The 144,179-nt window shown below is 43.0% G+C and overlaps 1 protein-coding gene across 1 annotated transcript; it reads right to left on the bottom strand.

Moving 5' to 3' along the window:
- Nucleotides 1-41,703: 41,703 nt before the first annotated feature.
- FLT1 (fms related receptor tyrosine kinase 1) lies at nucleotides 41,704-112,122 on the bottom strand. Its single transcript, XM_077298288.1, has 13 exons — nucleotides 111,810-112,122; nucleotides 85,962-86,058; nucleotides 85,178-85,398; nucleotides 78,811-78,935; nucleotides 73,479-73,641; nucleotides 72,696-72,832; nucleotides 71,382-71,553; nucleotides 70,768-70,885; nucleotides 64,013-64,182; nucleotides 63,754-63,910; nucleotides 55,600-55,717; nucleotides 51,850-51,958; nucleotides 41,704-48,712 (listed from the first exon to the last, which is right to left on the bottom strand). Exons 1-13 carry the CDS (start codon nucleotides 111,868-111,870, stop codon nucleotides 48,330-48,332), a joined length of 2,031 nt encoding a protein of 676 aa, XP_077154403.1. The 5' UTR covers nucleotides 111,871-112,122; the 3' UTR covers nucleotides 41,704-48,329.
- Nucleotides 112,123-144,179: the final 32,057 nt, after the last annotated feature.

Here is a 144,179-nt window from a genome sequence, read left to right as displayed (position 1 = left end):
GTCATGGTCATGTGACCGCGACGTCACCACAGGCCCTGCACGAAGAAGCTGCGGTACCATGGGACAGCGTCAGGAGCGCCAGGAGCAGGTGAGTATTTCATATTCACCTGTCCGCGTTCCATCCGCCGGCCGCCGCTCCGTCTTCCCGTCCTCTTGCACTGACTGTGCAGGTCAGAGGGCGTGATGACGTATTAGTGTGCGCGCCGCCCTCTGCCTGAACAGTCAGCGCTGAGGAGCAGCGACGTGAGGTGAGTATGTGATTTTTTTTATTTTTTATTGCAGCAGCAGCATTATATCTGGTACAATGCTGTATGGAGCGTCTACGGGGCCATAAACAACTGCATAGAGCATTATATGGGGCATCTATGGGGCCATAACTGCATGGAGCATTATATGGGGCATCTATGGGGCCATAACTGTATGGAGCATTATATGGGGCATCTATGGTGACATAACTGCATGGAGCATTATATGGGGCATCTATGGGGCCATAACTGCATGGAGCACTATATGGGGCATCTATGGGGCCATAACTGCATGGAGCATTATATGGGACATCTATGGGGCCATAACTGCATGGAGCATTATATGGGGCATCTATGGGGACATAACTGCATGGAGCATTATATGGGGCATCTATGGGGACATAACTGCATGGAGCATTATATGGGGCATCTATGGGGCCATAACTGCATGGAGCATTATATGGGGCATCTATGGGGACATAATTGCATGGAGCATTATATGGGGCATCTATGGGGCCATAACTGCATGGAGCATTATATGGGGCATCTATGGGGCCATAACTGCATGGAGCATTATATGGGGCATCTATGGGGCCATAACTGCATGGAGCATTATATGGGGCATCTATGGGGCCATAACTGCATGGGGCATTATATGGGACATCTATGGGGCCATAACTGCATGGAGCATTATATGGGACATCTATGGGGCCATAACTGCATGGAGCATTATATGGGGCATCTATGGGGACATAACTGCATGGAGCATTATATGGGGCCATAACTGCATGGAGCATTATATGGGGCATCTATGGGGCCATAACTGCATGGAGCATTATATGGGGCATCTATGGGGCCATAACTGCATGGAGCATTATATGGGGCATCTATGGGGCCATAACTGCATGGAGCATTATATGGGGCATCTATGGGGCCATAACTGCATGGAGCATTATCTGGGGCATCTGTGGGGCCATAACTGCATGGAGCATTATATGGGGCCGTAACTGCATGGAGCATTATATGGAGCATCTATGGGGCCATAACTGCATGGAGCATTATATGGAGCATCTATGGGGCCATAACCGCATGGAGCATTATATGGGGCATCTCTGGGGCCATAACTGCATGGAGCATTATATGGAGCATCTATGCCCATATAATCCCAAACTATTCTTCAACTATATCAATAGTAAAAGAATAAAAACTGAAAATGTAGGCCCCTTAAAAAATAGTGAGGAAAGAATGGTTGTAGATGACGAGGAAAAGGCTAACATATTAAACACCTTCTTCTCTACGGTATTCACGGTGGAAAATGAAATGCTAGGTGAAATCCCAAGAAACAATGAAAACCCTATATTAAGGGTCACCAATCTAACCCAAGAAGAGGTGCGAAACCGGCTAAATAAGATTAAAATAGATAAATCTCCGGGTCCGGATGGCATACACCCACGAGTACTAAGAGAACTAAGTAATGTAATAATTAAACCATTATTTCTTATTTTTAGGGACTCTATAGCGACGGGGTCTGTTCCGCAGGACTGGCGCATAGCAAATGTGGTGCCAATATTCAAAAAGGGCTCTAAAAGTGAACCTGGAAATTATAGGCCAGTAAGTCTAACCTCTACTGTTGGTACAATATTTGGAGGGTTTCTGAAGGATGTTATTCTGGATTATCTCAATGAGAATAACTGTTTAACTCCATATCAGCATGGGTTTATGAGAAATCGCTCCTGTCAAACCAATCTAATCAGTTTTTATGAAGAGGTAAGCTATTGGCTGGACCAAGGTGAGTCATTGGACGTGGTATATCTCGATTTTTCCAAAGCGTTTGATACCGTGCCGCACAAGAGGTTGGTACACAAAATGAGAATGCTTGGTCTGGGGGAAAATGTGTGTAAATGGGTTAGTAACTGGCTTAGTGATAGAAAGCAGAGGGTGGTTATAAATGGTATAGTCTCTAACTGGGTCGCTGTGACCAGTGGGGTACCGCAGGGGTCGGTATTGGGACCTGTTCTCTTCAACATATTCATTAATGATCTGGTAGAAGGTTTACACAGTAAAATATTGATATTTGCAGACGATACAAAACTATGTAAAGCAGTTAATACAAGAGAAGATAGTATTCTGCTACAGATGGATCTGGATAAGTTGGAAACTTGGGCTGAAAGGTGGCAGATGAGGTTTAACAATGATAAATGTAAGGTTATACACATGGGAAGAAGGAATCAATATCACCATTACACACTGAATGAACCACTGGGTAAATCTGACATGGAGAAGGACTTGGAGATCCTAGTTAATGATAAACTTACCTGGAGCAGCCAGTGCCAGGCAGCAGCTGCCAAGGCAAACGGGATCATGGGGTGCATTACAAGAGGTCTGGATACACATGATGAGAGCATTATACTGCCTCTGTGCAAATCCCTAGTTAGACCGCACATGGAGTACTGTGTCCAGTTTTGGGCACCGGTGCTCAGGAAGGATATAATGGAACTAGAGAGAGTACAAAGGAGGGCAACAAAATTAATAAAGGGGATGGGAGTGAAGTGGACGAGGGCAAGGCCGCCCATGCATATCCATGATCTGGCCCAGCAAAACTTCCACACTCAGATTCCATCTTAACAAACGTATCTTTACTGTTAAACATTTTCTTAACACAGCGGAACACAATTGTAGACAATACAAAAAATGCCTATTCACAGAATTAACGTGTAATAACAAACTATCCCTCACTGTCCCTATCCACACGTTACCAGTTCCTTTACTCCAGGAGGTTATCTTCCCACGTCGCAGGCCTGTCTGTCACTGCAGGGAGATGCTCCAGCCAAAGAGGAAAACAACAGGGAGTAAACAAAACTCTGTCTCTCAGGTCCAGACTGTAATCCTTGGGGGTTCAGCAGGTAAAGGTGGGGTGTTCGGCCTCTCAACAGAGGACCCGCTTACAGTTCATGGGCTCCAGGATCTGTGAAGATGTCACCGCTGAGTGCTCTGCAGTGTGGGAGCTGGGAACAATCTGGATGTCAGCTTCCAAGAGAGGGGAATCGTCCAGGCAATCTCCTATGTCGCATCTACAGGAGGGCACCAGCATACACAGACCTCTCTCTGCACAGACTGATTTCCCGGGCTCTTCTTCCTCTCTCCCTCCTTCCTGGTCACATGACATAACAGGGGGGAGCTTAGCCAATACAGTTTGTTTCTCTGTAATCACATTCGGCATAGGTATAACTTCTGGCCACACGGGGGCAGTGTCTGTCACAGATTCTTCTATGTCAATGATCACAGAACAGTCAGAGCCGGCCAGCTCATTACACGCCCCCCCACTTGAAGGTTGGCAGTCCCTGTCAACGACTGACTCCAGGGCGGCGATGGCTGTGGAGGTTGTAGGACCCGGCTGTGAAGAGGGCCACACATATTGGTCTCTGTAGGACTGTCCCGGGGGCACTCCTGCGTTGGTCCTAGCTGTCTGCCTAACGGGTGCTAATCTCTCTCCCCGATCAGTCACTCCACTCTCCGCCCCAGTCGGTAAGTCAGTCGAGGAGGTAAGGGGTGCAGACGCGTCAGTCAGGCGAGCAGGGGTAGGGATGTTTTCCACTTCTACATCCCCGGTATCAGTGTCTCCCACAGTATTAGTGACATCTGTCTCTCTAGGCATTATAGGAGGGGAGTCAGGCTGAGAACGACAGGGGCGCAACATGTTACGGTGCAGGGTGCGGAGGCTGCCGCTGTCTTCGCCTTGTACCTGATAGACTGGGCCATCAGGGTACGGGTGTCCAATTATTCGATAGACTTCGGTCTCCCACTTGGGCCGGAGTTTTCCTTGTGGTTTCTTTATACGAACTAGGACCAGTTGACCCACATTCAGTAGGTCTTCTTGTACTGGAAGTGGATCAGCATGGACCTGGTCCTGGATCTGCTGTTCCACCAGCCGGTAGACAGTTTCCATCCTTTGACGGTGTGCTTGTAGCCAGGAAGGATAGGTACCACAGGTGTCTTCATCAGAGTTAGACAGGTGTAGTTCATGGATGCCTTTGCCTGGGCGGCCAAAAAGGAGGGTGTAAGGCGTGTATCCGGTGACAGAATGGACTTGATTGTTATAGGCCCACAGCAGTTCTGGGAGGAATCGAGGCCAGTCGGGCTTTTTGTCTTCTGCTAAGGTTCGGATCAGTTGTAAGAGAGTCCGGTTGAAACGTTCACACGCGCCATTCCCTTGTGGATGATACGGGGTGGTCCTGGACTTCTTGATTCCATACATCTGCTGAAGTTCTTCAATGACTCGCCCTTCGAAACACGCCCCCTGATCCGAGTGCAACCGCTCCGGACACCCGTAGACCCGAACGAAGTGTTGACAGATGGCCTGTGCAGCTGATTCGGCAGTCTGATCTTTGGTAGCAACAGCGACGGCGAATTTCGTGAAGTGGTCCACCATCACCAGACAGTACTGGTAGCCACTATTCGCCGTTCCGATCAACAGATAGTCCACCATCAACAACTCGAGGGGCCTGGATGTGCTAATGGTCTGGACGGGTGCACGCTGCTCAGTAGACTTGTGGAGTTCACATGTACGACAGCTTAGGCAGACGTTTTCAACCAGCTTACGGAGTCCTGGGCAAAAAATGAATTGCTGGGTCCACCGGAGGGTCTTGTCTATGCCGAAGTGGCCGTTCCTTCTGTGGGCTTCAGCCACCATCTCATGGGCTAGCTGCACCGGGACGACAATCTGCAAACATTCTTCCAGCATATGGGATAAAAGAGCCCTGCGATATAAGACTCCATCCTTCACGACCAGCCGATCCCATTGGGCAAGTAGGGCAGAGGCCCTGGTTGATAGTCGGGCTCTTACTTCGGAGGGTGGTTTCTCTTGTGTCTTCACATACTGTTTCAGTAAGACGTGTTCAGGGTCTCGATCTTGAAGCTTGGCCCATTCTTGTTGGGACAGGGGGGACCCCACTACGGCTTCGATCCCGCCTACAGCATACTGGCGGCTATCTTCTATTTGTTTAGCTAGCCGGGCAAAGTCGGGCAGTTCATCTTCCTCCAACTCTTCATCCCGGTTCCCCACTGGCGGGGATGAGGTCACTCTGGAAAGGCTGTCAGCATTCTGATTCTCCTTCCCCGCTCTGTATTTAATTTTGTATTGGAATCTAGAGAGCCTTGCCATCCAGCGCTGTTCCATTGCCCCTAGTTTGGCATTTTCTAGGTGGGCAAGAGGATTGTTGTCTGTCACGACCAGCACCTCCGCCCCTGTCAGGTAGCCAGCGAATTTCTCTGTCATAGCCCAGGTCAGGGCCAGGAGTTCCAGGCGGAAAGAGCTGTAGTTGACGGGGTTATTTTCGGTGTCACGGAGGGATCTACTGGCATAGGCTATTATGCGTTCCTTGTTATCTTGGACTTGGGAGAGGACCGCCCCGAGACCTTGAAGGCTGGCGTCGGTGTATAACTGGAACGGCAAGGTGTAGTCTGCAAATGCCAGAATAGGGGGTGATGTCAGAGCAGCTTGAAGCGCCCGGAAGGATTTTTCTTGGTCGGGCCCCCATCTGATGCGTCGTCCTCTGGGACTGTTCGCGGTCCCTCGGAGGGTCTCATGCAGTGGTTCCGCAAGCCGGGCAAAGTCCTTGACAAATCGGCGGTAATAGCCCGCTAGCCCCAGGAAAGCCTGGACCTCTTTGATGGTAGTTGGTTGTGGCCACTCTCAGACAGCTGCTATCTTCTCTGGAGAGGGTTGGACACCTTCGGCCGAGATCCGGTGCCCCAGGTAATCGATCTCCTGCTGGAATAGACGGCACTTGCTGGGCTTCAACTTCAGGCCGTGTTTCTTCAAGCGCTGGAACACTTTGCCAAGCTTGTGAAGATGATCCTCGAAGGTGGCGGAGTATACCACGATGTCGTCAAGGTATATCAGCGTGAATTCGAAGTTGAAATCTCCCAGACAGCGTTCCATCAGTCTCTGAAAGGTCCCTGGTGCGTTACTCAAGCCGAATGGCATCCGGTCAAACTCGTACAGGCCCATGGGAAGGATGAAGGCGGTCTTTTCTCTGTCCTTCTCACTCATGGGGACCTGCCAATATCCACTGGCCAAGTCTAGAGACGAAAAATATTTGGCCTTTTTCAGGGCGGTCAGTGACTCTTCGATCCGGGGGAGTGGATAGGAGTCCCGGATCGTGCAAGCGTTCAACCGACGGTAGTCTACGCAAAATCTCAGGGATCCATCTTTCTTTTTGACTATCACCACGGGTGCAGCCCATGGGCTCTGGCTCTCCCGCACCACTCCGGCGTGTAGCATAGATTCTAAGAGGCTTTTCACCTCCTGGTATTGTTGAGGTGGTATTTGTCGGTACCTCTCGCGAATAGGGGCAGTATCGCCCGTGGGAATCTCATGTTGGATACTGGTGGTGTACCCGAAGTCGGTGTCATGCTTTGCAAAGGAGTCTTGGTGTTCTCGCAGTAGTTTCTCCATTTGAGACACTTCCTGTTTGGTGTACTGGGACGGGTCCAGTTGCACTTTTTCCAGTAGTTTTCGCCCAATGTCTTCATCATCTGCTTGAGCATTTATGGCTGAGACAGTTACCGTCCGGCCATCTTCTGTAGACGGGGTGAATTGTAAGGGTCCCATGGGGTTCACTTCTGTGGGTAGAGCATATACTCTGGCAAGTTGCATGCCAGCCTCGAGAGCTACACCAAAGTCTGCGGTGTTGTTTAGCCTGACAGGGACTCTTCCGTTCCTCACGACGGCTAGGGTGCGGGCGACCAGTGGGTTTAGCTTACCCCCACTTGGAGCCCTCGGCTCGATTAACACTTCAACTCCTTCAAGTTGTCGGTTGGTGTTAAGAGGCAGGGAAATGACTGTCTCTTTTTCAGCGGGCAAAGTAATCCGAGTACAGCGGGGCACTTTAATGGCTGCTAGGGGTAGTTGTTCCTTTGCCATCTGTTGAAGTCCAACGGTCCGGATTACGCGCTGGAACGCCAGACGAGTCGGTTTATGTTTGGTAACTTTCTGCCAGTACTTGGGCCCTTTTCTTGTCAACAGCATAAGATCTAGGTCTTTCAAGATATTCATTCCAATTATTACTGGGGTCTCGGAGCCGAAGCCTTCCTTGACAATGACGATTCCTCGTTTCCCTAGGTCTTGTCCACAGGCCTTCGTATCCATCCAGGCGACTCCGGTTACTGGAATGGGTAGGTTATTAGCCGCAATTATCTTAATGGTGGTATCTGGATCACAAGCAGTTCTTGGTTTGAGGTACTTTTCATAAAACTGTTCAGAGATCGTGGTCACTTGCGACCCAGTGTCCATCAATCCTTGCACCGCAATTCCCTCCAGAATAACTTCAAGTATAGGACTACTCGAGGCAAGAGTACTCCGTTGCTGGTTCTGTTTTTCTACACCCCGTTCTCTGTCCCCCCCTGCTGCTCGAACCTCAGCTGCAGGGGTGTCTAGTTTAACGGCGGCCATTGTGGTGAGACCTGGCGTGGTGGCTCTGCTTGTGGATGTAGCCGATATTCTGTTCGTCGTGGTAACTGATGGTTTGTTCGTTGAGGACAACGATTCGCCCTGTGGCGAGGGTCACCACATGACCAACATGGTCCCGCGGGACGGCTAGGTCGTATCCGCTGGTTTCTCTGTCGTTCTAGTGTTAACTGTGACACCTGTTGCTGTAAATCTGCTACCATCTGTTTCAGCTCCTCGGTGTCACTGTTGGGCTGTTTACTGTCTAATATGGATCTGCACGCAGCGCTTTGAGTCCCCACATCCATGACGGGTCCCCTAGAACGTTCTATGGCTTCCTGCTTGACTTCAGCGAAGGTGAGAGTCGGCGTCATCCGAATCAAGTCCTGTAGCATACGGTTAAGATACTGGTCTCTCAGCCCTATAACGAATTGGTCTCTCAGTACCAGGTCACGAGGAGCTATAGTAGCCAGTTGTTCCCCTCTTGCACAGACTTGTTCAAGGAGTACCTGAAGGGCATTTGCATATTGGGGAATGTCCTCCCATTCAAGCTGTGTCCGTCTGAAGAACAGGTATCGCAGTGTTCCCTGGTACGTAGTAGGTCCATAGGTCTTCTCCAGCACCTGCACCAAATCCTCCAACACACGCTGCCCCCTGACCGTCTCCAGTCTGACTGTCGTCCATGCCTCCCCCTCTAGCGTCAGTACCGCCATTTCTGCCAAGGTCTTAGGGTCAATATTATACATTTCTCCCAGTATCCGCACTTGTTCCGCCCACTCTGGTACGGGGTAGTTTCGCCCGCCAAATTTCCTGACCTGGTTTACAATGGACACCGGCGGCGGTTTCTGACTGTATACTGGGCCTGGGTGGGAATCCTGCTGGGCACAGATCCTGCCGACTACGCCAGATGAAGTGGACGAGGGCAAGGCCGCCCATGCATATCCATGATCTGGCCCAGCAAAACTTCCACACTCAGATTCCATCTTAACAAACGTATCTTTACTGTTAAACATTTTCTTAACACAGCGGAACACAATTGTAGACAATACAAAAAATGCCTATTCACAGAATTAACGTGTAATAACAAACTATCCCTCACTGTCCCTATCCACACGTTACCAGTTCCTTTACTCCAGGAGGTAATCTTCCCACGTCGCAGGCCTGTCTGTCACTGCAGGGAGATGCTCCGGCCGAAGAGGAAAACAACAGGGAGTAAACAAAACTCTGTCTCTCAGGTCCAGACTGTAATCCTTGGGGGTTCAGCAGGTAAAGGTGGGGTGTTCGGCCTCTCAACAGAGGACCCGCTTACAGTTCATGGGCTCCAGGATCTGTGAAGATGTCACCGCTGAGTGCTCTGCAGTGTGGGAGCTGGGAACAATCTGGATGTCAGCTTCCAAGAGAGGGGAATCGTCCAGGCAATCTCCTATGTCGCATCTACAGGAGGGCACCAGCATACACAGACTTCTCTCTGCACAGAGAAGTTTCCCGGGCTCTCCTTCTTCTCTCCCTCCTTCCTGGTCACATGACATAACAGGGGGGAGCTTAGCCAATACAGTTTGTTTCTCTGTAATCACATTCGGCATAGGTATAACTTCTGGCCACACGGGGGCAGTGTCTGTCACAGATTCTTCTATGTCAATGATCACAGAACAGTCAGAGCCGGCCAGCTCATTACAGGAGAACTACAATACCCAGATAAATTAGCGAAATTAGGATTATTTAGTCTAGAAAAAAGACGACTGAGGGGCGATCTAATAACCATGTATAAGTATATAAGGGGACAATACAAATATCTCGCTGAGGATCTGTTTATACCAAGGAAGGTGACGGGCACAAGGGGGCATTCTTTGCGTCTGGAGGAGAGAAGGTTTTTCCACCAACATAGAAGAGGATTCTTTACTGTTAGGGCAGTGAGAATCTGGAATTCCTTGCCTGAGGAGGTGGTGATGGCGAACTCAGTCGAGGGGTTCAAGAGAGGCCTGGATGTCTTCCTGGAGCAGAACAATATTGTATCTTACAGTTATTAGGTTCTGTAGAAGGACGTAGATCTGGGGATTTATTATGATGGAATATAGGCTGAACTGGATGGACAAATATCTTTTTTTGGCCTTACTAACTATGTTACTATGTTACTATGTATGGGGCCATAACTGCATGGAGCATTATATGGAGCATCTATGGGGCCATAACTGCATGGAGCATTATATGGGGCATCTATGGGGCCATAACTGCATGGAGCATTATATGGGGCATATATGGGGCCATAACTGCATGGAGCATTATATGGGGCATCTATGGGGCCATAACTGCATGGAGCATTCTATGGGGCATCTTATGGGGCCATAAACAACTGCATGGAGCATTATATGGGGCATCTATGGGGCCATAACTGCATGGAGCATTATACTACGTGACTGGGCAAAAGACTACGTGACTGGGCAATATACTACATGACCGGGCAATATACTACGTGGACATGCATATTCTAGAATACCCGATGCGATAGAATCGGGCCACCATCTAGTATATATATATATATATATATATATATATATATATATACACATATATATATTTACATGCTTATTTTTTTCTTTAAGGCTGTGTGGGGCTCATTCTGTATATAGGGAGGATTTGGGAGGGCTCATGCAGTATATGGAGAGGCTGTGTGGGGCTCATACTGTATATAGGGAGGCTGTGTGGGCTCTTGCTGTATATAGGGAGGCTTTGTGAGGACTCATGCTGTATATAGGAAGGTTGTGTGGGGCTATGTGGGGTTCATATCGTATATAGGGAGGCTTTGTGAGGGCTCATGCTATATAGGGAGGCTGTTTGGTTGCTCATGTTGTATCTAGGGAGGCTGCGTGGGGCTCATCCTGTATATACAGAGGCTGTGTGGGGCTCATGCTGTATATAGGGAGGCTGTGTGGGGCTCATATTGTATATAGGGAGGCTGTATGGGGCTCATATTGTATATAAGGAGGCTGTGTGGGGGATTAATGTTGTATATGGGGAGGATATGGTGGCTCATGCAGTATATGGGGAGTCTGTGAGGGGCTCTTGCTGTATTTAGGGAGGCTTTGTGAGGACTCATGCTGTATATAGGGAGGTTGTGTGGGGCTATGTTGGGTTCATATTGTATATAGGGAGGCTTTGTGAGGGCTCATGCTATATAGGGAGGTTGTGTGGGGCTCATACTGTATATGCGGGCTTTTTATGGGTTCCTACGGTATATAGGGGGATGTCAGCATACTTAATTCATCTCAACTTTAAGTGATACAATTAATATTAGTATAAAATAATAATTACAGTTAATATTGACCATAATTAATTTTAGCCTATTAGTTCGCCCTCCACAATAGTCATGGTCTCTTATGCGGCCCCTCAGGAGAATAAATTGCCCACCCCTACTCTAAATGGTAAAAAGTGAGAATGTGAGTAGCGAAGAGATTTTCAGTAGGTGGCATAACATAAGGAGCTTCTTACCAGTAAAACTTTCTTCTGTATGTCTTGCCATATATTTTGTGGTTGACAGATTAGCCACAAAGTTAATCAAGAACTAAAAAGGAAAAGCATTTTTCGGATTTATCTTATTTAAGATGAGCAGAAAATGAGTTAAATAATCCACAAATTCAGTGTACTACAGAGTTTGTGCTCAGAAGATTCTGGTTCTAATCACTCGGATAGATGTGATCTTTTTTCCCATGGATGAGAGGATCATTTTTAGGACTGTTCAAAGTCCATGTTATGACTTGCAAAGGAGTGTTTGCATGAGAGGAAATAAATAACCCCTCACAATGTGTGTAGACATAAAGCAGAACTGATTGGATGTGACAGCACTAAGAGTAGCATGGAAGAAATGGAACCAAGAGCTTAAAGCTTCTGAAAATAGACCAAGAACCATTATCGTATTCCTAGCATAAGTGCAAAAAAGAATGGGAACAGATTGAAAAACTTCCTCAAATCTCATCTGGGGAATACGTACAGGGGTTCATTTGTAATAGTTGAACATGGGCCATGGTTCCTACGGGAAACTAGAAGGCACCAGTACAGGCGCAATCAAACTGCCATAAAAATCACATAGAGATCCAAACGTAATTCTAGTACCGGCCACCGGCTCTCCTGACTCGAGCGTGACAGCTTCATGTATTTCTATACAGCTGTCACGCTTGGGTCGAGAGAGCCACCGCAAGTTTGTGCACTGTGTTCTGCACTTGCTCCAATTTATGCGGCTGTCAAACTGCGCCCTAACTGAAATGAGCTTTCAAGTTAAGCTGCTCACAAACATTAGTTAATGAAAATGAATGATATCCACCAAAGTGAACCTTCATCAGGTGGGGCATGAGGATGAAGAATCGACGTAGCCAACTAATTATTGACTATTATTATTTGCACCGAAGTTGGGCATCTTTGATATTTTGGGGGGCCAAAAGTCAAATGAAAGATCTTCAATTCATGGATGATCTTTTGTTGAAAGAATATTCTCAGAAAGATCATTTATTCATCGTCCGGGGTCATTGAGCAAGGACTAAAATGTTGACCACGTCAACATAACGATTGATCACTAAACAAACATTTGTTCTATGATTGTTGAACCATCAAATTATTTCGATAATGTATATGGCCAACTTTACATCTCGTCAATTCAATGTCATTGCACTGACTGTTGTTCTTGTCTATGAAGGCTTTTTTTGCTTGGCGGTGCTACATTTCTGGAGCACCCGGTAAGACCGTGGGGTACTCGGTAGCGGGCCGGTTCTGTTCTTAAAGGGGTGGACAAGGTTTCAGTGACCGGTCCGTGTCCCTGGGCGTCCAGTAAAAGGGGGTTAATGAAAAAGGGAATAAAGTCTAATGTAGTAGTGTTCGTGATGCCACCTGTGGTACTCGGGCAGGGATGGCCAATGCTGCTTAAAGGGGTCCTCTGGGGATGATGGTATTGCAGCAGAGGTGGTATAGCTCCACCTCCAGGTAGAGCTTAGTCCCCAGGGCTCCCGATGCAGTTGGTAAGGATGATAGATGGCAGAGTGCGACGTATAAATAGACAACCCTTGCACAATAACACCACTAAATAGCTCCAGCAAGTGTCCAGGGTTGCACAGCGGCATTGGAAGTAAACACATTCGCAAATCCTTTAAATCTGCTCTCACTCCTCTGCTAAACAGGCCTACTTCACAATCCTCGTATCTTCCCTATCCCCAAACAGTTATTCAAAACCTTTAACTCCATCCTCCGCCCCTGTCAGGACTCTGAACATTTTTTACCTTTTGTGCATTACTGCCCTCTTCCAAGATGGCGTCTTTGGTCTCATGTGCACTGTGTCTTCCTGCTATAAAACTCCACCCCAGCCTTCAGTCTGTGCTAGAGTATTCTGCCTTGCATCCAGCTCCTGACCTCTGATTACTCCCTGGCTATACACCTGCTCCTGTGAACCTGTGTGGTGATCCTGCTACTCTGCTCTGAGTTCCTGCTGCATACACAAGTTTCCAGTAATCCTCCTTCATCTGCTGCTCGTGTTTACTTCATCTGCATTTGCTGGACATGTAAGCTGCTGCTGCTTTGCTATAACCTGAGACTATTAACCAGGCCTCCCTGGTTGAGCTAAGATATGATTTGAACTGCCTATAAGCATATCTATCTGTGTCTGGACTAAGACAAGGATTTATTTGTATCAAGTATCCTCAAGAATAACTGTGCTTCATAGACTTTCTGCTTGATTGCATTTTTCTCTGAAGTTCCCTATAGACTGCTAAGCTGCGTTTATTATTTGCACCAAGTGTTGTGGACTTGAGTTTCTCCCTGCACCTGTTTGAATCACCGTGTGATAATATAGACTTTACCACTTATAAAACTGTGTCCTGTAGTTGTCTTGTTCCACGCAAAGAGTCTCCTGAGTTATCCCCTATAATTATTACAGGATACTCTAGCCTAAAAAAAAAAGGAGACTGCTGGAACAATGACTGCAGAAAGCAGATTAGAGCGGGTGTTAACCATAATTAGATCACTGCAGAAAGATGTGGAAGGTCCGCAAAAGAAGTTTGGAAGCTTTGAACTCAATCAACAAGTGTTTGGACAGACTTTGCAGGACTTGAGCAACCGCATGGCAGCCCAGGAAAACAAACTTGCTGGCATAGAGTCCCAGTATGGACGGGCTTTTCAGGACATAAGCACGCAAATAGCTGCACAAGTGACTTTACCCTCTGGGCAACCGCCACCAGCTAGCCCACCTAAGTTGCCCCCATTCAGATTTAATGGTGATCGCAACAAATTTTGTGGCTTTGTGAATCAATGTATGCTATATTTTGATGTGCATGCTGACCGTTTTCCTACTGATAGATCCAAAGTATTGTGTGTAATAATGCTACTGACCTCACGAGCGCTCGCCTCGGCGAATCCGATGATTGAGTCTCGTGACCCACGGTTAAATGACTTGGATGATTTCTTGGCCACTATGGCATTAATGTTTGATGACCCTAATCGCCGTGCAACCGGTGAATCTGCTTTGTTGTCTTTACGCCAGGCTAAACGTTCTGTTATTGAGTATGCCACTGAATTCAGGAGATTGGCGGTAGATACCAATTGGGAAAGTTATGCACAATTGCCTATTTTTAAAAGGGGTGTGTCTAGTATTGTAAAAGATGAACTAGCCCACTCTGAGTCACCACAAGAGCTAGAGACATTTATACAGCATTGTGTGCGCATAGACATACGCCTTACTGAGCGTAGGCAGGAGAAATTTGTTGCATATAACCATGTTTCTAACTTTTCCCTTCCTTCCAAAGAGCCTGCAGGTAAAACCTCTCTGGAGGTGGAGGAGGTGCCCATGCAAATTGATTCCGTTCAGAGGCGCGAGATCAATGAGCGCCGGGAGCATCGCCTTCGTGAAAGTCTATGTTTCTACTGCTGCCAGTCTGACCACTTCTTGATCAATTGTCCTAAGTGTCCTAGATGGCCTAACAAGGTGCTAGCAGCAATAGGGGAGTATGACAACTGTGATGATGAATCTGACATCTCTGAATTTAGCCTGCCTTTAAACGCTGTATTCCATTCACTTTCTATGACTTCACCCCCCAAGGAGCTGAAGGAAAAGAACTCTCACTGTTCTCTCCCTATTAAGATCTTGTGTTCAGGACAGTGGATTTCCAGTTCAGCTATGATTGACTCTGGTACAGGTGGCAATTTCATGGATATCGCATTTGCCAAGGAACATGGTATTAAAATTCAGCAGAGAGCTTCTCCAATTACCATGGAAACAGTGGATGGGTCACCTTTAACCTCTGGGCCTGTGGATCAGGAGACCGTACCAGTTGAAATTTTGTTGGAGCCTAATCACCAGGAGCAACTTTCTTTCTTGCTAATTTCTTCTCCTCATTTTCCTGTGATTTTAGGCATTCCTTGGTTGTGTTCTCAGAACCCAATTATCAACTGGGAGACCAAGGAGATTATCTTCCCAACAAGGAGCAACTCAGCGTTAACAGAAGCTGTCCCTGAGTCCACGACTAGGGAACCACATGTACAGGTATTTTCTTTACCTCCAGCTTATAAAGAGTTCTCTGACATCTGTGACAAGAAGAATGCAGATCAGCTTCCTCCACACAGGCATTATGACTGTCCCATTGAGCTGCTTCCCAGGGCAGCCATTCCTTTTGGTAACGTATACCCTTTGGCGGCACCTGAGCTTCAAGCCTTAAAAGAGTATATTGATGAAAATCTGGCCAAAGGCTTCATACGTCCTTCTTCCTCACCAGCAGAGGCACCTATCTTTTTTGTAAAGAAGAAGAATGGGACCCTGAGACCCTGTGTTGACTATCGAGAACTCAATAAGGTAACCGTACGAAACCGTTACACTTTGCCTCTGATTCCCGAATTACTGGAAAGAGTCCGCCATGTAAGGTGTTCTCTAAACTGGATCTTCGTGGGGCTTATAATTTGGTGTGTATTCGTCCAGGGGATGAGTTGAAGACAGCATTCAGATGCCGGTATGGACACTTTGAATCTCTTGTGATGCCCTTCGGGCTTTGTAACGCCCCTGCAACATTTCAACACCTTGCTAATGACATTTTCAGAGATTTGTTGGACCAGTTTGTAGTGATCTATTTGGACGATATACTAATCTTTTCTGACTCTCTACAGGAACATGAAGAACATGTCAAAACTGTTTTAAGGCGTCTGAAAGAGAACCACCTGTATATTAAGCCGGAGAAATGCGAGTTCCATCGTTCTGAGATACAGTTCTTAGGTTATATCATCTCTCCCCAGGGGCTGAACATGGAATCTGGTAAGATTCAGGCTATCCTTGACTGGCCGGTACCCAAGAACGTTAAGGAGGTCTAACGTTTTATTGGTTTTGCAAATTTCTACAGACCCTTCATTCGAAATTTTTCTGATATTGTCCGTCCCATTACTTCCTTGACAAAGAAGGAAAAGCCCTTTAAGTGGTCATCACAGGCTCAAGAAGCTTTTGATCGGCTTAAGATCTGTTTCACATCAGCACCACTGTTGATACACCCAGATCCAACACAACCTTTCATTGTGGAGGTGGACACTTCTGATAATGCTTTGGGGGCTATTCTCTCCCAAAGAACTGGAGAGAAGGGTCTGCTACATCCTTGTGCTTTCTTTTCCCATAGACTAACCTCAGCAGAAAAGAATTACGACGTGGGAGACAAGGAATTGCTGGCTATTATTGCGGCTTTCAAAGAATGGAGGCATCATCTGCAAGGAGCTGCACAACGGATCATAGTACTAACTAACCATCGCAATTTAGAGTTCCTTAGATCTGCTAGATGTCTTTCTCCTCGTCAGGCTCGTTGGAACTTATTTTTAAATCAATTTAACTTTGTTATCTCGTACCGTCCAGGTTCTCGTAATGGGAAGGCTGATGCTTTATCCTGAATCCATGCTGTGGATTCCGTACCTGGAGCCCCGTCCAAGACCATTCTATCTGATGCCAATTTCATCGGATTTATCCACGATCAAGACTTGTGGAAGGAGTGCAGGGAGGCCTATGAAGGTGATGTATTTCTGGCCAACCCACCTGTGGATATTAATCTTGTCTTTAAGGGTGGCATGTGGTTCAGACATCGACGTATCTACGTCCCGGAGGTCGTACGTCTGCAGATCCTCAAGTTGGTACATGACTCCAAGTTGGCTAGTCACAGGGGGGTACAGAAGACACAAGAGTTCCTGAGCCGATTCTTCTGGTGGCCAACTTGCCTGAAGGATACCAAGGACTACGTTCTCTCTTGCGAGGTATGTGCCCGTTACAAGACTCCTCATGTGGCACCTACGGGTCTTCTACAACCATTACCGGTTCCGTCCCGCCCTTGGGGGTCTATATCAATGAACTATTGTGGATCTGCCTACATCAGGGGGCATGAATACAATCATGGTGGTAGTTGATCGCCTGACTAAAGCTGCTCATTTTGTTCCATGCACCGGCCTCCCCTCAGCTAAAGATACAGTGAACTTGGTTATACAGAATGTCTTTTGGTTGCACGGGGTTCCGGATGAGATCCTCTCTGACCGTGGAGTACAGTTCACTTCAAGATTCTGGAAGGGGTTTTGCTCTGCACTCAATATTAATGTCTGTCTCTCTTCTGCTTACCATCCCCAGACAAATGGTCAGACTGAGCGTACCAACCAGACGCTGGAACAATATCTAAGATGCTATGTCAGCCGTCTCCAGGATGATTGGTTGGAGTTGTTGCCGTTAGCCGAATTTTCATATAATAATTCTCAGAGCGCCTCCACTAAATTTACACCTTTCTTTGCCAATCTGGGTTATCATCCGTGTGTTTTACCTAGATCTCCAATTAATTCTCTGGTTCCGGCAGTGGAGGAAAGGCTGACTGCGATGAGACAAAATCTGGAGGTTCTGAAGGAATCCCTGACCACAGCTGAAGAACGTTATAAGAGATCGGCTGATAGATTCCGTAAACCTGCACCCATGTTCAAGGTAGGAGATTCAGTGTGGTTAGCAACTAAGAATCTGAAGTTAAACGTTCCTTCACAAAAACTTGGACAGAAATTCATTGGCCCTTTCAAGATCAACGGTATTGTGAGCTCTGTGGCCTGCCGGCTGAAGCTGCCTAGGACAATGAAGGTACACCCAGTTTGTCATGTATCTTTACTAAAGCCTGTATCTCCTAATACCTTCCAGGGACGTGTTGTGCCACCTCCGCAGCCTGTGGTGATTGATGGGCAAGAACAATATGTGGTGGAGGAAATTATTGATTCCAGGATTCGCAGGAATCGGCTCCAATATCTGATAAGATGGCAGGGATATCCCCCTGAGGAAGACTCTTGGGAACCTGTGGAAAACATCAATGCCCAACAGAAAATTTCTCGTTTTCATCAGAGATTCCCTGAGAAACCAGGTCCAGGATCGTCCTGAGGCCGCTTCTAAGAAGGGAGTAATGTCAGGACTCTGAATATTTTTTACCTTTTGTGCATTACTGCCCTCTTCCAAGATGGCGTCTTTGGTCTCATGTGCACTGTGTCTTCCTGCTATAAAACTCCACCCCAGCCTTCAGTCTGTGCTAGAGTATTCTGCCTTGCATCCAGCTCCTGACCTCTGATTACTCCCTGACTATACACCTGCTCCTGTGAACCTGTGTGGTGATCCTGCTAATCTGCTCTGAGTTCCTGGTGCATACACAAGTTTCCAGTAATCCTCCTTCATCTGCTGCTCGTGTTTACTTCATCTGCATTTGCTGGACATGTAAGCTGCTGCTGCTTTGCTATAACCTGAGACTATTAACCATGCCTCCCTGGTTGAGCTAAGATATAATTTGAACTGCCTATAAGCATATCTATCTGTGTCTGGACTAAGACAAGGATTTATTTGTGTCAAGTATCCTCAAGAATAACTGTGCTTCATAGACTTTCTGCTTGATTGCATTTTTCTCTGAAGTTCCCTATAGACTGCTAAGCTGCATTTATTATTTGCACCAAGTTTTGTGGACTTGAGTTTCTCTCTGCACCTGTTTGAATCACCTTGTGATAATATAGACTTTACCACTTATAAAACTGTGTCCTGTAGTTGTCTTGTTCCACGCAAAGAGTCTCATGAGTTATCCCCTATAATTATTACAGCCCCCCACTGCCCCCTCCAACCTCCATCATCTCTGCTGAGGACTTTGCCACACACTTTAATAATAAGACCACAACTCCTTTGTATACCAGACCAATGCCCAAACAGCATAATCGTCCAATCCATCATCACTGAAGGGGGGCTTAACTGTCTCCTCTCCAAATCGCACCTCGATACCTGTGTGCTCGACCCCATTCCATCCCACCTCCTCCCCAACCTCACCACCACTCTTATCCCATCCCTAACCCACCTCTTCAACCTATCTCTAACTTCTGGCACCTTCCCTTCTGCTTTCAAACATGTCACAATCACGCCTATTCTTAAAAAGCCAACCCTCAATCCGACTGCTATGTCCAGCTATTGCCCAATGTCGCTGCTCCCATTCGCTTCCAAACTCCTGGATCAGCACGCCCACGCTGAACTTTCCTCTCACCTCTCATCTAACTTGCTCTTTGACAATCTACAATCTGGTTTCCGCCGACATCACTCAACTGAGACAGCCCTGACCAAAATACTCTGTACTCCTCCTTCTAGACCTTTCCTCTGCTTTCGACACAGTTGACCACTGCCTCCTACTACAGATCCTCTCCTCCTTTGGCATCAAAGACATCGTCCTATCCTGGATCTCCTCATACCTTTCCAACCACACATTCAGTGTCTCCCACTCCCACACTACCTCCTCATCCCACCCTCTCTCTGTTGGAGTCCCCCAAGGCTCTGTTCCAGGACCCCTACTCTTCTCAATCTATACACTTGGCCTGGGAGAACTCATAAAGTCCCATGGATTCCAGTACCATCTTTATGCTGATGACACTCAGATCTACCTTTCTGGCCCAGACGTCACCTCTCTGCTGTCCAGAATCCCGGAGTGTCTATCAGCCATATCCTCCTTCTTCTCCTCTCACTTCCTCAAACTCAATGTGGACAAATCTGAACTCATCATCTTTCCTCCATCTCATAAATCTTCCTTATCTGACCTATCTATCGCTATTAACGACATCATGCTTTCCCCTGTACCGGAAGTCCGCTGCCTCGGAGTAACCCTTGACTCTGCCCTGTCCTTCAAACCGCACATCCAAGCTCTTTCCACCTCCTGTCGCCTCCAGCTCAAAAATATCTCCAGAATCCGTCCTTTCCTCAACCATCAATCTACTAAAATGTTTGTGCATGCCCTCATCATGTCCCGCCTTGACTACTGCAACATCCTTTTATGTGGCCTCCCTGCTAAAACCCTTGCACCTCTCCAGTCTATCCTTAACTCTGCTGCCCAACTAATTATTCATCTCTCTCCTTGATACTCCTCCACTTCCCCCCTCTGCAAATCTCTTCACTGGCTCCCATTCCCTCAGCGCATCCAGTTCAAATTACTAATACTAGCCTACAAAGCCATCCATCCATAACCTGTCTCTTCCATATATCTCTGAACTAATCTCCCAATATCTTCGCTCACGTAATCTCCGGTCTTCCCAAGACCTCCTTCTCTCCTCCACACTTATTCGCTCCTCACCCAACCGCCTCCAAGACTTCTCCAGAATATCCCCCATCCTCTGGAATTCTTTGCCCCAACACAACCGACTATCAACCACATTTGGATTCTTCAGACGGAACCTGAAAACCCACCTCTTCAAGGAAAGCCTACAGCCTGCATTGACGCCGCTGCCTCCTCACCACTACTGAAGCTACCCCCTCACCAACACCGGAGATCTCGCAACCCTCAACCTATCATCTCCTTCCCCACCATCCTGTAGAATGTAAGTCCGCAAGGGCAGGGTCCTTGCCCCTCTATATCAGTCTGTAATTGTTAGTTTGCTTACTGTAAGTGATATCTGTAATTTGTATGTAACCCCTTCTCATGTACAGCACCATGGAATCAATGGTTCTATATAAATAAATAATATTAACAATAATAATAAAATAGATGGTGAAGTGCAAGAAAGAATTGGAGGACACAAGGTTGAAGTCTCTTTACCTGTTACTGATGCAGTTCAGGTACAGGTTACAGGTGGTCTTTGGAATCCAGGCAGCCTGGAAGCGATTCGGAATCCCCCTAGCCAGGTGGGGTTGGAAGCCTTCCTTACTGCTCTTTATTCTCAGTCCCTTGCTGCCTGAGGCTTCACACAAGGTCCTCTCTCAATCTGTCCTTTTAGGTGGACACTACCCGCATGGCAGGCAGCTCGAGCCTTTTTACAGTTGTCCTTCTAGTGGTAACTCCGGGCTCTATCTGCTGCTGTGCCTTTGCATGTAATTGTGGCCAGAAGACTTGGAATCTCCTGCCCGCTGGTTTCTGTTGTGGGGCATACAGTTCCCCACAACCTCGGACTTAAGGCCTCTGGTTTCTTGTGCTTGAACCTGGAAGGAGCCCACTCGCAGCTCCACTCCATTTTCTCTCTCTTCCTTTGCTCCTTCTCCCCTCACTGTCACCTACAGACTGACTGACTCTCCTCTCAGGAGCTGCAGACCCGCACGTCTGCTCAGGTCCAGCTCTCCTCACAGACTCTCTCTAACTCCTCCTCCACCCAGAATATATAGGGAAGCTACCCTCAAACCAGGTCTAGAGCTCCCCCTTCTGGCCTGGAGTCAAAACAGTGTTGTATGTACGTGTTACCTGTTAAAGGGATCCTTGTCGCCACCAGGCATGGAATCACCCTCCCCGTGAGGAAGGCAATACCACTGTGACAACCGGCTTCCTGGGGTGTCACATTTCCATGTTTTATTAAGCCATAATATACCGCTATACGGCGCCCCTGTACCCCAATATGACTCAGATTTGATGCAAAACAATACAGAGATTTTTCTGTTACATTCACCAGAACAACATGGTTCTGTCAAATGCATAAGACATCAATTGGTTGCTCAGGATTTTTTTAAAAATTGAATGTGGGAATTAAAGGAATGTGATAAAGTAATAAAATAACTTGTTATACTCACTCACCTCGCCAATTGTTCCAACACTGATGCTCTGCTAATCTTGGTGGTCTTTGTTAACTGTCCTGAAGTGATGATGTGCGGAGCTGCCGCTAATCCTTGTCCTCAGTGGTAATGCATGCGTATATGAAATAAGACCACTGAGGATGAGGACAGTACCGTAATTGGCTGCTGCGGTCATGAGTGCAAGGTCACATTTGAGGATTTACCAGGTCAGTGTAAGTCATTTTGTTATTTTATCATATTCCCTGCTTTGTCGCATTTTTTTTTTTTAAATCCCGAACAGCCTTTTCAAGGCAAGTTTCAAATGGCTAAACGTAACCACATTTTAGGGTCCATATTACAGTCACCTGGACCCAACATAGTTCGACTAAACTTATCTTAAACTACATTTTGCATTCAGTTCAATTGAATTCTGGTGGGTTATCAAGATTAAAAAAAAATTGTTTGGGCTGTGCTCAAATGCACCACAAAGTTTTCAACCTTGCATCTTTGCATCTTATAAAGTGAAGTCAAGTGAAAATCCAGAATAAATCTGTAAAAGATAGAGTATGTCTTCTCAGCTGTACATCTTTATTCCTACATCTCAATGGGACTCTGTAAAAACCCAGCTTACATGCATTGTACTATACTGTAGATTTGAGACAAATGTATAGTAGCAAACATATCTTAATTGTGCATAAATTACATAGGTGCAGCTTCCTGCGTTAGACTGGCCCACCAGAGGACCGTATCATAGAATCATAGAATGTTAGAGTTGGAAGGGACCTACGGGGTATCGTGTCTAACCCCTTGCTCAATGCAGGATTCACTAAACCATCTCAGACAGATGTCTGTCCAGCCTCTGTTTGAAGACTTCCATTGAAGGAGAACTCACCACCTCTCGTGGCAGCCTGCTCCACTCATTGATCACACTCACTGTCAGAAAGGTATTTTTCTAATATCTAATCTGTATCTTCTCCCTTTCAGTTTTATTCCATTGCTTCTCGTGTTTCCATGTGCCAATGAGAATAATGATGATCCCTCTACACTGTGACATCCCATCAGATATTTATAATAGTAAAAGAACTTGGCACTCAGTATTTGAAAGTTATTTTTGCTTCCTTTTATTAGTGCATCCAGACAAAAAATAACTAATCAACGTTTTCGGTCCGGCAAAGGACCTTCATCAGACAATTCTTTGACATGAATTGGATGTGGAAGCAATGCAGGAAGAATTGGAGAGCATTAAACTAATGGCAGCCTGCTGCAACTGGTAAATAGCTGGGGGGTAGGACACCACTCAAAAGGAGAAAAAGCGCTGGGGTCTGAAGCAACAGGGTTGCAGGAGCAAAGCGCTGTGTCCGGATTAAGGGTGAAGAAGCATGGCAGCGCGCCGTACAGCAGGAGCGATGCTGACCACTCTTATCCCATCGCTCCTGCTGTACGGCGTGCTGCCGCGCTTCTTCACCCTTGATCCGGACACAGCGCAGTGCGCAGTGCCAAGTTCTTTTACTATTGTCTTATGGGTTGAAGACCCTACTTGAGCACCAACAGCACCTACTCTATTGAGTGCCGTGTTTTCCTCTAGTTGATCAGATATTTATAGACAGCTATTAAGTTTCCTCTTAGCCCTCTTTTTGTAAGTGAAACATTCTCAGATCCTTTAATCGTTCCTTGTAGGACATAGGTTGCAGTCCGCTCACCATCCTGGTAGCTCTTCTCTGAACTTGCTCCAGTTTTTCAATATGCCTAATTATTGATGCTTTAAAGAGGCTGATAAGTTGGTTAGAACTTATGAAGGCCCCAAAATATGGCTCCCAGTTTGAGCGTGGTGTAGTGATGGACACAGAGACTGATGACAGAGCTGATGAAGTGGGCAAGAATGGGAGTTACAGTCAATGGACTAACTCAACATTAGGGTTGAAGGGTTTTCTCCAAGTGGTTTTGAAAATGCTTCTTGGTTGACCCCTTCCAGACCGGCCATAATAGTGCTAGTTAGTTCTGGCAGTGAAGAGTATCATCTAGATCAGACACTGGACTGGATCTATTAGTCATTTTGACTAAATGTACAATGATGTACAGTAATTTTACCATGTAGCTAATAGTGGACATGAGCTGGTTTGTTTAGCTGGAGGACTGGGGACTCAAGGAACCTCAGTACGACACTTACCGCTTGCTGATATGTTGTTTTTTTGCCACGCATTTTTTCCGCAGAATAAAAAAGCAGCATTTTACAGTACTAGCTAAGTGAATGGATTTCTGAAATCTTATGCACACGCTGCTTACTTTTCCCTTGTATATGTGAACCTTCAAAGCATTTTTTCCAATCTGCAGAATGTCAATTATTTCAATGTTTTTACAGAGATTTCACCCAGTCAAATAAACAGGAAGAAAATGCAAGTAAAAATGCACCAAAAACAAATGCAGAAATGCAGTATTTTAAAGTGTTTATCCTTCCAAAACAGTTTCTTTGCATCAGAAAGATCCACTGCAAGTACTAAATATATGCAACATACCCTTAGAGGTTAACATACTTAGTCCAAAGACATGAAACATTGGATTCATTTAATTAAACCTCTGTTATAAAGAAGTGCAACCAAGATTTATTGTAGAATATGAACAGATGCACACTCTTAGTACTACACCGACATAGAAAAGATTTTTCATTAGACGTCAGTAGACTCACAAATAGTGCGCTTATGGTATTCATATGTTCATATATAAAACCCTGCAGAGCGTCCAATCCAAGCCGGAAGAATCTTTTTCTTTACATTTCTATTAGAATTCTATTAAAATTTTTCAGATGCTTTTACAGAGAAAACATACTCTTAGGCCAGTTCTCATAGTCGGGGCCATGATGTAAGCTTTTGTGGCTTGATACGTGACCAGATGCAGTTACTTAGAATTTTTCTGGTTCCTAAAAATAGGAGAGGATGTACACCGAAAGTGTGGAGGGGACTGAGGGGTTCACAGAAGTCCATTAATTCACATAAATCTGTTATGATTTTTTGTCTCTTGAGAACATTTGTTTATTGTAAGGTTTTATTTAGAAACAGTTATTTTTATCAGATAATTGATTCTGGGACATGATGGGGAACATACTCTACTCAAGTCATTTTGCACCACAAATCTTTCCAGTATGTAATCAAAATATACAAAGAGATTAAAAAATATAAGACTATGGTATTTCCTCTCCATTAAGTTTCCATTGCACTCTAAATTTCATGTGTGCTTGTGCCAGCTTTGACAAATTAAAAAAAAATTGGATTCAATGCAAATGGCTTATACTGCAAAGTATCCAATTGCGCTGATGCATGTAACACTTTGAGGTCTCCTAGAACTGTATGCAACGCCTTTGAAGAGCTTTTAAGCAAAAACACAGCTTTAGTAATGTAAAAAGTGACCTCACTACTGAAACGGATGGTAATCTGTAGTAACCAAAAGCCCATTTAATAACAGAGGGCATCATCAAATAGATAACAGTCTAAAAATTATCCCTTAGTTTTTTTGTGATCAGGTATGCTTTTCTGTTTCTGCCTGTAAATTCAGGTGATTGAAAACTTTCGTATACGCAAAGCCTAGTTTGATTTTTGCATTTACAATTGATGTAAACAGGGACCAGGACATAAGGAGGACCATCCATTTTTGTCTTACTGTCCCTGTCCATTCTATCAACTTTTAATGTTGTTTACTGTGTCTACCATGGTGTCCAGACCACAAGAAACATTGAGTCTGGATTTAATTCCTGGTTCTTTTACCCTCTCCAACCATATGATTTAATGAGGAAAAATAACACCACAACCTTTCTCAGATGCTTCATCGAGGGACATAGGAACCATGGTTTATATGCTGCCACCTGGTGCGTAACACTGTGAATACATCTCAGAAAGAAAAAGTTGATTCCTCCTCAACAGCCTACAACTGGTCAGTCAACACCAAGCTATTCAGATTAGCTTAGTGTCACGTTGGAGGCAGACACAGGTCAGAATTTCAGGCCGGTTTTTGCCTATGGTTTTTTTCTGCAAAAACTAACCTTTCTCTCTTGTCCTTTAGGTTGGGTAACAGAGCAGAATAGTGCTACTTTGTTTCACCCCATCAAGCAACAAAGAGTACAGCCTGAAGTGATTAGTCTGTATCCTCTTTTGCCAGGATGTCAGGGCTATTGTACCTTGTAGCAGTCATCAATCAGGTACCCGGGCAGAGCCTTTTGACTCTGACTGCCTACACTCCACAGTGTGGCACATTGCAGGATCAAGCCTCTTCAGGACAGTTAAGTAGGTCCCTTGCTTTGGTTCTGTATGAAGCTGGCTTTCCTTGCAGACACTCCTTCAATGTCCTTCTAGTGGTGTTTTTTGTGTGGTAAAATGGTGGACCAGCACCCCTGGGTATCTTTTTCTATTGCACACATCCCTACATCTCCTGGGCATACCCTCTAGCTCTCTGGGTTCTCTGTGGACCTCCATGGTTTGGAGGCTGGACTTATTTCTTTTCTGGTCAACCTGGTGGAGCCGTGGCTCCCCTGGGTCTCTAGCGGGATTGGGTCTCTAATTAATTCACCATCTTCATTACAGCCTACCTGACTCCTGGCAGACCACACCCTCCTTACCCGTCAGCCAAGCAGGCTCATGCCAGCCTATCTCTCGCCCACCGGGTAGGCTCTGTCCCTCCATCACTGGCTGCAATAAATTCCTACCGTCAGTTGAGGGCATCTCCATAGTCACTGTCTGGCCTATCCACAATCACTATCATGACCTATCCATGAGCACCATGGTACCGTGTGGCATCACCAGGAAGGCAGTGTTCTGATCCAACCAAGAAGACAGCCGGCCTCACTATGCAGCAGCTTGGCCTCGCCTCACCACCACCTGGCCTCAGTTTGGCCTCTCCAGACCATATCTAGCCTCAGCTCGCAACTTCACCTTGCAATGCTGCACCAACATTGGCCATCTGCATCTGTAGCTAGGCAAAGTCACCCTCCAGGACTAGGTAGGCTGTTGATCTGCTGGGTGACCAACACTAGCGGTGCCCTAGCAGCTCTATCTCATCTATCTTTATCGCTCCCATTGTGTCCTAACATGACAAGTAAACACAGTTTTCCAACAGTTTAATCTCTGGCAACGTACACTACTGACACCCACTCACCCTTTGTCAATGCCCGCTCCGCAGCTGCCTACAGTCAAGAGCATACCGACCTCCTAAATGGTCGGTAGATCTGTGTCAGTTGGCAGCCGAATTTTACACAATGACATTATCCTTGGTTGCGGTCATGAAGCATTTAACAATTTCTTTTCTAGCCCTGGTAGTCAGGCCACCTCTCAGAGTAAGTCAGACGCACCAACTGAGGATGTACAGTTGGGCGAAGGTCGCAGAGGACTCTGCAACTCAGATGCTACTCTGACTACCTCCTTGAGTGAGTCAGACGTGAAAGCCTTCTCAACCAGGCGAATCCTGGAGGTCACTACAGTGCCTTGAAAAAGTATTCATACCCTGTGAACTTTTACTCAATTTTTCATGTTACACCCACAAAAAAATGTAATTAATTGGGATTTTATGTGATATAGCAACACAAACTAGTAAGTAGTGAAGTGTAAAGGAAATGTGAATGGTTTCTAAATACCTTAAAAATACAAACCCGAAAATTGTGTCATGCATTTGTAGTCAACCCACCTGAGTCAATACTTTGTAGGACCATCTTACCTGCAATTATTGCTGCAAGTCTTTTGAGGTATGTCTCTACCAGCTTTGCACATCTAGAGGCTGAAATTTTTGCCTATTCTTCTCTGCAAACTAGCTCTAGCTCAGAGAGATTGGATGGACAGCGTCTGTGAACAGTAATTTCAAGTCTTGTCACAGATTCTCAATGTGATATAGGTTTGAACTGTGACTGGGCCATTCCCACACATGAATATCCTTTGATCAAAACCATTCCATTGTAGCTCTTGCAGTATGTTTAGGCTTGTTTGATGGCGGGGATGGTGTTTTCAGGGTGATGTGCAGTGTTAGTTTTCCACCACACAGTGTTTTGAATTTAGCCCGAAAATCCTACTTTTGTCTCATCTGACCAGAACACCTTCTTCCACATGCAAACTGAGTCATTTACATGGCTTTTTGAAAACTGCAAATGGGATTTTGCTTTCAAAAATGGATTTTTTTTTGGCACTCTTCAATAAAGGCAAGATTTTATGAGTACACGACTAATAGCTGTCCTGTGCATAGTTTCTCCCACGAGTTGTAGATCTTTGCTGCTCCTCTAGACTGACCATGTGCCTATTGGCTGCTTTTCTAATTAGTGTACTCCTTGCTTAGGATGCCACTTTAGGTAGACATAGTCAGGTCATATCATATTGTCAAGGTTGCACCCCTCAGGGAGTCTGGGATGCAGTTACTGACGGCGCAGCCGTCCAATCTGGTACAGGGGCGTGCTGAAGCTGTCAGTACTTTGATGGACAGTATGGCCATCCAATCTGGTACAGGGGCATGCTGAGCTGTCAGCGTGTTGATTGACAGTTTGACTATCCAATCTGTGACTGGGTGGCGTCGGCTGTCTCTAGGTGTTCACTATCCCGGGTAATTGCCATGCCTACTTAACTGAGCAGCTTCTCCCAGACCGCTGCCAGATGTACATTCATCTAGTGAGGTTTGTGCTTAGTGCTCTCCTGTGCCTTGAGTACTGTTTGCTTGATCTGTTGCCTGACCTTGGACTTCGTTCTGACCATCCGCCTTTTTAACCCCTTCAGCTCTGATCTGTTATCCTCCCGGTACTCTGACCTTGAAACGTTACCTAACTATGCTTTTGTCTCTTCCTTCTGTTTATGACGTACCCTCCTGGCTTCTGACCTTGGACCCCTTGACCACTCTGACTCACGGCTTGGCCATGAGAAATTGACTAGCGTCACACATATCTTCTTGACAGTCTGACCTTCTTGCCAATGGGCTTCATTTTTTCAGGAAGTCAGCAGATACTCTTCTCGTGTGGATGCATCATCCCTGGGTAGGGCACCATGCTAGACACATTGAATGGCTATTGAAGCTTCCCTTTGAGGCAGATAGTTCAGTACTGTGGTTTATACCATATGCTATCTCGGTCTCCAAGGTGGTTTCCATCTTATCTTAATCTTTTTTGCCTACAAGTTTTGATGGCTCGGTTAGAGATTACTATACATGTTTCCATCTTGTTACCTCCTATAGGAGTGCTGACAAGGTTAATCTCTTTCGAGGCTTAAGGCATGTTGTTAGAATGATTGACTTTTGTTTTGTTGCCTGCAGGGAGTTTGAAGATTTTATGTTTCTGACGGTCTGCCAAGAAACCTACCTCATCCACTAGAGTTTTCATGGGTAGGTGACAGGCTAACAGTCTCCTATTAAAAAGGAAAACAAGTTTTCAGAAACATGTAAGGACAAGGACTGGTGGATCGCATTGGCTTTCGTGGACTGTGTGACGGCACAAGGCTGCATTGCCTTGTTTTTTGTGTTCAGGCTGGGGCTGCCTGTTCACTACATTGCAGCTCTAGTTTGCTTTTTATTTGGCCAAGGATCTCTGTACACACACCGAGCGCATCTTTTCTTCCAAGTGGATGCAACTAAGAACTTTCCTGGACTGTATATTGGTGAAAGGGAGCAATCGCCCTGACGAAGGGGAACTGAAGCGAGTTGGTGGCTATTTTGGCTCCTTCAGGCATCCATGCCCTATGACATTACGCGCCTTTCCAGTGCATCCGTCCATCTTGCTTTTTGGTATCCATGGAGGCTTTTGGCTGGAGCACCCCTGGCTCTATGAACACCACTTCTATCCTACTTCCTCGTCTTGCTGCTTCGTCGTCAGCCTACGGCTGCACCTCTCGTCGGATTCACGGACACAGCTATCTCCCCAACGGCATTCATTTATGCAAGATCTGCAGACAACGCTTCCTAAAAGTACAGTAGAAAAGTTATCTTACTGCTAATGTAGCGCTGCATCACCAATGATGAGAAGATAACCACCCATACCAACAGTTACCTAGTGAAAGCGGCTAACACCACTTTCAATTTGTCCCTGGCAGGGAATACAGTGACAGCCTATGCCACGGCAGTAAGCAGCTAGACTGATATTTTTGCAAAAAGATGTTAACCTCTGTTTACTGGTAAATTGACGTTTATTTCATAAATCATCAGTATGATTTTGATAAGAAAAACAAAAAGACTGTTCATCCAGCTTTGTGTATGCTAGTTATTTCCATATAGTAGCATAGTAACATAGTTAGCAAGGCCGAAAAAAGACATTTGACCATCCAGATTGGCCTATATTCTGTCAGAATAAATCCCCAGATCTACGTCCTTCTAAAGAACCTAATGACTGTAAGATACAATATTGTTACACTCCAGGAAGACATCCAGGCCTCTCTTGAACCTCTCGACTGAGTTCGTCATCACCACCTCCTCAGACAAGGAATTCCAGATTCTCACTGCCCTAACAGTAAAGAATCCTCTTCTACGTTGGTGGAAAAACCTTCTCTCCTTCAGACACAGATGGAGCGCCCGCCAGGGCCGTGGGGTACACAGTCCAGGCTCGATGGTACTTTCAGGGGGTTGTCCGTGGCCCTGGGCGTCCAATAAAAGTAAAATGAAGTAGGAAAGGGGGAATAACATTTATAGGGGATTAGTTTGTGACGCCACCCGTGGTGTTCAGCAATAAGGAAATGGCCGACGCTGCGGTTCAGGTCCACTGGGGCAGTTGGTGACGCAGCAGGGATGTTACAGCTCTCCACGGGTAGAGCTAGGCCCCAGGGCAGTTAAAGTCAGTGATGGTGAATGTTGTAGTGCAGTCGAAGTGACACAGTAAATAATTCTGAGGACACAGCAGTGTGCAGTTTCCATACTTTACTCACAGTTCTTAGATACAGTCCCCAGCCAAGTGCTGTGTCTTCTGGGTCTGTGGTCCAGCCTGCTCTCAGGTAATTTGGAGTTCACGTTCCCAAGACTCCCTTTCTTATGTTCCTTCCCTGGCCATCTCTCTGCGCTGGTTTCACCCTCCTGCCCTGCACCTCACACACAGTGTCCCAAGCCAGCAGCCTCAGACCCTGTCGGGCAACGTCCTCCTGGTCCCCTTGATCCTATGTGGCGGCCTTTTTGGTGAATGTGTGTGGCTGCGGCACATACAGATACCACAGCCTCCGGCTTGCTAGCTGAGCCTTGTAGTTCCTCCACTAGTCTGAGGGCCGTTCCCCCCACTGTGACCTTTGTCACGTCAAAGGACACTACGGTGCCCTGTCTCAGTGGACCCTGGTCAGCATGTCTAACTTTGCAGGCCTTGGCCCTCATGTTCCGATCTTCCATTACTTTCCACTGGGCCCTGCACTCCTGCTCCTCTGCCTCCCCTCTGTGCATCTGCTGCCGGAGGTAGTCCTCCCAACTGAGGGTCTCTACCCAGTTTTCTCCCGGTTGGGCATCCACTAGAAACTCCATCAAATCCGTCCCCTGGAGCTCCCAACGGATAACCACTCTCTCACTATGCACCTTCTGGGATATGAGTTCCGGCTGCAGTGGAGCCGCCAATTTATCTCTGATGTCTGTGGTCCGGTCCCAGGCTGTGGGGGGTTTTAAGGGCCTAACTAAGGTTTGATCAGCCACCGGGGCAACGTTGGTACCTGTTTCCTCTTCGGTGCCGGTGTTCTCCTCCTTCTCCACTGCTAGTCGCGAGGCCACCCTCCGATCAGGCATCTTCTTCAGCAGGGCTTCCATCCACCTCGCTACCGCAGTAAGTTGCATCTCCATGAGCTGACGACTTAACTTCTTCACCTCTGTTCCAAGGAACTCCGGGTCCACAGTGAGCAGCTGGTCTGAGTCCTCCTGTCAGCTGGGGGAGTCCACCGCTTACACCCCACACTCCAGAGCTCTCCATCCACCACTCACCATGATGCTGACCGGGTTCGTTGCCGCCTCTCCTGCAGCACACTTTCCCGCGCATCCACACATGCTCCTTCTGCTCTCTACTCTTAGTGGGCGGATCCTCCTTCTTTTCCCACCAGCCATACCAGGAGGCAGATCCCTCTCGCTGACAGACAAGTCCTTTCTCATTCAAGTCTTTGTAGTGGGCGGGAACGGTTTTCACGCCATTTGGTAACCCAACCCACGATAGGCACACGAGACCCGGGTTTACTGGGTCGGTGCATCCTGTTCATGATGCCAAAATGGAGCACCCTCCAGGGCCATGGGGTGCTCAGTCCGGGCTCGACGATTCTTCAATGGGTTGTCAAGGCAGCAATGACCCCGTCCGTGGCCCTGTGCATCCAATAAAAGTGAAATGATGGGGGAAAGGGGAAATAAAGTTTATAGGGGATTAGTTTGTGATACCACCCGTGGTGTTAGGCAATAAGGAAATGGCCGACACTGTGGTTCAGGTCCACTGGGGCAGGTGGTGACGCAGCAGGGTTGTTACTGTTCTCCATGGGTAGAGCTAGGCCACAGGGCAGTTAAAAAGTTAAAGTCAGTGATGGTGAATGTTGTAGTGCAGGGCAGGTGATGCAGTAAATAATTCTGAGGACACAGCAGGGTGCAGTTTCCACACTTTATTCACAGTTCTTAGATGCATTTCCCAGCCGGGTGCTGTGTCCTCCGGGTCTGTGGTCCAGCCAGCTCTCAGGTAATTTAGAATTCACTCTCCCGAGACTCCCTTTCTTATGTTCCTTCCCTGGCCATCTCTCTGCGCTGGCTTCACTTTCCTACCCTGCGCCTCACACACAGTGTCCCAAGCCAGCAGCCTCGGACCCTGTCAGGCGACATCCTCCTGGTCCCCTTGATCCTACGTGGCTGCCTTTTTGGCAAATGTGTGTGGCTGTGGCACATACAGATACCACAGCCTCCGGCTTGCTGGCTGAGCCTTGTAGTTCATCCACTAGTCTGGAGGCCGGTCCCCCACTGCAACCTGGTCCTTCCACCCGACTACGGTCAGCGTGGATTCGGGCACCACGGGTGGATCCACTTCCCCAGGACCCCTTCTCTCTGGAGCTTCTTCCTTCTCGTCTGCTCTCCTCTCACTCTCAGACTCACTAACTCCTCCCTCTTGTTTCCATGACAACTCCTCTAACTGTCACTCTCTCCACCCACACCCTCTACCTAGTTTCCCCCTCCAGCCTGAGATGGGGCCCTCCCTCATTAGGGTCCACCCAGATCCCCTGGCCTGGAGTGGTGTGGTGTTGGATGCTAGTGTGTGAGTCTCGGGTAGTGCCCCCTCCTTACCCGAGAGTGGTGTACCACACCTCTGGCTGAGGTGCAGTACCTCTGTGTCGACTGGACCCTCAGAGGCGCCACACAGAGACCTTCCTTAGTATAAACAGATCCTTGGAGAGATATTTGCATATGGTACATGTGTTTGTATATACAGTGGGTATGGAAAGTATTTATACCCTTTAACTTTTTCACTCTTTGTTTCATTGCAGCCATTTGGTAAATTCAAAAAAGTTAATTTTTTTCTCATTAATGTACACTCTGCACCCCATCTTGAAAAAAACAGAAATGTAGTAATTTTTGCAAATTTATTAAAAAAAGAAAAACTGAAATATCACCTGGTCATAAGTATTCTGACCCTTTGCTCAGTATTGAGTACAAGCACCCTTTTGAGCTAGTACACCCATGAGTAGTGTTGAGCATTCCGATACCGCAAGTATCGGGTATCGGCCGATATTTGCTGTATCGGAATTTCGATACCGAGATCCGATACTTTTGTGGTATCGGGAATCGGTATCGGGATCGATATTAATGTGTAAAATAAAGAATAAAAATAAAAAATATTAATATACTCACCCTCTGACGCGCCCTGGTTGTAACCGCCAGCCTCCGTTCATAAGAATGAGCGCTTGAAAGTCCTTAGATGACGTCGCGGCCTGTGATTGGTCGCGGAGCGGTCACGTGACCGCAACGCGACCAATCACAAGCCGTGACGTCATCTAAGGTCTTTCAAGCGCTCATTCTTATGAACGGAGGCTGGCGGTTACAACCAGGGCGCGTCAGAGGGTGAGTATATCAATATTTTTTATTTTTATTCTTTATTTTACACATTAATATGGATCCCAGGGCCTGAAGGGGAGTTTTCTCTCCTTCAGACCCTGGGAACCATCAGGATACCTTCCGATACTTGGTGTCCCATTGACTTGTATTGGTATCGGGTATCGGTATCGGCGATATCCGATACTTTTCCGGTATCGGCCGATACTATCCGATACCGATACTTTCAAGTATCGGACGGTATCGCTCAACACTACCCATGAGTCTTCTTGGGAATGATGCAACAAGTTTTTCACACCTGGATTTGGGGATCCTCTGCCATTCTTCCTTTCAGATCCTCTCCAGTTCCGTCAGGTTGGATGGTGAACGTTGGTGGACAGCCATTTTCAGGTCTCTCCAGAGATGCTAAATTGGGTTTAGGTCAGGGCTCTGGGCCAGTCAAGAATTGTCACAGAGTGGTTCTGAAGCCACTCCTTTGTTATTTTAGCTGTGTGCTTAGGGTCATTGTCTTGTTGGAAGGTGAACCTTCGGCCAAGTCTGAGGTCCAGAGCACTCTGGAAGAGGTTTTCATCCAGGATATCTCTGTACTTGGCCTCATTCATGTTTTCTTCAAAGACAAACAGTTGCCCTGTCCCTGCAGCTGGAAAACATCCCCATAGCATGATGCTTCCACCACGTTTCACTGTTGGGATTGTATTGGGTAGGTGATGAGCAGTGCCTAGTTTTCTCCACACATACCACTTAGAATTATCACCAAAAAGGTCTATCTTTTTCTCATCAGACCAGAGAATCTTATTTCTCATAGTCAGGGAGTCCTTCATGTGTTTTTTTAGCAAACTCAATGTGGGCTTTCATATGTCTTGCAATGAGGAGAGGCTTCCTTCAGGCCACTCTGCCATAAAGGCCCAACTGGTGGAAGGCGGCAGGGATAGTTGACTTTGAGGAACTTTTTCCCCATCTCCCTACTGCATCTCTTGAGCTCAGCCACAGTGATCTTGGGGTTCTTCTTTACCTCTCTCTCCAAAGCTCTTCTCCCATGATTGCTCAGTTTGGCTGGACGGCCAGGTCTGGGAAGACTTCTAGTGGTCTAAAACTTCTTCCATTTAAGGATTATGGAGACAACTGTGCTCTTGGGAACCTTGAGTACTGCAGAAATTCTGTTGTAACCTTGGCCAGATTTGTGCCTTGCCACAATTCTGTCTCTGAGCTCCTCGGTCAGTTCCTTTGACCTCATGATTCTCATTTGGTCTGACATGCACTGTGAGCTGTGAGGTCTTATATAGACAGGTGTGTGCCTTTTCAAATCAAGTCCTATCAGTTTAATTAAACACAGCTGGACTCCAGTGAAGGAGTAGAACCATCTCAAGGAGTATCACAAGGAAATGGACAGCATGTGACTTAAATATGAGTTCCTGAGCAAAGGGTCTGAATACTTATGACCATGTGATATTTCAGTTTTTCTTTTTCATTAAATTTGCAAAAATTACTACATGTCTGTTTTTTTCAGTTAAGATGGGGTACAGAGTGTAAATTAATGTGAAAAAATTAACTTTTTTTAATTTACCAAATGGCTGCAATGAAACAAAGAGTGAAAAATTTAAAGGGGTCTGAATACTTTCTGTACCCACTGTACATGGCTCTATTTGTTTGAGTGTTTAGCGTAACAGATTTTTTGTTAACTTCTTTAAGCTCGGTTCACAGATTTTCACACAGGTCTATATATCTGTTTTGCTGCTTTCTCATAAACTCACTATACCACTTTTGGGGGCGCTGGTGTAATTCCATCTCTCCATTTTGGCTTTCCTGCAGGGTGATTTTTTTTTTAACTCTTAGCGATCTCTTCCATCAGGTGAAGCTCAGAGAGGTGGCTCTCACCATTCACTTTCCTTCTCCTGGAAACAATGGTCTTGTGTTCAGCACCCTCTTTTCTCCCTAGCATGTTCGCTGCCTTCCACCTTAATGAGGAGGTTGCTATCCTTCTCTTAGGCACTACTTCACCTCTTATCTCCATGAGGTATTTTTACACAATCTGACTAAAGGTACCGTCACATTAAGCGACACTATGCCGATCGCTGCAGCGTCGCTGTGTGGTCGCTGGAGAGCTGTCACACAGACAGCTCTCCAGCGACCAACGATGCCAAAGTCCCCGGGTAACCAGGGTAAACATCGGGTTACTAAGCGCAGGGCTGCGCTTAGTAACCCGATGTTTACCCTGGTTACCATTGTAAATGTAAAAAAAAAACAGTACATACTCACCTTCTGATGTCCGTCAGGTCCCTGGCCGTCTGCTTCCCACACTGACTGTGAGCTCCGGCCGGCCGTAAAGTAAAAGCAGAGCACAGCGGTGACGTCACCGCTGTGCTGTGCTTTACGGCCGGCCGGCGCTCACAGTCAGTGTGGGAAGCAGACGGCCAGGGACCTGACGGACATCAGAAGGTGAGTATGTACTGGGTTTTTTTTACATTTACAATGGTAACCAGGGTAAATATCGGGTTACTAAGCGCGGCCCTGCGCTTAGTAACCCGATATTTACCCTGGTTACCATTGTAAAACATCGCTGGCATCGTTGCTTTTGCTGTCAAACACGACGATACACGCCGATCTGACGACCAAATAAAGTTCTGGACTTTCAGCAACGACCAGCGATATCACAGCAGGATCCTGATCGCTGCTGTGTGTCAAACACAACGATATCGCTATCCAGGACGCTGCAACGTCACGGATCGCTATCGTTATCGTTGCAAAGTCGTAGTCGTAGTGTGAAGGTACCTTATGTCAGAGATGTGCAGCTCTACCTGTCTCTCATAGCTTCATTCAGAGTGACCTCGAAGGACACTGCGGGGGCATGACTTGATGTCAAGATATTGTGATCTTACAACATGAAGTTATCTCTGAGGCCTAGACACGACCATAAGTCCTGGGTTATAGTAAAAAGGCCAGAAATGCAGCGCGCTACTGTGGAAAAGAAGAGGACTGTACGGCAAGCAGCTGGGAGGCTGGAGAGGTACTTGTTTTTTTTACCAATGCTCACCTCAGCAGTCACCTCTCCCGGCTGCCTGGCTTCTTATCTATCATTTCTCTGCATCATCCTATATGGAAGTAAAGACTTACCACCATGCCTTCTGGTGAATCTGATATCTCATGGGGGAAACAGGTTAAGGCAGTAACATGGTTTTGTAAAAATGTACTCCTTTTTATCTTATGGAGGTATATTCTATGATTATATACTACTAGCTGAAGAGCCCGGCGTTGCCCGGGCATAATAACAAACCGTGGTTAGTTATAGCAAATTATAATGATTATATTTCACATAAAAACATTTCACATCATATATTCAACACTACAGATTTGCAACGCAAATTAACTAAATGATTACCCAAATATTGATAGTATTTTATTTTCAACTCATTCAAGTGCCTTTTGGTAAACAACATTTTTGGTTTTTCCTTCCGGTGCAAAGATGAACAGATTTCCCACATCATCAGCCAGAGCCACCGGATTACTACCCCTAATATCCCACATCATCCCATCAGCCAGAGCCACTGGACTACTACCCCTAATATCCAACATCATCCTGTCAGCCAGAGCCACCGGACTACTACCCCTAATATCCCACATCATCCCATCAGCCAGAGCCACCGGACTACTACCCCTAATATCCCACATCATCCCGTCAGCCAGAGCCACCGGACTACTACCCCTAATATCCCACATCATCCCATCAGCCAGAGCCACCAGACCACTACCCCTAATATCCCAATCATCCTATCAGCCAGAGCCACTGGACTACTACCCCTAATATCCAACATCATCCTGTCAGCCAGAGCCACCGGACTACTACCCCTAATATCCCACATCATCCCATCAGCCAGAGCCACCGGACTACTACCCCTAATATCCCACATCATCCCGTCAGCCAGAGCCACCGGACTACTACCCCTAATATCCAAATCATCCTATCAGCCAGAGCCACTGGACTACTACCCCTAATATCCAACATCATCCTGTCAGCCAGAGCCACCGGACTACTACCCCTAATATCCCACATCATTCTGTCAGAGCCACCAGATTACTACCCCTAATATCCCACATCATCCCGTCAACCAGTGCCACCGGACTACTACCCCTAATATCCCAATCATCCCATCAGCCAGAGCCACCGGACTACTACCCCTAATATCCCACATCATCCCATCAGCCAGAGCCACTGGACTACTACCCCTAATATCCCACATCATCCTGTCAGCCAGAGCCACCAGACTACTACCCCTAATATCCCACATCATCCCGTCAGCCTGAGCCACCGGACTACTACCCCTAATATCCCACATCATCCCATCAGCCTGAGCCACCGGACTACTACCCCTAATATCCCACATCATCCCGTCAGAGCCAGCGGACTACTACCCCTAATATCCCACATCATCCCATCAGCCTGAGCCAGCGGACTGCTACCCCTAATATCCCACATTATCCCGTCAGAGCCAGCGGACTACTACCCCTAATATCCCACATCATCCCGTCAGCCAGAGCCACCTGACTACTACCCCTAATATCCCACATCATCCCGTCAGAGCTAACATTGTCAGGTTGGCATGATTAAAATGATACCTGGGTTGGAGAAATCCGTCTTGTGTTTCTTTTTTTAATCTGTGTTTGAAGATTTAAGTTAATGATGCTTCATGCCAGACAAAGAAGTTCCTGATTCTGGGCTCCCCCTGCAGTCTGTGGCAGAGGTGGTCTGTGTCGGCTCGGTAATAAGTTGTGTATTTCCAGCTTTACAGAAGGACGATAACACCATAGAAATGATAAGAATAATAGGCCTCAGTTACCACAACTGTTGTTCATTGCAACCAATCACAGCTCAGCTTCTTTTAAACAGCTCTGGTGAAATGAAAGATGCTTAGTGATTGGTTGGGGCTACGTGGAGTGGGCGTGGCTGATACACACACACTCATTTTTATATATATAGAAATGCTGTCCTGTTTGTTATTTCAATAGCTTTATCAATAGGCTCTGAAATTATTTATTATTTTGCTTTTTCTAGCCTTTAGATGCCTTATTAGGAAACAATAGGGCATAGCCTGCGCTGAGTGGGTCGCCATTATGTAATTTTAGGGAGCTAACCTTTGCGAGCCAGGGAGGGGCAACTAGTATTAGGGTCTTATAAGCATTAAGTAGGTGCCCTTTCCCCTTCCTACCCTATTATTTTTTAAGGGCATCTTCTTGCTCCTCGTCTTTAATGCGTCTAACTAATAAAGATTTACACATTTTTAAAGAGGTAATTTTTCTATTGCTATATATCTTTGAATATTAAGATGCCATTATACAGTTTATCCTATTTTCTCTGTGAATATATAGTTAAAGCCTCCCAAAACTTCCCAGAAAGCAACTGTTTCAGAAGGCTTTCTGTGCATTAGACTGGGTGAGGCCTGAAAAAAACACATGACAATGTAATAAAGATTTACTGCACTATGGGTTTTCTTGCAGGGCAACTTCCAAAAGTTACCAAGTTTCGCACACTGTGTTCCACACGCATCATTGAGAATATCTTCCTCCCATTGTACCCAGCACATAGAGCTGTATGTTGCATAAGAATGATTCACATAAATACAAATTAATTGTAAGCAGAGTTATGGAAATATTGCAGTAGAAGTGAAGAGAGATGGCTAGCCAGATCTTAACTTGCATTTGCATGGTGGCTGGAAACTGAGAGCACAAAGAGAGAGAGATCAGAGAATTTCCACAATAATACACACAAAATAAAATAAAGCTAAATGCAAAGATGAGAAAATCTTTTGAAATTGGAATTGTTACCCACCTGTCTCAAATCGAATCTTTGCTTCACTCACACCGGTCCACTAAACTCTGCTGCTTTCCACATCAAACTTTGCAGATGGCTGGGACTATTTAAGACTCACCAAGACTCACACTTGTGTCTTGATATTAAGACTTTTAGTTTGTCTGTACACAGTTCCCAGTCAGCGGTCCCCAGGACATCTCCTGGGTGCCTGCAGCTTCCAGTACCTCAGTTCCCTGTCTGCTTGCGGCTTCCAGAACCTCAGCTGCCTGCTTGTGGCTTCCAGTATCTCAGCTGCCTGCTTGTGGCTTCCAGTAACTCAGCTACCTGTCTGCTTGTGGCTTCCAGTACCTCAACTACGTGTCTGCCTGCATCTTCCAGTACCTCAGTTACCAGTCTGCCTGTGGTTTCCATACCTCTGTTAACTGTCTGCGACTTCCAGCATCTCTACTATCCACTTCCCATGTGCCTCTCCTGCCTATTGCACTGGCCTTTGTGCTCACCTGAACCTTAGGCTTGGTGAATCCACCTCTCCAGGAGAACCTAACAGGAATTCTAAAGCTGTCAAAATTATTTTTGCCAAAATGTAAGTATACCAATTGTCCTTAATAGATGTATATAACACTCTAAGGTCTCATGGGACTGTACCCATTCCCTTTAAAGCTTTTTAATGCAAATACAGCCTTAAAAATATGAAAATGACCTCAACATGGCTATGGGTAAACAGGTGGCAACTGTTCACTATACACTATCTGTCCCGTTTCATCCAATGTTTATGGCTTTTTCTCTTTCTCTATAGTAAGCTGTGACATCCTCTCTTTATTGCTACTGTAATATTCTCTTCTGTGGCCTCCCTGCTAACACTCTGGCACCTCTCCAGTCCATCCTTAACTCTGCTGCCCCACTAATCCACCTCTCTCCTACCTATTCCTCCACTTCTGTCCTCTGCAAATCCTGTCACTGGCTACCAATTCTCTAATATATCCAGTTCAAACTACTAACATTGACCCACAAAGCTGTCCATCATCAATCTCCTCCTATCTCCGAACTATTCTCCTGATATCTTCCCACACGTCCTCCCAAGACCTATTTCTCTCCTCCACATTTACACGTTCCTTACCCAATTACCTCCAAAAATCTTTCAAGTATCCCCCATCCCGTGGAATTCTATGCCCCAGCACATCTGATTATCCACCTCATTCGGAACTTTCAGACGGAACTTGAAAAAGTGACTCTACAAGAAAACTAACAGGCCATCACCACCACCGGAGCTGCTGGAAACCCCCAACCTACTGCCTCCTTCCCCATTACCCATTAGAATGTTAGCCCGCAAGAACAGGGCCCTCTCCTCTCTATACCAGTCTGTCCCTGTTATTTTGTTCACTGTAATTTATATTTGTATTTTGCATGTGACCCTTTCTCATGTGGAGAACCATGGAACCAATGGTGCACTAAAAAAATATAAATAATAATATTCAGATTCAATCCAAAATGGTTTACACATTCCCTGCATCAGCTTTTATATAGGATATGATATTCCTCCCTGATAGGCTATTCTATACTATATGATGTTAGAATTGCAAGGGGAAGCCTGTCTGGTCATGCCCAATGTCATGTGAGCCTTCTCTGGTTGATGCAATCTTCTGCAATCTGTAAAATGGCTGTGGCCATTTTTCGTCAGTTACATCGAGTTCAGTGAATTTCTAAAACTTCGAAACAAATGTTATTCTCATCTCAATTAATTTCCACAAAGCTCACATTGTATCTAGTTTTCCAGTTATTCCCAACTATGTATAAGTCTTTTTACTTTCAGGATACAATCCCAGAAAGGAAGACGACAATACAGGACGTATTTGTTGGTCCTGCTGAATGTATCATTTGTTGTCACATTATTGATTGTTTCCCAACATATTTATTCTGTTCAAAAGCAGAATTTAGAGGAAATGCCATTGTTTACTTGTTACACTTACAATGGCGATTCCCACGTGAAAGAAAAGTGCAGTCATGAGACCCCAATTTAGGATCATGAGGGAGGAAACTGCTTTACAGGTTCCCAACCAGAACTTGTCTGCCTGTCCGAATGCTATTCCTGCTGTGCTAAAAACCACCCGTGGGTACCAGTCTCTTGCATTGTAGCAGATTGACCCTATTATTGCACAGACCAGTTGCCTATTGTGTACAGAATAATGGAGAATTGATAGAAAAAAGTAAAACAGGAAAACATCACTTTTAATAACAATCATCCAAATTTAATCTTTTTTCTTAAGAAATCCAGGTTACAAAAACAAAAAAAATATCATATCCAATCCACAGACACGTGCAAAAATAAGAATATTCTATAAATTGTTAATACAATTTTCAATATTAATTAAAATGCCACCTTAAAATATGAAAATATATACAATATACATAGGATATGCTACCACAGAAGATATTGTATTGCAATGAAGAGACCCTGAAATACGTATATTTAAAATAGAACAATGTTAACGTATATTGACGGTTATCACTCTATAAATAAGTCATTTCTGACATCGGACATTAAATAAGTTACATGTTGACCTATGAGTTTATATGGAATGAATATACACAACTGTATTAAGTTAATGGAAAGTATCCTTCCAGTTCACAGTGTAAGCTTCATGGGTCGTTAATGTTGCCTGCTTAATTATATCATGAAAAATGGCCACCCTCAAAACTACTAGTGATTGACTTCACTTATATTTCAAGTAATTAAAGGACAGAAAGCCAAAATTTGGAAGTAGACAGGTAAGAAGTAGTGATGAGCGAGTGTGCTCGTTACACGAGATTTCTGAGCATGCTTGGGTGTTCTCCGAGTATTTTGGGCATGCTTGGAGATTATGTTTGAGTCCCCATAGCTGCATGATTTGCGGCTGCTAGACAACCTGAACACATGCAGGGATTGCCGCTTTGTTAGGGAATCCCCACATGTATTCAGGCTGTCTAGTAGCCGCAAGTCATGCAGCTGCGGAGACAAAAACATAATCTACGAGCACGCCCAAAATACTCAGAGAACACCCGAACATGCTCGGAAATCTCGAGTAACGAGCACACTCACTCATCACTAGTAAGAAGTAGTCATCTAATTTGTCTGTTCACACTATCATTGAGCTTGGCCAGGACTCCAAAAATATGGCTTTTTTTTTCTATATTTTCAGCTGTAATTCCAGACAGAGCCTATAGCCAATAGAGGCGCTGTTTGTGGAAAAAACAAGTCTAATACTGGATTGCATTTTTCCAGATCAGTGTTAAATGGAAATTTTATAAACCCTATTGTACTTTAATATGGTTAAGATCTGTTACCCAACAAATCTATTCATAACTAAAGGGATTGTACCAACTTAGCAAGTTGTCACCAATTTTTAGAGAATAACTTGCTAATCGCTGAAGGTCTCATCACTGGATCCTCACCAATCTCATGTATGAGGCTTTGAAGTGCCCCTTTTTAAAGTAGCGATGGCCACTCGTTAGCGCCATCGCTCCATTCGTTCTCCATTAAACTGCCAGAGATAGACAACCCCCAGCTATCAGCAAGTTATTACTTGGAAATAACTTGCTAAATTGGGAGAAACCCTTTAATCTACATTCGTTTAGTACAGTATCATTTGATCCCTTTACATCATTAGTGTTTTTCTTGTACCACTAATGGCGCTTGTCAGTTCTGTTTTGTGACTACATAAAGAAATATTAGCCTGACCAAGAACAATCTAATCCACACAAATCGAAGGCACTATAGAAGGTTATGTGCTACAACACATTCCTGCAATTTCCTTCTAGTAGAGCAAGGCACGTGTCTTTAACAAAAAAGATAAGGAAAGCCATGACAAGCCATTATTCATATTATTAAACCATTAAATCGCCCAAAATACTTCATCTATTTCAGACAGCAGATTATTATTAGGCTTAGGGCTAAGGACCTTTTGGCCTGAAATGCGTCAAATTGTGCTTAAAATGTTATGGTAACAAAAGTCTCCTTAGTGGCCCTCTTTCCTCATCATGCAACTCTATAATTTAATATAACTGATTGTTACTTCTGATTGTTCATTGCCTGGTTCATAAAATACATTCCTATTAGGAAACTCTGAATTGAAACGGAAAGGGCTGTCCTGATCCAGACTCTCTGAAGCAGAGCGCGGCTACAAAGAGTTTCACTATATCTGGAGGACCCACCATGTGCATACATTCTGTGGGCAGCCCATTGTTTTAGTTCAGAACTCTGTAATGCTTAATTTTTCCTCTGGAGGCGCTGCAGGCAAATTAAACACCAGCTGCCATACTTTTCCCATAGATTACAGCTGATTGCAAATAGTCCCAGGAGCAGGAACTCAACTTCTAATCAAGGGATCTTTCTAAAGGTGCCAAACATATTTAAGCAAAGTTGGCAACCACCAATTTTTGGGCACTCTATATATAATCATGTATGGCTCATGTAAGCTTTTTACAAAAGCCATCTCAGGTAGTCACCATGCTAATATCCAGGACTTCCATCTTGAAATGGCACAAAAAATTCCATGTTGTCTCTATAGGTCACACGTTCGGTGGACGTTCACCTCCAGTTACTACATTATCGCCACCTGAACATCACAATATGAGATCTATAGATCCTAGAGGTCTCCCCTCGAATGTTAGCGGTACAAACTTGAACTGATCGGATACAGTTCAGGTTCTTTCACTTCCAAAACCTACGTGCCCCATATTCATACTTTCACAAGATTCTGCACGTTTTTTTAAGAGCTGGATGACAAAGTAGTTTATTTTATTAAATGGGAAAACATTAAGTCATGCCCCAAGTCTGCAGATTTCTGAAGAATTCCATCTTGTGTGTCTACTCTGTTTCTGCTTTCTGTCAATCCCATTCTTCCTGTCCCCTTTTCCACAAATATTCTATTTAAGGACTTGTTTATTTTGGATTTGTGCCTTAACGAAATGAATCCGAAAACAAGATATTTATAGGCTCGGCACCGTTCAGACAGCTCGGAAGCCTTAGCACTCTTAAAGGAGATCTGTCAGAAATTGCTTTGATATTGGTATAGTGATGTCATCACCTTCTTTAGTCCATGAAAATACAGAGAGGGAAACACAAAGGATTAGGGCTGCATGGTAACTGACCAAACTGACGTCTGTAAATTAGAGAACGATAATGGCGCATATCCTTTGAAAGTAGGACACATTTTGGTCATGCTACTTGTTTTCCATAAACAGCTCCACTCTTGTCCAAAGGTCGTGTCTAGAATTGCATCTTAGTCCTATTTGGATGAAGTGCGTTACCAAACACAACTTTTGGACAAAAGTGGCGCTGACCATTTCCTAATTTCTACCACTTCTTTAAACCTTTATCTATGCTTTAAAGGTTGCGTAAACACATTAGATGACTATCGGTTGAAGCCTCTTTTTTTGAAACCCGCTGACCTTGTTATCTGACCCCTAAGAAGTGGAAGGAATGGTTAGGCATGCTGGCTTTTAACGTTCTTAATCCCTTCATTATGACGGTAGATAAGCTGCTCGTAGAGATGGGTGGCAGCGGTTTACTCCACTGTCTCCATTGGAAACACATGCATGCTTGTTTGAACATAGCGTTCATGTGTCTGGAAGGATCAGAAGGAATAATTGTCAGCTAAGGATGGGTTCACATGGACAACACTCAAGGTCCCAGTAACCGATAGGTCCTGGTTCTCCTGACTTAAGTCAAACACTTGTTTAGGCCGGTTTTACATGTCTGGACCACCAAAGGTCTACTGACTTAACAGCCTCGTGTTTCAGTAGACCCATGGCCAGTCCAGACCAAATGTTTTTTATTTCCCACACAACTAATGTGCCTATTTTATGGCTACACGTGAAATGTTGGTCCAAAGTGACAAGTCCCATTAATTAAGCCCTCAATAATGTGTTTCCATAATGCAATATTTGTGCGGGGACATATATATGTGATCAGTCGGTAATTTTATAGAGGGCCAGCCCTGATTGATAAGAAATAAATTCAGGAAGGGGGGAAAAGTGGGAGGTTAGGAATATTGGGGAAATAAGTCCAGAACTTATTCATCTTTGACCCCTTAATTTTATTCTCTAGAATCTAGAAATTCAGGAAAAAAAGTTAAAAAGCAAAATCTTGCCTGAAGATATTTGTAGGCGCGCCATCATACAACAGTAAGGCTGAGTTTCCATGTCCAATAATTATCGGTTTCAAACTGATCAAAAACAAAAAAACTGGATACGTTTCAAACTGACCCTAAGCCGATGCCTGAAAAACGGATCTTTTCACATTGAATTCAGTGATTTAACAAACGTGTCCTGCAGCAATCATTTTATCTTAGCAGGACAAGAGAAATGATTGGTGATATAAAAAAAATCATTGGAAATAAATAAACGGATCAGTTTTTAGTGCGTCAGTTTCAAACTGATCAGTTTTTTTTAAATTGTTTTTTTTTTTCGAGAGAGAATCGGGCCAATTATGCAAATTGCAATCTAATCAAACTCTGATCAGAGTCCGATTAAAGTGTGATCTGATTGTCTCGAATGAGAAGATGGAGAAAAAATGTCTCCATTCTGTCAGTCTGTGAAAATCGGATTGCACTCAGATGTCATCCGAGTGCGGTTTGATGGTTCCCACAGACTCACTGACTTGAATGGGTGAGTGCGATCTGAATATTGGATCAAACTTGCGTTTTTTTTGGTTCAAATGCGATCCAATGTTTTTGTCGGATTGCACTCGGACCGAAAGTAGGGCCATGTGCACGAGGCCTTTACCTAATGATTACTGGACACGTGAGCTCAGCAGAAGAAGTTAGTCACACCTTTTGTCTTCAGCGTATTACTCAGTGCATTGCCAAATATTTACTTTTAATTACATTTTATATTAAAATATTAAAGACATTATGTACAATCATCTAAAAAAAACATAAAAGTATAGGTTATTCTTAAATATTTGCTGGCTTTTTACAATATAATAGTTCTCCGATACGACTGCAGAGAACGTATATATGTACAATATAGACAGGCTTTTCAATCTGGAAATAACTATTGCCATTGAGGGTGAGAAAATGAAATATCTCCACTGAGAGGAGTCTGAGATATCGTCCACAGCATCCAAAGTATCGTCACAAATTGATTTGTTCCTTAGATGATCCAACCGAACAAGTTTAGAAGAGTTTTTACCAATAACTTTGCCTTGCATGTAAAGATTTGAAGCGGTACATACGTACATTAGCTGCTGTTAGTATTCGTTGCTCATTGTTCCCGGTTGATCATTGTTCTATTGTGTCTCGAATGCAAGACGAGTAGAATAAGTTAATATTTCAATAGACCATACATGTAGTTGCCGTCCAGGCTGAAGATCGCAGTTTTCTTACTTATGTGCTATATATTTCCAGTATTGAATGGTTAGTGAGTAAGCACCATTTACCAAGTTCAGCACCACTACACCATCTCAAACTCCAGCTAAAGAAAAGTCCACCTAAATAAATCCGTGATGCACACAACAAAAACAATGGTGGACTTCTGGTGACCTGTCGCTACATATGGCCACTAAGTAGGTCTCCTATCACCTCCTGATAATTAATCTTAGCGTTGTCTTAATTGGTGCTCTGCCCAATGATTGATCACGTGGCCAACACCCTGTATGGGGTCGTAGGACAATGAGACTCTAAACAGCATGATCAACCAACCGGAGATCAGCCTAGAAGGGATCTGGTGCTTCTCAGTAAAATCCTTCACTTTTGAAGCAATACAAATATATATTATGATTCCAATATCATATCTTATATGTATTTATACACAATCCCAGAAGACAACATAAAATCCTTTAATAAATATACTTTTCATCCCCATACAGTATAGACACAGTGATCCATCAACATCTTCTGGAGATCCGATTGACATTTCTAATCAGATGTGTTGCATTAGGGTCTGATGGAAGTTCTCCTGCCATGATTTGAGTGTCTGAACAATACAGTATATGCTGCCATGTATTTTAAAGCATTAAATAATTTAATAATATAGCTACAATTGCATAGAAATAATTGGCCAAATCTTCCCTAAATACACCACAACCATGACTTCATATTTCACTCAGATATGTATTTGCTGCCAGTTGAAAAATGAAAAAAAAAAAAAAAATATATATATATATATATATATATATATAACTTAATATGACCGGGTCCATAGCCTAAAAAAGGGTTTCATAATCCTACAATGGCTTCCGTTCATCATAAGTGGTTCACCTTCAATTCTGGATCGTTTTCCTATACATAGCACTCAGATCCTTCTGACACTGTAATATAGCAGCTCAATCAGTAAGGTGCATTGTAGCTACCAGACAATCGACAATTCAATATCAATTCATATGGAAACCAAGATATTCATAGTTGAAACATTGTTCCATTTTTTTTTTACTTTGCATCATCCCATTAAATCATTATAATTTTTCCATTTTCCAAACCTGAGATTTCAATTACATTTTTGGCCTTCAGACAAAATAAAGTAAAAAGTAATCCTAACCCTTACAAACTGGGCCACAGATCTGGCCTAGGTTGACTAGGCATGCTATGTTCCTCCTCAGTACTATATTCTACACTCGTGTACTGGAGCAAATCTGCAGAATAATCTTTGAACATTATCTCTATCTTCCATCTTTGGACTGTTTTTCTTTTTTCCAAGAATATAATTGGCTTCCGATACAGTAGAGAATGATAAGAATGTGGTCAGCACTGGCGTGTAGCCAACGCTCCATACATCCGCAGCCATTTCTCCAGTCCTTCCAGGAAGTATGTTCAGTACCTTTGATTTTCAATCACAATCTTTAAGAACAATGGGTTTGAGTCATTTTTTTATTGGGGTGTGCTACTTTCTGTTGTATAATTTTCTTTTCTGTTTAGAGGTCCGTGATAAGTGAATTTTCCTATTACTATGTTCTCCTTTGATGATAATGTCTTTACTCTGAGACATGAGGTCCCCGGTGAAGGTGTTGGTCGCTCTACACTCGTAGATTCCTGAATCGGCTCGTGTCGCGTTCTGGATGACCGCAGTTAGAATCGTAGAATACTCAGTTGTGATTGCATTTCGGTGCTTACTGATGCTGTGGTTTACTGTTCGATTTTCTACTCTCCTGCGTAAAATCCAACTAATGTTTGCGTAGAGATATTTGCTGACGGAACATGTTAGGGTCATGTTTTCACCTTCTTTTGCCAACCTGTCGGCGGTTATGTGGAATCCACTCGGGACATCTGTAAGAGTTAAAAAATGTATACATAAAACCCATGCAACATTCCAGTCAAATTTAATTAGTCGGCAATTTCAGCAGAATATGACATCAATACGTGGTGGAGTAAACGGGCAAATCTTACTCCTGCAATATGCATTTGGTTTGGATTCATTTTCCTTGGATGAATATATATAAATTCAAGAGCAAAAAAGCCCCACGAAATCTGTGCTAAGAAGCCCATAGTCCTTCAAGAGCTTTTGGCTCTACAGTTATTCCTTCCAAACCCTTTTTTCTCATACACATGCATGTCCACCGAGTGTTCATATGGGCAGAAGGGAATATGCAGCTGCCAGGAGGAAAACTGCAAGACCCCAATTTCCCCCATTTTGGTTGCAGGTTCAAGACCTTTTGTGTTTCATGCTCAGTACATTTCTCCTCATTCTACCAAACAATGATGCTGAGCCAAGCTCAAAGCATATGGACAGACACATAGGCCTATGTGAACCTTTTACTAAGAGCTGATTGGTTATTATGGGTAGAAAAATCAGATTTTAAGTTAAGTCTTCCACTTCCAATTAAAAGGGGTTTTCTTATTTAAATTTTGTGTAGTCAATAGGTTTGTATACTGATAAAATAATAAACTGTGCAGCATGTATCAGGCTCTGGCCAATTGAAAGTAGCCAGGTATGTTTGACTCTGAAACACTGCGGCATCTCAGAGAAAAACATACTGTAAAGGGGTTGTACACTACTAGGACAACCCCTTCTTAAAATAAATGTTCAGCCTGATAAAATAATAAAGCCAATACTCACCTCCCGTGGCGGCTCAGTTCTTGCGGTGTCGGCATTCGCTCTCCCCGAGGCTGTGATGCGGTGTTGTGGCACATGATGCCCGGCGCCCTATCAGCGCTGGCGTCACTGTATCCACCTTCAGACAAACTGAACATCAAGAGGAATTCCAGGTTGCAGTTGATCCCTGGCTTCCTCTTCGTGTTCAGTTCATACAAAGGCAGAGACAATGACGCCAGTGCCGATTGGGTACCGGCGTCACTTTTCATAACACCGCATCATAGCCGCGGGGAGAGCGCGTGCCGACACTGGAAGAACGGAGTCAGCACAGGAGGTTATTATAGGCTTTATTATTTTATCGGGGCCGAACATTTAGTTTAAGAAGGGACTGTCCTAGTAGTGGACAACACTTATAAAAGCTCAATGGAACTAAGACCGTGCTGTAAACTAGTTAGACAGGTGGTCCTAGGCGGTTTCTCCAGGCCTGCTGCCTTAATTTGACAGGTCTCTGCCATAGGCAGGGGACAGGAGGCAAAAGCTGCCAGAGACCCTCCTGTCGGACGGCTCATGAAACTGTTTTTCTCTGAAACACCGTAGCATTTCCGAGTCAAACCTACCTGGCTGGGTTCATACAGTCAGTTCCCGATACCTGCTGCACACGGATTGGGCAGCGTGTACCAGCTGTCAGATTCACTTTAAAGCTCAGTTTGCTCTTTTATCAGTCTGCAAGCTTATGGATTACTAAGGATTGAAACAAGACAACTCCTTTACCGTATCTATAATGCACCTTTGCATGGTTTCAGCCTTGGTATCTGTTCGTTCTGGCATAACATGCTTATTGAATCTGATTTTTACATGCAAACCATAAATGGTACGCGACTTGCATTGAAGTCTAAGAGCCAAAGTCGCCTGAGAGTTTTGACCAAAGATCAAACAGTATTGAACTAATTGTGAATGACCCATCTACATAGGTGACAGGTCACCAGGAGACTCCATACACAATCTTTAGAATTTTCAAGTCTGGTGACCAGTGTTACTGTGTAGTCCAAGTCTTAAAGAGACCAGATCCAAAATGGCCAGTTTTTGCTCTTATTTTATTCCGCTGCTCCCGCATGCTGACGTTCTTTTTTTGTTTGTTTTTTAAATCTGGCATAAGATTCCAGATTTATGCGCCTTTTTATCTTGTCCTAATTTTAATGGTCTTTACCAAGAGAGCAGAGGATTCTACCTGTCTTTAGACTGCTGTTAGTAACGTCCCCTCCGTAAAGATCGTAAAAATCAAAATTAACTGTAAAACATAAAGCAGATTGTAAAAAAAAATGCTCAGAGGAGGAGCAGGAATAAAATAACAGCAAAAACTGGACACTTTTGATCTGGTGACAGACTTCGTTAAACAGCTGAGTGCTCGTTCACTGATGGCAAAATAACAACTTAACAATGCAGTGGATTGAAAAGTGGACTCCAAAGTATATTGGAAAGTTCCATAACTTTTTCATAGTGTCTAGGCATTTTTGGGAATCAATGATAAACCCCTTGTAGAACATTTTGGATACATGGTGGACGTTTCTGGACTCAGGACAAATAATGTACAGCAAAAATAAAAGAATCCATTTGCTTCAAGTTCCTACACCTTAAGCCTGAGATCAATGTGACGCTCAGCTGCACGGCCGCCACAGTGATATATAATAGTTTTATTTACTTAAGTGATTTGAAACTTCCTGTGGAATTCGCTCCCAGGTTTCCTGATGGAAGATGCTGTTTATCTTTGCCAAGGGCCACCAGGAATCTCAAAATAAAATGTAGTTTTGTGACATTGGGAAGCCAAGGAGATAAGGCTGCTCTGTTCCTGTTTCACCCTAGGTAATTGCAAACACACCCACAGTCCTGCTGTCTGCCAGCAATCGGACAAGAAAGGACCTTTCACAGGTTACTCCAGTTTGATGTACTTGGACCGCAGTGAATGCTTCAGACGGTGAACAATTCGGCCAAGTTTTACCTCCCTGTCCTATTGTGAGTCTTGACTTATACAACTCTCAGACAGATTGTTACATGACCACCTACAAAGGCACGTCCTGCAGCCCATGCTGAGGTAGAGGAGTCCAGTCAAAACATCAATATCCAGCGGAAAACAGCAATTTGGAGTCTAAAGGAAAACCTCCAACTATTGGTACCAAGTGGGAAAACATGCCGATGTGAGACGTGAAGCGTAAGAGCATCTCCCCCACGTCCAAATATTTTTTTTTTTTTAGTCATCGTAAATTAGTCAATAATAAAAGTAATAAAATATAAAAGGAAAAACTGAACAAGATTAAATTTGCTTCATTAAATATTAGAATTTGAAATTATAATAATATTAGGAAAGCGCTCTTACCAGTGACATAAAAATGTATATCTCTTCTTTCATTTCCTAATTTATTGGCGGCAGTGCAGGCATAGACACCAGAGGCCGACGCATCATCTACAACAAGTGTCCCAGCGGTCTGAAAAAAAGAAAAAGAAAAAGTCAGATTCTCCTCTATTAACTGTTAAACCATTTATTTTGCAAGTCAATGATTTAGTGTGCACATTTAAAGGGGTTGTCTGGTATTAGGCTATACGTCTGCAGTCACTCTATGTGACTGCAGACTTGTGAATCCTCAAATCGCGTGAACTGCGAGCTGTGAGGAATCTCTGGTGCCGGGAGCAGGTAGTCATGTGACCACAGGTAGGTGTTGTGCATACTTCCGGCTACATTCCAGCTAGACATGCCCTGCTTCACTCATGCCTGGCCTCACCAATCTAGTCGGCAAATGACCGCATGTATAAAAATCACCTACGGTCACATGCCCCTAGCGCCGGCACCAGAGAATCCTCACAGCACGCAGTGTATCCGATGTGAGGATTTACAAGTCTGCAGTCACATTTTGTCTTACAAATACTGAGGTAAATAAATTTACCAACTACTCAACGTGTACATGTGGTCTAAAAGGGGTTTTCCTACGAACAAAGTGCACTTCAATCAGTAGATCTTGGAATAATAATAATGTCCACAATTGGATGTGTTTAAATAAAATGTTCCTGTGCTGAGATAATCTTATAAATGTGCCCCTGCTGTGTACTGTGTAATGGCCATGTCTGACCATACAGGAACTTGGTCTGATCTTACCTCATCGTCTGAGCAGGGGAGAAAGGAAAAGAGTATACAGACAGGACAGAACAGGATCACAGCTGATTATTTCTGTAAGGAAAAACATTTCACTGCTTGGTTGAAAACTTCTTTTACCTCACAGAAAAAAACAGCTGCGATCCCGTGCTGTAATATCTGTATATTCTCTTTAGCATCCTCCCCTGCTCAGGAGCTGTGGTACAATCAGACAATGTCCCTGTACGGTCAGACACGGCCATTACACAGTACACAGCAGGGGCACATTTATAAGATTATCTCAGCACAGGAACATTTTTTTTAACACATTCAATTGTGGAGTTTATTTTTATTCTATGATCGATTGACTAAAATGCACTTTGTTTATGAAAAAATCCCTTTATAGGTCTTTACAGGAGCCAGTGAAGGGCAGAAATAGATGGAAAAAAAGTAAGTGGGAAGGTGCACTGATGTGCTCGGCCACACCAGGGGTGCACTGATCTGCTCGGCCACACCAGGGGTGCACCGAGCAACTGTGCTTGGTTTGAACAGTCATTGTGTGCTAATAGACTCCTTTAAGTTCCCTTCTTCTCGGGTTATCTCTACTTTAAAACCTATAATACAAATTATTAGAAAAATATATCAGTGCTACGATAGAGCCTGTATTGAAAGGCTTTAAGATTTGGGGTTAAATGCAGTTATCTGAGCCTTCTGTAAAACTGCTGCAGGAAACCTAAAGCGGCTTTTCCCAGTTTACAACCAGAGACAGGAAATAGAATAAAAGAGAAATAAATTAGATATTAATAAAATAATCCTGTGCTATACAAGAATAAAGGAGAGTATTAAATGGTGAATATATAAGAAAAACATAATAATGGTCGATCTACGTATAGTCACTGTCGAAGAGCATTATCATGAAGCACGTTCATGGTTAAAGTCACATTATGACCCTCAGAGTTCTAAACAAGACATGTGGAAGAGAAGAAGGGAAGTACAGACGTTCTATGGATGACACACAATACACTTCTCGTCACGTACCCACCGGACACTAAAAATAGCCAGGCAAAAAGTGAGAAGATTGATACAGATATGAGACGTGCGAATATAAGTGTTCGGGGTGTGGGAACGTAGTCATTAAAGACAAGTGGAAGTTGATATATTAGAGGTAAGTACAACACTTGTGTCGTTGACTGTTTCAATGATCCTCTCCATTTCGCAATGTGAGCACAGAAAGTACTCAGAGGAAATCTCAATAGCTGTCATTCCTGTAAGACCTTAATGAGTTAGTCATAATAGGACACATTTCCCGTCCTTCACCTGCTCCGGTCCAAATTTTATTCTGGCACAATACACACAGAAAGGGTCAAAAATTCAAAGCATATCATAGATGTTTCCAAAACCCAAAGGAATAAGATTAAGAACGAATATAGTACACTTAAGAAGGAAATGTTTGCTCTCCTGATGTGCCTGTTTTAAAAATTTTTTGTATTTTTATGTCAACGTGTTACTAGCGGGGGGGAAACGGGGGTTCCCTACTATAGTATGATACTGGCCAATCAGTTTTTCAGGTTTTGTGTAAAAGCTACGGGAAATGATAACACCCAGGTATCATTTTATTCCTAAATTTACAGGCGGAATGATAGAGGAATGGTGCAACAGCATTGGACAAAACAATTCGACATGTTACAGCAGACAAGTCTTTTCTAAGTAGAAGTTTACATAGATCTTAGCAGTGTGCTGACCACCGAGGCAGGTGTACAGGTTATAGGTAGAGATTCAAAGCAAATCAAATTTGTGTTGAATTTTTAGGAATTCGCTGAACTCTGTGTTTTTGAACAATTTACAATTAGCTTTGCACAAATCATCTAAAGTGACCGTCGGCATTTTACACATTGCAGGTTTCTATCTGCCAGGGAAGGATCTCACAACCTCGAGCAAGACTGGGTGAGCTTCTCTATAAAGCTTGGTGGCTATCAGATCACGTGAGAGAGCTCAACTAATCTGAAAGGACTATCATAGCCTGTATAAAAGCAGCAGCAGGAAAGGCAGCAGCCATTTTCTAGTGAATCTGAATAGTTAGAGGACTTCACAGCTCACAGCTGTGCCACAGAGATAGGGAGAGAATGCACACACTGATCCTCTTCACTATTGTGCTGTCACACACAATATCTATGAAACATATGTGAACCTGCTCACCCTGAACAAAGCTTCCAACAGTGTCTGGCACGGAAACACGCCTCGTGCCCGGTGTACAAAAGCAGTAATCCAAGAAAAAGAGTTTTCCAAGTAGTTTTCTTTTAAAATATTTATAAACTTTATTCCAAAAGTAGTAAAAGTGACAATCCCCGGTACAGCCAAACAATATATGAATTTTTCTACGCGTTTCAGACCAAAACTAAGTCCTTACTCATGGATGAAACCAGTAAGGAACATGTTTTGTTTTTAAACAAGGTATGTTCCTTACAAGTTTAATCCATGAAAAAGGACTTAGTTTTGGTCTGAAACACGTAGGGAAAATTCATATATTGTTTGGCTGTACCGGGGATTGTCACTTTTACTACTTTTGGAATAAAGCTTATAAATATTTTTAATTTGGAAATCACTTGGAAAGCTCTTTTTCTTGGATTACCGCTTTTGTACACCGGGCAGGAGTTGTGTTTCTGTACCAGACACCGTTGGAAGCCTCGTTCAGGATGAGATAGATAGTGTGCGCCAGCACAGTAGTGAAGATTAGTGTGTGAGGAAAGGAGAATAGTGTCTTACAGCTTTTTCAGGGAAGTTGGAGGCTTTCCAGTACCTGATTCTGTGCAAATCGATTTTTTTTCAAATCAAATTTCTTGCGAAAATTTTGCAAAGCTGTTGTATTCAAATTTGGAAAGATTCGCTCACCTCTAGTTATAGGCAGGCGATTAAATAATTAGAAATAGAATCACTTTTTTTTGTTGTATTACTTTCATTTGAAAAATAATCTCTATTAAACTAAATATATTGGTTTATTACCTTGTTCCTCCCCTCGATCAGACGTGTACGTTCTGTGATGCTATAAATCTTATTTCCCATGCTACTGCTGTTTTTTCCAACAATAAGAGGAACTGAGCTGTCAGAGTGGAAATCACACCTGTTAGAGAAAAAAAAAAAGAATAAGTCACATTCTGGGCACATAATTAGAATGTCTAAGTCAATGAGCAGGTCTTTAATTACTGAAAGGTTTCTTTTAATTAACGGACCTCGTTTACATGGTCAGTTGTCACTTAACAAACTTTGTATGAATGAATAGTACAAATAAATAAATAACTAAATAAACAATATAAAAAACGTTTTAATGTATGTTATCACAGAAATATGCTTCTTTCCCAACTTATGAGCCACTCCTTGCCCCCACCTTCGCCTTCTCAATTTGAGTTTTTCCCAAATTGATAGGCTAATTACAGGGATCAGCTGGACGTGAAACTAGATGACATGTTCAATTACTCTATAGCACCACCACAGGGTAAACAAAGCATTACACATTCCTTGTGGAAACGAACTATTTTTGTAATACAAAAATGTACCTAGTCCCCAGAGGGAAGCATGATTCTTTCTCCACGTATGAGCCACTCTCTACCCCCCATATTCGCCTCCGCAACTCATGAGTCTCTGACAAACAGCTCAAATCCGTGTTTATCAAAGCAAGATGGAGGTGTCAGTTTGCATCTCCTACTATACTCTATGGACAGGGTATGGGGGAGAGTAAGGAGTACTCAGTACGTTAAAAGACCGGTCAGACACAGGTATATCCAGCTACAGCATCAAATAACTATTTTAGTTAACTCCAGGGCTGGACTCACAGCCACACAGCTCAATACTGCTGTATAATGTTCTGCATGCTGCTGTTGCTCCTCTCTGTTTGTTAAAGAAAAAATACCAGGAAATACCCTCTATTTCCTTGTACATATTGTTACAATTCAAGTTTTTCCCAAATTGATAGGCTAATTACAGGGATCAGCTGCACGTGAAACAATTATTCTATAGCACCTGCACAGGGGAAAATAATATTACACAGTAGAAACATTGGACTATTTGTATAATACAAAATGTACCTAGTCCCCGAAGGGAGAAATGCCATTTGTTACTGCTCTCTGCTCTGGGTGGTATAAAAGGTTCTTCAGAGGGGAATCTATGAACTTAAAATTCCATATCAGAATGTTTAAAAAAATGGGTCTTGTAAACCAACAATCCTTTAAATAGAAAACTCCTTTTGGAGTAGTTGTTCTACACTAGTGTGGGAGAAGTAGATTATATTCTATGCACCAAGGCTTCTCTGAATATATATTCAGTATCTGGGTATTCACTGTTGGAGGAATGAGATTATTCTGATTCTTCAAGGTTCCCATTGCTTTTTATGGGATACCTTCACATCTGTAATGTTTGTGTTATTATTTCTATGCATTCTTGCAAACAGATAGTATTTTACTACGCTCATTGAGTTGTGGCATTTTTATGTCACTATATGTTGAATGCATTAAACTTTTGCAATAAGAAAAAAATCCTGGATTTAACATTAAGAAGCATAAAAAACAAAAATGTATAAACTCCTTAAAAGCTAAAAGTACAAAATCAGAAATGGGAAGTAATAGAATTAGTGGAAGTGCAAGTTATATGTGATGTCACCAGGAAGGGTTGGTCTGAGATAGGTTTCACGTATGAGCAGAATGAGCTGGTTTTTTTTCCAACACTGTCACATCAAACCATTAGTCAGCAGCAATCCAGCTCAGGGTGTTAAATCAATCAGAGTTGATTTTACAAAGTCATAACTATTGCCAGATATCATAAGGAGTGTGCTGGAATATTTCTAGGCTGAAGATGGAACAGTGGCACATACATGAGACCATGATCATCCTGATACCATGTATCCTTATGCCCAGAAACGTTCCAGAGAGGTCATGACCTCCTTCAAGGTCTACCATATCTCCACCCACTTATTCCCAAAATTTAAGGCTGATCCACCCAGGAACAGTCACAAAAACTGCCATGCTAGAATAAACTTACATGGCTAGTGTGGAAAACAGGTAGTGACCATGCAAGAGTTGGCAAACCTCCCTGGAACCTCCAAAGCCTTTGTAAACAGCAACAGTAGGGCTATAACTAGAGTGGTTATAGATTCTGGAGGTCTCTCTGGCCCCTATGAGAAGTCTAATACCTTTAAATACCCATGATAGTTGGAGACCATGTTGAAGAATTTGCATTGGGGCCCATAAGCTTCAAGTTTAGCCACTCGATAAGAAATATGTGGGAAGTAAGACTTCACATTATGTTCCTCCTGAGTATCTTGCCTTGTCTTGAGTGTTTTATTAACTGGATTTTCATTTTTACATCCTAAACCATGGAAACACAACAATAATTACACAAGTTATTGTCCTTGTAGATCCATTATTGCTTTCCATTCCGAAAAGGTCAAGAAAGTCATAGACCTCATTATACTTCGAAGGATGCCCAAGCCACCGAATTCCTTCCTTGCTGCAAAGTCTTTCTGGGTTAAGAATATTTTGAAAGGGAGGAAAGTGGCTTGGGATTTGGATTATTTATTCTTGACTTTCCAACAGCCTGTCCTTGACCAAAGTCTTGTGTTTTTCTTTCTCTTTGCCATGAATGAGGAGGGATAGACTTTAACAGAAGTCATCATTTCTATTTTAATATTATAAACCAAGAAGGAGATGAGGAGGAGGAAGACGGCCATAAATCTGGCAGTACACAGTAGCAGGAAGTCGAGAGCCCCTGCAATTATTTTTTCAAAGTTCTTCGAGCAATTCCACACTTCCACCAGGAATTCACGTGTTAACCCTTTGATGAGAAGGACACTGTGAATCTTCTAATTATTTGTTTTTTTCACTTATATAGTCCATAAAAAGCTGTTCGATTCCATTGAACCTTATCGTTGGACTGTGTTGGGTGGTCATAAAGGTTATCCCTTGACTGTAATACATTGCGCTTCCTGGTTAGCTCTTCTTCGCTGCAAGGGTTAATGCATGATTGGGGGATATAACGCGACCCTTAAGAATACATAAAGCTTTTAAGGATGTAAATTGTGCCATGTTTGAAGATGCAAAGATAACAGCAGTGCTGGGAACGGTCTTGTATTGGGGAGGAAGCCAAACAAGAAGAGGAAAGCAGCATACGCTCTTGATTTCGCACAGGAAGCTCCGAACACCTCCTGCCAAAGGGAGATAAGACGGCTCCCATGGCCTATTCTGGACCAAGCCACTGTTATCAACCTTTAGCTGTAACACTGTCCTCGAGATACTTCACTCAGTTCACTCCCTGTGTTCTCAGCCATTTTTAAAAGCTGCTGCCATTTCTAGAAAGCATGCCAAACACAATAGAACGATATAATTATAACTGCTGAATGAAAAGCTTTTCCGGGGCAAGCGTGTATTACATGACATTTGTCTATAGTACTCGTGCGCCGTTATAAATGAGCTGAGTGATCGAGCCGTGGTGAACAGTGCGTCGTTCACAATGATGGGCACACTCACTACGATTCCTCCCACCAGGGATGTTGGATAAAACCGCATATCACTTACAGTATAAAAAAAATCTCCTACCTGTGGCTCCAGGGACCCAATGTAAAATCTACAAAAGCCCCCAAACTGTTTCACCACATTTAAAGGGGAAAAGGACTATTTGGGCTCCGTAATCTCCAAGACAGGTTGCACATGCAACATTTGCACCCACTATAGTTACACCCCTTCCAAATACTTTTAGGAATAGATCAGTCAAGCGAATTGAGGCAAACTGAATTCTTCTCAAAATTTTTCCAAAAATTCTGATTCATCCGAATAAGAATTTTTCACTCTTTGATTTTTTGCAACGTTTTGCTGGTTTTTACAGGGAATGGAAGGGGGTTATGAAATTTTTTTTAAAAACTAAACTCTCCCGGCCTTCACCTGTCCTGCCGCATCGCAGCGCTTTGAGCTGGTCGTCTTCTTTGGTCCAGCTTCTACAATTTTTTAATCCATTCCTGCGCCTGGCCATCTATGGCGTATTCCTGCTCCCAGCATCTTTGGTGCCTCCTGAGTTGACAAAGTCCCATGTTAAGTTGTCGCAAATCAAGAGTCATTGCAGGAAGCTGAAAAGATAGCGGGTGCTGGAATTCTCTGAAGATGGCCTAGTGAGCGGGGCTGCACGGTGGGACACATAAGGGCCAAGTGAGTATATATTTTTAAACTATATTTACCATGCTCTATGACCTGGAGAGACTCAGAGCATAATAATACATATTGGATGTGTATCAAATACCATGGACACAAAACAAATTTCCAGCAGAAATTTGAGCGAATCTGCTATTACAATTTTTGCAGATTCGCTCATCAATACTTTTAAGAATATGATCTGTTACAAAATGCACATTTTCTGGGACATTAAATAATCATGTCATAACAGAGGTCTGAAATAAATATATACAACGGCATAGTTGGAGGAAGGCATGTGCCTGGGGTACCACTTGCCAAAGAGGGTGTGGGGGTTTACACACAGATATATATATATAGAGTATATATGTATATATATATATATATATATATATATATATATATATATATACATACACACAATAAAAATAATAATACAAAATGCTACTTTTATAATTATTTTTATTTATTTATATTAGTAGTATTACATTATGAATTGAAAAGGTATCTTAGTTCTCAAATTTCAAGGTAAATGACCATAGTTTCAGCACCGTAGACAGCCACTTGCCTGATAAGAATTCGCTTTCTTGCTAAACAAAGTACAATGCCATTTATTTATCATATTAAAATTGTGCAATTATTAGGATTTTTTTTTGCTCAGGAGAAAATATCTTCTAGAATTAGTTTTTTTTCTACTTTTAGTGCCTAAAAAGCAGTTCCCAAATATAGCATTATTAGATGTTAATTTCCTAATAATAATATGCAATGATAATATTTGTAATAACTCAAAAAAATTTGTCCAAAGTTGCATATATATATTTTTTCAGAAATTTACAATATATTCTATATAAAATATACATTTTAACTGGGTGATGCTCTTAAAAAAAGCTCTTTAGTTTTTTACATATGCATAGAATTTCGGAAACGTTATTATTGATGACCTATCCTTAGGATAACATCAATATCAGATCAGTGTGGGATCTAATTCTAGGAATCCCACTGATTAGCTGACTCAAGGGGCAGTAACGCACAGCTCTATACATTGCCTAGTGGCCATGACTGGTACTGCAAGCTCCCTTACACTTCAATGAGACCTTGTCGTACCATTCATAGCCACTGCACAATTGCATCATACTGCACCCCAGCCATTCTCGAGCAGTTGATTGGTCAGCAAGCTGGGAGTTTGACACCCACTGATGCAGTATTGATGATAGCTTATTAATATTAAATCCCAAGAAAACCCCTTTAAATTATAAGATTAATTGCTCCTACATTAGGGGCTTACTGCATTCATGCATACAATGTAGTTGGGTCATTTCCGATTTCTTGTGATTTCTCACCCAATGTACAGACTACCCTGTGCCATAAACAGCACCTAGTCTCTGAGGCCAAGGCCTTAGGAATTGGACATTTTTATTTACCTCTATATTTGTATTACTGGAATGCTTGCCCTGGTTAAATGAAGCAGATGTAATAATATTTTATTTCTACTATCTACTATTAGATCCCCGGGAGGCCTCTGGAAAATGAAATATTGTTTCCTGTTGTTGTAATTTTTTTGTTTTGTTTATATAATATTGGAAAAAGAACGATTATATAATGAATTACAGGAGTTTTAGTTACAAAAAAATAAAAATAAAAATAAATAAAACTACAAAAAAAAATTATTTTCTCAGCCGTACATATTAAAACCAGATGGTGAATTGTGCAAGGAAGTTTTTTTTTGTTTTTTACTTAACATCAAATTCCAGTCGGGACTTAAGGGCTTAATATTCCATTATAAGGCTTTGTCTGAGTAATGAGAAAAATAACCACAGCGAGTCTCCATCTTGATCATAGTCAGCAAGGAACTTTACAAATATTTACTCAATATTGTAGTTTCCTCAATATGTGTGTATGGTGGAGAACGCATATTGTATCGTATCTTGGTGCTCATGTAATAAAACCTCATATATGTCAGTGGCGCTTCACGATGTGGACCCCAACATAGGAGACAAGACTTAATCTATCAAAATGGTTTTCCAGTGGGGAAATAATTTAGGCAAAGAAATGAAGAAAATATACAAAATAATCCATACTTGCCCTCATCGACATTCTGATGCTGACCAGGTCTCCTACAGATCTCTTCTTCCAGATCCCTTCTTAACCTACAGGAAATGCTGCTTAACCAAATACTGGTAAAGGTGGGTCCTCGCTGCAGCTAGTCATTGACTAAGTGGGCATTTCCTGTGTGTTGAGACGGCACCAGAAAGAAGAGGCTCTTTTGGGGCCCGGACAGCTTTGGAAGGGGAGAAGCGTGGGATTGGTAAAGTGACTATCACTTCTCTTGTTCTTTAGACAATGTAAGGTGGCTCTGTCAGTGCTCGTCTGGCAGTTCTAAAATGACTACTACGAACAGGCTTGGCGCAAGCTACTCCATTTTGCAGAGCCTTAGGGTAGCCTTGGTCTTTATCCTTTAACACCTATACAGGGATCTGGGCAAGGGCTACACAGTCGGTTGCTGTTCGGTGGTACAAAATGGCAAGAAGGATAGTCAGGTAGTTGGGTCAAAACCAAGATGGCAGCAAGGTACAAAATCCTCAATAAAAACCCGAGGTCAAAACAGGAAAACACAAATACAGCACAGGAGGAGAAACCACAGATCTAAATCAATGAAGCACAAAGCTACATCTGGCAGCTTCCAGCAGTAAGCTGGAAGCTTTAGTAGGGTGTGGTACTCTGCAGTTGACTGGAGTAGGTAGCTGCTGATACTTCCACTTGCACAGCAAACACACCCATACTGTCAGACTAGACAGCACTGTAGGTTCCAGCCACCCAAATCTAAGTGCCTGGACAAAGCACACCATCCAGAGCTTCTGGTTCCAACAACTCTTCTAACACCAGTGCCGCCTGCAAAATGAATACAGTAGAACCTGGTGACAGAAGTAAACATCGCATTAGCAGGTCCTGGTGGAAGTGTGACCAATAACTCAAACACATGGATCTCATATCCATGTTGTACAAATCCATGTTATGGTGTGAATACATTGCTATCGGCCTATACTTTTCCTTCTTACATCTTTCTCCATCCATGTATGAAGGACACAAACATTCAAACGAATCACGATATCGTCTGCTAATATAAAGGAAAATATTGGGCATCATATGCCAAAACACGGAGGGTTTGCAATTCTGTATTAAGGAGTAGGGTTGAGCGAAACGGATCGGTCAATTTCATAAGTCGCCGACTTTCGGCAAAGTCGGGTTTCGTGAAACCCGAGCCGATCCCAGTGTGGGATCGGCCATGCGGTCGGCGATCTTCGCGCTTTCATATGACACTTTAACCGCCATTTTTTCAGCCAGTGAAGGAGTGTGGGCAGCGTGATGACATAGGTCTCGTCTAGCTTTCTGCGGCATCACAGGGGGTGGGGGTATAAATGCCATCTTACCGTTTTGGATAGCGATTTACACAGTCCGAGGAATGGAGAGAGAGAGAGAGAGAGAGATCCCCATTGACTTGCATTGGGTTTCGTGTTTCGGTCGGCCCCCCCGACTTTTCACAATAATCGGCCGATTTCACACGATCTGACTTTTGAGAAAGTCGGGTTTCACAAAACCCGACTTGATCCTAAAAAAGTAAAAGTCGCTCAACCCTATTAAGGAGCTATATAGACTTGGTGTGACAGTGTTGGCTCAGTGAAGACAGCTCATGCATGTTCATAAGAGCTTAGATAGGTTGTCCCACTAAGTGTTGCACTTGGTGTTTCCAACAACCCCATAGGCACTGAATGGAGCGGAGCACTGATTGGACAGCCATTCCATTTACACTCTTCCTCAACATAGTTGTGTAGTGAGGAGGAATGGAGGCTCATGAACCCTCTTCTAGTGATCAGCGGGGATCCTATCAGTGAGGGACCCAGGGATCAGACACTAATTGCAATCTATTTTCGAACTAGATGATGATGAAAGTATCTTCACAGACTCTTATAAATATCATTTATCTACCTACCTTGAGTCAAAGTGGTTTCGCGTGCATGGATGCCATGTCCATGTTATTCTGGGCGGTGGAACTCCATATACTGTACATGTCAGTGTTTGCCTGCTGCCCAGTGTGTAGGGTTGTGGTTCTAGAATTGTCATAGAATTCTCATAAATTTGTGGCTTTACTGTAAAATAGAAGAAAAATTGAGATATTACTCTTGATCAGAGCAGGAGCCCATTGACCAGTACCTTAAGTGATGAAAAAACAAAAAAGGCAATCAACGTACCATTAACTATGAGGCTCATGGTAACATTTTTGAAAAGATTCCACTGTTTCAGTTTCAATGACACTGTGTATTCTCCTGCATCTTCTTCAGCAACATCCTTTATAGTTAAGACATCATTGTGTATTATGTACCGTGCGCACTTGTCTGCCGCCAATAAGTTATTTTTCCACCTATGACAGAAAGTGGACACATTTGGTAAAGAGCCGAAACGTTTCTCATATCATAAAAATTAATTGCAACGGTGATAAATTTGTAGCCCACAAAGTTGGACTCTCACGCTGAATGACTTATTCACAGATTATCCTTGTTGGCATTCTTCAAGCTCCATTGGTTTTTGATGGCAAAAACTGCACTACTATTCTTACCATAAAAAAATGCCAAAATCTTTAATGTGTGAACTTTTACACTTTACACCTAAACTAACTTATAGTCCAACTCAGTTTTTTTTGTTTTTCTGTAATCTCTTGTACTTTCTGAGCTAACTATTCCCTCTGCACAGCTTCCAATGGATGTGTGTCTCAGTTGAGGTCCTGTCCTATTCTGCCCTTATTCACATTGACGTTGTTTGACACAAAGCACAAACAGTCTGTCTCTATGATGAGAAACATGTTTGTGATTTGGGGAGACCTGAGGGCAAGTCTTACCTTGGGTTCTCTGGCTTAGAGCAGGAAGATAAGACTCTGCCTACAGTCCCGCCCCCGGAGCATTAACTGCAAACTTCTAACACTGATTACACAAGAACCACAAGACCTGACACTGATTACACAAGAACCACAAGACCTAACACTGATTAAACAAGAACCACAAGACCTAACACTGATTACACAAGAACCACAAGACGGATTTCTTCACCTCAGTTATCATTTTAAGCAGTTTAACACTGCCAACCTGACAGTGCCTGTAGTTTACTTAGCAAAATCCTGTTGACAGGTTTACTTTAATGACTAGAGAGGTTAAAAAACTCATACCAAATAGTTTTCATGCATTTCTACAATGCCGAATGACTCAATGGGCAATAAAATTGTAAAACACGATTGTACGCTGATTTGAGCATGTTGCACATGGATGTTATAAATTATCCTATTTCTTTAATACAAACATTATGTTTCTCTGTTCTACTACAACAAAATGCTCTATTAATAGCCGAGTTTAACCACCCAGGCGACCCTCATTCTACTGATAGAACTTACAAACTCCGAAAAAAAACATAACTCCGTATATTTTTAGAACATGGAATTCGGAACATTTGTGAAAAATAAATTTCTTATTTTCACACAAATCCTCTTCTTAACCCCTAATATTATGACCCCTGCGTTCATTCCATGGGAAATAACTCACGTGGATGACTAAGCATAAATTTAGATTCTTAGACTTTTTTTTTTGTGGGATCTATATATAATCATATTTAACACATTTTGTTCCTGTGGGCACAGGAATATCTCAAGGAATAGCTACAAGAGATTTCAGTTTTACCTTGGTGAAACGTAAAGGTTTCAAGGCTTCACAAATCTTAGGGTACCGTCTCACAGTGGCACTTTGGTCGCTACGATGGCACGATCCGTGACGTTCCAGCGATATCCATACGATATCGCTGTGTCTGACACGCAGCGGCGATCAGGGACCCCGCTGAGAATCGTACGTCGTAGCAGATCGTTTGGAACTTTATTTCGTCGCTGGATCTCCCGCTGTCATCGCTGGATCGGTGTGTGTGACAGCGATCCAGCGATGTGTTCGCTTGTAACCAGGGTAAACATCGGGTTACTAAGCGCAGGGCCACGCTTAGTAACCCGATGTTTACCCTGGTTACCATCGGAAATGTAAAAAAAAAAAAACAGTACATACTCACATTCCGGTGTCACGTCCCTCGCCTTCAGCTTCCCGCACTGACTGTGAGCGCCGGCCGTAAAGCACAGCGGTGACGTCACCGCTGCGCTCTGCTTTTACTTTACGGCCGGCACTTACACAGTCAGTGCGGGAAGCTGAAGGCGAGGGACGTGACACCGGAATGTGAGTATGTACTGGTTTTTTTTTTTACATTACGATGGTAACCAGGGTAAACATCGGGTTACTAAGCGCGGCCCTGCGCTTAGTAACCCGATGTTTACCCTGGTTACCCGGGGACTTCGGCATCGTTGGTCGCTGGAGAGCTGTCTGTGTGACAGCTCCCCAGCGACCACACAACGACTTACCAACGATCACGGCCAGGTCGTATCGCTGGTCGTGATCGTTGGTAAATCGTTTAGTGTAACGGTACCCTAAGGTATGTAGTTTGTTGGCTTAAAGGATTTGTCTACTTTGGACACGTCTGGTTTGTTAGGGCTAGAAGAAGATAAGCTGACCACAGGACATTTTGATGTTGGTACCCCCAGCAATCAGTTGTGGAGCCACGTGTTTTATTTCTCTACAGTGCCACTGCTGGTAAAACAAAGAATTACACCGTTGTAATTGAAATAAATAGGCTACACTGATATCCTGGGTCATCCAGGAACTTTGCAATGTGTTAAAATCTGGAAAATAAATCCTCAAAAACCCTCAAACATTATAACAATTTAAAGGGGTTGTCTCATCATATTAAATGGGTAAAATTGCAAAGTGCTTGTAAAACCAAGAATCTATGTGGTTTTCCTCTTACTAATGATACTCTCCATTCTCAACAATGGAAGGGATTTAAATTTTATTATTTACTACTTATTCCCTATATTACTGGCCACCGCTACAATCTAACAGTGGTGCCAGTCTCCTAAACAAGGAGCGTAGCACTGACAAGCTCTTTTTTATAGAGTTTGTAAGCACTGCTCTGAAACTTGCCGGGTCCCACCAACTTGAGTGTCCCTGTTCTGTTCTGGTGCTGCAGATGCAAAGCTGCCTCAGCTTGAAGCATCAAAGAGTGCACAGGTTGGTCCTTGGCTCAAACTGTCAATCATCAGGAGTGCACTGTCCCATGGGAAGCAAGAATTCGGGAGGTTGGGGAGTGGCACGCACTTAAAGACACAACATAAGATAAACACTTTAATATATAGTGATTAAAGGAGCTGGGAAACAAAGGCACCAAAATGGTGGAATCCCCTCCAGAGAATTGTTAATTTGTCCTACAAATAATGCTTGGGACCCTTAAAGGGGTGGTCTGAATAACAACTTAATTTTCATCCTAAATCCCAATTTATTTAATAATATAATCTAGTAAATTTTCTAATATACTTTGATTAAAAGTCCCTATCCTTCCCTAACTACACTATCGAACTTCTTTTCTTTTTTTTTTTTACAACTTCCTTTTTTGATGATGCTTTGTTTGATAATCTCAATGCATGCTGAGTGGCAACTGCCCCTTCCCTGAAATGTCATCAGTGACACTTGTTTCAAGGGCTGGGCTAGTCCCTACTCTGTCACTGTGTTATATGCACAAAAACAGTGCGCTCTCTCGCCAGCGCAGGTCAGTATTAACAAGTTGGCAAAAGAGGGTGTTGTAAGATGAACACCCGACTTGCAGAGACCAGCGCTCCCCATGCAAGTGACGTCATTTGCAAGGACTGCGCTGGTTTCCGCAAACCAAGGTATCCATCTTACAACACACACTGACAGTGCACTCTGTTGCCGACTCGGTACTGCTAATCTGAGCTGGCAAGAACGCACTGCAAATTACACAGTGACAGAGCATGGACGAGCCCAGCCCCTGGAATAGGCATCACAGATGACTCTTCATTTCAGGTAGGGGGTAGCAGCTATATTGTGGACCACCCATTTAAGGTGGGATTATCTAAAGATTATCTGCCATAGTTTAGACTTCTTCTTCTGATGTCTCACATGAGATACAGTCCAATACAATAAGGAGAAATGTGGTTTTCCCAAAGGAACTCATGAAGTCAAACGCAAAGAAGGGAGTGGACAGGTAAGTATCTATGAACAATAAGGTTCTGGGATACTTATCCCACGTTGGGCACAAGAGAGACCTTGCTATAAAGCCACGAAAAGCACTTAAATTTCAATTATGAAAAGGGACAGGAAAAACATCATTAATTGTTCCGGGCTAATAGAATGATGAGAACTGGAATACCTTCACTGTAGCAAAACCTTATGGGAAACACGAGTCCATGACCCTGGAGCATGATTAACATTTGATTGTCTTCCTCTACTATTTTAGGAACAGAAAGTATGGAGGCAATTCCCCTTCACTTTTTTGTTTTCCTAATTGGATCTGTCACGCAAACCTTTGTTCCAGGTTTCATACATCAGGCCGGTTGGGTGCCGCTCAGCTGCCGATAGCATTGTTTATTAAAGGTGTTTGCATCTTATTTTTCGATTTCAAAAATATTCCACATTACTGCCAAGAACTGACTACAATAGTTCATTTAGGTAAGCCGCAAGAAGAATGGGTGCACAATACCAATGACGAAGGTTCAAGGGCTAAAAATAATCTTGATGAGTATTTTATCAATCGACTATTTTCATATTCCAGGGCTCCAAAGTGTCATGATGTTGTGTGTGAACTATGGCAAAATTATGCTCCTAAGGGGTATAAAGTTGCAACCACCTGTGCGAGGCTCGGTGTAGTATTGTGTTATTTTTTACAGTGCACTCCGCTGGACGTATATGTTTTAGTTGCAAAAAACTGCATTCAGACGTAGACATAGTCAAAATGTAGTAAAAAAAAATGTTCTTTTGAAATACATTTTGTTAAAAGGGTTTTCCAGGACTATTTCTTTTTTTAACCATTAGCCCAAGAACTAACCGGTTAACTACCAGGCCAATTTCTGCAGCTACGAATGGCAGCTTCTCTTCTGCTATGCTCTGTTGACGGGGCGTCACTAGCGACAATATGCTGATTGACCGCTGGCTCTCTGCTGCTTAACTGCAGGGAGCCGGCTGACCACATGATGTCAGCAGTCACAGAGCAGCCTGAAAAGTGAACAGCTGCTTTGTTAACATGGAGCAGCCATAAAGTATGTTCTCATACAATTTAATGAAGATATCTCTATTAGCCTCTATCGATCTCATTCAGCCAGGATTGCACCATCCAATGTCTACTTCTGGCCTGCTCAGTGGATATCCTGCACATTACTGCGCCGATAGCTGTGAAGGATTTTTTGTGACTACCTTTTCATTGGATCCTATTGACTTGTGTTGGGCTGTGATTTACCTAGCACACTTTGTCCGCATGGCTTGTGTCATGGCCAAAGTTACCATACAGCTCTAGCCTTATATACAAAAACTCTGCCCGCCGTAAACCATTCTCCATTTTCTCTGCTTATCAGGACACTTCCTCCCATCAAATGGAGCATTTCATGTAAATTTCAATACCATAAATGTACAGGTCACTGCTTCCTACATAATCAGCAAAATCATCTCCTGTGATCATTTCTGCAATCTGATTGGCTACTGTGTGTTCTATCTCCGCCTACTTTAAAGCAGGGGCATAAAGTTTCAGTGTTGGGGGCGGGGTTATACAGAGCTCAGCATTCAGAGAGCTGTGGCAGAAAAAACAGGGATTTTATAAAAACCAAAGCAAGCAGCCCAGTAACTGATGAATCACTGGAATCGGGGTCTCTACCTCATGCTGCAAAAACCTGGTGACAGATTCCCTTTAAGGCTGTCATAAGTCTGATTTTCTATAACTTTTTGGAAGCCCTGATTGCTTTTGTGATTAAAGGGAGCATTCAAAAATGAAAAAACAATGCATTCCATAAAAATATCTGGTACTTGTTACTGTGTGTTTTGAAGTTAGAAAAGAAACTTGGCAAAGTGGCATTAGGAAAAATAGTTGAATCAGCATGTCCTACAACAGAAAAAAGGCCGAAGTGTAAATATAGTCTGGCAATCGCTGCTAAAGGACATGACTCATTGAGAGGAAAGCCCGAAGTGGTGTCTATTCATAAGCTATACCGGCCAAATTGCTCCATATTACAGGGGAAATCAGGGTAACCCACCATGCCTGCGACATGATTCCCAGAATACCACAAATTAGGGCTCATGTATGGCTGAGCAGAACCTCTATGGCAGCACAAGGAGCCCAAAATGGAGCTAAACGTGCTCCATAAGCTACAGCATCCCAACAGACTCCCATATGGCATTGTATTATGGAGCCGTATGGAAGCACACAGAGGTGCATTATGGCCAGACAGGTTTTTTTGGGTGCTTAAGTTACTTAAAGGGAATGTGTCATCAGGTTTCTGCTACCTCATCTGAGAGCAGCATAATGTAGAAAAAGAGACCCCGATTCCAACGATGTATCACTTAGTTTACTGGGTATGCAACTCTTCAGAGAGGAAGAGGATTATAACTCTAGTTTGAGAGTTCGAGAGTTCTAGTCCTCTTTTTCTATAAAAAAGAAATTTGCATATTTAATTTCCTAGAAGAGCATTGCATGGCTTACAAGCCTCCTCACACTGGCATGCCAGGCATGTCACTCTCCACAAGGTTAGTTTACTGGGTGCAGCAGTTGTGACACCATCAGAGTTAATAGATGTAGCATGTTTCAGAGCTCAGAAAGCTAATCCCGCCCCCACCACAGCTTTCTGTGCACATTGTCTATTGAAAGTGAGCTGCTTATCTGAGGAGGGGGCGTGGCCACCTGAGCATCAGTCCCAGTAGTCATTATCTCCTGCTGATAAAACCTTCATTGTATGAAAGCAACAACACTCAGCCTAAATAAGTGACGCATCCCTGAAATCTGTGTCTCAGCCGCTACCCGTTGTTGTCCTCGGATTACATAGCAAAAACCTGCTGACAGATTCCCTTTAATATTGGAATACTCTACTTACCATGTAATTTCGGGAGGAGGAAATGCTCTCACTTTAACAGCAATGCGGTAAAATTTCTGACCCACCACAGCTTCTAATACACCTGTCCTTCGAGGTTTAACATTTATGTACGGAGCAGCTGCAAAACCAATAAAGGAGAAAAAAACCCCATTAAAAGTCAGTAGGTCTCATTTCTTAAATAAAATGGGCTATGAAAAATACATTGGAAACATGGTTCAAGGGCGCCATTTAAAATCTTCTCTACAGTCCCCAGTCCAGAAGGATTTCAATCCAGCAGCGTTTCACAGTTATACATACCTGGCTGCCATCACACAGCCAGGCTTTGATTCATGCTGCCCGCTGTTCGAGCAGCAAGAATCTAATAACGGGGTCTCTTTATACGGGGGATTCAGGAATCCCATGTAGACAAGTTATATACACCAGGAAGGCTGCAGGCAATAATACAATTATGTGTATTGCACCCATTACAGTGGTCGAGCATGTATTGCATGGAGAGGATAGGTCCACTAGAGCAAGAGACACTCTTTTTAGCAGCTCCATTCAAAAAGGTCATATAGGCAAAGTGTCTTTATTTTTTAGTAACTTTTTTATTGCAATATTACAGAAGATCTCACCGTGAACACGAACTGTTGTATTGACGGATTTGGTTGACGGCCCGTTTTTCGCAGTGCAGGTATACAAGCCTTGGTCAATGCTCCTTACTTTGTGAATAAATAACATGCTGAACACCACGGCTTCAGAGTCTAAAATAATCCTCTTTATTATGGAGCCCAGTCTGCCGAATTTCTAGAAAAAAAGGTACTGTCGTTATAAACGTGCGCAGTGGGAATCTGCGCCATCGCTTTACTCTATTTACAGTACAGGTTACGTGTTATTCTATTCTTTATGGTTATTTGTACCCTTGTTACACGTGATTACTTTATAGCATTTGTTTTATATTATTTTATATAGACATAAAAAAATACATAAAAAACATAAACTGATATATTTTGTGTTTTGGAGGTGCAGATACTCTATTTCCACATTAGCTGAAGACATTTCTTTTGGTTCGCACATGGCAAAATATTGACGCAGCGCTTCAATATCCGTCCAGTGCACAGTAGTTGGGTCTCGTCATCCGTGAGATCCTGACTAACCGGATTAAGTGATGGCTCTACACACACGGGTGCGGGGGCCTTACTGTCTGCCAGTGATTTGGCTCCTAATCGCCATCGCCTGTTTGCTTACTAAAGCCTGGACCCTAATGTGCTCTGCTGTACAATACTCATTGCATATTAAGAAAGTTATACAATTTCCTATATACTTTTTATTTGTGACTTTCGGGATCTCTTCTTACAGTCATTCAATTGGAACCTTTTTTTGTTTTTAAGGGTTTGTCCATTCTTTAACTACAAGTCTGCAGTTACTCTACATGGCTGCAGACTTGTGGATCCTCACATTGTGTACATTGCGGGATGTGAGGATTCTCAGGTGCCGTCACCGGGAGTGAGACCACAAGTATGGAATTTGCATACATGCGGTCACATGCCAACTAGATGGGCAAGTGTATTGAGCGAGGCCGGATACAGTCTAGTCGGAACATTGCTGGAGTTATACAAAGAACATAGTGGCGGGAACATGATTATATAATATGATGACTGCAATATATTAACATGATTATATAATATGATGACTGCAAAATATTAAGAGGATTAAAACTTTGATGGGAGGAGGAGGAGGACTTCGTTAAGGTTCCTGCTGACTGACTGCAAGCAAAGACCCGTGAGACCACAAAGAATCGATAACGGTGTCTATTTGCTGAAACAGGCATACCCCTCCATGTACCTGCTATGGCTGCATTACCACAAGGCATGGGGTAGGATGCAGTAGAACATAACAGAGGTGGATGGTTATGGGTGCAGGAAAGATGGAAGTAAGTCTTTTCTTACCATTCCAGGATATGTCCACTCTATTTCAGCTCTTGAATTCAGAGCCGTAGTCACCGTACAATTAATTGCCAGGGTGGCATTACGTAGCAGCCTGATGGAGCTCGGCACATTGAGCTGCATGTTATGGATTGCACTGGCTGCGAAAAAAAATTAACCATTGCATGAATAGTATTAAAATAAAAATTGAAGAAGCAAGAGCATACACAAAAGAGAGGGGGCACCATTGCAAGCAACAAACTGGACCACTTTAGCACAGGATTTTGCCATCCAGGACCGAGGGTAATGGTGCTTGTTTCTACCTCTACAACTCTTTTGAGCTCAGCAGGAATCACTCACCCCTTGTTAAAGGGAATCTATCAGCAGATATTTGCTATGGAATCCGAAAGCAGCATAATTTGGGGGCAGAGAGCCTGATTCCAGTGATGTACCACTTGCTGGGCTCCTTGCTGTACTTTTGATAAAATCCCTGTTTTCTCGGCTGTAGATATAGCCGTGCTCAGAATGCTGAACTGTGTATAACCCCGCCCACAGTTTCCTGTGTACAATGTGTATTATCAGCAAGCTGCCAATCAGTGGTGGGGCGGAGTTACACAGACTAGCTGGACTGACTGGCACCTGTTACCTAGTCCTCTAATGATAAGCTCCTGCTGTGAAACACTGAATGTGTTGAAACTACAGCAAGCTGCTGAGCAAGTGACACATCGTGTCATGGTTGGTCTCTATACAACCTATACACTTTAAGTTAAAAAAAAGGGGCAAATATCAGCTGTAAATGTCACTCACATTGCTTATTGGTGAAGTACGACGAAGTTTGCAGGACTCCGTTGACTTTGGCTTCACAACTTAATAGGTCGAAAAACATATACGTTGGGTTCTTAATAATGAAGCCTCTTTTGTTATCCCAAACAACGTTCTTCTTACCAGATAATATTAAATTTCCAAAGATCTAATGGGAACAAAGAGAAACTTGCTAAAATACTGTAAAACATCATGTAATTATTTCTACAGTGAAGAAGGTTGTCAAGACAGAATCATCTTATGAATAACGTCTGCGCAGCTCTGTGAACATCCAGTTTAAGACGCCGGGCTCAAGATTAATCGTGGGTATCCAAACACTACTCCAGCCCTTGTATCTGGAGTTTTTGTTCAAATGACTTTCTCCAAAAAAATATATATATATTGCTCCTAAACTAAAGTCCTATGAATGCGCACATCGGCAATCAAATAATAAAGGAGGTAAAGCATTCAAATGGCAGTACAGAATTAGAAAACTATGTCTACATTTCTTTTATAAGAAGCACCTGTTCATGTGTTGTGTCTGGTATTGCAGCTCAGCTCCAATGAAGTGAATAAAACTGAGCTGCAATACCACACATGACCTGTGGACAAGGGAGGCGATGTACTTCTAGTACTGGAATGCATGGGATACATCTATCAACATAACAAACTGCATACAATATGACTGTCCAAAAGTGAATATCCACTAGTCAACATCATTTTGATTTTCACGATAAGTTCAAAATTCAGTATTAATAGATTTTCTTTGCACATTTTTATAGTGGATATGGATTTCCAAAAGACTTCTGCGCAACCTGTCATATCAAATATATATATTTTTTTACCTAGTGTAAATGCTGCTATCCTCCTGAATCCGGCGTTGTTTTTCTTTTGTTCCTGCGCCTTTCCTTTCCTGAGATATGGCCCTTTCATTCCTGCAGATAAATTCAGTCTATATAGCAAAGTGGGAGTGTTCCTCAACTGCAAGTGCTCTCTTTATGACCACACCCAGATTGTTAAAAAGACAAGATTAACATACAGTGAAGAGGGGGCTATATCTCAGGACTGGAGAGGCGCAGAAAGAAAAGAAAAATAATACTGGATTCAGGAGAACATTGGCATTTACACCAGGTAAATACATTACATATTTATGGCAAGCGACAGGTCCCCTTTAAATGGTATATTTCTGTGTGCCCGGAGCCACTTACTGCAATTCCTATACCAATGCATGTTCCTGGATGGTGCTCTCTGATAGACAAGCCACCATTTTTATTTTTGTACTTATAATGAGAACATCTTTACTAAATAGGAGTCATATATAGGGAATAGTTGGGCACCATAGAAGTTAATGGGCGCCGTATTAGGGCTCCATATAACTCAGTCATAATATGATTGCAGCGGACTAATTTCTCATTTATTTGCACTGGTAAAATTAGATGATAGAGTCATCCTGAGGTTCCCTGAGCTTGGACTTCCATCTTTCATCTTCAGACCATGAGAAGATTTCAGACTTTAATAACAGAAAGCCCATCGTAACTTAGCAGTTGAGGGGCAAGAAAACCATGGGCACCCAGTGCAACCCCTCTATAAATAGGAAGCCGTGAGGAGTGACATGCTTTTATTCCCAACTTGAGACAGTTTCCCGTGTAGTCTGTCAGTGGAAAAGACAGAGAAAATCTAAAAAGGTTTCTTTAAGTTTAGAAAATCCTGGAAATCCTAGACTTCCTAAACCTATAAATATACCTATAAATATATATGGGAACCAAGTCGAGTCTCAAGGTCTAATCTTCACCATCGTTACGCTTTCCACGCAAACAATTGCTTGTATGCTTCCATAGGAATAACAAATCCTATTCTTAGAGCTTTTATCTGGTTATAAATAGAGTCCCGGCTGTTTTAGAGTTTTTCAAGAGTCTTTAATGATTTATAAATTGAGAGGCTCCAAAGTTGGGGGGATATTACATCACGTGCATCATGTGACCACCACACGAGAGATGAAAGACCATCCTTTAATTCTCCGCAAATATACCGTTTGGGCATTTTGTAACCTACTATGTTTCACCAGTTAAAGAAGCCAATGTGTTTGTGTCATATAAGAAAAGGAGAAAAAAAATAAGGATTTTATTTTTTTTACAATATATTGATTGCGTCGCCATAGAAAAATAACAGTTTGTGAAATAAATAAATAATTTTTTTCAATATAAATGGCATACATTATTAAATAGATTGCTTACCCCTGGGAAGACTGGTGTACTTACTTTAAAAATCCATGTCAGAATGGCAGCGCAATCCTTACATTAAGATAAGCATTTTAGGAGTCCAGCTAAACAGTAAAATAACTCATGAGTCCTAGTGTATTAAGGGGGTTGTCTGGCCTTAGGCTACGAGTCTGCAGTACATTGCGTGCTCTGTGCACTGTGAGGGTTCGTTGTGGCAAGGATCGGGTGGTCATGTGATTTGCATACTTCCGGACACATTCCTACTAGACTGTGTCCTGCCTCGCTCAATACATTTGCATTGAGCTAGGCTGCACCCATCTAGTCGGCATGTGACCGTATGTATGTAAATCGCCCACCGCTCCCAGTGCCAGCACCGGAAAATGCTCACAGCGCACGTGACGTGAGAATTCAGAAGTCTGCAGTCACATAGAGTGACTTCAGACTTGTAGCCTAAGGCAGGACAACCCCTTTAAGTGTCCATTTAACCAGTCTGACTAACAGCTGCAGCTCGTACTGATCAGTGTGCAATCTTAGCAGGAAGGAGGGACACTGAGGAGCTGTCAATCACACTGGAAGGGCAGATATTGAGTTACACTTTTATAAAGGATTTTACAGCCATTCTGACCACGATATTCAAAGTAAATACAGCAGCCTCATCAGGTCTAAGAAATCTATTTAGTTTGCCATTTGTACTCTGAAATTTGATTACAAATCTGTGTCCAGTCAGAGCATTATTGCAATGCACAAAAGGGTGCTAAGTGCCTGGTGGGTCCCCAACATGTGATCAAACACCCGTCATGCCCACATTTACAAGGTATCGAGATTCTGTTGCATGTTATCTATGAACCTGAAAATAGTAAGCTAATTAGACTAATAAATTAGATTTCTCTATAGTGTCCAGAGCTCTATATTTCTAATACAGATCAAAATCTCCCTGATAGACATTCAGTTATATGTAAAATTTTCATCTGTATGCGGCCACCACTAGGGGGAGCTCAGGAACACTATAATTTTTTTAGTTCAAAGCATATTAGACATATTCAGTAAGCTCTAGGACTCCCCCTAGTTGTGGCTCGGGGTGGTAAAACTTTTATAATTTAGGGGATTTAAAAATCATCATCAGAAAAAATAAAAATCTTAAAAAATTAATTAACGCAGAAATGTTAGGCCCATGTTGACTAAAATGTATTTCCATGCAATTCATAATTACTTTTCACGAGCAAAAAAACTGAAGGGACGTACAGAGTCTTTGAACTATAGGTAATTTGACAAGTCTGTGACAAATGACAATGTTCTGTCAGGATCTAACATCCGCGGACTGATTTAATGTCTGTGAATAACATTTTCATCCTACTTCAAAACTTAGAGAACAATGAAATCATCCTTAAAGATAAACTCGGAGAATATATCTGACAAACTCCTAATAGTGCTGCAAATGAATGACTGGGCATCTAAAGTATCCAGGCAGTAACAAATCGTTTTTCTTACAGGCAGATTATAAAAATCTGCCCCAAAATCTTAGGTCTTCAGATACCAAAGAATCATTCTTGACATCACCAGCTACGTGCAAAAAGTTAAAAAGGTTTTAAAAGTCCAGAATAGGATTCCTGTTTTCCTCATGCAAAATTTACAAACTTGCTAAATAAAATGCTTTAACTTCCTGCAGACCACCCAATAAATTAAAACATGGGGTTGTTCCCCATATAAATAAAAAAGTGCTGATTTTACTATAGGAAGAGATAAAAGAGAGTTCGCATCCAATCCAGTCATCATGTGATCGCGGGATCAACTCTGCATTGCAAGCAACAGGCTGAATTTGCCCTGTAACTAGAGTTAATACTTCATCTCAAGTTACAGGGGAAATTAGCAACAATGAAAATGTATTTAAATGGTTTATGAGTCGACCTTACAATGTGTGACGTAAATGTAAAAATAAATAAAAAAGCAGGCCACAAAATTAAATAAAAGGAAATAAAAAAAGAAAACTACCGTTAGTCCGAATCATGTGTCCAATACATCTAAACAATTGTTAAAAAAAAAAGGGAATAAAAGTTAAAGGGTCTGATTCATGAAAGCTTTTTCACCAGGGTTCTGGCCTTAAAAGCTTTGAAAAGTCGCCAAATTTTTACATAATGACATGTGGCATAAAAATCTGGCAACTTTTGACGTTTTGCTTAGGTCTAACAAAACGGGTAGAGCTTTGGTTGGATGGGGGTCAAAGGGGCTTGGTGACCCCTGATTGCTAAATTCATGACAAATGGTGGCATTTATCATACAGACCGGCACTATAACAAAATATTTTTTTGTTATCCTTCATGGTTGTAAGAAAAAAAACAATCTGGAAAATAGACGTGTATTTCAATTTTTTTTTTCTTTTCCACTTTCACCCGATATTAGCAGAAAATAATTTTTTTTTAAAAAATGACGTAAGTATTAGCCCCCTCTTTCCAAAAAAAAAGATTTGAATATCTGAATGAGAAAACTTTTTGAAGCTTTGCTTGTAGGAATTTTTTTTTTTACCTTTTCATGAAAGGGGGGATGTTGGCCAGCTCTTGAATTGGTTAATTTTTTAATCGCCACATATGACCTGATTTCAGCCCATTTTCACATTTTCCAGAAATAGGAGCTTCTTTTGTAAGCTGTGAAGATACAACACAGACAGAGAACTTCTGTCTCCTTCTCTGTGTTAGTCATGATGAAGGAGGCTGGCTGTCAGGTTTAGTTCACTAAGCCAGCTCCTTTTTCCATCATGGCTGATGCAGAAGCAGAAAATGGCACTGGATTAGCTAATGAACCGAGATGGTCACCTAGTCCCCTTCTTCAGTATGGACTATGCAGATAAAGAGAAGGAGGCTGGCTTAGGTGCTTAGGTGAATCAGACAGTCAGCCCCCTTCGTCATGCCAGCGATACACAGAGAGGGAGCTCATTACCTTGGGCTGGACCATCACAACTTTCAGAGAAAGTGACTATGACCTGAAATTAGACCACTTGGACATATGTTTGCCTAGATTACATTTGGAATACAATATTGATTTTTTTTTTCATGTGTCAGGAAAAAAAATTCACATTCAATTTTTAGAGACTTTTTAAATAAAAGTGTCTCCATATTGTACATTACCTGTTTTAATGTGACGGTGATATTTGGTGACGTAACCCGGCAAGGAATAACCAGCCTCTCTCCTTCGGTTATGGTAATTATTTGGGGTTCTCGGTCATGTATGTCTACGAATGCAGTGCGCTCATCTGTAAAATAACCATGAAAATGATGATGAAAGCAACAGGAGAATTATACAATAGAGTTATCTATAACCCAATGGTTGTTTTTTTCTCTGGTGCCTAAGAGAAAAATTCATTAGGGATCTTTAGCTTGAGGAGGCACAAAAGCCTTTCTTCTGCCACTACCGATATTCTAAATGGCACCTAAGTAATGGTGGACAGTTTTTAAAGAGTTGCCTCTTTAGCATCTGTATGTCATCAAGACAATGAATAGTATAATTAAAAGTACGCATGTATGTATATAAAATGCACATCTTAACGCAATGAGTAGTGTAATAGAAAAAAAATGATCTTGGCGAAGAAATCTAGAACTGATCCTATGGCAAAGATGACTACTCAAACGAGAGAAGAAAGTCATCAAGTTCAGTTCAATACTACAGAGGATAGTAAAATGCAGACGTCTTCTGATTGGTCGATAGACAAGGGTGATGGGTGCACACCCTCACAAAAGCCAAGCTGATTGGTGACTGATATCAGCTCATCCGAACCTTAAGACAAAGAAAGGAAATTGCCAAGTAACACCAGAGAGGAAGTTCAAACCTAAACGATTCTATTTTAGTGACTTCTGAAAAATAGTGATTTGGGGCATTACAAAACCTTGACTGTTCTTTTATAAACAGCTTTTTATGGAAGTAACTTTAATTGGACATCTCCTTTAATTATTTTTCAGCAAAGACTGGTTACATGATCCATTAGTAAATTAACTTTTGCGAAACAGTCCTCGAAGAGACCAAACTATTATTTATTACCCGAGAGCCATGCATCTCTCAATATTGGGGGGTCTTACTGGTGAGGCACCCCTTAATTGTTGTTGAGGTGCAGCCCAAATGTGATCGTATGCTCCTTCAAATGTACCAATGCTATAAATGTTGGCATGGTTCTTGACCACTAAGGAGTCCAGACATCACACTTTCTTGGCTGGTGAGGTCTCAAAAGTAAAAGGCTAAGAAGCTATTGTATGAAGAATCCACTCACTTTGTACCAAAAGCCCAGAAGACATTACTGACTTCTCAATGAACATGTACTATCATAGGATGTATGGCCAACTTCAAGGGAGTCCAAAAAAACATGCTAAATCAAGGAGAAAATACAACTTTCATGCCCATTGTGAAAGAGTTGGGCAGGTTGTCTAGTCCCAAGTTCTGGCAGGTCCTTTTCTGCTTTGTGATTGACAAGTCGGGCTCATGCTGCAAGAGGACTTGTTGGAACCAGAGAGAAAGCTTAGCTTGTAGCTGAAGATCAGGGCACTCCATAGGCTGGAAGCATAGTAGTAAGTTGCATAAGTTTAAGCACATTTTAAGGGGTTGGTGAGTCAGAATATACTGATTCTCTAATGTTAGAATAGTTAGCAAGGCCGAAAAAAGACATTTGTCCATCCAGCTCAGTCTATATTTCATCAAAATAAATCCCCAGATCTACGTCCTTCTAAAGAAGCTAATAACTGTAAGATACAATATTGTTACGCTCCACGTAGACATCCAGGCCTCTCTTGACCCCCTTGACTGAGTTCGCCATCACCACCTCCTCAGGCAAGGATTTCCAGATTCTTACTGCCCTAACAGTAAGAATCCTCTTCTATGTTGGAAAACCTTCTCTCCTCCAAACACAGAGAATAGGTAATTAATCAGATTGGTGGAGGTCCAACACCCAACACCCTCATCCACAGCTAGATGTAAAAAGCTGCCAGAGCTAATAACAGTTGATCAGAGGTGGTGCTGGATGACGGACCCCGCCGATCTGATATTGATAGCCTATCCTAAGGATAGATCATCAATATATCCTGACTGGACTACTTCTTTAATTGGAATTTTCTATTGTAGTATAACACCTTCAACAATGTTGGATTCCAATTTAAGACTCTGAAAAATTGCAAGGCCCTAGTGCTAATCATACAACCAGTGCATTTGGCAGACTTGTAGTCCTACTAGATGAAACCTTTGGAAATATTAATATTTAGTCCCGTACGCTACACAAGGGAAGTTGTAGTCATAGTGTAAGTGGATTATTTCTGAAACAGTAACCATGGTATCTGTATTATTATAATAGGTTGGTGCCAACAATGATTTCCTCCTATTTTAAGGACGCTGAAGGACTTGTGGAAGACCATTGAAAAACAAACTTATTTTCCAAGGTTGGTAGATGTGTGGAGAGGTCAATAGTTCTATACTTTTAATCATCTGTAGAAATGATTACTACCGCTCCCAGAGGGACGTGGCCATTCATGTCATGAAATTAATATAACAATTCCAAACTGTGTAAGTGTTATAGAGCAATTTCCTGTATTCTACCATAGCTAACACGAGAAGGTGGACAAATAGCCGCTCTGTAGACATAATGTCACCAGTCGCTGCTGCCAGATCTTATAAAGACCCCATAGTCTCGAAAGTCATAAACGCTTTGTTTAAGACTTAAACTTATCATTTCATATTAAAAAGTCATGTACTTTAATGTTTCAGTTAGGTTTTACTATGACTCAATAAAATATGACTCAAATTGAAAAAGAAAATTCGGGTCATCCATGAAAATTGTTCAATGAGATGTGAAAAGACCATGTAGCCTCAAGGTTCTCCTCCTCTGTTTTTTTGTACCCAGGGAGTTTATACTTTCAATAATCAACACAATGCATAATTTTAGCCTTGAGGGTATTTTCATACTTGTGAGTCTTAGAGGATCACAAATAACCCCTATCCAAATATCTTCTTCGGAAATACGACTGTCATACCACCTCTTTTAGACAAGTAGAGGGCTACTACAAGGAGAAACTACCACTCTGGAGTAGTCAACACATTGTAAGACAGTGGCTTTCATGTCCGTGCAGTCATGAGACAGGGACCTAAGAAAGTTCAACTTAAACGTCTTTATTTTCCAACTTACAAACAAATCCACAACTTTATCCTTTGGTTCACAGCTGTAATGTCCATAACAGTCCATATTAGTCCGAGGACACGGACGACTGCACCACCGTATAATCCGTGCTTGCAGTAATGGGTTGCTCAAGTCTCTAGTCTGTGTTTAGTTTCACACAGACAGGCTTGCACAGAGCTCTTGCTCTGTTGCTTGCAAAACCCAATACTCACACACCCAAACCATAACCGAAAGTTTAAATGGGAATTGCAGACATGAACGACTCCCGAGGCCTGAAGCGGATGGAGAGATCTGTCCCACTAACATCCTATAGATCTCTCCAAAAATAAAAGTCCACGTTAGGTTTACTTAAATCTGACTTGGTCAAATAGTTTTACCCAATCCACACTCTTTTATTTTGCATTGTAACCACAACTGTAATTACAATACTCTCCAGCGGGTGAAGTATGCTTCTATGTACGTCCTGGGGGACACATAACGACCCTCATATATGATTCCCCTCACAACAGCCATATATTACATACAATAGAAATATGTCACCTTCTGCAGATACCCCCAGTGAGGATACCTGATCCCTAGGGGATTTCGTTACCAGATCGCTTTCTGATCCCTAATTTATTGGGATGATGGAACTTAAAGAGGACCTTTCTCTAGGTCAAAGGTGTCCAATTTTGGCTCTTATTTTAGTCCTACTAGTCGGCTAAGTATGCTGTTTTTTGTTTTTCATTCATCCGCCATACGTTCCAGGTCATTTTCATTTAGTTCTAATTTTTATGTTCTAAGGGGGTGTGACTCACAGGGTAATAATGCAGACACTTCCCCAGAGAATCCTGTGAGCACCGCCTCCTTGGTAAAGACCCTTAAAAATACTACTAAAAAGGTCCTTATCTCTGGAACCGTATGACGGAATTAAAAAAACACAAAACAGGTTACTCTGGGGAGTAACGGGAATAAAATAAGAACAAAAACTGGGCACTTTTGACCTGGTGACAGATCCTCTTGAAATCACAAAACCTCTAATAATAAAAAGACCTGAAAATTGTAAAGTTGAAAAATGTACATTTTTCAAAATGGCCTAATCAGCATTAATGTAATTTAGAGAATTGCTCCTGTCGGCATTGTGAGTAATTTGGTAAAAGCACAGGGCTGCCAACGGGAATTTTACATTTCTTCTGATGTCAATGCCGAACTGTCAGCAAATTATCAACTGTTCTACAACAGTCTGCATAACGCTATTGCAGTTCTAAGGAGAACAGTATTGTCAAAGGAACTCGACATTATAAGACGGTACACTTCTTGTCTCCTAATAAACAAACGTATGATTTCCGTCAGATACAGACAGAAGACCTTGAGATATATTATTATTGCAGGAACCGTTGGCGCCATCAAACACGAAGAGGTGAAGAATCTGCATCCTTCCACTCCAACAGCCAAATCATTGAAGCCAATGTTGTTTTCCAAGAATATATTTGAATCCAATTTTACCTTAGGTCCATCTCAATTTGGGTTTGTACTAAGCTGATATAAGCCATTTGGATAACATCTGACATACTTATCCTCCTCAGTTTGTTACTTCCTGGTCCAAAGAGACTGTCAAAGGGGCTGTCTGGCCCAGAGGAAGTTGGGAGTTCCAGAGGATGAGACAGGGGTACAAAAGTTCAGCCAAGCACTGTAATTTAGACATCGGCAGGACAACAAGGAAACAATAGCTTGGAAAAGGGAGGAATGCCATGTTTGTAAAATATGTGAAAAGAATGGAATTTTGAGTTTTTTCTTTTAAATCCTTTTATTTTATTATTCCGCATGTCATGTCCTGAAGCTATACCAAAAAATACATAAATGGGTTTTAAAAAAAAATTTAATTGCTAGTTATATAATTTATTATTTTAGTTTACATAGGCCACGTGCCCTCATCGCTGGATGGCTGCTTGATTTCGGGTCTGTGCTACTTCACTTCCAGACCAGTGTTCAACACAGGACATAATTTCCTGTAGCGGCACATGATCAGAGCACTGTGTGAAGGGGGCTGGCTGACTGATTTTTTCAATGGCAAAGCCAGCCCCTTTCCCTGTATAATGTTCAACTGTGACAATGAAGGAGGCTGGCTCTGTTTTGGTAATGCGCCGACATACATCCAAAAAAATTATCAACCTCAGGAGTGGTTGAAACATGCAGAAGTGGTGACGTGTTTCTGGTATACTTTTCCTCCGATTGTTCCATTCTTGGTTTTGGCTTATAAATACTGATGTAAAATACTGACCAAATACTGAACATATGAACATGGCCTCAGGGTCAGACTAAAACATTGATGACCTATCCTTAATGAGGACCAATCTCCAAGAAATCAGAACGAGGGGACTTAGGTGCTCCAGCTGTATTGTCCCAACCTTTTCAATGTTTATCCATACACAGAGAACAGTCTCGCTCCATTGAGCTTCATGGATCTGACCTTAAGCAATCAGCGTTGGTAGCCTATCATATTCATCTGATATAGTAAGATAACTCACTACAGATTAGGGCATTTTATAGTAAATTATTTTCACAATTTTTGCATAAAAATTAATTAAAAATACAAATTAGTCAAAATACAACTGCAAAATCAGTACAAATCAGTCAAAATCAGTAAAATGTCCTTAGAACTACTTTATATTGACTGGTTCCATCAGTTTATTTAGCTTAACCAATCTGGCTCTTAAAGGAGGGTCAACGACTACTTATTCAGCGATATAGCGGCAATTCATGGAGTTAATGGGAAACCAACTGAACAATAATGGTGGTAACAGGGGTGGACCAAGAGGTAAGGGGGCCACTACCAGCTCCAAAACAGCAAGGAGCTTCCGTCATAGCAGAACTATCGGACTGCAAAGGGCCCATATATTGTTCTGTACAGGGGCCCTTTTCTGTCTTTGCCCGCTGGATGGTCATATACAAGGGCAGTATTAAGGCAGACCACCCTGCTGTTACGGTGCCCTTGGTCAGAGGGGGCAGGGATATGTCCAATCTTCCTTACTGAAGGGTTGTGAGAACACACTCTTTAAAAAAGCTGAGTTTTGACAATTGGATAGAGCGTCATGAAACAAAATGGAGGGGGAAAGAAGCACCAGACTCTTGTGTCCTGAGTAGAAAAAAACAGCACATTAACATGAGGCCCATTTTGATCATTGCCATGGGTACCCCTCTCTCCTATGTAACACCGCTTATTTTTTGGGAACACTATGGCTCTATTCATTCTACATGGGATTGCCATACGTGGCCTACAGACAAGGAAAGAAAGTGGTGATAGGATGGGATTAACCCCTTAGAATACAAGAATACAAAAAAAATCACAGGCAGCTGAGATTTACCTGAAATAAATATATAGATACCAGATGGGTTCTTGGCTGAGGTAAAGTATTCGTAGTGACAGGTGTAGAAGCCGGTGTCACTCAGCTGAGCTTTGTGCAGTGTCACGTTCCTGCTGCAGGCCATCTTGGGGCTTCCTTGGCACGAATTATCGCTTATATGGAACCTTTTACTTTCTTTCCTGGAAGCAGCTGGGAATTTCCAGAAAACCGTTTGATCACCTCTGTAAAAACAAAAGGTACGAAGGACGGTTAAGAAAGAAAACAAATATGCATTTCATTTTAGAAAAAAAATATCTGTCAACCCGAAGGACGACGTGACAAAAAGTCAGCTGTGATTATTAACGCAACTCACTGGCAAAGGAATTAGCAAGTGACTTTATTAAACTTGCAAATATTCTGATACAATTAGGTGTTTGCAATATTTTTTCATCAGGGAAGGCGATCTTGACCATTGTGGTAATGCCAGATTTTCACCACAATCAAGTCACCATATATCAGATAAATTAGTACCAATGAGCAAAGTATGGATTCACTAAATAGCACCCAAATTATAGGTAAATAATAGAAAACATAACTTTTAATATAGATATAAATATATAATTATATATATAAAAAAAGATGTTTTATATGATTTATCTATAATTTCGGTACTATTGGGTAATGCCAGATTTTCACCATAAATCCTGGTGCAACTCCTTGTCAGAGTAGCGGCATTATGGACCGTGCCATGGGACAATAGTCTATGCCAACCTTACCCGTAAACCGCTCACAGAACCCGTCTTACCTGCATGTAAGATGTATTGGCTGGCCGACTCGTATTACTAACTCTTTTCCCTTTATATTTAATACAGGCGCTTTTAACTTGGAGCCAGAACTGTGACCTGCAAGATAAAGGACGTAATACTGAGAAAAGGAGCAAAGTATTAAATACAAGCTTGTAGCAAATGTGGTTAGATTCAGAAGATCACGAAGAAGGTGCTGGTTCTGAAGTCCTGACTTAGTGGTTTCCATATTTCCGCATCATTGACCCAACCCCAAATCAACGGCCTCATATACTGTAAGCCTATGAGCCTATTCCGTTGGGGAATGGAGACCAGCGATGGGTCTGGACATTGTAGCTTGTACTCAGACCGTGAATGTTGGAAGTGTAAAACCATCCTGTGATCCCTAACCAAATTGAAAATCTTAAGTGCTACCATCACTGCACAGACATTTCATATGGACACCACTACATCATTGAACCCACCATAGAAATAAGCCTTAAAACTCTTGGTTCAGTTTAATTATTAAAATCTCATTGAAGGACTAAAGTACAGAATAGAAAAGAAAGAAATCCAAAGTCAAAATCTTCAGTTAAGAACATTAATTTATGGATAAAAAAGTCACAATTCCCAGACCAGGATAAGGTCCCAATGTCGTTTTTAGTCATTGGTGTATTTTTTCCTTTTCTACATTTTTCCATGGGGCACTACAAACTTACGAGCATCAGATCTTCTAGCGGGTGAGCTGACTTTTTAATTTTTTGCTACCAAAGTACAAAGTAGGTTTAGAAAACGTTTTATCCCAGTGTAGAGAGTCATGATTCCTAAGTAGAGATGAGTGAACCCGAACTTAAAATTTCGCGGTTCGTACCGTACAGTTAGTGTCCGGGCTAAATGCCAAAAACACACTTCTCCTGGAAGTCCGTTGCAATGTTCCAAGTTCCAAGGAAAGTCAAGAAACAGAGAGTTTTCCAGATCAAAAGTTCAGTTCCCCATTGTTTTCAATAGAGTTCAGGTTCTGGTTCAAGTTCGGGTACAATTCTGGTACCTGAACCAAACTTTGGAATAAAGTTCGGGTCGTGTACATGAACCAGAACTTCAATGGGTCTGCTCATCCTTAACCATAAGTGTATCGTATGAAAGTAATGAACCAAAGCCTACTGAGTTTTTACAATTTCCACTGTAAACTGCAGTTTCTGCTGATTGCTGATTGATCGAACTATAACATTTTCTACTCTATATCGCATTTTTGCTCTTGCACTGATCCTGAATTATGTATATTATAGATCATTCCTGTCCAGAGCTGTATTCACTTTTCCTCAGGCGGTGCATGCTGCTTGCTCAGTGTGTTTATTGAGATTGCAAGGAATGTAAACCTGTATACATAATGTTTTAAACTGTTTATTTCCTATATTATTATTATTATTATTTTTTTATATAGCACCATTGAATCCATGGTGCTGTACATGAGAAGGGGTTACATACAAATTACAGATATCACTTACAGTAAACAAACTAACAATGACAGACTGATGCAGAGGGGCGAGGACCCTGCCCTTGTGGGCTTACATTCTACAGGCAAACATAAGGAACTTTCTAAATAATCTTTATTTGATTTTTTTCATTAAATGTTTCAAATCCATCCGAGCTCTTGCACCTGACAGCTCTTTGCTCTCCCCTTTCTTTCAGTGCTTAAATAGCAAAAGGGAGAGGGGTTGTACACATATCTCCATATTCCGGATAGGGAAGAAATCATGTACAGTCTCAGGGAGGGCGGAAAAAACACACTGTACATGCAGAGGAAAGCATATGGAGTGGGAATAAGAACAACGTTAGAGCTGCGCTCATACGTGAAAGCAAATGAAGACAACAGAACATTGAATACACACAGAGATCACCTCCAGCCTATATTACAGGGAGGGATACTCCCACAAGAGAACAATCTGAAACTTGTATTAGACTACAAACTGAATCAGGGGGTCTAGAAATGAGTGAAGGATCTGTCGGCGACGCTGCGCCCAACAATGTAAATGTGAACGTTACCTTAAAGTGCTGGAGGTGAGATATGTTTCACTACGCTTAATGGCGTCAGTGATATAAAACCCACAGATTTTCATCCAGCACACTAAGTGCGAAGAGTGGCTAAGCTAATTTGCATAATGGGCTGGCTTTTATGTGGACATCCCTAGATGTCCACCTTATCTCCACCCCAGGGTGTGTTCTGGGGCTTAAGTAGCTGGCCTCCAAAGGTAGCAGTGTTCAGTGACTGGAGAAGAACACTCCAGGGAAGTAACAGATAAAAACAGTACTGGAACACACTGGCGCTACTCGCAAAATGGCCCAAGTGCTGCAGGTATTTAGGCAGATCTGTGCCCACTCTGCCAAGAAACAAACAGACTAATAAAAGGTAAATACCGCGCTACAAGGGTCTGAAAGATGCTACTACTAACTAGTACATAGGCTGGTCCCTGGTTCGCCCTGTCATGATTCTCAATGGCGAGAGAACATAGCCCAGCAAATATGAGAACTAGCTCTTGGAAGATGGAAACTATACTGACCATGAACTAAACCTGCCGCACAACTAGAAGTGGCCGGGTAGCATGCCTACGTTTTTTAACCCTAGATGCCCAGCGCCAGCCGGAGAACTACCTAATCCTAGCAGAGGAAAAGACAGTCCTGGCTCACCTCTAGAGAAATTTTCCCAAAAGGCAGACAGAGGCCCCCACATATATTGGCGGTGATTTCAGATGAAATGACAAACGTAGTATGAAAATAGGTTTAGCAAAATCGAGGTCCGCTTTCTAGATAGCAGGAAGACAGAAAGGACACTTTCATGGTCAGCAGAAAACCCTATCAAAACACCATCCAGAAATTCCTTTAAGACTCTAGCATTAACTCATAACACCAGAGTGGCAATTTCCGATCACAAGAGCTTTCCAGACACAGTAACGAAACAGCAGCTGTGAACAGGAACAAAATGCAAAAACACACAAGGACAAAAGTTCAACTTAGCTGGGAGTAGTCTAGTAGCAGGAACAAGCACAGAAGGCTTCTGATTACATTGTTGACCGGCAAGAAACTGACAGAGGAGCAAGGTTATATAGCGACTCCCACATCCTGATAGGAGCAGGTGAACAGAGGGGATGATGCACACAAGTTCAATTCCACAAGTGGCCACCGGGGGAGCCCAGAATCCAATTTCACAACAGTACCCCCCCCTCAAGGAGGGGGCACCGAACCCTCACCAGAACCACCAGGGCGATCAGGGTGAGCCCTATGAAAGGCACGGACAAGATCGGAGGCATGAACATCAGAGGCAGTGACCCAAGAATTATCCTCCTGACCGTATCCCTTCCATTTGACCCGATACTGGAGTCTCCATCTGGAAACACGAGAGTCTAAGATCTTTTCCACAACGTACTCCAACTCACCCTCAACCAACACCGGAGCAGGAGGCTCAACGGAAGGCACAACCGGTACCTCATACCTGCGCAACAATGACCGATGAAAAACATTATGAATCGAAAAGGATGCAGGGAGGTCCAAACGGAAGGACACAGGGTTAAGAATCTCCAATATCTTGTACGGGCCGATGAACCGAGGCTTAAACTTAGGAGAAGAAACCCTCATAGGGACAAAACGAGAAGACAACCACACCAAGTCCCCAAAACAAAGCCGAGGACCAACACGACGACGGCGGTTGGCAAAAAGCTGAGTCTTCTCCTGGGACAACTTCAAATTGTCCACCACCTGCCCCCAAATCTGATGCAACCTCTCCACCACAGCATCCACTCCAGGACAATCCGAAGATTCCACTTGACCGGAGGAAAATCGAGGATGAAACCCCAAATTACAGAAAAACGGGGACACCAAGGTGGCAGAGCTGGCCCGATTATTGAGGGCGAACTCCGCCAAAGGCAAAAAAGCAACCCAATCATCCTGATCCGCAGACACAAAACACCTCAAATATGTCTCCAAGGTCTGATTAGTCCGCTCGGTCTGGCCATTAGTCTGAGGATGGAAAGCAGACGAAAAAGACAAATCTATGCCCATCCTAGCACAGAATGCCCGCCAAAATCTAGACACGAATTGGGTCCCTCTGTCAGAAACGATATTCTCAGGAATACCATGCAAACGAACAACATTTTGAAAAAACAGAGGAACCAACTCGGAAGAAGAAGGCAACTTAGGCAAGGGAACCAGATGGACCATCTTCGAGAAACGGTCACACACCACCCAGATGACAGACATCTTCTGAGAAACAGGCAGATCCGAAATAAAATCCATCGAGATGTGCGTCCAAGGCCTCTTCGGGATAGGCAAGGGCAACAACAATCCACTAGCCCGAGAACAACAAGGCTTGGCCCGAGCACAAACGTCACAAGACTGCACAAAGCCTCGCACATCTCGTGACAGGGAAGGCCACCAGAAGGACCTTGCCACCAGATCCCTGGTACCAAAGATTCCAGGATGACCTGCCAACGCAGAAGAATGAACCTCAGAGATGACTCTACTGGTCCAATCATCAGGAACAAACAGTCTACCAGGTGGGCAACGATCAGGTCTATCCGCCTGAAACTCCTGCAAGGCCCGCCGCAGGTCTGGAGAAACGGCAGACAATATCACTCCATCTTTAAGGATACCTGTGGGCTCAGAATTACCAGGGGAGTCAGGCTCAAAACTCCTAGAAAGGGCATCCGCCTTAACATTCTTAGAACCCGGTAGGTACGACACCACAAAATTAAACCGAGAGAAAAAAAACGACCAGCGCGCCTGTCTAGGATTCAGGCGCCTGGCAGACTCAAGGTAAATTAAATTTTTGTGGTCAGTCAATACCACCACCTGATGTCTGGCCCCCTCAAGCCAGTGACGCCACTCCTCAAAAGCCCACTTCATGGCCAAAAGCTCCCGATTCCCAATATCATAATTCCGCTCGGCGGGCGAAAATTTACGGGAAAAAAAAGCACAAGGTCTCATCACGGAGCAGTCGGAACTTCTCTGCGACAACACCGCCCCAGCTCCGATCTCAGAAGCGTCGACCTCAACCTGAAAAGGAAGAGCAACATCAGGCTGACGCAACACTGGGGCGGAAGAAAAGCGGCGCTTGAGCTCCCGAAAGGCCTCCACAGCATCAGGGGACCAATCAGCAACATCAGCACCCTTCTTAGTCAAATCAGTCAATGGTTTTACAACATCAGAAAAACCAGCAATAAATCGACGATAAAAGTTAGCAAAGCCCAAAAATTTCTGAAGACTCTTAAGAGAAGAGGGTTGCGTCCAATCACCAATAGCCTGAACCTTGACAGGATCCATCTCGATGGAAGAGGGGGAAAAAATGTATCCCAAGAAAGAAATCCTTTGAACCCCAAAAACACACTTAGAACCCTTCACACACAAGGAATTAGACCGCAAAACCTGAAAAACCCTCCTGACCTGCTGGACATGAGAGTCCCAGTCATCCGAAAAAATCAGAATATCATCCAGATACACAATCATAAATTTATCCAAATAATCGCGGAAAATGTCATGCATAAAGGACTGGAAGACTGAAGGGGCATTTGAAAGACCAAAAGGCATCACCAAATACTCAAAATGGCCCTCGGGCGTATTAAATGCGGTTTTCCACTCATCCCCCTGCTTGATTCGCACCAAATTATACGCCCCACGGAGATCAATCTTAGAGAACCACTTGGCCCCCTTTATACGAGCAAACAAATCAGTAAGCAGTGGTAACGGATATTGATATTTAACCGTGATTTTATTCAAAAGTCGATAATCAATTCACGGCCTCAAAGAGCCGTCTTTCTTAGACACAAAGAAAAAACCGGCTCCTAAGGGAGATGACGAAGGACGAATATGTCCCTTTTCCAAGGACTCCTTTATATATTCACGCATAGCAGCGTGTTCAGGCACAGACAGATTAAATAAACGACCCTTAGGGTATTTACTACCCGGAATCAAGTCTATGGCACAATCGCACTCCCGGTGCGGAGGTAGTGAACCAACCTTGGGTTCTTCAAAAACGTCACGAAAGTCAGACAAGAATTCAGGAATCTCAGAGGGAATAGATGATGAAATGGAAACCAAAGGTACGTCCCCATGAGTTCCTTTACATCCCCAGCTTAACACAGACATAGCTCTCCAGTCGAGGACTGGGTTATGAGATTGCAGCCATGGCAATCCCAGCACCAAAACATCATGTAGATTATACAGCACCAGAAAGCGAATAACCTCCTGGTGATCCGGATTAACACGCATAGTCACTTGTGTCCAGTATTGTGGTTTATTACTAGCCAATGGGGTGGAGTCAATCCCTTTCAGAGGTATCGGAGCCTCCAGTGGCTCCAAATCATACCCACAGCGTTTGGCAAAGGACCAATCCATAAGACTCAAAGCAGCGCCAGAGTCGACATAGGCGTCCGCGGTAATAGATGACAAAGAACAAATCAGGGTCACAGATAGAATAAACTTAGACTGTAAAGTGCTAATTGAAACAGACTTGTCAGGCTTCTTAGTACGCTTAAAGCATGCTGATATAACATGAGTTGAATCACCACAATAGAAGCACAACCCATTTTTTCGTCTAAAATTCTGCCGCTCGCTTCTGGACAGAATTCTATCACATTGCATATTTTCTGGCGTTTTCTCAGTAGACACCGCCAAATGGTGCACAGGTTTGCGCTCCCGCAGACGCCTATCGATCTGAATAGCCATCGTCATGGACTCATTCAGACTCGCAGGCACAGGGAACCCCACCATAACATCCTTAATGGCATCAGAGAGACCTTCTCTGAAAATCACCGCCAGGGCGCACTCATTCCACTGAGTAAGCACAGACCATTTGCGGAATTTTTGGCAGTATATTTCAGCTTCATCTTGCCCCTGAGACAAGGACATCAAGGCCTTTTCCGCCTGAAGCTCTAAATGAGGTTCCTCATAAAGCAACCCCAAGGCCAGAAAAAACGCATCCACATTGAGCAACGCAGGATCCCCTGGTGCCAATGCAAAAGCCCAGTCTTGAGGGTCGCCCCGGAGCAAGGAAATTACAATCCTGACCTGCTGCGCAGGGTCTCCGGCAGAGCGAGACTTCAGGGACAAAAACAATTTGCAATTATTTTTAAAATTTTGAAAGTGAGATCTATTCCCCGAGAAGAATTCAGGCAAAGGAATTCTAGGCTCAGACATAGGTGCATGAACAACAAAATCTTGCAAATTTTGTACCTTTGTGGCGAGATTATTCAAACCTGTAGCTACACTCTGAAGATCCATTTGAAACAGGTGAACACAGAGCCATTCAAGGATTAGAAGGAGAGAAAGAGAGGAAGGCTGCAGCATAGGCAGACTAGCAAGTGATTCAATTAAGAGCACACTCAGAACTAGAGGAAAAAAAATAAAAAATTGTAGCAGACTTCTTTTTTCTCTCCTTTCTCAGCCAGTAATTTAACCCTTTTTTGGGCCGGTCAAACTGTCATGATTCTCAATGGCGAGAGAACATAGCCCAGCAAATATGAGAACTAGCTCTTGGAAGATGGAAACTATACTGACCATGAACTAAACCTGCCGCACAACTAGAAGTGGCCGGGTAGCATGCCTACGTTTTTTAACCCTAGATGCCCAGCGCCAGCCGGAGAACTACCTAATCCTAGCAGAGGAAAAGACAGTCCTGGCTCACCTCTAGAGAAATTTTCCCAAAAGGCAGACAGAGGCCCCCACATATATTGGCGGTGATTTCAGATGAAATGACAAACGTAGTATGAAAATAGGTTTAGCAAAATCGAGGTCCGCTTTCTAGATAGCAGGAAGACAGAAAGGACACTTTCATGGTCAGCAGAAAACCCTATCAAAACACCATCCAGAAATTCCTTTAAGACTCTAGCATTAACTCATAACACCAGAGTGGCAATTTCCAATCACAAGAGCTTTCCAGACACAGTAACGAAACAGCAGCTGTGAACAGGAACAAAATGCAAAAACACACAAGGACAAAAGTCCAACTTAGCTGGGAGTAGTCTAGTAGCAGGAACAAGCACAGAAGGCTTCTGATTACATTGTTGACCGGCAAGAAACTGACAGAGGAGCAAGGTTATATAGCGACTCCCACATCCTGATAGGAGCAGGTGAACAGAGGGGATGATGCACACAAGTTCAATTCCACAAGTGGCCACCGGGGGAGCCCAGAATCCAATTTCACAACATCGCCCTTTGCGAAACGTATGCTGCACGTTGGGGCAGATATAGTGGGCTAGTGTATAGTAAGATGCCGACTGACAGTGCCCCCACCTATAGTTTAAAATGTACCGCAATCAGTGTGTAAACCACATATGCATGCTAGGGTATGTAAATAATAAATATCATACCGTGACAGAGTGTCGAGGCAGGCTGTCCTGAGTTCCTGCAGGGTGGCTCGTGGTAAATACACCAAAGATTGCATGCGGCACTCCGCCGGTATAGATGGCAGGTCTGATGGTAAAGGTGGTCCTCCAAATGGTAGCGATCAGGTGGGCGCACGCTAGCTAGCGCTTGTCCGATCAGGGACAAGGTGCCAGTAGACAGTGCAGAGCCAGGGAACGTCTCAGTGCAAGCAGGGACGCCTCCGGCCGGGACTACTACAAATCTGTCCCAGGCCTCCTGGGGAGGGAGAAGGGACAGCTTAAGTAATAACAAAGGAACAGTAAGGCTGGTGGCCCAAACCTCCTCACCTTTAGAGGCACCTTTGGGAGCGGGGATAGTTAGGGCCCCAGACCTAGGAATGGTTCATGGCCCCTTTCCCTAATCAGGAACAGTCACAGCATGACAATTCTTTACTAGATAATCACACAGTTGTTATAGAAGAAAAGCACATCAAAATTATCATTAAGATGACCATACACAAGAGATGTAGGTCAGCTGAAGCTGCTGATTTTGGTGCATAGGGGCACCCCGACTATCCCCCACAGCAACTGATAGGAGAGAGAAGGAAAGAGCATTTTAAGTGCAACATTTCCGATCTTTTTGTTCTCAAGGTAGCACAGAAATATGCATAAGATTGGAAAATGATTCTTAAGGAATTTTCCATATGAATGAATTAAAACATTGTGTGCCTAATCCATTTGTCTGTAATAATCAGAAAGATGAGAAGGACTTGGCCCACCAAGATCTTGCTGTATATTTACCTTGAGCATCCCTAGGATGAGAATAAATTCTATACGTACCAATCTCAGAGGGGGAAGCTTCATTAGGGGCACAGGGAAAATTACTGCTTCACAAGGCCCAAAGCCACTCTATGAAATGGCATGGCATAGTTTGCCAGTGCCTATGGCAAGGCAACTATTGCCTTCACATACAGGGTGGTCAACTTGACTTTTCATTTTTTCTGGACAGCTTATAGAAAAATCACAGAGAGGCAATATTTTTTACGGACACATTGGAAAACCATAATAAATCATTATGATTATGATATTATGAAGTGATCCATGTCTATAGCCCGTAATTCTGTTATGAAGACATCAGCTTAATTCACTGTTAACTGTAAAATGATGAGGATTATCTTCAAAATAATTTGTAGACATTTTTTTCAGCTTCAAAAAAATCACCAACATTTTAATTTTTTTTACAGACGGGGCAAAAATGTGCCCTATTTTTACAGATGGTCCTGGAATTTCTGAATGTTTGGCAATCCTGTCTATCCCCATAACCCAATAACCCACTTTTGTGCCCCTCCCCCCAAAAAAAAATGTCTGAGCAAACATGTCCTCTTCTCCCCTGCACTCAAAACAGGTTGGCACAAGTATCACATTGCTGTAACGACATTATAATGCCTGAGCTGGGATACTACTGTCTTTCAGACTATAGCTCTTCAACACCCTGCAACCTACCGGACGGAGAGTGGTGGAGCGGCTCTTACACATCTGGATCCAACTGTATTTGCATCATTTTTATGCTGATACAGGTCAAAGTAAAGATTGTCCAGAGATCCGGGCACCCAGCCAGAAGGCTGTGGCATGTGCATGACCCCGGATCGATCTTCGTATGTCACAAAAATGTCAATTTTCAAGGAAAAAGAGGCAAAGAAAAAACACATTAGGACTTTTTTTTACTTTTAAAATTTTGAGTTCCTAATAACGATGGACAGACGTGCTCGGAAAACGTGTTATCCGAGCATGCTCGGGTGTTATTCAGTGTGCTCGAATAATATGTTCGAGTCCCTGCGGCTGCATGTTTTGCGGCTGTTGGACAGCATGTATCTAACAGCTCGAATCATGCAGCTGCGGGGACTCGAATACGAGCACGCCCGAGATACTCGGATAACACCCGAGCATGGTTGGATAATATGTTATGCGAGCATGTTCGCTCATCACTAGTCCCTAAGAATTTTGTGCCCAAGGCAAGCACCATTAGAAGTTATTATAAATGGCACCTGATTATTGGGATCTGCTACAAATTTTGCATTGTAGGATTGGAGCAACAAGTTACGTATGTGACCGGTGATGCTTTTTAAGAAGAAAAATGAATTTACGATGACATAATATGGCATGATCCCACATGAAGTCACGTCTGCAGTCGTATTCCTAGTCAGAAATGTGACCCCGAACATTCATATAAACAGAGATCTAACGCCACATTGCACACTGGAGCCACGTCCTTCACACAGTCTGAGGATTGTAGCTTGCGTGATCCCGACGTTACATATACAGTGTTCCAGAAGACAGATGAGAACGGTTCCTGCAGCGTGTCCATCCATGGCGCAAGTTACCACTCCACATAATTGGCCATTAGGAAAGAGATTAGCAGGGAATCTGGTCAGCGTGTGATGCTGGCTTGTCAAGATCAAAGCAGCCAAAAAAATCCTAATACTAAATGAAAACAGCATTGGCGGATTTGCTGAGCTTCGCTCACATGAATGAGATGTTCAGGGAACATCTGGAGCCCCGGACCGTGCAGAAAACCCCGGGAACACACAGCAGTCACAAGGTGCACCGCGGAAATGTGACTGTGGCTTCCACAAACTATCCTATTGTGTCAGCAGGACACACGGCGTACGCTGCTTTATCCAGAACACATGCACTATTATTCCCTACACGGATGGATTCCTGTACTCATGCACTGTGGCAAACCCCCATGACAGAAGTGAGATTTCTGCATTTTATGTATTTTGCAAGCAAATGATGGCACATTGTGGAAAGTTCTACTCTATGAGATGTATTAGGCATGTGCCTGTACCTGGCTTCCGAACATAACAATGGATTCTCTGACACAACAAGCATAGATTTTGAGAAAAAGTAGGGATATCCAGCTGTTTTTTGGATAAAAAAATTTCAAAATATTTGTATAAGTGGAAATCAATAGAAAAATAAATGTGAGCGCCTTTCCTACATGTTTTGGACTGAATCTAAGTTCTTGCTCATTGATCCATGAGTAAGGACTGAGATTCAGTCCGAGACATGTAGGAAAAGCGCTCACCTTATTTTTTTCTATAATACTGTCAGTGTTCCATTTTTATTAAGTTTCACTAATACAATTTTTAACCAAAAATAATCTGGATATCCCTACCTTTACATATTGGTACCCTACCACTGAGCAGGAGTGGTTTTTCAACCGAGCTGAGGATTTTTTGACTACATCGAGCTGGATCACATTCTCTTAGGGCTGTTTCACATGTTAGTGGCTCCGGTACGTGTGGTGACAGTTTCCTCACGTACCGGAGACACTGACACACGTAGACACATTAAAATAAATGTGTCTCTGCAGATGTCAGCGAGTTTTCACAGACCGTGTGTCCATGTGCAAAACACGGAGACATGTCAGTGTTCGTGGGAGCGCATGGATCACACGGACCCATTAAAGTCAATGGGTCCGTGTAAACACGTACCGCACATGGATGCCATCTGTGTGCTGTCCGTGTGCTTTTTTAAAGTCATAGGGTTAAAACTGAAAAAAATGCTTCAATACACGGACACATGGACAACACACGGATGGCCTACGTGCACACACGGACATGGATAGCTTCAGGATCGTTTCTTCACGTACCGGAAAAATCTGGACGTGTGAGACTGGCCTTACTTATAGATCTTGAGAACCGATCTATTAGAACTTGTGGAATTTGGAGAAAATATTTGCAGAAATCCACATATGAAAACCACACCTAAGAGCAGCGATTCCTTTATTGTGATGATCAGTAAACGTCCCACAGGTTGGGCTTGCGCTGATCAAACAAAACAACCTTTCTTTAAGGGGGTTTTCCTGGACTTTAATATCAATGACCTATACTTACAACGGGTCATCAATATTGGATTAGTGAGGGTCCGACTCCTGGTCCCACTACAGATCAGATGATTTAAGAGGCCAGGCAGAAGTGTTACAGCGCCATACACTGTGGAGTCGCCATGAATGATACTGCAAGCTCTCTCCTAGATGCAGTACCATTCACTGCTATGAATGATGGATGGAGAAATTACGTTCTCCATCTTCTCGCACCAGTGATACTATTCTCTTATGCGTGACTCTCGGATCAAACAGAGTTTAATTCCAGTGACATTAGCATAATCGGCCCGAGAGAATTGATGGCGGTGTGACCCCACATTACAGTTTTGGAGAACTACCTGAAGTATGAACCATTTTCCAAAAGAGCAGATAGCAGAAGCATTAGTAGCACTCGGTAAACGATGTACTATAACCAGTAACATACCAAGAAAAGATGTCACAAAGGGACAAAACATGAAAACCAATGTCCAAGGTGCAAATCTCAAACTGATATGTCCTAAACATCTTGTAAGGATAAGTGCACCAAGACGCCAATGTGCTCGCCGAGTTTTGGAAAATGCTTAAGGGGAATGCCAGCATTGTTTTTCCTGAAGGATGTTTTTTGGTTTCTTCTTGGTCGTTTCTTGCAGAAACAGAGTTTCTTGTCTTCTTGCATGTATAAAATATTGGAAGCCGCTTAAAGAATGGGCAGGGCACTTCATTCAACCACTTTGCGACTTTCCAAACGTGAACTGCTCAATAGAAGCTCAAAGGACTGAACATATAATATGCATTTCAAGTCGTTTTTAAATTTAAAGGAAATATGATCATTCTTTTTAACGTTTCTTTAATGCTTTTTTAGGAGGGTTGCGCCTGAAAAAGACGTTGTGTGCACAAACTCCGATAAGAGCCTGAGAAAGTGTTCAGGAATCTGTTTACTGCTGATAAAGTCCTGTCATTAATTACATGCAGGACTAAGGATCTCACACACAGCAGAGGAGGTTTAATTACCAGAGCAAAGAATTAGCTCATCTCACAACCATGAAATGATCTGGTGTAAATGGTCCACGCTAAGCTAACCCGGGTCAAAGGTGAAACTGTACACTAAAGCAGGGTTAGCCAATTAGGACACAAACGATTTCTCCCTTTAAAAGCAGAAAGCTCTAATTGCTTGTTTACACATTTCTGAAATATTTAAAGGGGTTGTCCAACCTTGGAGTACAAGACTGCAGTCACTCTTTGTTAGACTTGTGAATCCTCACAGCTTTCCCACTGTGCACTGTGAGGATTCTCTGGTGCCAACAGTGGAGATTCATGTGACCACAAGCGTGTGATTTGCACACTTCTGGCCAAATTCCGACCAGACGTGTCTAGCCTCGCTCAAGACACTTGCATTGAGCCAGGATGCACACGTCTAGTCGGCTCTTGACCACATGTATGCAATTCTCTCCTGGCATCGACACGGAAAAATAGAGTGGCCAGTGGAGTATCAAATCATTCTCAAATCACATCCATTTCACAGTGGCCAATAGGGACTTTTTTATTTTTACTTATCAAGCTGTACACATGTAAAACTGTGTGTATGTCCAGCTGTGCCCGTGTAAAACTGTGTGCATGTAAAGTTGTGTGCATGTCAAGCTGTGCCCATGTAAACTGTGTGCATGTCAGGCTGTGCCCATGTAAAACTGTGTGCATGTCAAGCTGTGCCCATTTAAAAGTGTGTGTTTGTCAAGCTGTGCCCGTGTAAAAAGGGACAGCTTGACATGCACACAGTTTACATGGGCACAGCTTTACATGCACACACTTTTACATGCACACACTTTTACATGCACACACTTTTACATGTGCACAGCTTTACATGCACACACTTTTACATGCACACAGACACAGTTTTAAATGTGCACGGCTTGACACAAGTTGAATGTGTAATGAAACAAAATATCTTAGGACTATCCATGAGAAATTTAGAGGCTGTTGAACTATTTTACCACTTCCAGCATCAAAAATCATTGTGGGGATAAATGTTAACCTGAAGACAACAATAAATCAGATTCCCCAGCATTACTGACTGACAGGGGCACAACGATCTCCATGGTCAGTGATGGACTGAACATGTTGATGGTGACAGACCATGGATCTCCTTGTTCTTGTGGAGATTACGTGTTGTCACTTGTCACTCACAATTTGAAATATGGCAACAGCCTCTTTAGAAAGGAAGACGGCAGGAACTCTAGTGCCACCTATTGGAAATAGCAATTCTAAAAGTGGATATTAACCCTGTGCTTTGTCTGCAAATGAAGTTTCTGGTTTGGATTGGTTTTCTGGTTGGGGTTGTCCAACTTTGGAGACAGTTTTTTCATTAATGCAACAATTTACGACCTAAAAATAATGTGTTTCTTTAAAAATTTAGCAGCGTGTGCCTCCTGTAGCCTCCGCCACCAGCCATTGTATGGACTATAGATCTGTGCAGTCTGTAAGGAAAGCTGCACTAAGAGCAGGAGGAGAACCCGTCATACCTATATAATAATCAGTGCCACAAATCCTGTCCCCAACACATCTGATAAAGTAGAGATAAAGTAGAGATAATGTGGCCGACCCCGTTCTCTCATTCTGCAGCTGGCAATAGACAGGGTAATACAGCGGCTATAGGAAGCTAACGGTGCACAATTTTTAATGATTTTTAACCCCAATTAAATGCATTTAAGTAAGACAAAAAATGGCCACAAAGATAGACAACCCCTTTAAGTCATGTTGCAAGGCCATTTAAAGGGTTAGTATCGGCTTACAGGTTTGCTATATATCCTATAGGTGGCACTAGAGTTCATGTCTTTTTCTTCTCTTCAAAGGTTATTTGCATATTTAAATTCTCAAGAAGCACTGCACTGCATGGCCTATAAGTCCTGGCGTGCCAACTTGGCGCTCTCCTCAAGGCGAAACTTTGAAAGATGATCATTCATATTTAATGGCTGTCTGTCGAATACTCGATCTGAGCCTTCAGCCTTGTGTGCTCAACGGGAAGAGTGGAGAAAACCGGACAAATCTGGCAGCAGCTTATCTTTCGAAGAATTAAAGGGTCAGGTATTTCATATCAAACCAACTAGCCCTTATCTCCCACCAATATCATTTGATATGTGAAAGTTTGGCGGCCTCCATACAAAACTGGGATGTCTGCCGATCCTGTCAATATCAGCAACTTTGGCTAATTTTAATCTAATGTATGTGGGGGTCTTGAATTATCAAACCTAGCACTACTTACACTGAAAGATAACTATGAACAAGCATTCTTAGGAGATAATAACTTTTTTATCGGCGAGGTTCTGACCACTGGGACTCACACCGCATTGTTGAAACAGGGAAGTTTTATCCCCACTAGATAGGAGCGGCAGTGAGCATGTTGACCTGCGCCCCGATCATTGACTATGGGGCAGCTTCATAGAGAATGAATGGAGTCAGACCTGTTGTATCATTTTGTAATGGGGATAAAAATTCTTCCATCTGTCTATTGATGCGGGTCCTAGCAGTGGGATTCCCATTGATCAGCAATCTATGACCTCTTGGGGCGACAGGTGATAACTCATTTTCACTAGTCAACCCTTTTAAGCACCCATACGCTCAGAGAAGGATCCCTTGATTATGGATCTGTCTGGTCTTGTAGGTCCTGGCTACTAGTTGGCTTTGTTACAAACTGAGAGGGTAATAGGTACCAGTTCCTTTACGAAGTAGAATACCTCGAGAAGAAGACACCATCTCTGCTGGCTTCATCTTGACGCTCTTCTATAAGTATCAATGGATATATCAGAGTAACCAAAAAATACAGAATACAGTGTGATTTTGTATTCTGTTGTTTGTACATGTATCACAGTGTCCTAAATAATATGGACTACTGATGACCATCTTGCTCACAGCCATGCCAGATCCAAGATCAAGTAGAAATGGGGTCATTGTGTTCCACCAATTATTCTGGTCTTTCTATTAACTGACAACCTTGGCTATCATTACAGCTATTTTATTATTATTACACCTGTTCACACGTAATAAACACATTTGGGAAACACTTTTTAGAGGGAGGTAAAAGGTTTTTCATGGAGAATCACCCGGTATCTTAAACCTACTAAACTGCAAAGGTGCCATGAGCGTTACACCAAATAATGGATCCAGAAAAACTAATGCTGAGAAATTACTAAGGCGAGGACACAGATTCAGTCCTAATATTACTTTTTCTTTGTGCTTTACAAACAGGCTTGTCAGTGATGGAACATGAGTAAATCATGACACCGAGGATATAATGTTCATTCCCATACATACAGTATATATAATCAATGATTCAATCCTCCGGGACCGGAGAATCTATATAAAGTGACTGCAGACTTGTAGCCTAAGGCTGGAAAACCCCTTTAATTAACGATGAAGGCAGGATTCTCCATATCACATACAGAACATAATTGAATATCTTAATATGTTGAACTTTTCGGCAACAACCAAGTATTTCTGCAAACATTGTATAACCTCAAACCATTAAGGGTGTCATCCAGCAAACAACAGTGCTCACCTATCCAAAGTGTTTATCACGATAACTGTATGATCACCTATGACTGTATGATCACCGGGGGTCTAACTGCTCACATGAGGAAAGCAACAGGGAAATCCAATATCTCTAAAGCCTATGCAATAAAGACAATTTTAGGACTGTGTCAGCATTTCATAGCCACACTACATAGTCCACCATAAATCATCGCCTAGCTTTCAGAGAGAACAACCACAAATTGTAATTCCCTGTCTTTTCTTTCTCTAAGTTTGGATAATTCACGACTAATCCACCTCTCTCCTCACTACTTCTAAGCTTCTACTCTCACAAATCTTTTCATTCGCTCCCAATTTCCCAATGGATACAGGTTAAACTACTAACATTGACCTACAAAGCCGTCTCATCTCCTCTGTATATCTCCGAACCAATCCAAACCACCTAAGATCTCCTTCTCTCCTCCACTCTTGTATGTTCCTCAACCAATTGCCTCTCCTGAGTATTCCCCATGCTCTGTAACTCTGTGGCCCTACATGTCCGATTATCCACCAAATTTCAAACAGAACTTGAAAACCCATCTCTTCAAGAAAGCTTACAGCCTGCAAATACCTCGTGGTCACTCACCTCACCACCACCGGAGCTGTCACCTCACCACCACAGGAGCTGTCACCTCACCACCACAGGAGCTGTCACCTCACCACCACCAAAGCTGTCACCTCACCACTACCGGAGCTGTCACCTCACCACCACTGGAGCTGTCACCTCACCACCACCGGAGCTGTCACCTCACCACCACCAGAGCTGTCACCTCATCACCACCGGAGCTGTCACCTCATCACCACTGGAGCTGTCATGTCACCACCCAGTTGTCACCTCACCACCATTGGCGCCTCAATAACCCCCAACCCTACTGTCTCCTCCCCTATGGCCCTGTAGACCATAAGCCTGCAAGGGCAGGGTATGTAACCTCTTTTCACATGTACAGCACCATGGAATCAATGCTGCTCTAAAATAAATAATATTTCCCACTTATCTAATGCAAAATTTCTTGTACATTTCCTGGGAAAAGTCTCAATATTGGCAACATCAGTGGTTTGGAAATTCTATGTATTGGTAAAAAGGGTAGGTGAACACATTTCTGAAATTAACGTGTCGCCTCTTTGTCTTTGCGGTTTTGTCAAATATATGCATTTAGTTCTGCTTTTACATTTCCGATTAGACCACATTTCTTGGTATTGCCGTATCACATACTGTACTAGAATCACTCCTACACTTGCTGGATTTATAACAATCTGCTGAAATCATCTTCAACCGCCCCCAAGTTTCCTAGTTCTGTAAGTAGGGGGAAAATTTGAAGAACTCATTGGTAACATCACCCACACTTGTTATCTTCCCACAAATTTCCCATTTTAAGTAATTACTGAGATACAGTTAATAATGCAGATACTGACCCCCCAAACACATTTAACTAACGTCGGCCAAACCCACTGACCGTCTAATGTGTATGTGATTATCAGGGGAGTTAAAGAGAGTCTGTCCCCCCTAAATTAATTTTAAATGCGCTATACAGTGCTGTAGGGGACTTAGTCCCTATGACAGCCATACTAGCTTTGTACCTGTTACTGGTGCAGTGCCTGACAAAATAACTTTTAATTCGCATGCAAATGAAGGGGTTACCATTCCCCCTTGGCATGGCCAACAGTTTGGTGTACCATTATGCCTCCTAATTTGCATATTGGGGATCTTCCCCATTTCTGATTGACAATGCTCACTCGTGGAAGCGACCAATCAAAAGTGGGGGAAGGCCCCAACATACAAATGAGGAGATGTAACGGTGCACCAAATGCTTGGCCGCACCACGGGTGCATTGTAGCCCCTTGATTTAAATTAAAAGTTATTTTCTTGGGCACTGTACTAGCAATAGGTATGGTACTACCAGGGGTTTTATAGGGGCTACGTCCCGTCCATCACTGTATAAGTCACTTGACATACAATTTGGGAGTGTCGGATTCCCTTTAAGGATCCAGCATGTCCGATTTCAGACTGCCGCTGATTTTGTTCTCCCTGAGAAAAGCTACAAACAGATGTCTGGAGTTTTCCCAAGGAGCAAAAGCTGGACGAAAAGGGCTAGATATCTGCCAATCAACAGTTATCTGAGGTGTATGAGGGGCTTTAGTCACTGAAGTACACTACTTATGCTAACCTTATCTTGTTATGTTACGTTAGGTTGGTAGGCCCAATGATAACTTCCACCAAGCTTTTGATCATGACGTTCATTGGCAACTTAAAAGATGTAGACACCTTCAAAAGATTTTTTTTTTCACTTTTATTTATGTATTTTTGTCTAAAATCATTTTTGGAATTGGATTTCATTACACATTTTTCATGGTTAGCCTTCTACAGCCTCTGTGTTGCATTGTCTATTGCTGGCTGTATTATGAGTTAACTGAGAGTCCATCAGTATGCTTCTCTCTTATCAGTTCTGCTTGGCTGATTTATGACCAAACAAAGGTTGAGCTGAGATTTGTAGTCATAAATCAGCTGAGAGAAGCTGATAAAGAAGATAAGAATTATATGCTCACTGGCAGAAGGAACTCGCTGACGGATTCATAGTTAACTCATTTTGCAGCCAGCAATGGACTATAAAAGTCAAACCGTGCAAAATATTTAAGGAGGCCCAATTTAACCAAAAATACATGCGTTCAAGCAAAAAAATTGCCTTCTTAGTTGTCCATAACCTTCAATGCAAAACTACTAAAGGTGAACACAAATTTTATGTTGTTCTACGGTTTATCGCTTGTGCTCATAACATAAAGTTCCATATTTCATGTGAAGGCAACAGCTTTGGAAACAAAGGCACAGTCCAAAATAAAGACACCACAGATATAACTAGGGTATCTGGATGGAGCCCAACTTTGAATGGACCTAAGTTCTCACAACATGTGAACTGAACATTTGAAATGACAGTCTTAAAGGGGTTGTCCAGGCTTGGGGATCAAGTCTGCAGTCATTCTACGTGATTGCACACTTGTGAATTTTCACAGCGCCCTCAGTACTGGTGCAGGGAGCAGGCAGGCACATGACCGCAACTATGCAATTTCCATCCACGTGGTCACTTGCCGACTAGACGTGAGCAGCCTCACTAAGTATAAGTGTATTGCATGAGGACAGAGATGTCTAGTCTGAATGTGGCTGGAAGAATGCAAATCGCATAGTTGCAGTCACATCACAGTCTGTTCTCAGCATCAGCACCGGCGGCGCTAAAGGATTCACAAGTGTGCAGCAAGATAGAGTAACTTGTAGACTTGAACCTCAAGCTTGGACAACCCCTTGCAAGAAAGTGATGAGCGTTACACGTCACATGACGTTCTGCCTTAAGAGGGTATTTCCACTAGAGGCATTCTCCTTTGGGGTGAGGTTGCCGCATAGATTTGCCACTTTCATGGATCAAACCCTAAGCAAATTTGCCTACTTGGTCAACTGAATTCCAGAACCTATAGAACTTCTCAAGACGTTGTTGACCTATCGACAAGTCTATTACTTGGATCGAAGAACATGAAACTAGTGAAACGTTCAACACAAATAACAGACAGGAAAGTTCTGAAATGGAGTTTCCACAAAGTGATAAGAGTAAAGTAGGTGGGAAGTTTGAGTTCCTGCTTCTCCTTTACCGAGGAAGGTGAGTTCCCGATATTACGTAAAAGTATCATGGAGTGCTAGAGGAAACCAAAGGGGAAACACACAGGGGACAAAGAGCAATGCACTCAGGTAAGAGGAAGGAGATGGACTATTTATAGGTAGGGGACTGGGAAGAACACAGCTAAGGATATGGGAAAGTCATTTCCTTTCGATATCAGGAAAAAGCCTATTTAAGGTAATTAGGACAAATAGGGATGTCCACTTACGTAGGAGAGACAGGAACAGAGGAGAAGTCAGGACAGACTGTGACAAGACAGAGCTGGGGTATAATGACAGGAATCAGAGGTGCGGCTGGATGAAGAGACTTTCAGTGACTCACCGGTGGAAACCTAAGCAAAAAGTAGTCAATGGCAAAAATATGAGGTTATGTTGTGGCTTTATCATGTCTGTTTTGTCTGGTAGACATACTCTCTAGAAGACTGGATCATGTGCTACCAGCATTGTATTATCCTACTTTTTAGATACAAACGTTTCACATAAATCAATAAGAAATGTCAAAAATATAGGGACCTCATGTAAAGGACTGGAGCGGGTGTGCTGGGTGCCAGGAGGGTGCAAATAAGTATCTCTGCCTTGATCCTGTCTTTTTATACAAATCTATAGCAATAAACTGAAAAGCAAGAAAATAAATAACTGTAAAGATATAAAAAACAAATAATCATAAATAATGCAACCCATAGGGCCCCTGCACACAGCTTTGATACAGATCTGTTGTATACAACCTTGTCTTTTATGGATGGCTAGGATATAATGAGGCACCCTGTGATAGCGTATGGGTGTCTATGGGTCCATGCTAGCTACTTGTCCATGTGCAAGGACCCAAAAGGATATATGCTATTTGCTTACAGCTTTTCCTCCAATCTAAATCTAAAAATTCAACTCTAAATCCAAATCAATCCAAAATGTTAAGACTTATAGAAGTCCAAGACGTGAGATATGAGACCCTTTATTTTCTTGTCTTCAGTTCTTGACACCCATTGATCTATATATGTAAGGCTTGCGATAAAAGCTGTTGAGGAAAAAAGCACACAAAATAGGGTGACCCTATTATACGAGGATAAAAAATAGATAGAATTAGTAGTGATGCTCATCTAGGGGGTTTGAGTGGTAAACACTTGTTAAAATATATCAGAATTATGGGCTGTAGACATGTGTCACTTATAAGTATAATGATTTATTATGGTTTCCTAATGTGTCTGTAAAAAATATTGTCTTTGAGTGATTTTTTGATGAGCTGTCCAGAAAAAAATGAGAAGTCAAGTTGGCAACACTGAAGAAATGCGTTGGGCATTCTCCCAACTTCTATGTATGATGGGAGGCTCTGACGTGATGTGAACAGAGCCTTAGATCAGTGGTGTCTGACCGGTGGTCTTCAGCTCTTTCCACCAGCTGTCAGAGCATGTTGGGGATGTTTTTTGGAAACTACTGGAAAGATGTCTATCAGATGTGATGTGAACAGAGCCGTAGATCAGTGGTGTCTGACCGGTGGTCTTCAGCTCTTTCCACCAGCTGTCAGAGCATGTTAGGAGATGTTTTTTGGAAACTACTGGAAAGATGTCTATCAGATGTGATGTGAACAGAGCCTTAGATCAGTGGTGTCTGACCTGTGGTCTCCAGCTCTTTCCAACAGCTGTCAGAGCATGTTGCGAGATGTTTTTTGGAAACTACTGGAAAGGTGTCTATCAGATGTGATGTGAACAGAGCCTTAGATCAGTGGTGTCTGACCGGTGGTCTCCAGCTCTTTCCAACAGCTGTCAGAGCACGTTGGGAGATGTTTTTTGGAAACTACTGTAAAAGTGTCTATCAGAGACCACTCCTTTGGAAAGCATAATTCAAGGTCTGTAGGCAACTGACTTTAGTCTTTGTTACATTCCTTTTAAGAAAACTTAATAGTCAGAAAGTAAATATTTGTCTGTATTTACTTGGCACCAGTAGCAAATAACCCACCACAGGGAGATGATCTAATGGACCGGGCAAAAAAGTACCTTACAGCTCACTGAACTCCATGAACTAATGCCATGGAATGAACCACAATGTTCCCTTTGAGCAAACACATCCAAAGCCCGGAGACTCCAGCTAGATAGAAAGCATGGTCTGTGAGCTATATGGAGCCAGAAAAAGAGTTTTCTCATGGTTACAAAATAAGAACATAGGTTACGATGAACCAAAAGCAGAAACAGGGCTGTTAGGAAGATTGGCTTGTGATTGAGTCATAACTGGAAACATCTCCTCGGCTTTGTGTCTGGCATTGTGCTGTGTGTGCACGGACACCGGTTGGGTAATTGTAGCACATGCTTTGGAATAAACACATCCAGAGTTGGGCTTTTCCATGGCTCATAAAGATTTGCATCTTGATAACTCCAACACTTTGGTACATTGTTTCTTTCATATTCTGGCACAGTAAGCCGATGTCTTCAATGGAAATGTAAACAGACTAATCTATACCGATACACTCGGCTTCCTCTAAATCAAAGCTGCTTATCTGGTCAAGCAGACAGTAACTTTAAGATGGATGAAATAAGGAATTGTCTCGTCAGGCCACTGCATTGTTCAATTACAATATGCATTCCTGGAAAATAGAGCCAGAAGATATTTCACTCTAAATTCAGTCCGCGGCCCTAGCCCTATAGCTAAATACCCTGGCCAAGGCAGAAACCCTGAATTATGCTGAACCCAGGGTCCATGTCACACTAGACCTCCTAAACCTAGAAACAGCCTAATATATAGTGATATGGGACCATTAATTTTAACATCATCACTGTCCCCATTGGGGCTCACAATCTACATTCCCTATCAGTATGTCTTTGGAATGTGGGAGGAAACCAGAGAACCCGGAGGAAACCCATGCAAATGTTGGGATTTCAACCTCACTGCTTCAAAGCAACAGTGCTAACTAATGAGCCACCGTGACCCCGTGACAGTGGTCTCCATCCTGGGGCTCTCTAACCTTGATAGTAGTAGTAGTTTCAGAACAGTTGAAGAGCCACATGTTAAGGACAACTTATATATTCGGCTTTAGTTTTGGATTGCTTTGTGTTTGGCATCTAGATATCATTATGTTGCAATGTAATAGGACTTATTTTTTTGGAGCTGTATAGGGAACAGGACAAGGTATGCAGTAAGATTATCATCTGTATAAAACATGGTGGTTTAACGTGGCCATCAACAAGAATGATGATAATATTACACATAGTCTTCAACACAACCATCATTTTCATCACAACGTAAAACAGTTTAATAAGACTATCTACAATCTCAGGCTAATGACAAGATACGCTGATATCAGAATTGGAAGTAGAATCAACGCCTTTGAAGTGTGGTGCTGGAGAAGGATGCTATCAATCCCATGCATGGCAAGAAGAGCAAACAAATCAATCTTGGAACAAATGAAGCCAGACATGTTACTCGAAGCAAGGATTACCAAGCTACAACCTGCCTACTTTGGCCACATTATACAAAAAGAGGAATCACTGGAGAAGGACATCATGGTTGAAAGAGTAGAAGGAACAAGATGAAGAAGAAGACCAACAACCTGATAGCTCGATACTACCAAGATAACGGGGGAGAAGACCCTGGTGGACCTGTCTGGGTTTACACAAGATCGATCTTCCCACAGTTCATCAAACAAGGCGCCATGGCTTGAGATTGAGCTGAGGGCCGTTGTAAAAAAAAAATCAATATTGAGAACTAGAACTAGCAAAGAGCAGCACCGGAGTCTGAACAAGTGTGACAGATCAGGATCAACATCTGTGTCCCACAGAAATGTACCCAGAAGCTTCTCCAATATGTAACATATTACAACATTGACCTAAAATCAAGTCAATGGCGTCTCAGTCATCTCGTTCCTGAGTTTAGAGATGTTCTAGAAAACTTATAAGAGTAGATGATTAAATCTGATATGTCCCTTTCAAACTAAAGACTTGAAATTCTGCAATTTATGATATAATGTATTTGAGAATTTAACAGCGTCTCCACCAATTTTAAGAAGATCTGACGCATTTATTGCCTTGTATAAGGCTTTTTGTTTAAATAATTATTTCTGGTTCTCCTGTTTTCTTCAAAGCACTGTACAGGATGTTGATTTTGCCATTTGGTCCTAGGACCAGTTGTGGTCTTCTGCAGGATGTCTACTCCATGTTCTTCATGCCAGAAGCTCTGGGACTGACACTTTCCCAATACGTCTTACTGTTGCTACTACTGTGAGAAATGCGTAATTTACCGAAGATTGTGGCTTTCTGGTAACCTACTAGTACTTGATAGAACAATCTCTATAATGGTCAGGAATGATGAATTTGCCTGGAAGGCCAGTATGGCTTTATTATAGACAGCAGAATAATAAATTTGGTAGAAAAGTTAATGTCAAGCATTTATTTTAGTTCACAGTGTTCCATTTGTAGATGAAATAATATGCGAAATATTACGAATAAGTCAGATCCTTCCATAACTGATATATGCGCTACTCAAAATGATTTTCTGTTTTTCTACGGGGATTACTCTGTTGTCCTACGCTTTAACTATTAAACATTTCTAACGCAAAAAACATCAATCATTGGTGATAAACAGATCCATCCCGATCAATCACGGCAATTAATCATAATACATAAAATAAAAAGACAATTCCCAAGAGACTTATTCAGACATAAAGTAAAATTGCTTTTGTAGGACGGATGTTGATCTTTAGACAGTTTTGCAAACTTATTCCAGATCCAGAAGCGACTCTCACAGTGCACTGAAGTTATGCGGAGCTTGGTACCTCATGAGTCACAAGTAAAAACTGCGACCAAGTTTAGGATGAGCGTAACTCATGACAGAAATATGCTGCATGTTACAAGTCACAACTGTTCATAATATGTCCTGTATGACACCCTGGAAAATATCCAGAATCATAGCATTTAATGTGGCCAGAATCATATCTACTACACCCAGAATCATACTAGGTAATATATTCTGAATCCGTCTACCTAATATATCACATACAACATCCTGTAATATATCAAGAATTACATCATGTATCCAGGATCATACAATGTCAAGTATCCAGAACCATACTATATATAACATTTCCATGTAAGTTATCCAGAATGATACAATGTAATCGCTCCAATGTCTGACCACTGAATTATCCAAACTTTTTCAAGCTACTGATCAATCCTCAATCCAAGTTTAGTTAACAAATGAACCATTATTACAGATTACACCTTTGCTGAAATCTTACGGAAGGGCATGCTTTACCTAGAAGGTCAGCATCTGGTAAAGGTTGTCCATAGCTAGTCCAAAAAAGTCATAAAATATAAGAAAAAAATAGCTATATATAAGTGATAAATTGGGCTCAATGTCCTCCCCACCATGTCCTGAGGGATGTCCTCTTATACATAGGATTCATTAATGGAGCTGTCAGCATAATAGCCCAAATGTAGAGGAGTGCACCTACCTGTCAGCATCAGGCATCCAAACACCAAGCACAGCATTGCCACAGAAGCACAGCCTAACATCTCTGTCCTAGATCCCACAATCTGCAGGGCTAATGGTGAAGCCAAGGATGAGCCTCCAGTGAGAAGTGTCCTCCCTGGTCCCCACCCTGGCAGTGCTGAAAGGTTATCCTGCAGCCCAGAGCTAGCTATCCAGCAAGTGTGAGAGCTCCTCTCTCCTCAGCAGCTTCCTGCAAAGTGACTTGTAAGAGCAGAGTGTCCTTAGCTGCAGAGTGGGAAGGAATATCCTGAAGGACAAAGTGCTGGAACCCCAGGGAGATAGCCATTCATTATGTGCAGCCACATTCTCACACCCCTGATATAACCTCCTCTGACTGATGGCATCTGCAACCACTCCCTGCCCATGACATCACTGAGCCCTGGTATAAAGGCAGCTGGCCCTACCACCTGCAGCCAGTCACTGGGCACAGCTGCAGGGGCCACAGCTCCCAGTCACTTATGCATCCTACAGCCAGGGATTCCACAGTCTTGGATCCTACAGCCAGGGATCCCACAGTCATGGATCTTACAGCTAGGGATCCTACAGCCATGGATCCTACAGCCAGGGATCCCACAGCTATCGATCCCGCAGCCATGGATCCTGCAGTCATGGATCCCACAGCCATGGATCCCACAGTCATGGATCCCACAGCCATGGATCCCACAACGATGGATGCCACAGCCATGGGATCCCTTAGCCATGGATCCCACAGCTATGGATCCCACAGCTATGGATCCCACAACCATGGATCTCTCAATGATGGATCCCACAGCAATGGATCCCTCAGCCACAGATCCCACAGCTATGGATCCCTCAACCATGGATCCCACAGCCATGGGATCCCTTAGCTATGGATCCCACATCTATGGATCCCACAACCATGGATCCATCAATGATGGATCCCACAGCAATGGATCCCTCAGCAACAGATCCCACAGCTATGGATCCCACAACCATGGATCCCACAATCATGTATCCAACATCCACAGCAGCATTGTTTCATTTACAGTTGATTAGGGTCATAGGCACAAAGCAGATTCTATGCAAGAAGTTTCTAGTCCCCTGCAGGCACTGAGCGCTTACACAATGCCCCCCTACCCCATAGCCTGCTGATAGTATAGGATCCGCTCACTGCACATTATTTATTTTCTTATAGTTATTTGTTTATCTAAACTACACTGTTTCTATAGTGGACGATACAATAAATCACATGTTATGTTTCTACAGTTCTGTGTACATTATATAGATGGACGTGTATAAAAAAACAGCTGTGCAGGTAGGAAGGGAAGAAAAAGATACTATAAAAGGATTAAATAAATACAGCATTATAGATAATAGACAGATGATAGATAGATAGATAGATAGATAGATAGATAGATAGATAGATAGATAGATAGATGGGTAGATAAATGATAGACAGATACTGTAGATAATGGATAGACAGATGATAGATAAATAGATAGATAGATAGATAGATAGATAGATAGATAGATAGATAGATAGATAGATAGATAGATAGATAATGGATAGATAGAATTACCCTTTTAGGTTTCTGCTTGAATAGTGATATTCACTGTATTAGACATTTCTTAAAATGCATTGAAAAATCGTAATAATAATGTGGGTTTTCCAAAAATTGCATATTACACCCCTGAATGGAGCTCTCAGCTCCATTTATTATCAATGGGACAGCCAGAAATATCCACGTATTGCATCTTATTCCTGCAGTCTTGCAGACATTACATGGAGCGGCGGTCAAGCATGCACACCGCCACTCGTTAAGATGATGCTCATCACAATGAGTGTTGTAATGTTTGATATCAATTCAGCAATTTTTTTCTCTTTAGTCCCTTTTTTATAGAATATGGCGCTCAGCCTTTTCAACAAGCTTTAAAATGGCATGTTAGTCTGCAACTGTGCCAAAAAATAGACAGATTTGTTGCTTCGCCAGGGCACTGGAGTACCCTTTTCCCCAAATTTTGTGATATTTTGAAAACATTTGGATTATGAAAACAACCCAAAATAATCACAACAAAATAAAAAATGATCATGAAAATTATGCAAAATCCATGAATTAATTTGGTACAAACATAAAAATGCCTAAAAGAACAAATTGTTGCTTAAAAATAAACAATACAGTCACAATTAAAGCAGGATGGCTCATCGGTAAGCACTGGTGCTTTTCAGCACTGGGGTCCTGGGTTCAAATGTTACCTAGGACAACATCTGCAAGGAATTTGCATGTTCTCCCCGTGTTTGCTGGGTTTCCTCCAGGTTCACTGGTTTCCTCCCACACTCCAAAGACATACTGATAGGGAAATTAGTTTGTGAGCCCCATTTTAATTTGTGACGGCGACGTCTGTAAAGGGCTGCAGAATACAATGGCAATATATAAGTGAGTAAAATATAAAAATATTATATATATACACTGCTCAAAAAAATAAAGGGAACACTATAATCCCACATCCTAGATATCACTGAATGAAATATTCCAGTTGTAAATCTTTATTCATTACATAGTGGAATGTGTTGAGAACAATAAAACCTAAAAATTATCAACGTAAATCACAACTAATATCCCACAGAGGTCTGGAGTTGGAATGATGCTCAAAATCAAAGTGGAAAATGAAGTTACAGGCTGATCCAACTTCAGTGGAAATGCCTCAAGACAAGGAAATTAAGCTCAGTAGTGTGTGGCCTGTATGACCTCCCTACAGTGCCTGGGCATGCTCCTGATGAGGCGGCGGATGGTCTCCTGAGGGATCTCCTCCCAGACCTGGACTAAAGCATCCACCAACTCCTGGACAGTCTGTAGTGCAACGTGACGTTGGTGGATGGAGCGAGACATGATGTTCCAGATGTGTTCAATCGGATTCAGGTCTGGGGAACGGGCGGGCCAGTCCATAGCTTCATTGCCTTCATCTTGCAGGAACTGCTGACACTCCAGCCACATGAGGTCTGGCATTGTCCTGCATTAAGAGGAACCCAGGGCCAACTGCACCAGAATATGGTCTCACAAGGGGTCTGAGGATCTCATCTCGGTACCTTAATGGCAGTCAGGCTACCTCTGGCGAGCACATAGAGGGCTGTGTGGCCCTCCAAAGAAATGCCACCCCATTCCATTACTGACCCACTGCCAAACCGGTCATGCTGAAGGATGTTGCAGACAGCAGATCGCTCTCCACGGCGTCTCCAGACTCTGTCACATCTGTCACATGTGCTCAGTGTGAACCTGCTTTCATCTGTAAAGAGCACAGGGTGCCAGTGGCACAACCCCCATCTGTGGATGACGGGCACTCAGACCATCCTCATGGAGTCAGTTTCTAACCACTTGTGCAGACACATGCACATTTGTGGCCTGCTGGAGGTCATTTTCCAGGTCTTTGGCAGTGCTCCTCCTATTCCTCCTTGCACAAAGGCTGAGGTAGCGGTCCTGCTACTGGGTTGTTGCCCTCCTACAGCCCCCTCCATGTCTCCTGGTGTACTGGCCTGTCTCCTGGTAGCACCTCCAGCCTCTGGACCCTATGCTGACAGACACAGCAAACCTTGCCACAGCTCACATTGATGTGCCATCCTGGATGAGCTGCACTACCTGAGCCACTTGTGTGGGTTGTAGAGTCCGTCTCATGCTAACGAGTGTGAAATCACAACCAACATTCAAAAGTGACCAAAACATCAGCCAGAAAGCATTGGTACTGAGATGTTGTCTGTGGTCCCCACCTGCAGAACCACTCCTTTATTGAGTGTGTCTTGATAATTGCCAATAATTTCCATGTGTTGTCGATTCCATTTGCACAACAGTATGTGAAATTTATTGTCAAACAGTGTTGCTTCCTAAGTGGACAGTTTGATTTCACAGAAGTTTGATTTACTTGGAGTTATATTCTGTTGTTTGAGGGTGCGTGTACAGATTGCCGGCGCTTTGGACAGAGCAGAAAACCCGCTCCGCTCAATGAGCCGCCCCCTTCTGTACGCGCGGTGATTCCAGATGTGTTTATTGCACACATCCGGAATCACCGCAGCCCTATACATAGGACCCTGTTATTTACCTTGCGGCGACGTGGTATGTGTCCACGGGCCGGATTACATCCGGATTAGCTGCGGATTGAACGCTGCGTACAACCGCAGTGTTCAACCCGCAGCATCCAGATGTTACAGCATAGTGGAGGGGATTTTATGCAATCCCGTCTCCACTATGCATGCGAACACGCATCCAGCAGCCTTGCGTTTACAGACATGCGGCACGTCTTTTTAGAACGCAGCATGTCTGTTTACCTTACGGCGCCGCTCCGTTGCTGCATGGTAAATAACAGGGTCTTATGTATAGGGTGTGGCGATTCCGGATGTGTGCAATGAACACATCCGGAATCACCGCACGTACAGAAAGGGGCGGTTTTCCGCTCCGTCCCAAAGCGCCGACAATCCAGACCATGGACACGCACCCTAAGTGCTTTCCTTTTATTTTTTTGAGCAGTGTATTATATATATATATAACGATGTCGGTCGCATCAAGCGAAGAGTCAAACCCAACACTTCCTAGATATTATGACTTACGTAATTCTGGCTTTAATCGTGATAAGAGTGCGGTCAAACGCAAAAATCTTCAGACCAATCAGCCAGCCAAGAAAAATAAAAAGGGATTGGAGGTAATAAATCTTTCTGAACACACTCTTACCAATGATCAATTGGAGGTGTTACAAAAGGGCTTGACCTTCTCTCCGACTAACAAATTCGATTTTTTCACAGCCGTCAAAGACTTGTTCCTCTTCTCTAGGAAATTGATTTTTAAAAAACTCTATGAAAAAGGTGGCTCGATACAAACAAGCGAAGACATCGAGAGGGAGGCATTGATGGCACTGGAGGATCTATTAAATGAACAGACATCATCTGTGGTAAGTACGTTTCCACGAGATTGTAGGCCCAGGTCCACTAACTTTCCCCCCTTGTCTCTATGCCCTGCGGTGGATATATTTACCAAAATGGTAATAAAAGATTTTCAAAAAATATCCACTAGACGTAATAATGATAATCTGACATCTAGACAAAGAGTGGCCTTAGAACAACTTCAAAAATATGATGATTTGGTAATCAAACCAGCGGACAAGGGGGGAAATGTGGTCCTGTGGCCTAACTCTCTCTATGAAAAAGAGGCATATAAACACCTTAGAGATAAGGAAACGTACAAAAAATTGGACTCTAATCCTACCAACTCATTCTATCATGACTTAGAAGGGATATTAAAACATGCCCATGACAGAGGTATCATACCTAAGAATGTGTTGGATGGGCTACTTACTCAATTCCCCAGGGTCCCTACCCTCTACTTTATTCCTAAAATTCACAAAAATCCCATCAATCCGCCGGGCCACCCGATAGTCTCTGGCATGGGGGGGTTGAGTGACCCGGTATGTAAATTCATTGATTATTACTTAAAACCTCTTGTTGAGTCGCTCCCCTCTTATGTCAGGGACACGTCTGACGTGCTCCGTCGGGTCGATGGGATTCAGCTTGAGGACAACATGTGTCTGGTTACTGCCGATGTGCAGTCATTGTACACTTGTATTGACCATCAACAAGGATTGAAGGCAGTCCGCTTCTTCTTGGATGCTAGCAACTGGGATGGGGCCATATGTGAACTAATCATGGAACTTTTGACTTTTATTTTGACAAGGAATTTCTTTGTCTTTAAGGATGTTTTTTATTTACAGCGGTGCGGCACTGCAATGGGCGCGGCCTGTGCGCCTTCCTTCGCCAATCTCTTCCTGGGATACTGGGAGAGGGAGATTTTTGGTGGGGGGGGGGGCCGCAGGCCGCGGACCATGTGCAGTGCTGGCTGCGTTACATTGATGACCTGTTCATTATATGGCAGGGACCCGATGACGCATTGCAGGGATTTATGCAACAACTAAATGATAATGTGTATAACATCAAACTGACACACCAGGTGAGTAGGGCCGAGGTGGACTTTCTGGACATTAAAATTGAGGTGGATGACAACTTATATTTACAGACGGATGTGTTCAGGAAGTCCACCTCCGTCAACTCACTGCTGCATGCGGATTCGGGTCACCCATATAGTACCATAAAGGCCATCCCGGTTGGGCAGCATCTTAGAATGAAGCGGATATGCTCTTCTGTTGCTAAATTTGAGGCACAGGCGGCTGACCTTAGGGTCAGATTTCAAACAAGGGGATATAGCAACAGGAGCATTAGGGAGGGATACAGGCGAGCTAAATATGCACCACGTAATGAACTACTATGTTCAGGTGGTAGCAATTTGAAAAGAAATCAGCAGCAAGGCGTCACAAGGTTTATCTCAACCTATAATGGCGAGTGGTCTACAATGAGGAATTGCCTCCAAAAACATTGGGGCATCCTCAAAAGTGACCCCATGCTCGCAAAGTGTCTTACCAATTACCCGGCAATGACTGCCAGAAGGAGCAAAAATCTGAGAGACCTGTTGGTCTCCAGTCATTATGCCCCTAAAACAACCATATACAACTTTGGCTCAGGTGGACCACCCAACGGATGTTTTCCATGCGGAAACTGTATCACGTGCTCAAATATCAGTCGGACTACTACCTTTGATTCGGTTGATGGAAATAGAACTTATACCATCAACTATCACATAAACTGCAATACGACTCAGGTAGTATATTACGCGGTATGCGGGTGTCCGAAGGTATATGTGGGTTTAACATCTCGCCATCTAGGCACCCGCATACGGAAACATGTACGTGATATAGTGGCCGCAAAAAATGAAACAGACATGACACGTCTGAAAACAATACCGTATCATTTTAGACAACATCATGGGTGTAATCCTAAATCGTTCCAGGCACGAGGAATTGATCTTGTTCATTGTGGAATAAGGGGAGGAAATGTTAAACGTATATTGGCCCAGCGAGAATGTCGCTGGATCACTCTGTTGGGCACCATGGCTCCCATGGGCCTAAATGAGGCCCAGGGCTTCTCATCCTTTCTATAAAGACTGTTGAGGTTCTCTGCCTCTGCCATTCCCATTGGTTTTAATTTGTCTCTTTGTCTGTAATTATTTTGGTTTTAGAGTGTTCATATTTTGGCTCTATTCACATGCTATCCGATGATGGGAATATTATGAACATTGGACAAGATTCCACTGCGCGTTCTGGAAGGAGGAATCACAGGAACTCATAACATGGAAGTCGTCATATATAAGAATAAATTATGGATTGCACACTATGATGCTATCACTTTGTCTAAAGAATGTAAATATAAATTTGGACTTCTGGCCTTAGAGCCATTTCTATATTTGGATATGATTGTCCTGCTTTTTCTCTTTATGGGTATTTATGTGAATATTTACATGTTTATATATATACAAAGAATACCCAGGAAAGTCGGTTATGTAGTGATTTAGGCCATCATATATATATGTATATTTTATGAATGTTTAATATTTGTGCAGTATGTACCATAATTGTATCATTGGCACTTTTTATGTTCACTCTTCACTTATTCTATTTTTGAATCGTGTTTACTGATTCTAGACTCTAATTGGAGGTGGTATATAGTCCTATTGGACTAGGTAGATAGTACCCCACTATCAGCACTATTAGCACTTTTTTCCACTTGCAAGCACTATTTAGCACTTTCTAGCATACCCACTTGCTGCCGTTCTCTCTGCATGGTGGATTCTCCGTCTCTCCGGGGGCGTGGTGTGGGCCTGGCGCCGGCCCGCTCACGTGACCTGGGTGGGCGGGGCTCCATTGTGTGGATTGACGGAGCAGAGGGATGTAAGGCCTGCGCATGCGCAGTAGGACGTGACACATATTTATTATTATGAGTGTACACTAGCGATGGATTGACGTTATGGGTTTCCATGGCGTTAGTACGCCGAATTTATGTAAGCGCACATTGGGGATTAATACACGATTGCACACTAGTGGCGATTCAGGTCATGGGTTACCATGGCCGCAGAACGCCGAATTAGTGCATGCGCACTATAATCAGGCACGGATAGGCCGCCGTAAGGTCATAAGACCGGAACGGCGTAGTATTTATATGGGACCAAGATTCAGATTAAGCCACGCCCCCTGAGGAAGCGAGGCTGTCATAAGCACGCGAAACGCGCGTTGGGGTAACTCTCTGGGACTAGAACTGGATCTGCCGCACCATTATGGGTAATTCCGTTTAACTTATTTGTATGCACATTGTAATCTGACTGCTATTGGGCTTGTGGCAATATTACGGGCATAAAATGCACTGATTTTATTATTGTCGGAGTGCCACAGCCTATATACCTTTTGTCAGATCTGATGGTAATGATATAGTTGTACTTTGTTATACGGATACCTTAGTACACCCAGCAGTATCCTGTTCTATGTACCTTGGATTTTGGATGCACTTATGGATTTATCACATGAATTTATTGATTATGGTACATGATTTTATTGTTTTACGCTAACAATTTTTCAATAAAATTTATATTATTATAATTTTTCTGGCAATCTGTGACTTATAGTTCTCCTTAGTTATTACATTTCTATTTGAGTCGCCATTAGGATATTTTGATCATTATTTATACTGATGTTCTGTTGGTATATATTATATATAAATAACTAAAGGCATGCTGTAATCAAATATACTTTCCCTAAACAACTGCTATTTGTTACTCATCATAGTAATAGTTTTCTAAAGATGTCCTTCTCTGATCTTTCAGCATAAAGAAAAAAAAAGCTGCAAAGTAGCTTGTACTGTATCTAAATAGTCAAGAAGGCAGAATCATCCGTTGCAGTGTAACTTACTTTTTTGCCAATGCGTCGGATGTCATTGGAGTTGACTTGTAATGCCAAGACTGTATATGACTCTCGACCCCTTGACTCTACAAATAGCAAATGCTACTCTGTTGTTTTTTTTCTATTTATTTTACTGACAGACATCATGATTACTGTCCCCATTGGGGCTCAAAATCTATATTCCCTATCAAGAACAATATATTTGCACTTTGTAGCCTAATAGCTCATCATAATGCATAATTCCACCTGCTGTAAGGGTTAATCACAGTTTACTGCATTGTTAGAAATTTGTGATGTAATATATGATCTGGGCAGTAGAGGGCAGCGGCGAGAGGCTGGAGTTGAAGAAGGTTTTTTTTCGTTTTGGCGGTTGGTGGGCGTTTGGTAGGAGTTGAAGGAAATTCTGGGTGGAAAAGAAGCTGCAGATCCTTGGAGAAAGTCTGGATAAGGTGGTGCGACTCTGGATCTGTTGTTGGTGACTCTGGGACGCATTGTTCGGCTTAATATGAGCTGACTCAGTGAAAACAACCAAGTACACAGCATCTTGGGCTACGCCACATGAAGCCGTATTTCTAAGGACATAGGAAACCCATGCATTGAAGAGATTGACATTCCCTAAGAGCATTCAGATGACAATTTTATCACTAAGGACTTAGGAAAGTGCTGCTTTGGAGAGTTCGGCATTCCCTAAGAGCTTTAGGATGGCGCTTCTGATTATTTGAGATTCCATCCAGCGAAACCCCTACTACTTCAGTTTCAAGATGTATCGGTAACATCTTACATCTGAATATATAGGTGCATATATAAATAGCCTTATAGAGGTCCAGTTAGTTAGGGGAAAAGGCCTCTTCTGTAAGAGGCACTTAGAAAACAGCTCCGAGTAGGCGATTACTAAAGTACTGTCACAACACTGTCATTTTATTAATTTATACATAGAAAGGGTTCATCATGTTGTACTTTTCTTGCATATAACTGTTAATTCTGTTTAAGTGTACCTGAGTATACTTTTAGTCTGTATTATTGAAAGTAACTGCTAATGTATACACTGTTTACCTACCATCCTTTCCTTTGTTTCATAAACTGGGTAGTAAGTATTCATATTATGTTACCTAATTTTCATGCATGTCTGCTGGTTGTTGCTCTACGCCTCATCCCTCACCCACGTTTCATTTGGTGCTGCGAGCAGTGTACAGTATCACAATGCAGAACGTGACCGGGGTTGGTAGTGTGGTTCAGGCCACAGGATCCGTGGGAGCACCTGTCCCAGTCGCTCACCCGCTGACTTTAAACACTCCTAGCCTGAGCTTGTCAGCACGGTCCATACTGAGATAGCTTGCAAAATTTCATGGCAATTACATGCCAATCGAAGAATGGGCCGAACGTATGCAAAGTACATACAAACATTACAACCTAGCTAAGGATTTGCACTCTGACACCAAGCTGTATGAGCTATAGATAGGGAGAAGCCAGGGAAATGGCGATGCGGTGTCCCGCTTCAACACGAAATGGTCTAAAAGACATTGTTGCCATATTAGAGGAGGTTTACAAAGAGAGAGGCTCAGCGACTAGTTTACGGACTGGCGTCTTTAATCCGTGTCAGCAAGAAGAAGAAAGCATCTCCTAGTATATAAATGCTTTCTAGAGAATGTTACAGACCTGACAAAAAAATGCCAGGCTGGAGCCTCTATTTTCACCAATCTTGACACCATTGTAAAAAAAACAGTTTGTTCAGGGACTAATGGATTAATAGCTGACACGGACATTGTGGAGACAGATTCGAGCGAATGAGACACTTCAGTTTGCCCAGGTTGCCGCAGACACTTTGGCCCCTCAAGGTGAGGATGATATGGGCTCCAGAACTATGAAGATGTATGGCCCCAGAGGACAGGGTGTCCAGGCTGAAAATCATCCATCTGACTTCATGGTTGAGATGAGGGCCGCAATCCAAGAACTGACCCGGCAAGTGGATCAGCTAAGATGGTGTCATGCCACAGTCGCCCCATCAAGTGGAGTGGGGGAAGCGGGTCAATTCGAGATATGACCCATCACCCCGACAGAAGGGGTGGAAAGAACTGAGACATATGACAAACATCCCTTCGTATAGGTCACCAGAGGAGACAAAGGACCGGACGACCACAGCACAGCCTGATCCACTCACAAGGACAACCTCGTCCAAACCAGCACCAAACCCGAGAACACCTGAACACTCTCTACCCCAGGCCTCAATATGTTGGAGGTGCCGAGAAAGAGGGTATGTCTCCTGGAACTGCCAACAACTTAGACAAAGGAGGGTAGAGTGCGAGCCAAGACATTTAAACAAGGATCACCTCCAGTGGTAGGGCACACTGGTAGAAATGCCCCATGTGTTGTGAATTTGGATTCTGGGCTCCCCCGGTGGCTACTGGTGGAATTGAACTGGTGTCTTCATCTTCTCTGTTCACCTGTTCCCATCAAGTTGTGGGAGTCGCTATATAACCTTGCTTCTCTGTTAGTTGCTTGCCGGTCAACAATGTTATCAGAAGCCTCTCTGTGCTTGTTCCTGCTCCTAGACAACTACTAGATAAGTTGGACTCTTGTCCATGTTTGTTTTTGCATTTTTGTTCCAGTTCACAGCTGTAGTTTCGTTACTGTGTCTGGAAAGCTCTTGTGAACAGGAATTGCCACTCTGGTGTTATGAGTTAATGCCAGAGTTTTAAAGTAATTTCTGGATGGTGTTTTGATAGGGTTTTCAGCTGACCATGAAAGTGTCCTTTCTGTCTTCTGCTATGTAGTAAGTGGACCTCAAATTTGCTAAACCTATTTTCATACTACGTTTGTTATTTCATCTTAACTCACCGCCAATACATGTGGGGGGCCTCTGTCTCCTTTCGGGGTATTTCTCTAGAGGTGAGCTAGGACTAATATTTTCCTCTGCTAGCTTTATTTAGTCCTCCGGCTGGTGCTGGGCATCTAGAATCAACGTAGGCATGCTACCCGGCCACTGCTAGTTGTGCGTTAGGTTTAGTTCATGGTCAGCTCAGTTTCCATCTTCCAAGAGCTAGTTCCTATATATGCTGATGCTATGTTCTCTTGCCATTGAGATCATGACAGTTTGACTGGCCAACAAAGTGTTAATTGTTTGGGCTGAAGCAGGAGATAGAGAAGTGTTTAAGGGAAATTTTTTTATTTTTTTTTCCCTTCAGAGTTTTGCTGCCTAGCCCTTAATTGCTGTCTAGCTGCTTCTTACCTCCTCTTAACCCTTGAATGGCTCTGTGTCCACCTGTTTGTAATGGATCTTCAGAGTGTAACTGCAGGTTTGAATAATCTCGCCACGAAAGTACAAAAATTGCAAGATTTTGTTTGTCATGCACCTGTATCTGAGCCGAGAATTCCTTTGCCGGAATTTTTCTCGGGGAATAGATCCGGGTTTCAGAATTTTCGAAATAATTGCAAATTATTTTTGTCCCTGAAATCTCGCTCTGCTGGAGACCCTGCACAGCAGGTCAGGATTGTGATTTCCTTGCTCCGGGGCGACCCTCAAGACTGGGCTTTTTCATTGACACCAGGGGATCCTGCGTTGCTCAGTGTGGATGCGTTTTTTCTGGCCTTGGGGTTGCTTTATGACGAACCTCATTTGGAGCTTCAGGCAGAAAAAACTTTGATGTCCCTATCTCAGGGGCAAGATGAAGCGGAAATTTACTGCCAGAGATTCCGTAAATGGTCTGTGCTTACTCAGTGGAATGAGTGCGCCCTGGCGGCGACTTTCAGAGAGGGTCTCTCTGATGCCATTAAGGATGTTATGGTGGGGTTCCCTGTGCCTGCGGGTCTGAATGAGTCCATGACAATGGCTATTCAGATCGATAGGCGTCTGCGGGAGCGCAAACCAGTGCACCATCTGGCGGTTTCCACTGAGAGGTCGCCAGAGAGTATGCAGTGTGATAGAATTCTGTCCCGAAGCGAGCGGCAGAATTTTAGACGGAAAAATGGGTTGTGTTTCTATTGTGGTGATTCTACTCATGTTATATCAGCATGCTCTAAGCGCACTAAAAAGCTTGGTAAATCTGTTTCCATTTGCACCTTGCCGTCTAAGTTTATTCTATCTGTGACCCTGATTTGCTCTTTGTCATCTATTACCACGGACGCCTATGTCGACTCTGGCGCCGCTTTGAGTCTTATGGATTGGTCCTTTGCCAAACGCTGTGGGTATGATTTAGAGCCTTTGGAGACTCCTATTCCTCTGAAGGGGATTGACTCCACCCCATTGGCTAATAATAAACCACAATACTGGACACAAGTAACTATGCGTATTAATCCGGATCACCAGGAGATTATTCGCTTTCTGGTGCTGTATAATCTACATGATGATTTGGTGCTAGGATTGCCTTGGCTGCAATCTCACAACCCAGTCCTCGACTGGAGAGCTATGTCTGTGTTGAGCTGGGGATGTAAGGGGGCTCATGGGGATGTACCTGTGGTTTCCATTTCATCATCTATTCCCTCTGAAATTCCTGAGTTCCTGTCTGACTATCGTGACGTCTTTGAAGAATCCAAGCTTGGTTCGTTACCTCCGCACCGAGAGTGCGATTGTGCCATAGATTTAATCCCGGGTAGTAAATACCCAAAGGGTCGTTTATTTAATCTGTCTGTGCCTGAACATGCTGCTATGCGAGAATATATAAAGGAGTCCTTGGAAAAGGGACATATTCGTCCATCGTCATCTCCCTTAGGAGCCGGTTTTTTCTTTGTGTCAAAAAAAGACGGCTCTTTGAGACCATGTATTGATTATCGGCTTTTGAATAAAATCACTGTTAAATATCAATACCCATTGCCGTTGCTGACGGATTTGTTTGCTCGCATAAAGGGGGCCAAGTGGTTCTCTAAGATTGACCTTCGGGGGGCGTATAATTTGGTGCGAATCAGGCAGGGGGATGAGTGGAAAACCGCATTTAATACGCCCGAGGGCCACTTTGAGTATTTAGTGATGCCTTTTGGTCTTTCAAATGCTCCATCAGTTTTCCAGTCCTTTATGCATGATATTTTTCGCGATTATTTGGATAAATTTATGATTGTGTATCTGGATGATATTCTGATTTTTTCGGATGACTGGGACTCTCATGTCCAGCAAGTCAGGAGGGTTTTTCAGGTTTTGCGGTCTAATTCTTTGTGCGTGAAGGGTTCTAAGTGTGTTTTTGGGGTACAGAGGATTTCCTTTTTGGGATATATTTTTTCCCCCTCTTCCATTGAAATGGATCCTGTCAAGGTTCAAGCCATTTGTGATTGGACGCAGCCCTCTTCTCTTAAGAGTCTTCAGAAATTTTTGGGCTTTGCTAACTTTTATCGTCGATTTATTGCTGGTTTTTCGGATATTGCTAAGCCATTGACCGATTTGACTAAGAAGGGTGCTGATGTTGCTGATTGGTCCCCTGATGCTGTGGAGGCCTTTCGGGAGCTTAAGCGCCGTTTTTCCTCTGCCCCTGTGTTGCGTCAGCCTGATGTTGCTCTACCTTTTCAGGTTGAGGTCGACGCTTCTGAGATCGGAGCTGGGGCAGTGTTGTCGCAGAAAAGTTCTGACTGCTCCGTGATGAGGCTTTGTGCCTTCTTTTCCCGTAAATTTTCGCCCGCTGAGCGGAATTATGATGTTGGGAATCGGGAGCTTTTGGCCATGAAGTGGGCTTTTGAGGAGTGGCGCCATTGGCTTGAGGGGGCCAGACATCAGGTGGTGGTATTGACTGACCACAAAAATTTGATTTATCTTGAGACCGCCAGGCGCCTGAATCCTAGACAGGCGCGCTGGTCATTATTTTTCTCTCGGTTTAATTTTGTGGTGTCATACCTACCGGGTTCTAAGAATGTTAAGGCGGATGCCCTTTCTAGGAGTTTTGAGCCTGACTCGCCTGGTAACTCTGAGCCCACAGGTATCCTTAAGGATGGAGTGGTATTGTCAGCCGTTTCTCCAGACCTGCGGCGGGCCTTGCAGGAGTTTCAGGCGGATAGACCTGATCGTTGCCCACCTGATAAACTGTTTGTTCCTGATGATTGGACCAGTAGAGTCATCTCTGAGGTTCATTCTTCTGCGTTGGCAGGTCATCCTGGCATTTTTGGTACCAGGGATTTGGTGGCAAGGTCCTTCTGGTGGCCTTCCCTGTCACGAGATGTGCGAGGCTTTGTGCAGTCTTGTGACGTTTGTGCTCGGGCCAAGCCTTGTTGTTCTCGGGCTAGTGGATTATTGTTGCCCTTGCCTATTCCTAAGAGGCCTTGGACGCACATCTCGATGGATTTTATTTCAGATCTGCCGGTTTCTCAGAAGATGTCTGTCATCTGGGTGGTGTGTGACCGTTTTTCTAAGATGGTCCATTTGGTTCCTCTGCCCAAGTTGCCTTCTTCTTCCGAGTTGGTTCCTCTGTTTTTTCAAAATGTTGTTCGTTTGCATGGTATTCCTGAGAATATCATTTCTGACAGAGGGACCCAATTCGTGTCTAGATTTTGGCGGGCATTCTGTGCTAGGATGGGCATAGATTTATCTTTTTCGTCCGCTTTCCATCCTCAGACGAATGGCCAGACCGAGCGGACTAATCAGACCCTGGAGACATATCTGAGGTGTTTTGTGTCTGCTGACCAGGATGATTGGGTTGCTTTTTTGCCATTGGCGGAGTTCGCTCTCAATAATCGGGCCAGCTCTGCCACTTTGGTGTCCCCGTTTTTCTGTAATTCGGGGTTTCATCCTCGATTTTCCTCTGGTCAGGTGGAATCTTCGGATTGTCCTGGAGTGGATGCTGTGGTGGAGAGATTGCATCAGATCTGGGGGCAGGTGGTGGACAATTTGAGGTTGTCCCAGGAGAAGACTCAGCTTTTTGCCAACCGCCACCGTCGTGTTGGTCCTCGGCTTTGTGTTGGGGATTTGGTGTGGTTGTCTTCTCGTTTTGTCCCTATGAGGGTCTCTTCTCCTAAGTTTAAGCCTCGGTTCATCGGCCCGTATAAGATATTGGAGATCCTTAACCCTGTTTCCTTCCGTTTGGACCTCCCTGCATCCTTTTCTATTCATAACGTTTTTCATCGGTCATTATTGCGCAGGTATGAGGTACCGGTTGTGCCTTCCGTTGAGCCTCCTGCTCCGGTGTTGGTTGAGGGTGAGTTGGAGTACGTTGTGGAGAAAATCTTAGACTCCCGTGTTTCCAGACGGAGACTCCAGTATCTGGTCAAGTGGAAGGGATACGGCCAGGAGGATAATTCTTGGGTGAATGCATCTGATGTTCATGCCTCTGATCTGGTTCGTGCCTTTCATAGGGCCCATCCTGATCGCCCTGGTGGTTCTGGTGAGGGTTCGGTGCCCCCTCCTTGAGGGGGGGGTACTGTTGTGAATTTGGATTCTGGGCTCCCCCGGTGGCTACTGGTGGAATTGAACTGGTGTCTTCATCTTCTCTGTTCACCTGTTCCCATCAAGTTGTGGGAGTCGCTATATAACCTTGCTTCTCTGTTAGTTGCTTGCCGGTCAACAATGTTATCAGAAGCCTCTCTGTGCTTGTTCCTGCTCCTAGACAACTACTAGATAAGTTGGACTCTTGTCCATGTTTGTTTTTGCATTTTTGTTCCAGTTCACAGCTGTAGTTTCGTTACTGTGTCTGGAAAGCTCTTGTGAACAGGAATTGCCACTCTGGTGTTATGAGTTAATGCCAGAGTTTTAAAGTAATTTCTGGATGGTGTTTTGATAGGGTTTTCAGCTGACCATGAAAGTGTCCTTTCTGTCTTCTGCTATGTAGTAAGTGGACCTCAAATTTGCTAAACCTATTTTCATACTACGTTTGTTATTTCATCTTAACTCACCGCCAATACATGTGGGGGGCCTCTGTCTCCTTTCGGGGTATTTCTCTAGAGGTGAGCTAGGACTAATATTTTCCTCTGCTAGCTTTATTTAGTCCTCCGGCTGGTGCTGGGCATCTAGAATCAACGTAGGCATGCTACCCGGCCACTGCTAGTTGTGCGTTAGGTTTAGTTCATGGTCAGCTCAGTTTCCATCTTCCAAGAGCTAGTTCCTATATATGCTGATGCTATGTTCTCTTGCCATTGAGATCATGACACCCATGTAAGCAAGGCCTGAAATGCCCTAAGAACTTGGTGGCCTGAAGTCCAGTGATGGATGTACTGATTGAAGACAAGACTGTGCACAGCCTAGTAGATACAGGAGCCGAAATCTCCACAATGTCACTAGATTACTTTGAGACTAATTTCAGTACAGAGAAAGCATACAAATGGATTCAACGATTTGTGTACTGTCCTAAGCTGGAGCAGATCATCAGAGAAGTCTGCCAGCAATGCAGAGCTTGCAAGCTGACGAAGACACCAGAGCAGAGGACTCAAGTCATCCAGTCAACTGCACCTTTGGAGATCTGGATGATCGATTATCTATTGGTCGAGCCTGCCACAGGAGTGCTACAGTACTGCTTCGTAATGACGGATCACTTCAAAGTTTGTCACAAAACTGCAGAGACTAGGGTTGTGTGTAGACACTTCAGTCAGGTATGTGGTATCCCAGTATTTGTGGAAATATAAGACAACTGATAAAGTTATTGTGCTTTATTGCATATCTACAAAAAGGGTCTAGCCCCTTCAAGGTATGGAAATCAAACAATACAATTTCACAATTTGATTATCTTGAGCTGCAGACCTTAAATGAATTGTCCAGGTTTCGAACGAAAATGTGCAGTCACTCTATGTGACTGCAGACTTCTGAATCCTTACTGTGTGCACTGTCAGGATTCTCCAATGCAATATGCATACTCCCTGTTACTTTCTGACTAGACATGTGCTGCCTTGCTCAATACAAGTGGATTGAATTAGGCTGCACACTTCTAATCGGCATATTGAACACTTGCAGTCACATAATTGCTCAGTCTCGCGTTGGCACCTGCATTGGAGAGTCCTGACATCCTGTGCTGTGCACAATGTGAGGATTCACAAGTCTGCATTCACATACAATTACTGCAGACCTTCGTGACAAACCTGGGCAACCACTTTAAAGCAACACTCTTTGGAATAGGAAGAGGTGTTCACAATGTGTGATTGTTCTCACCTAAGTCTTAAAGGGGTTCTCCAAAATATATTTATTTTAACACATGTGTTGGGGATATGATTTGTGGCATTTACTAATATATAAGCAGTACATGTTCTCCTCCTGCTCTTGTTAGTGTAGCCTTCCTCACAGACTGCAAAGTTCTTCTATCCACAATATGTCTGTTGGTAGAGGAGCTTGTGACCAGACCTGTCCATCAGCCTCCTCCAATAGAAAGACAGCTTCCTAATAATCAATGTTTTTTTGTTCTTATTGGAGGAGGCTGATGGACACATGCCCTTCAGTTAACTGCCATTACAATGTAGAAGAATGCCAAAGGAGACCATTTCTATTAAAACCACATCACGCCACTTACCGTATTCTACTATCTACTATTAATAGCATTTTCTCTTCTCCTCCTACCGGGTGAGGAAGGTCGACTGACCCCCAAAATATTCATTTTGAATCTGATTTTGCTTGAAATAATAATTAAAAAAGACTTGTGAACTTCACAGTTTGGGAAGAACTTATATTTATGGGTACACTTTGTCATGGTGGGATGGCTGTTACTCTTTTTTTTGTCAAAATAGTGTTAACTAAGTACTCTATGTTATTTACATGTTTGATTACAATTTACTTATTTACTTGCTGTAGGGTACATGCTCATTTGTTTTTTTTTTCCTTGGGTTTTGTCTGCCCTAAAAGATCAAATACATAAGACACAGAGGGGAAAAAAAACCATGGATAAGCTAGGTGACATGAAGCAGAATTACCATGGGTGATAAACAGTTACGTCCATAAATATTGGGCCAATTCTTAGATAAGGATTGTTTTATTGTCCTGTGATTAGGGTCTCGTTCTGTTGTGATGACCCCACATGGTCTGAGGGGCAAGTTCATTAGTTGATGTAAAAAGACATAAATCCGTGTGACACATTCATTCCTCCATTTAGAGTGTCAAAGGTCGTCATCAGTTTATATTCCCAGACTCTTCTGTCTCTCTGAGTTTTGAAGTTACTTTTCAATACAAGTAATTTCATGTCCATAATGTTATGATTTGGGAGACAGAAATGTATTGCCACAGGTATATCCATTCTTTTTTCTTTTATTGTATGGCGATGAGAGTTCATCCTTGTTCTCAGTTTCTGCCCTGTCTCCCCCACATACAGACCCCCAGTTGGACATTTAGTACAAATAATTAGGTACACCACATTAGAAGTGATGCAGCTGAAAGTACCTGGTATCTTGTAGTCCTGATGTGAATTGGGGATCTTTATCTTGTCCGTGGTCATTATAAATGGACAGGTTTTACATTTTTTCTGATTGCAGGGAAAGGTACCTGCAGCTGTTGGAGAGGATAGGGAGCTTCTGACAATGATGCTTCTTAGATTTGGGGGCTGCCTAAAACACAGTAGTGGGGGGTCTGGAAAAATGGATTGTAAGCGGGCATCTTTTTGCAGTAAAGGTTGTAATTTTCGTGCAGCTCCCCTTAGCGCCTCCAGATTTGGATTGTAGGTGACCAATGTGTTGACATTAAATCCGATGATGATGATGATGATTGAGAAAAAAAAGAAAACCTCTGGTATTGAAGGCCAAAGTTGTCCACCTCCATGTGCTCTACTGGGGAAAACAATGGCCACCACAATCATTCTAAAGTTTAGTTAAGCTAATTAGGCCATAAACAGGGTAACAGAGAAGCGATGAGGCACGAGCGGCCAGAAAGACTTTTGACTTTTGTTCCATCCCTCCTAGACTCTTGCGCCTTGCAATGTATTTAGCAGGATAGGGGTTAATTACACAGGAACTAAGTGTCAGCGACCAATTTCCATTCATTTCATTGTGTCCATAGCTGCAAGACAATAGCTAATAAATGGACATATGTAGCCAGTATGTGGCCGCACCTACCTATCTGCAAACCTTTATTTATAGTGTCTGCTAATCGTAGTCACTTCTGAAGGCCTTTAAGTCTCGGTTTCCCGGTGTGAATTAGTAATAAAACGGGAAGAGCACGATCCAAGTTAATTTCTAGCCCAGAAAGGAAACGCTGTTTCCTGTATTGTACTAGCTGGTGCCAACAAGACGGACACAGAGTTCTATTGTCCTCCTAACAATCCCATGGTGGGGAGAGATCCTTGAGAAAATCCACCTTCCTACAGAATAGGCTTTTGATGTCCGTGAAGAGGGTGACATGTGTGATACCTTCTGTGTGACATGAAATACATGAACTCTGGGCATAGAGAGGAAAGACCCCTATGGCTAAGATTATCTTGATCGGCTTAACTGATCGGGTATTGACTATCATGGCAGGGGGCATGTGGATAACCCTTTGTGTGCTGGGCTTATTCAATTAAATTACATCCCTCCATGGCTGTTATATTTTAATGAGTAGACTGAGCACAATGGAATATGGATTGTAAAATAATTCTAAGGTGGAAGTGATGTCGTCTTGGAGTTAAGAGGAAAAAAATTAAGCCAGACAAGGCAGACATCTTTGTTATGTAGAATCTGGTTGCCAATAATGAGCTTACACCCCTCCAATACATATTGGATAGCTGTTCGCCAACATCTCTCTCTACAGAGTCCCCCATGCCATGGAAGGCTTGTCTAAATGCTGCTGTGTTCTCTATGAGAGATCCGCTACCTGGAGGCTACTTATCTCCACAGAACAAAATGATCGGCCAGTCGAAATTCCGCTTGCCGGATCCTTCTGTCCCCAATGTCACAACATGGAAGAGTCGGGAAACTCCCATATAGCTTACACGGTCTACCAATTTCATCAATATTGTCAGGTTTACCCAACTTTAGTATAATGTGTATAAGGGCCATAAAAGGAAACTATCATTAGAAAATTACCTAATATTTAAATTAGGTTTTCGTGCTACATGTATTAAAAAATGGCAATTTTTTTCATATCACAATCTTTAAAAAAAATTAATCAATTATTAATCTTGAAATTGTTTATCCTGGCCACTGGGGCTTTTACCAATTGTGACCATTCAGGAAGAGTTCACAGTAGTTTTCTTATCAGCAGAGATCAGGCTACAAGGTCAGCTAACACCTCTGTAAACAGCTGATAATACAAGATCCACCAATCACAATAGGCAAAGTTTCAACTGACCCTGCTCCCCCTTCCTGCACAATTACCTTTTCACACTCTCATTAGACGCTTTCATTCAAAATTTAATGTTGGTATTGTGGCTATGTGCATGTATTGTTTCCTGAAGCAAAAGGAAGTATTAACAGCCCTAGTAGTTAGTGTGAAATTGAGAGATTTTCTATATTTTTATTTTTAATACGGATTGTGATATGTAAAAAACAGAAACATTGTCAACATTTTTTACAAAAATATATTTAACACAAAAACATGATTTAAATAATAGATATTTTCTGATGACATTGTCCTTTTAAGGGTCCTTTCACACTGGCTCATAATGAGTGCCAATATTAAAGGGGTTGTCTGGTCCAAATCAATAAGTCTGCAGTCGCTCTGTGTGACTGCAGATTAGTGAATCCCCCCAGAACATGCACTGTGTGCTGCGGGGATTCACCAGTTTCTGACCTGGGACCAGAGGTTATATATGTGTTACATATACTCCTGTTCAGAATCCATCCAGTGGGCGCAGCCTCACTCCATACACATGTATTGAGCGAGGCCGTGTCCCACCTAGCGATGCGGCCGTGCAGTGGGGGTGGCAGACTATAGGCCAAGTGTATGGAAGTGAGGCTATGCCCACTGGCCGGGGGTATTATAACTGATATATACCATCCGATCCTGGTGCAGAAACCAGCGAATCCCCACAGCGCACAACGTGTGCGCTGGGGGGATTCAAAAGTCTGCAGTCTACACAGTGACACCTTTAATTAAAACAGCGCTAATTTAAAGAACCTTATTAATGGATTAATGCAAAATATATTGGGAGAAACTATAGTTAATTCCCCATACTAAATTGGGCAAAGAGATTTGAAGGCGACTGGTCCAGTGGCCTCAGCAGTTGTCCATGGTTGTCAGACTTCCAACTACCTGCAGCATCCCCTGTGCCTCTTCTTATTAGTAGGCCACTTAATATCATTACATTGCAGCACAATGCAAGCATGGCGGAAAAGGCCGATCAGAACCGGGGAAGTTAGCAATGGTCTGGCAGCAATAGACTCAATTGGGGCTGCTGGAGAAGCGTCCTGCAAAACTTTTTGTTCAACTCTACCCCATGCATTTTGTCCATAGCACATCCCTTGTGTACAGGAGGGGATGTGCTGCCGCCAACAATTGCTTTATAGACTGCATAAAAGATGAAATCAAACAAGAATTGGCTCATTCATCGGCTGAATGGTGGAATCCGATGGTTAGTAAGTAGTGTTCTTACCAATGTCCATTCAGCTAATTTGGAAATATTAGGATTATTTCACTCCATAAGTTTCAGAGCCGGACTTCGTCACCGGAGTAACGGGTCAATGGGTCACAAAGATTTATTACAAAACATCACCATTTGGAGTTGACTTTCTATCGGTTCACCAGGGTGTATTTTTTTATGGGATTATTCACCGGTATCTTATTAGATCCTCAGAAGCCCACCAAAGGCAAAATTGACGAGACCAGGTAGCATTCATCCAATGTCTGTGGCTTTAGTCTACAGATCACAGCAGGAGAAAGAGATGCTACACAAGTGATGTATCCAAGACATACAGTTTATATTATATAACTCATTTACACTACACGAGTGAAAACATGCGGCACATGCGGCAAATCCTTCCAGTTATTTCAGCTTCTGCAACAACTGTCCCTTGACAACATGACTATAAAAATGTGAAACCAGAAAGATGATATCAAAATTCTAATAAAACCTATGCCTCCGTGCACAAAGAATTATTACTATGCGTGTCAGCCTCAGTGAGTAATAATACCATATAACATCTAACATACTGATAAATGAAAAATGTTATGTTATGGGGGGATCCATAACTGTTGCAGGAAAGCTGCCAAAAATGCTGGATATTTAGGAGCCCCCAGACCACCACCAGTTGACCAACCAAAGAAACAAAAAAAAAATATACAGACTGTGTCCACGTTAGCAACCAATGTTTTTTAAAATGTCCAATGCTAATAGATTTATTTTCTAAACTTTTTTTATAGTTCACCTTTACACCTAAAAGTCTTCATTGTCCATATAGTCTGATCTGTTCCAACCTACCAAATGAAGATTGTCACCTTCAGTCTGGTTCGTCTATAGAGCATCTCTCCATGTCCTTAGTATCATATCTTTCTGTACTAGCTATTATCAACCCCTTTCATAAGTATCAGCTCCATTCCCAAAGTTGCATACTACTAAGATCTCCTCTCCTCAAGTATAATATCCGTCCCCCAAGGAATCTCCTCACTCTCCTTCCCAGATATAGTCACTCTTCCCTCTACCATGCATCATTTCTCCCTCCGCTCTTCAGCAGGTATCATCTTTCATGTCTCCTCTCTCTTCTTCCCAGTATTCTATTGTATACAGGTCACTGGATGCAACACGCAGATAAGAACAAGGCGGAAGTAACCGACTTAACTGTTTATTTCCCTAATGCGGAAATGGGAGGGAGTTGTTTATAGAACAGAATAAAAATAGTATTAAATATAAAATGTTCTTATCAGCCCACTATAATTCTTATAGCAAGTTTTCTGTACTATCTAGCTAATCTCCGATGCTGAGAGTGTCCACAAACGTATAAAGTGTTATCACAATATACAGTGGTGATATAGTCATCAGCATTGACTTGACTAAAGACCAAATGAATATAGACTTTTTAAAAGAAGCACGCCCATCAAAGGTTTTATTTTTTTAATATATGGCAATCATGATACTATATATCACTATTGCTCATTTTGCCTTTCTACTCAGATAATGCTTCTCTTTTCCATTATGTCTATGGCATGACATGATTACTAACTGACTAGCTGAATCTTTCCAAGCTCTCTTTTCCCTGCATGAGTCATCACCCTCTCTTAAACTCCTGACCCAGCTGCTCCACTCCTCCCCCCTGCCAGGGACTTTGCAGTGATGTAGGATTGTAATTCTAAAGATGACTCATATAGGGAAAAAGACTTCCTGTTTCTGCATAAAGATTAGAAGGATTCAGCTAGTCAGTTTTCAGTCACATGACGTTATGGAACTAAGGCCTCTTTCACACTTCCGTCGGTACGGGTCCGTCACAATGCGTCGGGCTAAGGGATTAAAAGAATAAGCTGGGTAGAAATGCAAAATGAGCAAATGTGAGTACACAATACTATATATTTAGATGACTGCAATATATTAAGAGGATACAAACTTTGATGAGAGTGTTTCTTTAATTCACATAGTATATGTTATACTGAAACATTCAGGTTGGTGAGTGATTGTATAATGAGGAAATGAGATTCTAAATCCAACATTAAAATACTTTAAAATTATATCATATTTCTAACTGGATTTTCTCTTTTTAAATTTTGTTTTGATCCATACCTTCTAAATTATATTTTTTTATTTTTTCCATTCAAGTAGCATTATGAGAGCTTCTTGTTTGTGTTAGAAGTTTACAATTTTTATGGAGCGATTTTTGGGTACATATAACGTAGTGAAAATCTTAATAATCTTTTGAAAAAAAACCCTCACAGTTTTATAATACTATTTTGGAATACTTTAATTTTTTTTGGATTTTGTGTTCAGTGTGCTGCAGACATGATTAATTAAAGGGAACCTGTCAGCAGGATTGTGCTCAGTAACCTACAGACAGTGTCAGGTCGGCGCCGTTATACTGATTAAAACGATACCTGGGGATGAAATCCGTCTTGTGGTTGTTGTGTAATCTCTATTTGCAGTTTTCAGTTAATGAGATTCTGGCTCTCTGGGGCGGCCTGTGGGCGGGGCTGTGGGCGGGGCTATGGGCGGGGCTTTATGTGGTGCTCTGCTTGCATACTCATCCTTATGGCTTGTGACAGGTCCCTGATCAATCCCTGACCTGCCCCCTATTTTGCATACTGCATAGAATATTGTGTGGAAAAAATAAAAATTAACATTCATCACGCAGATGGCGCCAGTGGCGCCTGCACAGTAGCACCTAACAGAACATGATAGATGCTACTGCGCAGGTGCCATTTTCCTAGAGAAAAAAAATTGGGCTTCATCAAAATGGCGCCAGCAGTGCCTGCACATTTGCATCTATTGCTGATAGATGCTACTGCGCAGGCACCGCCGCCAGCGACATTTTGATGGAGCCAAAAAAATATTATCCAGTAAAATTGGCGCTGGCGGCGGTGTCTGCGCAGTAGCATCCATCACGTTCCGATGCCATCTTGATGGAGCCAATTTTCTTTTTCCTCTAGTGAAATGTCGCCAGCGGTGGCGCCTGCACAGTAACATCTATCGGAATGGAAATGAAGCTACTGCGTAGGTGCGGCCGCCAGCTCCATTTTGCTGACATTTTATTTCTCCCCACAATACTATATGACTAAGTCATACATGAATATATGCATATTATCCATTGTATCATGCTACAGCGCAGGCGCCGCCAACTGTTTGATGAATGTTATTTTTTTTCCACACAATATTGTATTCAGTATGTAAAATAGAGGACAAGTCACTGTCATAAGCCATACAGATGAATATGTAAGCAGAGCACCATGTAAACCCCCGCCCACAGGCCGCCCCGAAGCACTAAAAAACAGAACTTACATTCATCATGTAGGCACCGGATCTATAATGTCCATATACTCATCTTATTTTATGATATAATTTTTTTGCGAAAAAAAAATGTCTTCCTCAAAAGTAGCATAATCCGGATTGTGATAGATGCTGCTGCGCAGGCGTCACCATCAGCGCCATTTTGCTAGAGGAAAAAAAAAATTTCTCCACCAAGATGGAGCCAGCTGCGCCTGCACAGTAGCATCTATTGTGATCCTGCCGGAGCCATTTTGAAGAATTTTTTTTTTTCTCAAGAAATGCATTTCACTAAATAAAATAAAAATATGGACATTACAGGTCTGATCATGCTACTGTGCATGCGCGGTCGGTGCCATTTTGAAGAATTTTTTTTTCTTTCTCAAGAAATTTATATCAAAAAATAAAATGAATATATGGATATTATTTGTGGCTCTGACGGGAAGTTCTTGGATGCTGCCACAACACAGCAGCTGCGTCAAAACTAAAGTGGCCACGGCCGGATACTACAGATCCACCCCCCACTATAGAAATGATGGAGCTGCTGTATTCTGGAATCATATAAGATCTTTCGGCTGGCGCTGCAAGAATAGGAAATCAATGAAAAAAACAGTAGTGGCCAGACTCTTTAATGAATTAATTGATAACATTTTGGGATCATGCAATTTTTATAATTTTTTTTTAAGTGTGTCCACCATAACAGATCTGCTTAAACAGGAGAAAGGGGATTTTTGTGATTTAATTTTCTTATTATTATTTTTTATATTTTTCTTAACTTTTTTTTTACTTTTCTTTTGTCTCACTAGAGAACCTGACAATACAGTCCCCTGATCTTCATTACTTCTGTATTGAAGTGTATTATGCCTCTCAGTGTCAATCATCTGATAGTACCATTTGGGCGTAGTAACGTGGCCGCCAGCATTGTGAGGGAGCATTGACATGACAGAGGGAGCTACCTTCTCTGTCTTAACATTTTAAATGCCTTGGCCTACACTGATTGAGGCATCTAATGGGTTACATAGGTGGGTGGTCACTGGTTTCTGCAGTCCCACCGATTGAAGCGGCTTATCAGTGGTATGTTACAGCCAAAACTGGCTGAGGATAGAGTGGGCTCAACTCCTGAGCCTGCACCATTCACATGACTTAACCTTATGGCACACCTTATGGTCACTGACCTACAATTCAGATGTACAGTTATGTCTTTTTACGGGAAGAGGTTGTTTTATTAATACATGTCCATCTGCCCTACCATCACGGCTGTGGAGTCGGTAAGCCAAACCAACGACCCGACTCTGACTCCAACTCCTCAATGTCAATAATTTACGACTCCGACTCCCCACACTGGTCACTACTGAGCATGTGCATAAAGTGCAGCACAGATTCATCTCAACTAAAAGCCGAGATCCTGAGATCAGGAACCAAACAGACATTTATAGGACATGTCATAACTTTCCCAAATTCTTATGACATCAATTGCAACACATCCTGAATTGTACTACTGTACCAAATCTACTATATAATTGTCTAAGGGTCACTTCCATCTTTCTGTCTGTCGCGGATATTCATTGGTCGCAGCCTCTGTTTGTCATGGAAATCCATTACAGAATGCTGTAGATAAGCCCCTGATGACGGTGAGCTTACCTCACCATCGATTTTGGGGGTGACAGGTTCCCTTTAAGAGTCGAAGTCTCTCCATTTTCTACCGACTCCATCAAAATGGACACCGACTCCGACTCCACAACTCTGAAGCACTGCATACCATGGCTTATACATGTCATAGAGGTGGGTTCCCCACTTAGGAATCCCCTCTATGAGCCAGAGCGGAGACACACTCTGCATTATATAGATGACCAATCCTTTGAGTGCATTTTACCTTCATTTTACATGATAGCTGTAGGTGCCGGGATCAAGACTCGAAGGCAGTAGCGGATGCCGTCATGGGTGCATTCTGAAAGGGCTTCTCTCAACAATTCCACAAATATTGTAAACATGGATTCCTCTTGCAAACGAAAAACCGAATCACTGAAAAAGGTTAATCTACTGCAATGTGTATGTGTATGAGAAATTATAAAATTATATTGTGAGCCAAACCGGAGAGACATGTCTCATTGTCCATGGTCACAAACTGGGCTGAACGCTGGCGCCATATAAACAAATGGGAAATAAATAAGAGGTGCCCGCAATTATTTTGTCAGCTATTCTAATTAATTCATTATAATTTTTACAATATATGTTTGCACTAGCTGAAGAATCTTTAAACAAAGTTAAAATTTCTTGGTGTGTAGAAAGATGGAATGAAATCCATGACCCAAGGGCTCGAAAACAACAGTGGAAACCACTGGTCACCAGGTCACCCAATTATCTCCAAAAATAGAAGACTACACAAAACAGTCCAAAAACTTAGTTCTACATGACTTCCCCTAAAAATGCTAGCAGGTGGTATGAACTGCTGGTTCACTATGAATCAGCTTTCTAACAGGAGGAATTATATGTTCGGATTCATAAAATATTTGCAAGCAAAATATAATAAAGAACGAAACAAATCCATGCATTGTAACTTCGCCCACCCACCTCCAGGCTCAATTATTCAGCCATCTGTTTAACCAGTTAGTTCATTTCAATATTTGATGTCCCTAAATTTAGGTGTTTTTTTCATCTAAACTATTATAATACAGTACTTATACAAATACATCCAAATGCATACCTGACACATCCAAAAGTACAGCTGTGCTTTAAAGGGCTCTACCACCAGATTTCATATTACAAACTGCATGCATTATTAAGATCTCTTAGACCCGATGAGCCTGTTGTACTTACTTTGAAAATCTATCTCAAAATGGCTATAAAAAATGTTTTCAAGTTTTCATAACTGATATTAACCATTTTTTGAGTCCAGGTACAGCTAGACTCATATAGATGGGCTCCTACCGCCATTCAATATCTAATAATAGTGCCATGCAGTGTGAAGATAATAATGCCATATAATAGTTATGCAGAAAAAAATGTAAAGGGGTTTTAAAAATGTAAAATATTGAAAATGTAAAGTATTGCAAGTCAAATCGTGGTAGTTCGACACCTGGCACCCCCACTTATTAACTGTTTTCAGTTATGTCTGTTCACTACACTTCTCATGTAGTATACTGTATATCGTGAAGTAAGTAAATAAGTAAATAGTAGTAATACATTTAAATGACATAGGGCACTTAGTTAACACTATTTAGATTTTTTAAAAAGTGTAAAATCCATCCCACCGCCATAAGGTGTACCCAATCAGGACGGTCCTGTCCTATCTCTAGTATTAAAACCTTACTGAAATGGGGCTCTGTCAGTGGTCGCCTGGCAGCTCTAAGAAGGCTACCATGAACATGCTTGGTGCAAACTACTCTTTTTTTGCCCTGGTGTTGCTCTGGTTTTCACCTTTTAACCCTGGATGTGGACTTAAACATGGACCCCTGGCTAGGGCCACGGAGTCAACTGCTGTTCGGTGGTGCAAGCTGGATACTCAGGTAATTTAGTAAAATCCAAGAGGGCAGAAAAGGTTCAAAATCTTCAGGAAAAAGCAATGTCAATAAAGAAGCTGAGGTCAAAATAGGAAAACATAATGCTAAACAGGAGCAGAAACCACAGACTTTAACTAGGAAACCACAAAGCTATGTCTGGCAGCTTCCAGCAGTAAGCTGGAAGCTTTAGTAGGGTGTGAAGCTTTCCAATTGGCTCGAGCAGGGAGCTGATAACATTGGCTGGACAGCGCACATACCTATACTTTTAGACTTGATGGCACTGCAGATCCCATCCACCCTAACCTTAGTGGCTGGACAGAGCCTGCGCCATCCAGAGATTCTGATTCTGCCATATACTCTATCACCAGCACCGCCCACAGAATTAATACAGTGGCACCAGGTTATAGAACCAGAAATCGCAGGAGCAGGTTCTGTGATGTGATAGTTAACTTTTGTCAACCAACCTCATTGTAGATAAGGGCTGTACAGGACAGTTCACATACCCGTCGATGGGTAGTTATATAGATGAAATGCCAAGCTCAAAATTGGGAGAATCACACTCTTGTTTGAACAAAGTACAAAAAATTACAGCAATACCAAAAAATGGTATAAGTTGGTATATGTGCAATGTGTAAGACCACATTCACACTGAGGCCATTTCACAGACAAAACCCAAGAAAAAACAAGAACATGAGCATGTACCCTGTGGTAAGTGAATAAGTAAATAGTAATAATACATGTAAATAACATAACGTACTTAGTTAACTCTAATTTGTTCAAAAAAGCGTAGAAGCCATCCCACCGCAACAAGTTGTAGCCTGTTATGATCCTTAGTGGTTGAGGATCACAAATTACTCCAGCTAAGTAACAAACATAGGACAAGCTCTAGGGAGGTGGTAAACTGGACTGACCGCAAAACTGAACCTATCCAACACACTAGAGGTAGCCGGTGAACGTGCCTAAAAATCCTAGACATCTCGAGCCAGCCTGAGGAACTAACTACCCCTAGAGAGAAAGAAAGACCTCTCTTGCCTCCAGAGAAATAATCCCCAAAGATATAGAAGCCCCCAACACATAATAACGGTGAGGTAAGAGGAAGGCACATACACAGGGGTGAAAGCAGATTCAGCAAATGAGGCCCACTAATACTAGATAGCAGAAAATAGGAAATGGGTCTGTGCGGTCAGTAAAAAACCCTTACAAAATATCCACCCTGAGATTTCAAGAACCCCCGCACCAACTAACAGTGTGGGGGGAGAAACTCAGTCCCCTAGAGCAACCAGCAAGCGAGGAGATCACATCTTAGCAAGCTGGACAAGAAACATGATGAATGCTAATAATCAAAAAAGGAACAAACAAAAACTTAGCTTGTCTTGGAGAGACTGGGAGCAAGGTAGTCACAAGGAATCTGAAGAGCACTGAATACATTGATAGCAGGCAAGGAACTGAGTATCCAGGTGAGCTAAATAGGAAACCAACCAAGGATAACGAACCAGCTGATGAAGCAACCTGCAGAAAGACAACACTACACAGTACCGCTTGTGACCACTAGAGGGAGCCCAAAAATAGAGTTCACATCAGTAGCCTATCCTGTCTCTAGTATTAAAACCTTACCTTGTGTCAGCCGACCTCAGTGTAGATAAGGGGAAAGTAGGAGAGAGGCCTGACTGTTCAGACTCCTGTCCATGGGAAGTTACATAGTTGAAATGCTTTTCTTAAAAAGGAGGAGCCACACTCCTGTTTGTGCAAAGTACAAAAAACTACATCAAAACCAAAGAAATGAGCCGCAACAGGACAGCTGAGGTGGGGTGAAGTGGTGTCCATGATGTAATGGGTTGTACAATAGATGTCAATTAAACTGGTGTAACAAAGCTGAGTACAGCGATAACTGGTATAGCTTACCCAGGACAGTAATTACTAATGTAGCAGAGCTGGAACCATGATCACTGATGTAGTAGAGTTGGAACAGTGAAGACCGATGTAGCAGAACTGGAACAGTGCTGACCGATGTAGCAGAAATGGAACAGTGATGACCAATGTAGCAGAACTGGAACAGCAATCACTAATGTAGCCGAGCTTGTCAAGCTATGACTGATGTAGCAGAGTTGTAGTAGCAGAGTCCAGGATTCTCTGGTGGGCCCAAGCACTAACACCTGCTGGCATACAGGGCCAGCAGCTGCTTGGGCCCCACTGCTCCAGGGGCCCCCAGTCAGTGGCATGTTAGTAATAGCGGCACACCACACAGCTGCTATGGGGGCCCCCCGGTGCCAGAGGAGCAGCAGCGGGTGGCAGGAGACAGAAACCGGCTGCTCCAGCTAAAGCCTGTTCCCTCTGTTCCTAAAATAAATTAATATTCACTCTTCCATATGACCCCAAGGGCGTGGAGAGGGGTGAATATTAATTTCACTTTAATAGCGGGCAGTGTTAGCAGCAGCAGCCGGCTAACACTTCACACTATCAGGGCCGGCAGACCAAGGCCCCCGCTCCCCAGGGGCCCCCAGCCCACACGGCCACTATGGAGCTGTAAGTCAGGGGGACCCGGGGCCAGCGCCATCCCCCCAAGTGCGGACCGCATTCAACTTTATCGCCATCATAGATGCCGATACAGTTGAAAGCAATAATGGAGGAGAGAGTGTCACATGACACTCCCTCTCCCATCATTCCCCTCTGCCTCTAACGCAGCAGGTGCACGATGACGTCACTTCATCGCGCACCCGCTGTGTGTCTGGCAGATGGCAGTGACTGCAGCTGCTGATACCAGAGCAGAGCCGGAATCAGTGTGGGAATGAGGAGGAGAGGTGAGTATTGTGTTTGTTTGTTTATATATATATATATATATATATATATATATATATATATATATATATATAGTATATGTATATATATATATATATATATATATATATATATATATATACACATATAGTCCAAAAAAACCGAAGGCAGCACTCCAATAGAAAAAATAAATGTGATTTATTGGCCCATGCGTGACGTTTTGGTCCAAGATGTGGACCTTTCTCAAGCTTGAGAAAGGTCCACATCTTGGACTGAAGCATCGCACATGGGCCAATAAATCACATTTATTTTTTCTATGGGAGTGCTGCCTTCGGTTTTTTGGCGTATAGCATGAGGTTTGGTACATACCTGGGAGGATTTTTTGCACCCCTTGTTTTCTTTTGGTGCTGCTTTTTCTTTAGTCCTGGTTGCATTATACCCTACAAGGGGGGGGGCAGCATTATAGCCTATGAGGGGGGTGCATTATGCCCTATGAGGGGGCAGCTTTATACCCGATTAGGGGGGGCATTATACCCTATGAGGGGGTGCATTATATCCAATGAGGGGGCAGCATGATACCCTATGA

Source organism: Ranitomeya variabilis, chromosome 3, assembly GCF_051348905.1.
Source record: "Ranitomeya variabilis isolate aRanVar5 chromosome 3, aRanVar5.hap1, whole genome shotgun sequence".
Taxonomy (NCBI): Eukaryota; Metazoa; Chordata; class Amphibia; order Anura; family Dendrobatidae; genus Ranitomeya; species Ranitomeya variabilis.
The sequence above is the reverse complement of the archived record's forward strand: the minus strand, read 5'-3'. Positions and strand labels throughout refer to the sequence as shown.

Bases quoted from the DNA above. Each gene is read 5' to 3' on its own strand.
- FLT1 (XM_077298288.1), bottom strand. From the start codon at position 111,870: ATGTTAGGCTGTGCTTCTGTGGCAATGCTGTGCTTGGTGTTTGGATGC. The intron at 86,059-111,809 runs GTAGGTGCACTC...TTTATCTTGCAG, and splicing joins TGGATGCCTGATGCTGACAG to GTCACAGTTCTGGCTCCAAG. The intron at 73,642-78,810 runs GTAATGTACAAT...TGTTCCCATTAG, and splicing joins TCACCGTCACATTAAAACAG to ATCTTTGGAAATTTAATATT.